Raw genomic sequence first — 144179 nt, 5'->3', positions numbered from 1 at the left:
CTCTATGCAAGCCTGGCATCCTGCAGTTATAAATAGCTGGTTGCGTGGAGAGTGAGAACACGGTATTGTGCTGTCGTGGTGAGCTGGCTAGCCATGAAGCCCAGAAAACTACAGTAATTGGGGGTCTGCTTGAGAAAGGGGAACAGCACCTGACTTGGGTGGGGGAGCACAGGCAGCTCTGCCTCTCTTCTGCAAGGTGCCGTGCTGGCTTTGGGCAGGATTTGCCTTCCATCTCTCCACTGACCTCTCAGGCATGAGCCTTCTATTATGACATGGAATTTTTAGGTAATGACTAAGAGTTAGTTGGTGCAAATGAGTCTTGTTGACAGGGGAAAGGTCACATGCCATCTGGCAGGTAAAGGGTAGCTGTCTCACCTCTGACACAGACATTGATTAAAATACATGCTGTAGCTTCAAAGGACTGTGTTGACTCAACTTCCACATTGTGGGATGGAATAGGCGGCTGTCTCATTTACATTCCATAACTGATGTCATTATTCAGATGGCTCATCGTTATGCCTGATGGTGACCCATGTAGGTGGTGCAATGCATCTGGGCAGGGAGTGGCAGGGTTGATGTGTCACCCCAGAGGTGTCAGAGACTCATCCTGAATGGTTGGGGTACAAGCACAGGGTGGGTCTGCATGTCCCTGTCACTAACCCCTGAGGGCACAGAGGCAGTCCAGACTTGGAGATTTCAGTTCTTTGAGAAATGGAAGTTTACATAATGAGTTAGATTTGAACAACAACAACAAAAAGCTGCTATTAGCTGCTATTAGAGTCATTGTCAATTACTCAGAGATAAGGGTTTTCTTCATTGGTAAGTCTGGACTTCAGACAGATAAGAAAACTTCAGAGAACAACTTCATTCTGTGCTTTGGAAGAGACAGAGGGGATGGAGAGGTCAGAGAGAACTTGATGCTTCTTTTTCAATTCAGCATGTCAAATAAATCACTAACTTCATCTTCAGTTCCATAAGGAGAAGTCTTTCTTGCAATAGAAGCTCTTGTCTCCACTGCACAGGCCCTGCAGACTTCTTCCTGGTGTCAATGTGAGCTGATTCTACTTGCTTCTTTGGAGAATGTTTTGACTTTCTCCTCACTGTTGTTCACCTCTGCCAACCTGTTCTATGTGATAACTAACATAAAATGAATAATAAATAACCCTTGCAACATGAGACAGTTATTTAGCTTGTTGCTAATCTTTCTCATCAGTCTTGAGGTCATTGTGATGTCTGTTGTGTTCTGGCACTTTTGCTTAGGGCATGAAGGGGAGGAGTGAAATCCTCCTGGAAAATATAACAGAATAGCAGTTTTTGCCAGAATAGCTACTTGGAGAAACATGGTCAAAGGTATAGAAAAATATATCCTGATATGTCTTCAAACCCTTCCCATCGTAACTGTTATTATGTCGGGTTGACTTTTAAAATAGAGGTTAGTTTTACAAACAGTAAGTGATATGGTTTGGCTGTGTCCTCATCCAAATCTCACCTTGAATTATAATAATCGCCCTGTGTCAAGGGCAGGGCCTGGTGGAGATAATTGAGTCATGGTTGCAGTTTCCCCCATACTGTTCTCCCGGTAATGGATAAGTCTCACGAGATCTGATGGTTTTATAAATGGGAGATCCCCTGCACATACTGTTCTCCTGGTAATGGATAAGTCTCACGAGATCTGATGGTTTTATAAATGGGAGATCCCCTGCACAAGCTCTCTCTTGTCTGCCACCGTGTAAGATACGTCTTTCTTCCCCTGAGCTTTCTGCCATGATTGTGAGGCCTCCCCAGTCGCGTGGACCTGTGAGTCCATTAAACCTCTTTTTCTTTATAAATTACCTGTCTCAGGTATGTCTTTATTAGAGGCATGAGAACAGACTAATACAATAGGTTTTGTGTTTTTTTTTTTTAACATTCTTCCCCCTCAGATATTCCTTTAGGAGGATTCTTTAGCCCAATGGGCATGTCTTCTTCTTTAGCACATGTTTTGTGTTCTTGTCCATATTTCATATTTATTCCACTTTGGCTGCATGCTTTATAGGCTAGATAATTACCACCATGTATAAATAATAGTAGTCATTGCAAAGTAACAATTGCTCATATTTACTAATTTATTTTTATTAATGCATTTATTTGTCAAATATGTGTTAAGTGCTCACTGTGTGCTAGGTACTGTGGTATAGCCACTGGGGATGTCATTGTGAACAAATTCTTGTCTTTCTAGAGGCCAAGGGAAAATGTCCCTTTTCCCTCTGAAGGTTTGCTGAAAGTCAACTGACAAAAGGCAGATTAATAGGAGAAAAGGCATACAAACTTAATAACATGCATGGAAGGGGGTGGGAAATCAAAGAGTGATTATCCCACCATGCAATGGGGTACAGATGGTTACATACCCTTTTTCTTAAAGGGAAGGGAGGTGGGTAAATGTGGATGATTTTAGAGGGATAGTAAATGATTTATATGGGAAGTCAATGGGCTTGAAACACATACAGTGTCCTGGGACAAAGTGTTCAGCCCATACAGCAGACAATGCTTGTGACAAAATTCTGTCCTGGTGTGTTGACAGATTGTAGTCTTTCTTCCTGAGATATGAGTTCAGTTAATGAAAATTCCAAAAAGGGACCAGAGGTAATTGTTTCCTTCTTTGGTGAGTCTGGACCTGAGGCAGAGAAGGAAACTTCAGAGAGCAACTTCATCCTGTGCTTTGGGAGAGACAGAGGGGATGGAGAAGGTCAGAGAGAACTTGATGCTCCTTTTTCAACTCAGCATGTCAAAGCACCCAGTTGTAGGGTATCACTACCTGAGCCCCAGCACCTTCATGGAGTTTGCAATCTAGTGATGGGAGACAAATGGGAGACAAAGGAGAAATGAATAAGTAAAATACACGCACACACACACATCACACACACATACACACACACACACACACACACGCATATGTATAGTATAGTACAGTATAGTATGTCCAATCGTGGTGAGTACTAGGGGGAAAAAAGAGTAAACATGGAGGAGGAGTGGCCGTGATTGGGTGTCAAGCCCTCAGAATATCCCTGAAGGGTGGATATCTTAGCAATGACCTGAGAGAGGAGCGGGCAGGAGTAAGGTGAACAGGACTGGGAAGAGCCTTCCAGTGGGACAAGCAGGTCTCAAGGCAGGAGTTGTGCTCTGTGGGCTGGAGAGCACCAGGTACCCAGGGTTGCTGTAGGCAGGGGCAGGGGATGAACTGTAGGAGTTAAAACTGGAGAGAAAGGGGTGATGAATGGGGGCACAGATGCTGTAATTCTTTGCAGTATTTATGCTTTTTCTAGATGAGATGGTAAACTACTGGAGACTTTCAAGCAGTAGACTGTTAAATTAAGCTTATCCTAAAGCTGCCTCCTCACATATTTCAAGTTCAGCCTGAAGGTCTCTTCCATAGTGAGCTGTAAACTAACTGGATGTGTAAACAGACTATAACCTACTCTTGTGTCAATCACTGAGTTTCTGCCAATCACAGGTGGCCAACTGTTCAAACCGGGTTTAAATAAGGCAAACACTGAGCTGTGACCAATCCAGCTGTTTCTATATCTCACTTCGGTTTCCTGTATGTCATTCTCCTTTTTCTGCCCATAAATTTTATTTGACTGTGTGCAGCTCCAGGATCTGCCTGAACTTATTCTGATTCAGGGGCTGCCCAATTTGGGAATTATCCTTTTCTCAATTAAACTATTTTAAATTTAATTTGTCTAAGGTTCTGTTTTAACAAGAGTGATGTATTCTGACAACTATTTTAGCAGAATATGCTGATTACTCTGAAAATTGTTTGTGAAAAACAGGAGGAAGAAGCAAGACCTGTTAGAAGGCTATTGTGATAGCCATGTAAGAGATTCCTGTAGCTTGGACCAGGTGGCCATGGAAGTGAGCAAGGGCAGAACCTGGATGCACGTTGAAGGCAGGGCCCAAGGACTGTCTGAGGAATCCCATGTAGGGTATGAAAAGGAAGAGTCAAGAACCACTACAAGGCTTTTGGCTAAGGTTACTGAGTTTCTGCTCTGCACCAGACTCTGTGTTCAGCACTTTTTATTTATTATCTCACTCATTGAATCATGAAACCATAGTGAGTTAGACTTAAAGATCCTCACCATGCTACAGAATTGAAGTAACTTGCCAAGGTCATGTCAGAGGAGCAGTGACAGACACAGGTGGAAACCTGAGACTGTGTGACTAGTGCCCTAGAATTTCATCACCACTGTCCTTCTAGATGCCAAAGGGAGCGTAAAACTGGGATCTAATTCTCAATGTTGGCTTGGTTTTTCAGTCATCACTTGCCGTCAGCCATCCCCTTTTCTATTTCTGTGTCAGCTTCTTGTTTATGAGAACCGGGATGGAATGATTCTGATGTTATGCTTAGTTCACAGCCTCTAGTTAAGAACAACAAAAAAAATGACTTTGCCTGGATGGTTCTGTGTACCTTTATAAAACTGGGGTCCCCATTCCTAGTAAGCTCTTTATTTTTATTTACTGCACTGATTATATAATATCCCCTATTTCCTTAAATTGTCTTCCTCATGGGATAAAATTCCTGATCCAATCATGATAGAATGACTTCATCATTAGATAAATGTTTTCAAACATTATCTAGATAGTCACTGCTAGGACTTAGGTCTCTAAAGTTTATTTTCTAGTGTGACCATATATCCCCACTGAGCTTAGGGTGATGTAGTCAGGACTCACATTTCAGAATTCATCAGATGCTTCTAAATGGAGTGTTCCTTGGGGAGTTACTTGACAGCATAGTATTTAAGAATCCATGTTCTGAAGTAAAACTGCCTGCAGTTGAAGGCTTGGCTCTGCGATTCCTAACTGTGTGATACTGGGTGAGTTACTTTACCTCTCTGTGCTTATGTTCCCTCTTTATTAAAATAGAAATAAATAGTATCAATGTTAGAGAGTGGTTATAAGTATTGTTACCATGCATATGGTCCTTAGAATAGAGCCTAAGAAATTCTTAGTAAATGTTAGCAGTTTTAAAATCATCATCATCATCATCACCACCACCATCATCATTATATAACACAATCCTAGCTAAAATGTATCTCACCAAGTTCTGGTTGAATTGTAAACAGTCAACTGGAGATAAGTAATATTGACATTGCCTACCTCAACCATTTAGATGTGTTTTCCATCTAAACACTGGTATATTATTTGCATATATAGCTTAGATAATTACTAAAAACGTATGCTTTTAAATTATGGATTTACAAGCAATTTGGGGACTATGACTAATTGTGATTCACAGTCGATTACTGTCAGTCCAACTAAAAATTATGAAGCACTTTCCCAAACCCACCGGTAACATTTAGGAAGCCCAGGGAAAGGGCACAGATGGAGGATCACATACCATATATTTAAATATTTAAAAGAGATTGCACCCTGGACTGTGTAGCCCATATCTGAGAACGACTGCTCCCTCCTGGCCTCTGGATTGGATATATGATCATTGGAACGGAACTTTATGCTTCATTCTCACTCCATGCACTAACAGTCCATTTGCCTTGTGCCCCTGAAACCAGAATGATCTTGATGGCAGGTTCATAGCAACGAGTTATCTCATGAAGACAAGAAAAGAGTCTGATGGTTTCAGATAGCGCTGGTGGTAGGAGCCCTTGGAAAAACAGGTCCACACAGCCCAGTAACATGCCCCAGCATAGCTAACAGAGAAGAAATAGTCTTCATGCAGACCTCAAGGAATCTTACCTATTTGGACTTGCTAGAAATTAACTGCAAGTGAACTCTGGGAAAAAGAATATTGGCTCTTCACAATGCACCCAGTAGGCTTTGTTCTTCCTTTTCAACCTAATTTTAGGTTCCTAGAATGACTCTTTTCAAGAGTGAGGGCTGGAAAGATATATACAGAGAATTAGAATGGTACAGAAGAAAGACCCACAAGACAACTCCCCTTACCTTTCATAGGTCTAAGGTTTCTTTGTCCTTCCACCTCTTTTGTAATAATGGATGACATTTTCACTAGACAACATGCTTCCCTGTTTTGTCTCCAGAATAGACTTCTATTTTGCTTACTTGACATTTGTTGATTCATCAGAGAGTTTTAATTGAGTTATCATCAGGATAGAGATAGGAACTAACTTCCCCGTCACATACAACACACTTCACGTATTCTAAGAGTGAAGAAAGACCTCATGTTCTACATGAGAAAGATTGAATCAGACACAATTATGAAACCCCATTCTGTTGGCCAAGAGTATCTTCATTTCAACTGCTTCTTCAGGGCGTTTGTGGATAAAACTTCTTTATTGGCCAGCTGTGTAATCCCAGCAATTTGGGAGGCCAAGGGAGGAAGATCACCTGAGCTCACGAGTTTGAGACCAACTTGGGCAACATTGTGAAACCAAGTTTCTACATAAAATTTAAAACTTAGCTGGACATGGTGATGTGTGCCTCTAGTCCCAGCTACTTGGGAGGAAGAGGTGGGAGGATCTCTTGAGCCCAGGATGTTGAGGCTGTAGTGAGCCACAATTGCACCACTGCAAACCAAGTGTGAGTGACAGAGCAAGACCCTGTCTCAAAATAAATAAAATAATAAAATAAAATAAAATAAAATAAAATAAAATAAACTTCTTTACCATCCAGCCCTGGAGGGCAGGGAATCACCTCCAGTGCAATATAATTTGCTTCTGCTGTGTGTATGTGCGTGTGTGTGTGTGTGTGTGTGTGTGAGAAATGATGGAACCTCCCAAATCATGTTAAGAATTTTCATGGTGTAGTAGAATCTGAATCTGGGGATGGGGATGGGTGGGTTACAAATAACCATCTTTTGTTGTTTTAGTTTAATACTTCAGAAAAGTGAATACATGCCTCGACAGGGCTAAAGAGGCTGATAAATTAGTTTTTTCTCTCTCTTTTTCTACTAACATTTCGGGTTCCTTTTCTTTCATAGCATTGTGATAAATATGAGTAGGAAATTAATTCACAGGGTAAAATAGACACAGTCCAGTTATTTCCTCTTTTAGTTATTTGCATCTCGCTTCTATTGTAGACCCTTTGAAAGGTGATCTTTATGGATACTTAAAAGAGGAGAGTAAGCATCCCAGTCACAAAGAACCTGATGTGCAGCAATGTATTCAGTATTATTTTGCAAATTTCCTCTATGAAAGCTGATAAATAAGCAGTAGAGTTGGAAAGTGAAATCCTCTATTGACTTCAGACTCAAATTTTGTCTCAATTGCTGACAAAACATAACCAATCTTTTAGCTATTGCCAGTAAAGATTATATGCTTTAGCAACCAATTTCTTCACTTATTTCCAAGTGTATTTTTAACAGCCTAATGGGACAAGAGCTCTTGTCAATATTTTTACTTATTAGAAAGTACTTATTTTCTCATTGACAAAAAGATTTCAAGCTCTCACATAGAAACAGTGGTTAAAATTTTTGATAAATATACCTATTACTAGAATTCTCTGAAATATGATGTGTCCTTATTCTATTTTCTTATGTTTCAGGTCAGAATTGTTTAGCTTCTGGTTACATACAGGCTGGTATGATACATACAGGGAAAAGGGTAGATACACTGTGATCTTTCTATGTTTGTCTGTTTTTTCTAGTGATCTATAAACTAATATCATAAAGATTCGAAATGAATATACTGTGTTTCTGAGTAAATGAAGAGATAATAATTTAGAACTGACTGCATAAGAATAATCATTAAACCAACATGTTTTTTTTTTTCTTAAAATGGTGTTTGTATTAGCTTTTCCTCCAGTTTTTGAAACAATCAGTGCTAAATATGGTCAGAGGAGAGCGTATATAATTTATTTTTCCCCGGATGCTTCTTGAGTACCTGCTAACTACAATCATCATTTCCCTAGGCATTTTTTAATTGGACGCTGAGGAGAAAGAGGTGAATGCAATGCCAGTTGTGTGCGTATTGGCTCCCAGCTTCTAAAACACCTTTTGTGGTATTGAGGGAGAGACTCTGAAACCACACTTCTGCTTTGCCAGCTGCCCATGTTAGCCCCTGTTATAGGCTCTGCAAATAGTGGGCGATAGAGAGAGTGAGGCTAAAGGAGGAGGAAGGCACCACCCAGTCTTGCCTTTTTGCTTCCTGTGCCTTTCAATATCGCTCCAACTATGGATGCTGTTTCCTGCCCCTCGTTTCATTCTCAACTCACAGAACAGCCTTATTGTGTCCTTTCAGAAGTTTGAGGAGCAGCCGAGAGGTGTTTCCTCATTGGAGGTCTGAGCCCAAGCACCAAGGAGTTCCTCCTCTTTGCTCCCAAGATCTGATAACCACAGATCTTCCCTTTTATTCCTCCAGGTATTATCTTTGGGTTATTTAACTTGGTGCTGTCTTTTATTCTTTAAGCAGTCCAGCACTCATAATGCCAATTCCTTATATATTAAATTATGGACACTGGCATACAACAAGTTTGTATATTCCTGATAGTGTGGAGGGGCTGGGAGATGTAGGGGAGAAAAAAACTTCCTTTTGAGGCAGGAGAATAGGCTGTGGAGGCAGGGAACCTAAGGCCGTTTCACACTGCCTTACTGGAACTGAATCTAAAGGGGAACCTCAGCTTTCCACACCTAAGTGACAAGGGGGAAGCTACTCCCTTTGCAAACCACACCACCCCCTCTCCCACTCGCCCCAACTTTTTCTGCATGGCAGATGGAAATTTGAATGTACCTCTGATTGGTTGCTCTTTGCAACCAATCAGATGTTTGCCTAGGAGTGTAACTTTGTAACTTTGCAACTTTGCTTCAGCCTCTAATTTGTTGCTTTCCACAACCAATCAGACTGATTTCAGGCCACTTCTTTTTTTGCATAGAGTATATACCACTTGGCCAGTGGAAAGCCTCTAGAGGGTATATAAACCCCAGAAAATTCTGTAGTCGGGCTCTTGCACTCCTATGCTTGAGGGGGTTCCCACCCTGTAGAGTGTACTTTTGTTTTCAATAAATCTCTGCTTTTATTGATTCATTCTTTCCTTGCTTTGTTTGTGTGCTTTGTCCAATTCTTTGTTCAAAATGCCAAGAACCTGGACACCTTCCACCCATAACACTTTCGCTCCTTTAGGTTCTGAGGCTGGGCCTAAGAATTCAACTAACTAGGACAGGTTAACAAGAGAAAAGAATACACATTTATTCATTATTTTGATGTGTACATGGGAATCTTTCGAAGAAAAATGAAGACCCAAAGAAGTCACTGGACCCAAAAACTTGTATGTCTTTGGACACATACACAAAAGATAAATTGTGGGGATGTGAAAAGGCAAAGGGTGTAGTCCTAGGGGCAGTAAATTGTTTGACAGTGACTAAAAATAGATGGGAGAAACTAATGGCAAGTAAGGTTGACTTTAGTAGCTTGATTTGTGTTACAGGTCTATTTTGGCATTGACTGCCAGTCTTTGGTGCTTGCTAAGAATGTTCTTCTCTTTCTGGTGTAGGGAGGGCACCTTTCCTGTGGGAAATTGTATGACTTCCTTTTAGGTAGAAAAAGGGAGGTCAGAAAGCCCTTTCTGCATCTGCTAGTTCTTAAGTGCAGTCAGCTGAAAATAATCAACATGCCAAAGCAGCATATTTTGGGGTGATATGTTCTGAACTCTATCAGGAGAAACACAAAGAGTAATTATTACACTATCTAAAAAAACTGCTGAAGAGATTTTACACACACACACGTGCAGAGTTGATTCTCATGATTTCTGGTAGTTATGTTCTATAAAGTCACCATAAATACTGAATTGGTGAATATAGAACCATTTGTTTTAGGGAAATCAGGATTAAGTTCCTTCAAGCCTCTAGTTACAATATCTTCATCAACGGATCAATACATAGGTGCACCTGTATATCAGTGCATCTTGTTTTATGTATGTTTCTGTTTAAAAACACATTATCTAATATATATTGTTGATTCATTAACATTGAATTCACAAACATCAGCACTGTGTCTCATGCCTGGATAATACCTATCCAGTGTACATATTTTCCCCATGAGATACCTCCATGGCTGCGTTCTTGTGCTTAGGAATCCTAGCCAGCACTTTAACACTGGGCTAGGAGGGCCATTTAAAATGATGAAATCACCAACAAAAGGCACAAAAATATGAAAGCCACTGAAATACATGGTGGAAATAATTCTCATTTACAGGATGAGAGCTAAAACAAGAAGATAGAGAATAGCCTTCTTCCACCTTAGCAGGGAACATGTGTGTTGGTTGACTCAAATTTTATTGCCACTCTGATAATATATGAAAAATGACTGCAAATGTGCCAAAGTATTAATTCTAGGGTTTCTAATAAATATCATCAAGTAGGAGAACTGGCAAATACAGAATCTGTGAATAATGAGGATCTACTATGTATATATACATAAAATGTCCCATATGACCTCGTATCTTTGAAACTGTATTAGGCCATTCTTGAGTTTCTACAAAGAAATAGCTGATACCGGGTAATGTATAAATAAAAGAGGTTTAACTGATTCGTGGTTCTACAGGCTGTATAGGAAGTACGGTGCTCGCATCTGCTCAGCTTCTGGAAAGGCCTCAGGAAGTCTCCAGTCATGGCAGAAGGTGAAACGGGAGCAGGCATTTCACATGATGAAGGCAGGAGCAAGAAGCAGAGAGAGGTGACACGCACTTGTAAATTACCAGATCTCATAACAGCTCACCCAAACACCTCCCATCTGGCTCCTCCTCCAACATTGGGGAATCACACTTCAATATGAGATATGGGCAGGGATAGGTGTCCAAACTATATCAGAATCAAATGTTTACTAAAGAACTTATGTTTTCGCTTATTTCTGCTCCCAACATATCACTAAGAACTTCCCGTTGTCTTGCAATATCATCCTACAAATCTCAATATTTTGGGGAGTAACAAAAGGGTTTTCTGGGGTAATAATGAAGTCAGTACATCTAAACTATATTTCCTATTCTCTGCTTGCAGCATTGTTTGGTGGGATTCTGTTGGTTTCACCAGAGGCATTAGTCACTGTGAGCAGGAATATGATGATTCCCCTGATTCTCCCAAGATATAACATGCTGAAGTGATGTGCACTTCTGTGCAGAAGTCAGGACAAGGACCACACTACAAGTCTGTGCTATTATATATTTAATTGTGTGGTGAAATATAACCTAATGGAATTAAGGAACTTAAGAAATTGATTTTCTATAGACCTGTGTTAGACTAGCTGCCTAAAATTTACCAGGCTGTCTTTAACACATGCAGATTTTGGGGGCATTTTTGGTTGCCTAGCTAACTGTTATTTGCCCACCACTCCTTGGTAGCAAGGTGGCTACGTATTTTAGGTGACTAGATCCTCTCCAAATCCAGTGTAGAGGACCTTAATCAGTTACAAATTGTGTTAATTCAATTTCTTTAGCCAGAAATTTTTTTTAGGAATAGACCTATGATGCAATTCTGGTCAAGGGGAAGTGAAGGTAAATCAAATGGGGAGACTAAGGACCAGGGAAGGGACTGTCTCTTCCATTGTGGGCATGCTGTGTAAAGATATGAGCTGTAGCAACCATCCAGCAACTATAAGGGAATAAGTCTGAAGGCAGAAGCCAACACATTGAAGATGATGGGGAGGAAAGTACCTGGGTTCTTGGCAGTACTGCTGTTGAATTAGTCGGTACTGAAATGCTTTTCTGGATATGTCATGTGATAGTAAATCACGTTCTTCTTCCTCCTCCTCCTCTTCCTCTTCTTCCTCCTCTTCTTCTCCTCCTCCTCCTTTTTCTCCTCCTCCTCCCCTTCTTCCTCCTCCCCTTCCTCCTCCTCCCCTTCCTCCTCCTCCTTCCTCCTCCTCCTCCTTCCTCCTCCTTCTCCTTCTTGAGTTTTGCTTTTGTTGCCCAGGCTGGAGTGCAGTGGTGTCATCTTGGCTCACTGCAACCTCCTCCTCCTGGGTTCAAGTGGTTCTCCAGCCTTAGCTTCCCAAGTAGCTGGGTTTACAGGCACCCACCACAATGCCAGGCTATATATATATATATATTTTGTATTTTTAGTAGAGACAAGGTTTCACCATGTTGGCCAAGATGGTCTTAAACTCCTGACGTCAGGTGATCCACCGACCTTGGTCTCCCAAAGTGCTGAGATTACAGGCTTGAGTTAATGTGCCTGGCTGTAAATCACCTTCTTATATAAACTATTCTGCAATTGTTCTTCTTTTACTTTCATTCAGTAGTGTCTCAATTGATTTACAGATTTATCAGTGGAGGTCCAGATTCAATAGGTGTGGGGTAGAGTATTCCTATGAACTTGTGATTTTGAAAAGCTCCTCCTGAGTTTCTCATGGGCAGCCTGGAGACTGTCCTTGTAATAAGATTTATTAACTTGGGTCGAAACCAGAAGTGTGACTTTGTACCCCAGATTTAAGGAAACATACTTGAATCATAGATTGGCATGGTTCCCTTCTCCTCTTTAGCTAAATATGTCCCTGCCATTATAATTAGATCTTTGGTAGTAAGGGTTGGATGAGGATAGTTTAAAAAGAGCTCCAAATTCAAAGGCTTTAATCCAATCTAGAGCACAGAGTTGTTCCTTCATCCACTCTCCTCACCCCATTCTGCTCCTCCTGTGCATCTGACTACATTTCTACCCCAGCATTTGGAGGGTTGGATTCCTTGAAGGCCATGTTTTTTTGCTTGTTTGTTTGTTTTATTTGACAGAGTTTTGCTCTCTCGCCCAGGCTGGAGTGCAGTGGCGTGATCTTGGCTCACTGCAACCTCCTCCTCCTGGGTTCAAGCGTGCCTCAGCCTCCTAAGTAGTTGGGATTACAGGCATGCACCGCCACACCCAGCTAATTTTGTATTTTTAGTAGAGACAGGGTTTCTCCATGTTGGTCAGGCTGGTCTCGAACTCCTGACCTCAGGTGATCCACCCGTCTTAGCCTCCCAAAGTGTTAGGATTACAGGCATGAGCACCTGCGCCAGGCGAAGAACATGCTTCTTATTCAGAAACTATGCATATCTTCTTCTTTAAAAATGTGTCTTTTGGTTGGGAATGGTGGCTCATGCTTATAATCTCAGCACTTTAGGAGGCCAAGGCAGGAGCATCACTCCAGGCCAGGACTTCCAGAAGAGACTGGGCAACATAGTGATATCGTATTTCTACAAAAAAACGGAAAGAAAAATATACATCTTTATACAGTACATTTTCCTAACAACACTTAGATACATTGTTTTTCTTGAGAACTTAAACGCAGATTGTTAAATCCTGATAGAAGAGAAATAATTATAATATATATCTCATGTCCTGAGACTCAGCTAAGACAGAATTTGCAAATGTACCTCAACTGTTTTAAGTCTGTGGTGGAATGATGTAAAAATTCAGCCATTCTTCATCCAGACCATCTTCTCTCATTTCAGCATTTACAATCTTCTTCCCTGCCCTTTTGGTTTCCGGATTTTTTAACTGTTTTTGGACCTTCAAATTTGGACATTCTATTCCAGTTCAATGTGGCATCCCCTTGGACTTAATTCTGCTATTCAGCAATTGGCTTCAGCAGCATATTTCTCTCTTTTTCTGGTCATTGTGAAGTTAGGTGATATAGAGTTATTTTTCTTAGATGATGTATTTGGATGGCAGGCAAATTGCAAGAATGGAGACACTAGAGCTCAGGACAATCTCAAATACGTATGGCTTGTGCATGAGCCCCAAAACTTTAAGACAGATATCTATATCTCCTTGACCACTGTTAAGATTATGGGCTATATTTACAGAGTTCTTGAGAATTTTCATAGCAGTTTAGCATTTATTCTTGTAGGGAGATGGTACTTTGTCAACAGCCATTCCATTTCTCAGGGCATAAGTAGAGTCTCAGGAATGGTCCAAGAGTCACCCAAAGGCACATTGCTTGATGAGGCAGAATGAGTATGAGAGTCCAAGTCTTCCAATTCTGGAGACTCCACCAGATCACTCACGTGGAACTGAGACAATTCAGAGCCAGTCAGGCCAGTGCTCTAGTTTCCAAATTAATTTCCCTGACCAATGCAGCTAGTTCAGGAAGAAAAGAGATAGAAATATATTGGCTGTGCTTTGCATATTTAATTTACATAAAAATATATTTAATTTGAAGAAGTTCCTGTAAGGTGATAAACTAGTAACTGTCACTATGTCCATCTTTCCACTCTGTTACCATGAACTTTGGTAAAAGTTACTAATAGGGATGGTATGTCTGCTTCAAATATTCAAATCCAATTTAAGAAATAGTTTGTCCAACCAACACATGCATGGATTTTCCCAGCTCAGATTTACCTTGTAGCTTATTCTCAGTTATCAAATGAAAATTTTATTATAGGTGCTTTCTCTTATCATCTGTTGACTTAGGAATTGTCCACCTGTGTAACAGATGGAATGCACACTGCCTCAGCCCCATCACTAGTCTGGGTGGGAACCTAGCTGTGCAGGGGGATGACATCACCTAACAATCCCACTTACTTCTATTACTCCTGCAGTAGCCCAGGGCTGTTTCTGGGCTCTGTATTATCTGTAGTCCCATCACTCAACATCCTCCCTACCTACTGCCTTCTGTGCTTCCCACACGTTCAGCATTCAGCTTGCATCTAAGAATGCAGGACCTTGACTCTGACAGGCCTCTGGGAGTCATGTTAGAGGTGAAACTTCTCTCCTTCTTGTCCTCTGCTCCCAGCCTTACCTCTGTATTTGCATTTGCTGAGTGTCTGTGGTTGCCTCCTGCACCTGAGACTGATTTTGACTTCCTCGTTTTGAATCATGTTATTCCTTAGGCCAAGGCTTGAAGTTCCCCTCTGGCTCTTTCTTGTTGCCCCAGGACATAGTTACATTCCATTTGGGTCCAACTCATAGGCTCATGGTTTCTGTTCAGAATTAACAATATTTCCTGCTTGGATGACGACATTCTCTATGGCCATATACACTCTATCCTTCTCTCCTACTCTTCTCCAGCTTGCAAATATCTCTTTTTTCAACCCTTTAATGGCACTGATTTTCTTGCTGGCATAACATAAAACAATATTACATACTATATCTATCTGTCTACACTTGTAAATTAATGTGAAGGATAGGTACAGATGTGCAAATTGTTTTAAATCAGAAACATACCGTTTGTCACTTACATGCCAGATTTTTCGTTTGGCATGTGTCTCCGCACTGCTATGTGCGTTGACTCTTCATTTCTGTATGCCATAGTGACTTGGCCACTGTAGCTACTTAATAAATGTTTATTGATATTGACTGACAAGGATGAGATATTTAAGACAGTAAGTTCTGGTAAATTCATTTTCATCGTATTTCCCCCCTTCGGAACCAAAATATTCATAATGTTAACATAATGTTAAAATGTTTAGTTTTGGAGATATGAAATTCAAATAGAAGATTTTTGAAAGTCTGTAAGTGAAGGAAAACAGTTATTTTGGGAATAGCTGGTTTAAGTGGGAGTAAATGAGGTGCAATTTGGGAGAGAGAAAAGAACAGTGTAAACTGAAGATACTATGCTTAAGATTAAGAGATATTCAAGTAAATTTGAATACACTTGAGTAGTCTCTTCAGTAAGGTTTCATTTGTAGATTAATTTTGCAGTTTACTAATTTTGAAAAATGATATAAATTATTCTTTGATACTAATAATATGTTGCTGCTTTTCTGGTCCCTTATAGCTTGTTTGCTAAGACTTCACATTTTCTCTTCATTGATTAATATTGTTTTACATTTCTGGCACTGTATATTTGATATGATAGTAGATACACAATGGTGTTTTGGTAGGCCAAATACTGATATAAATACTGTTTTAACATCACTTTTTTTCGAAGCTAATATTTTATTTTAAAAATGTGGGAGACACAACATTCCATAACAAAAGAAAAGGATGTGTTTATTGAAGTAGTTTGTAAGAATATTTACATTGCATGCTAATCTCCAATTCAAACAATTGTTTTCCTATCCATTCATCCTTCTTATGTGACTCTGTAAGACTGTTTCTATATCTCTGCTGGGTTATTCTTAAGTTAGCTTTTATCTCCATCCTTATTACCCAGTGGTTGCAGGAAGACTACTACAACTCCAGATAATATATCTACGTTCCAGACAGAACAGAATAAAGGCTTTTCGCTAAGCTCCATTTAAGAGAATTCACTTATCCCTCATCAACCATAGCTAGGCCCCATGGTTACCACTAGATCTATCACTGGCCAAGGGAAAAGAAATTACCAATGTTTAGTCTAGATACTCTCAGCAGCCATTGAAGTAGATACCTGCCTTCTCCAAGATCAAGAGATTTCAATGGCTACCTGAACAAAATAGTTTCGTTTTGCTTTATTTTATTTTATTTTTTTACTTTGTAAAGAAGTCAAGGAATAAGTATAGTAGGAAGAGTTTAGCCAACTGCAAAGTTAAAGGGAGCAGTCCTTTAACAAGTCCACACAATTTCCCTTTTATTTCTCATACAAATTGCAGTTTGGGGGGCTCCCCATAAAGCATGCTCACATTTGATCCTACACTAACTAGAAAACTCACAGAAATCACTGAGAACTGTTGTACTTCTTGCAGTGATTTATTACACTGAAAAACAATACAAATTAAAATTAGACAAAGGAGGAAGCACACGGGGCAAAATCTAGGGCAGCACCTAATGTGAAGTGTCCTCATTGCCCTATCTCTGTGGGGTCAGGACAGCATTACTCTCCTGGCATTGACGTGTGACAGCATGCACAGGACTGCCAACCAGAGAAGCTCACCTGAGCCTCTGTGACTAGAAGTTTTATTGGGGCCCCATTATGTAGGCATAATTGTTTACTGAAATGTCTAGTTCCAGCCTCTCTGGGTGGGACCCAAAGTCGTCACCATAAATCATATTTTTTGAATTTCTCATGTGGCTTGTTCCCATCCTAAGACTATGGGGTATGGCCAGCCTCATTTGAAATCACATTGTTAGACAATCTAGTGTGTCCCAAGACCCACAAGGAAACAAAGATATTCCCATCAGGTAGGACATTCCAAGGACTTAGAGGTTACCTCTCAGGAGCCAAGACTAAAGGTCAGACCTTTCTTTGGGCAACGTTAATTTCTTTACCATATTTGTGAACAAAAGATAGTATTCATCACAAAGGCAATTTTGGCTAGGACATTCAGGAACACTGGGGAAATGATAAAACTGAATGAGATGACTTTTTCAAGATCTCGGGTTTTGAAGATTTAGTAATTTAAGAATTACAAGAGGTAAGGTCATTCTCTATGCAAGAATTTTCCCAACTGTGCCTTACAGAATATGTATTTCTAGAGATAAGGACACTGCATGTGAAAGAGAAAAGTATGATAAAATATATTTGAAAAAGACTGGGCTTTACCAAAGTTAAGCAAGTCTCTATACCACTGGACTCTCTATAGTCTTTAATATGTTGATATAGTAGTTCTCAAATTTTTGGTCTTAGGACACTGTACATTCTTAAGAATTATTGACAACTCCAAACAACTTTTGTTTAGGTAGGTTTTATCTGTTGATATTTATCATAATAGAAATGAAACTAAGAAGTTTTATATTTATTTAGTTATTAATTCATCTAAAAGTAAAAATAAACACATTAACGTTAACATAAATAATTTATTCTTATGAAAGTAACTGTTTTCCAAAGCAAACAAAAATTAATAAGAACAGTTATAATACCTTCTATTTTAAAAAATTATATAGTGTTTAAATGAGTAGAAATCAGCTAGGGCCAGGTGTGGTGGCTCATACCTGTAACCCCAGCACTTGGGATGCCAAGGCAGGTGGACGACTTGAGGCCAGGAGTTTGAGACCAGACTGGCCAACGTGGAGAAACCCTGCATCTACTAAAAATACATAAATTAGCCGGGCACAGTGGCAGCTGCCTGTAATCCCAGCTACTCGGGAGACTGAGGCAAGAGAATCACTTGGGCCTGGGAGGCAGAGGTTGTAGTGAGCCGAAATGGCATCGCTCCACTCCAGTATGGGTGACAGAGCAAGATTCTGTCTCAAATAAATAAACATACAATAAATAAATCAGCTATATTTTCATATCTGTTTCTGCATTTAATCAGTTAAAATATATTATTTTAGTTAAAATATATAAAGAAAATCTAGCCTCACACCTAAATGTAGTTGGGACAAGACAAACAATTCTAATAGACTTATAAGATAATTTCAGATAGATTTTTAAATAATATACTAAAACTTTATAAGTCATGGTTTCTTAAAAATTAGTTGCAATGTAGAATTTTTAAAAAATCAATGTAATATTCATATTCTATACTAGTAAAATATATTATTTTATCTTGCATTTTAAATGGCTCTTTTACTCATGCATGGTTTTGAAACATTATGTGTTGGTTGTTTGAAAAAATATTGTATTACTAAGTTATATAGATCATCCAAATATTAACACATTTCAGTATACAATATCAAACATTTATATTTCTTAATATCAACACCAGTCTCATCAGAAAGTTTTTAAAAATTGAGAAGCTGTCAAGATCAAGAAACAAGGCTTGCAAACTTAAACTTCTGTTTTTTCAGGAGCAAAATTATTGCACTATTAGTTGTCCTTGAAAACTACAGGCTCACTTAGTTTATCATCAAGAAAGTATCTGCCAAATATCCATGTTGAATTACCAATAGTTTTTCTATCTTTTGTTTATGGAAAACTGATGTTCCATTTAAAAAATGGTTAATTCATCTTGCGATTCAAACAGTTCCACAAGTGATTTTCCTTAAAAAGCAAACAACAACAATAACAACAAAATGTTAGGGAAGCAGGAAGCTAGGAAAGCCACCGTGACACTATTTTAAAATCAAGTCCATCTTAAAACTGACAAGGTACATTCCTGCCTGTCATGACCCATGGATCCAAGATGTTTACAGCTAAAGAATCAGCTTTGCAATGTCTGCAAAAACAAACTCCCACCACAACGGAAAGTCCAGATGTCTCAATACTCATAACAATATATGTTTTCAAGAAAATTAGAGTTATGCTTTGATGTACTTACACGTTAAAATGTCAAAGGATAGTTTTCCTTAAAACAATAGAATAATAAATTTTGTCATGCTGTCAGCCCACCCACATGTAGTTTAATCTCACAGCCTAGTTAAGTCTTTATATAGACAAAACTCCTATATACAAAAAACGTAAAGCAAAGACAGTGCGTTCCCCTTCACTTGTTTCCTGAGGACGTGCTACTGTGTAATGGACTAGCTCTCAATAAACTATCTCTCTTCTTTACTGCACTCTGCAACTTGCCTTGAATTCCTTCCTGCATGAGATCCAAGAACCCTCTCTTGGGGTTTGGATTGGGACCCCCAATTTTATTTTATTTTATTTTATTTTTTGAGATAGGGTCTCACTCTGTCACCAGGCTAGAATGCAGTGGTACGATCTTGGCTCACTGCAACCTCTACCTCCAGGGTTCAAGCAATTCTCCTGCCTCAGCCTCCTAAGTAGCTGGGACTACAGGCACGTACCACCACTCCCAGCTAATTTTTGTATTTTAGTAGAGACAGAGTTTCACCATGTTGGCCAGGATAATCTCGATCTCTTTACCTTGTGATCCGCCCACCTTGGCCTCCCAAAGTGCTGGGATTACAGGCATGAGCCACCGCGCCTGGCCACACATTATATTTTAATACGTAGAAGTGCTTTAAGATATGTCCCGTTTTGTCACTTTTTAGTATTAAATATTAAAAAGATATATATTGAATTTGATTTTCCATATCACATGCAAGGAGCTTGGAAGTGGCCACTGTATCTCAACAAGTAAAAAGTTGAACAAACTGAAAAATCATATATCTTCTTATGTCTTAAGAGAAGTGAGCTCAGAGGGCAAACTCCTGCTCTCCCAATTGGAGAAACATGCAGGTAAAGAGAATCACAACATGCTGGAGCAGAAACCTCCTTGGGAAACACTACTGGGGTAGGAAAGCCTTAACTGTAATTGATGAATTGTTCCTTGGGGACTCAGTGTGGCCAAGACTAAGTTAAAAACTCCAGGGGATCCTGTTTTGGGGCAGTGTGCACGCTTTTGTGAGTCTTACCTCCAGGAGCACAACCAAGTTCCCACAATAATATCAGGGAAAATTCCCCTCATGTTTCCAACAGGGGAAGGGGAAAAAATAACTATTTTGAAATACACCAGAGAGAAACTATCTAACCAGAGCTTAAATTGCTGGGGTTTTATTAGACCCCAATAGACCTGGGAAAAGGAAAATACCAGTTGCAGCCAACTCTGGACATCTTGTCCTGTCTAAGGAGGGAGAAAATAAAATTAGAAAAAGAAACAAACAGAAAGAAATATTTGTGAAATTCCAAGTCCAGAGGCACAGGTTCACCAAAAGCCCAGGATGTAATCACGGCACTATAGAATGCTTCCCCTCTCCCAAACTTTAATGTCCCTCACCCAGTACATCATGTTTATCTTAAAAAAAAATTAGAAAGCATACTAAAAGGCAAAAAAACACAATTTGAAGATACATAGCAAGCACAGAGCCAGACATAAATGTTTCCTTTCCCCCAAACTTTAATGTTCCTTTACTAACTACATCATGTCTTGTTTAAAAAAAAATTTACAAGGCATACTAAAAGGCAAAAAACAAAATTTGAAGAGACAGAGCAAGCACGGAGTCAGACATGGCAAGGATGCTGGAATTATCATACCTAGAACTTAAAACAGCTTTGATTAATGTGTGAAGGGTTCTAATGGCTAAGTAGATAGCATGCGAAAACAGCCAGGCAATTCAAGCAAAGAATGAAACTTCTATAAGAAAAACAAAAAGAAATGCTAGAGATTAAAAACCAACTACAACACTGTAATAGGAATGAAGAACGCTTTTGATAGGCTTATTACTAGACTGGGCACAGCCAAGGGAAGAATCTCTGAGCTTGAGGATATCAATAGAAATCTTCAAAATGGAAAAGTAAAGAGAATAGAGACTGAAAAAAAGCCCTAGAACATCCAAGAACTGTGGGACAACTACCAAAGGTTTATATATCTGCAATGGGAAGATCAGAAGGAAAAGAAAGACAAAGGAATAGAGACATATCTTGAGAAATAGTGACTGAAAATTCCCCCCAAATTAATGTCAAACATCAAACCACAGATTCAGGAAACTCAGAGAACAACAAGCCAGGAAAATGTCCCAAAAAACTACTCAGATGGATCGTTTTCAAACTACAGAAAATCCAAGATAAAGAAAAATTATCATAAAGAAGTTGGATAAAAAACACCTTACTGAGGCAGAGCAAGATGGCAGCATAGAAAGCTCTATCAATCATCCCTCCTGGAGGGATACCAAGTTAACTGCTATCTACACAGAAAACAACACCTTCATAAGAACCAAAAATCAGATGAGCACTGACAGTGCCTGGTTTTAGCCTCATATTGCTAAAAGAGGCACTGAAGAGATAGAAGAAAACAAACTTGAATTACTGACCCCACCCTTCTTGCATCCCCAGTAGCAGCAGCTTGGTGTGGAGACTATCTCAGGGCACTGGGGGAGGGAAAACACAGCAACTATGAGGCATTAAACTCAGTGCTGTCCTGTTAGAACAGAAAGAAAAAATGGACCAAACTCTACTGTCAGCCATCCACGGAGGGAGAATTTAAACCAGTTCTAGCCAGAAGAGAATCACTGATCCCACTGGTTCAAAGTTGAGTGCCTGCAAATCGTGCCACTGACAGCTACAGCAGCCTGTGTCTCCACATAAAGTTGAAAGGCAGTCTAGCCCATGAGGACTGCAACTCTTAGGCAAGTCCTAGTGCTGAACTAGGCTGAGACCGTGGACTGAGGGTGCATACAACATGTTAAGACACCAGCTGGGACAGCCAAAGGAGTGTTGGCATCACCCCACCCCCTGACCCAAACCCAGGCTGCACAGCTTGAGGCTTCAAAGGAGACTTCTTCCTTCTGCTTGAAGAGAGGGAGGAGGTGGAGGACTTTGTCTTGCATCTAGAATACCAGCTCAGCCACAGCAGAATAGGGCACCGATTAGAATCGTGAGGCCCCCATTCCATGCCCTAGCTTCCAGATGGCATTTCTAGACACACGCTGGGCAAGAAGAGAACCCACTGTCTTAAAGGGAAGGACCTAGTCCTGGCAGCATTCATCACCTGCTAACTGAAGGGCCCTTGGGCCCTAAATAACCAGTAGCGATACCCAGGTTCTACACTGAGGGACTTGGGTGAGCCTCTGAGACTTGCTGGCTTCAGGAGAGACTCAGCACATTACCAGCTATGGTGGCTATGGGGCCAAACTCCTTTTGCTTGAGAAAAGCATAGGGAAAAGTAAAAGGGTCTTTGTCTTACATCTTAGGTACCAGCACAGCCACAGAGGAGTAGAGCACCAAGCAGGTTTTGGAGTCCCTGATTCTAAGACTTGACTCTTAGATGGCATTCCTGGACCTGCCTTGGGCCAGAGGGGAGTCCACTGCCCTGAAGGATGAGTCCTGGGCCAGGCAGCATTCGGAAGAATCTGACTTAAGAGACCTTGGGCCTTAGGTGAACATCAGCAGTAGTCTGACCATACTTCTTGTGGGCTGGAGTGGTGGCAGCTACAGGGTGAGGTTCCTCTGCCTTTGGAGAGGGGAGGGAAGAGTGCCAAGGACTACATCTTATGATTTGAGTGCCATCTCAGCCACAATACAATAGAACACCAGGTAGACTTCTAAGGTCTATGACTCTAGTCCCTGACTCCTGGATGTCACTTCTAGAGCCACCTGGGGCCTGGGTGACCTCACCATCCTGAAAGGAAAGACATGGGCCTGGCTGCCTTGCCACCTGCTGATTGTAGAGCCCCCAGGGCCTTAGGTGAATGCAGAGAGTAACCAGGTAGTGGATAAAGCAGGCCTTGGGTGAGACCTAGCTCTGTGCTGGCTTCAGATCTGACTCAGCATAGTCACATTAGTGGTGGCCACAGAGGTGATTGTGTCACTTCATCCTCCAGCTGTACGTGGCTCAGAACAAAGAGTGAAATTCTGTATGTTTAGGAGAAAGTAAAGGAAGAGAACAAGAGTCTCTGCCTGGTAATCCAGAGAATTCTCATAGATCATGTCTAAGATCATCAAAGCTGTACCTCTATGAATCTGCAAGAACCACAGTGTTCCTGGACTTGGGGTGCCCCCTATAACAGATAAAGCTTAGATCACAATACTCTAGTATTTTCAAATAACTGGAAAGCCTTAACAAGAAGTTTGCTTACAAATAAGCCCAGACAGTGGAGACTAAAATAAACATCTAACTCTTCAATGCCCAGACACCAGAGAACATCTACTAGTATCAACACCATCCAGAAAAGCATGACCTCCCCAAGTGAACTAAATAAGGCAGCAGGGACCAATCCTCGAGAAACAGAGATATGTGACCTTTTCAGACGGAAAATGCAAAATAGCTGTGTTGAGGAAACGGAAAGAAATTCGAGATAACACAGAGAAAGAATTTAGAATTTTATGAGATAAATTTAACAAAGAGATTGAAATACTAAAAAAGAATCAAGCAGAAATTCTGGACATAGCGAGTAGAAGGATGGTTACCAGAGCCTGGGAAGGGTAGTAGGGGGCTGTGGCAGAGGTAGGGGTGGTTAATGGGTGTAGAAAAAATAGAAAGAATGAATACAGCTTACTATTTGACAGCACATCATGGTTGACTATACTCAATAATAACATAGTTATATATTTTTAAATAACTCAAAAAGTGTAACTGGATTGTTTGTAACTCAAAGGATAAATGCTTGAGGGTTTGGATACCCCATTCTCCATGATGTGATTATTTCATAACACACGCCTGTGTCAAAACATTTCATGTACCCCTTAAATATATGCACCTAATATGTACGCACAAAAATTTTAAAAATTAAAAAAAAATTAGAAGAAAAATCGAAGGAAAAAATCTTACCTATAGAGGAATACACCTGCTATGGAGAGCAGTTTGGAGATTCCTCAAAACACTAAAAATTTAGCTGCCATGTGATCCAGCAATCTGACTGCTGGGTATATGCCCCAAAGAAAGGAAACCAGTATATCAAAAATGTATCTACACTCCCGTTTGTTGCAGCACTGCTTACAACAGCTAAGATTTGGAAGCAACCCAAGTGTCCATCAACAGATGAATGGATAAAGAAAATACATATACACAATGGAGTACTATTCAGCCATTAAGAAGAATGAGACCCAGTCATTTGCACCAACATGCTTGGAATTGGAGATCATTATGTTATGTGAAATAATCCAGGCAGCACAGAAAGACAAACATCACGTTTTCTCACTTATTTGTGGGATCTAGAAATCAAAACAGTTGAACTCATGGACATAGAGAGTAGAAGGATGGTTACCAGAGCCTGGGAAAGGTAGGGGGATTTTGGGGGTGAGGGGTGGAGATGGTTAATAGATATGAAAAAAAATAGAAAGAATAAATAAGAACTACTACTTGACAGCACAACAGGATGACTATAGTCAATAATAATTTAGTTATCTATTTTAAAGTAACTTAAAAACTGGAACTGGATTGTTTGCAACTCAAAGGATAAATGCTTGAGGGAATGAATACCACATTCTCCTTGATGTGATTATTCCACATCACATGCCTGTGTCAAAACATCTCATGCACCCCTTAAATATAGGCACCTATTATGTACCCACAAACATTTAAAAAAATTTTTTTTTGAGACTGAGTCTCACTCTATCGCCCAGACTGGAGTGCAATGGTGCAATCTAGGCTCACTGCAACCTCCGCTTCCCAGGTTCAAGCGATTCTCCTCCCTCAGCCTCCTGAGTAGCTGGGATTACAGACATGCACCACCATGTCTGGCTAATTTTTGCATTTTTGGTAGAGATGGGATTTCACCATGTTGGTCAGGCTGGTCTCGAATTCCTGACCTCATGATCCACCTGCCTCGGCCTCCCAAAGTGTTGGGATTACAGGCGTGAGCCACTGCACCTGGCCAAATTGTTTTAAAAATTTAGAGAAAAATAGAAGAAAAAGAAAACCTTGCGTATAGAGGAACAAAAATAAGAATTACGTTTGACTTCTCAGAAACCATGTAAGCAGGAAGAGGATGTCATGAAATATTTAAAGTGTTGACGGAGAGAGCAAAAAACCCCACCAACCTAGAATTCTATAACCTGCAAAATTATCATTTAATAGTGAAGGAGAAATAAACACTTTCTCTGACCAACAGAAATTGAGGGAATTTATTGCCAGTAACAATGCCTTGCAAGAAAAGTTACAAGACATTCTTTAGAGAGAAACAAAATAATACAAATCAGAAACTTGAGTCTACATAAAGAAGGAAAAAGCATCAAAGTGAATTCTTAACTGATCTATCATATAAGAGCTTGTTCAAAATAATAATGGCATCAATGTATTTAACTATTCTTTCACAAACAAAATCTGTATTAGTATCTTCCCATATAATGAATGACACCAAAATTTAGTACTTAAGGCAACAAACATTTATTACCTCCCAGTTTCTGTGGTTCAGAAATGCCAGCTTTGCTGGGTTGCTGTGACTTAAGTTTTCTCATGAAGCTGTGGTCAAACTCCCAGGACTGGATCTATCTGAGGGCTAGGCACCAGAGGATCGGTGGATATTTGCCTAGAAACTCACTCATGGGTTTGGCAGGATTCAGTTGGTTCCAGGTTGTAGGCTAGAGGTCTCTTTCTGTTGCTTGCCATGTGAGCCTCACCAAAAGACAACTCACAATACAACACGGCAACTGGCTTTTTTCAGAGTGAGCAAGAGCAAGAGAGAATGAGTGCCCAAGCCAGAAGCCAGTCTCATTGTAACTAACCTTGGAAGCGACATCCTTTTATCTTTGCCACAGTATGTTCATGAGAAGGGAGTTCTAAGGCTGGGCACGGTGGCTCATGCCTATAATCCCAGCACTTTGGGAAGCCAAGGAGGGTGGATCACTTAAGCTCAGGAGTTCAATACCGGATTGGGCTACATGTGAAACCCTGTCTTTACCCAAAAATACACACACACACACACAATTATCTGAGTGTAGTGGCACATGCCTGGTGTCCAAGCTACTGGGGAGTCTGAAGGTAGAGGGATCCCTTAAGCCCAGGAGGCAGAGGTTGCAGTGAGCCATGATTGCACCACCACACTCCAGCCTAGGTAACAGAGCAAGACCTTGACTGGAAAAAAAAAAAAAAAAAGAATGGAGTTTTAGGAGCGTTACTTCAAGGTGATGGAAATGGTAATTACCCTAATGTGACCATTGTGCAAGTAATATATGCATTGAAACCTCCCACTCTACTCCATAAACATGTGCAATTATTATGTATCAATTTTAAATAAAACATTAATTAATGAGAAGAAATGAAGAGAGTCACTAGTTCTAGTCACATTCAAAGGAAGGGGACTGCACAAAGGCATGAACACCAGTCAGTGAAGGTTGTCTTTGAAGTGTTTATATTCACGTTTATGAATGTAATTGTGAATTCTCATTTATGTGAATGTAAAGATAAAATACATTTCTTAATAATTCATGAGTTGCAGGAGAAATCATAATGGGACGTAGTGATTTAGAAATAAGCAGCAAACTAAGCAGCAATAATTGTTTTATATAATAAAACTTGCAAATGTAGCTGTAATAGTATCTTTTGAATGAAATCTAAATGGTATATGCTTATATTAGAAAACAAAGAGGGCTAAAAATGAGTGAGTAAATACAAGTTAAAAATTTGTTACATCAAGAATAATTTTTTTAAAAATAGAAAGGGTAAATGAAAACAAAAACTAAAACAAACAAACAAACAAACAAAAAGAATAAAAAAGCAAACAGTAGATTCTCTGAAGGTATCAGGCCCAGATGGTTTACCAAAGCTTAAAGGAAAAATGTAATCTTTATATTTGCAATTCAGAAACTAAATTAGAAAGATAGCTAAATCTAGCAATGTATTAAAAATAATTTATCACAAACAAGTAGAGTTTAACTCAGGCATGAAAGAATGGTGTAATGTTAGAATGTCTATTGATGTGATTACTAAATTACCAGATTAAGGAAAAACATTAAAATCTCAATAGATAAAGAAAAAGGTCTTTATATGATATTCAACCCTATTGATGATAAAAACGTCAAGTTCACTATAAATGGAAAGGGACTTCCTTACTTGGTTAAATGGTTTCTATTAATACTATAAAACAAGTAAAATTCTTAAGATTCAACTACTTGAAATCAGGAACAAGACAAGGATCCCTGCTATTATTCATCATAGTGTTGGATGTTCTAGATAATGCAATAAGACTAACAGAAGAAATAGATATTAATATTAGAATGGAAGAGTTGACATTATTTGGAAACACAGTACATATTTTTTGAGAAAAGGTCTCTCTGCTGCCCATGTATGAGTACAGTGGCATTTTCATGGCTCAATGCAGCCTTGAACTTCCAGGCTCAAACAATCCTCCCACCTCAACCTACTGAATAGCTGTAACTATACACGTGCACCACCATGCCTGGCTAATTTTTAAACATTGTTTTGTAGTGATGGGGTCTCACTTTGTTGTCTAAGTTGGTCTCAAACACCTGGGTTCAAGTGATCCTCCCTCCTTTGCTTCCCAAAATGTTGGGATTATAGGCATGAGCCACCACATCCGGCCAACAATATGATTTTCTAATATAGAAAAATACAAACCAGTCTACTGAAACTATTAAGGTTAACAAGGAAGTTCAGCAAGTTTGCTAGCTATAAGACCATCATAACAATAATACAAAACCTTTTAAGTGTCCTGTATACCCCAAATTACTGGTGAGTTCCTTAGTCCCAAATCTAACAAAAGAAAAATTCTAAATTAAGAAAAATTATTATGTTTGAACAGGAAGTATTAGAAGTATAAATAGATAATCCTATCTAATTAGGTTTATAAAATAAATTATATGACAGCTAAAATCCTCAAAGGATATTTTTGTTGGATTGGACAAATTGATTCTAAAATATTAGAATAAATAAACCAACAATAGAAATCCCAGGAGCAGACTAGATATACAGGAAACCTTGATAAATGACAGAAGTAGCCCTGCAAGCTAGTGCAGAAATGATGGACTGTATCAGATAGCATTGGGACCACTGGATATTCACATTGGAAAAGTAATTAGATGCAACAATGCTTTCAGATGCATTGCAGTTATAACGAAAAAAAGTAAATATTCCAAACCTTTAGAAAATATAGAAGAATCTATTGATAATATTTGGATAGAAAACATTTTGAAAATAAGACACAAAAATTACAAAGAGAAATTAGGATAAGTTCAACTCACAAAAATTATAAAATTCAGTGTAACAAAACCATTAATAAAAGTTGAAAAAAGCATGTTGGCAATATATATCTGCAACAGCAATCATAAGTAAATGATTAGTGGGGTCAGGTGTATGAGAATACTTAGTATTAAAAAAAAACAAAAACAATAAAAAAAAGCAAAATAATGTAAGGTTATAAAGATGTCTGCAGAACAATGCTTGAAACTGTGGAAAATTGTATAACCTGAATATCTCTCAAATGAATGGAATAATACACAGCAATCAAAACAAATAGATCATGCACGTATATGTCAACATTAACATCTTAAAAAGCAAATCAATACATTAACATCCTAAACAAACAAAAACATTGTATTGACTAGAAATGCCAAGCTGTAGAATGAAACATGCAATATAGTAAACTTATTTATATTAAAATACATGACCAATATTAATATACATCTAGATGTATTAAAATATTTTTTAAAACACATGGGCAAGATAAATATCACATTACTTTTGTGGAGAAAAAAAGGACTAAGAACAGGGTGGGGCCTCTTCTTGCTTTGACTTTGATGTAGGAGATAATTGTAAGTAGCATGTCCAATGACTCATATCAGTGGTTCAGCCCATGCATACCTTGACCTGTTTTTCAGGGATCCTCCAAATCAGTGGGAGAGAGGATGGGTGGTCCTAGGACATCAGATGGGTGCATTCAGACGGTACATTTAGACGGTGGTGCTTTTTGTTCTCCACCTAATCTTAGAAGCTTCATTTTAGATGGCTGAGTGAGAATTCACCTACAGTTCTTACTCTTAAACACATCATGAATCTAAAGTGAAACAATTTTCTTGAATTGTCCGAACATCAGTCGTGAGTCCCTCATCCCTCTGGATCCTACGTGAGCAATCTTCTCCCTATACCAGGCTTCCATTGACAACCTGTTTACTGACTTCTCAAGGATTTTCTAATGATCAAAAATATATTTTTGTATTTTTTCAGGAATTTTCTATAACATTTTTATGGTTAACCATCATGGGAGATTAACAAAATAACTTTTCTGAAAGAGATCATCTATAAATTAGAACATGCTTATATGTATATAAACACTTAACTTCCACTGGGGCCTCATGGAGAGGGGAAGAGTGAATGGGTGGGAAGTTGGGATGGAGAGTACTGCCGGCGTGCTTTGATCTTGAGCATCATTACGGTGTTGGTAGAAGAAAATTCCAAGTCTAGCTGATATGCGGTTTACCTTCCCGTAACACTCTTTTCTGTCTCAAATGTAGACAGCTATGGCCAGCCCCACATGACTTAGTTTCTCTGTTAAGCTCCTGGTATTATAATTCCATTTCAAAAAGAAGACTGGAGATTTGCCACTGTGAAGGGAAACAGAGGAACGTGATGGCATAGGTCAGGGATGGGCAAACTTCCATCGTGAAGGGCCAGATAGTAAATATTTTAAGTCTTGGGTCATTTGGGGGCATCCAGGCTCTGGAAGAGAGAGTGAATTTGCTCTTTATCTGACTTTTTGTTCCATTCAGGACCTCAGCTGATTGGATGATGCCCACCATATTGGGGGAGGATCTTCCCCACTCAGTCTACCAACTCCCATGCCAATTCCTCCAGAAACACCCTCACAGACACACCTGAGCAGCCGACTCATTCTAATCAAAAGCTAAAACACCTGGATTTTCCTTACAGCAGAAGAGGAACAGGGTCACTGCCTACTGAAGCACTGAGAATAATGAATGTTTTCCCAGCTACCTGGGTATCCCTTAATTCCGTCAAGTTGACATTTAAGTCAACTATCATAGAACTTAAGAAAAGCAATTTTTCTGAGTTAGGGAATGTAAAGAGAAATTGTATAAAATTAGCTTTTAGTTTTAAAAAGGGATGCAGAAATAAAAGAGCCTATCTCCAGCTGGCTGAAGGCCCGGGAAGAAAATTATCTGACAATGTTATTTGGGAACTGCAGGACAAATGGTTTCTAGAAAGACTCATTGAACATTTGCAGGAAGACAAGCATGCAGAAGTCAAACCGTATTTGTAAAAGGAGTAGAGTGAAAGACAGAGCTTTACTTTTTTGTCATGCAACAGGATTCCATCTGAAATGAAACTTCGAGCCATCACCTTTCCCACTCAGACCTGTTCCATTTTCACAATGTGACCTCTTCAGAGAGCAAAATCAATAATGTGTCTGTCTCAAAAGCTCTGGCTGTGATACTTTTAAGGTTTCTCATGACTTTCATAAAAACAGCAATAAATGTCCTGATAAATGTGCAATTCTAAATAACATAAGGATAGTTTCTTAAACTGGCTGAGGGCAACCCCCAATTTGGTCATTTACCTCTGTGGATCAGATAAATCATGACTAATATCAACTCTAAGAGTTAGTTTACCAAGAACAGCTTCAGCAGGCTAGAGAGTTACGATGTACAATTAAAATGAGAATTACAATCGGTTTAGTTTTTTCTCTTATGTGAATAAGTTCAGTCAAAATAGCATTTCTGTCCTTGCATAATTTTAGCATTGAAGATCATCTCATGATTGCTAAAATCCCTGCAGGAACTTTCATAAGGCTATGTGGTACATACTGAATGCAGATTCAGAATAAAGTCAACAAAGGCAAGAAGAGGCAAGCTGGAGGGGTGCTGTGAAAGGGAGAGAGAAAAGGAAAGGACCGATTACCTTATTTGAAGTCCTAGATTCAGATATCCCTAAAACCAATTTAGGCCTTGGTATTCTAGTTACATGCTCTAACACCAGTTATTGAGGTATAGCTGACATTCCATTACAAAACACCCAGATATTAAGGGCATGATTTGATGCATTTTGGCAAATGTATACACTCTGGTAACCCACAACCTCTTTTAAAACGTAAAATATTTCTATCATCTTCTAGAGTTCCTCCATGAACAACCTGCCCCAGAAGCAACCATTGTTCTTATTTCTATGTCTATTGGTTAGTTTTGACTATTCTTGAACATCAAATAATAGAATCATTGAATGATTCTCTTTCTATTTTCTTTTGTGTCTATCTTCTTTCACTCAACATGTTTTTGAGGTTCATATATGTCGTTGCATATAGCAGTAGTTATTTTTATTGCTGAATTTTAACTTACAGTATGAATATGCTGCAATTCATTTATGTTTACCTGCTGACTGACACTGAGCTATTTCTGAGTTTTCATGATTCTAAATGAAGTTGATGTAAACATTCTAATATCCCTGTACAAGAGTTTTTGTGGACATACTATTTATATTTGTGGGGAATGTAAATACCTAGCAGTATAATTTCTGTTTCATGGGGTAAGTATATAGATTTATTAGAAAGCGTCAGTTTTCAAATGAGTTGTACCATCTTACATACCTCTGTGTCCAGAACTGGTTCCTTCCAGTGGGTTCTTGGTCTCGCTGACTTCAAGAATGAAGCTGCGGACCCTCACAGTGTGTGCTACAGTTCTTAAATATGGTGTGTCCAGAGTCTGTTCCTTCAGATGTTCAGATGTGTCCGGAGTTTCTTCCTTCCGGTGAGTTCGTGGTCGCGCTGACTTCAGGAGTGAAGCTGCAGACCCTAGCAGTGTACAGTTCATAAAGGTAGTGCAGATCCAAAGAGTGAACAGCAGCAAGATTTATCGCCAAGAGAAGAGTGAAACAACAAAGCCTCCACAGCATGGAAGGGGACCAAATAGGTTGCTGCTGCTGGCTGCATGGCCAACTTTTATTCTTATTTGGCCCCGCCCACGTCCTGCTGATTGGTTCATTTTACAGTGCACTGATGGGTCCATTTTACAGAGTACTGATTGGTCCATTTTACAGAGTGCTGATTGGTGTGTTTTTACATGGTCCATTTTACAGAGTGCTGATTGGTGTGTTTTTACAGAATGCTGACTGGTGTGTTTTTACAGAGTGCTGATTGGTGCGTTTACAAATCTTTAGCTAAACAGAAAAGTTCTCCAAGACCCAGGAAGTCCAGCTGGCTTCACCTCTCCCCTCCAGCAACACATACTTGCCAGAATTTGGTATTGTCAGTGATATGGTTTGACTGTGTCCCCACCCAAATCTCATCTTGAATTGTAGCTCTTTTAATTCCCATAAGTTGTGGGAGGGACCTGGTGGGATAATTGAATCACTCGGTGATTTCTCCCATACTGTTCTCACGGTGGTGAACAAGTCTCCTGAGATCCAATGATTTTATAAGGGGTTTCTCCTTTTGCTTGACTCGCATTGCTGTCTTGTGTACTGCCATGTAAGACATGCCTTTTGACTTCTGCCCTGATTGTGAGGCCTCCCCAGCCACGTGGTACTGTGAGTGCATTAAACCTCTTTTTCTTTATAAATTACCCAGTCTTGGGTATGTCTTTATCAGCGGCATGATAATGGACTGATAGAGTCGGTTTTTATAATTTTAGGTATTCTGTCTATAAAAGTTATTTGCTTATTTAAAAATTTTGCATTGTTTGTATTTTTGCAATGTTTTGTGAAATTCTTACATGTGATAGATATAAGCACTTGGTCAGACACATGAGTTACAAATATTTTCTTTTAGTATGTGACCTCTCTGTTCATTTTCTTAATGATGTCTTTTGATCATTGGAAGATTTACATTTGATGAAGGCCAATGGTAGTAGACACTGTTGGTGCCTAACTCAGGTCTTCTTTATTAATGGTTCTCCCATTCCTCAGGTAATGTGACTTTGGCTGTTAAAGGCTTATTGCAATAGCCTTCTCCAGAGAACTGGCCTCAGTCAATGGGAGCCATCTCATCTAGAAACAGCTGGGAGTCCATGTGCTCTTTTGGTGTGGCTTAGACAATGACTGGATAATATGAGGGTATAAACAGCATGTCCACCGACCTCCATGTGGAATGACTATGAGGCATCATTTTTGTTCTGGAACTCTCTGTGGGATTAAACAGAGGCTGGATGCCAGCTGACCCCACTTCTTTCCTGAGCTTCTTCCTCTGCCGTATCTGCTTCCCTTACTTTCACAGATTTCTCTTGCAGTCACTGAGTAAATGCCTCATACAAGAATTTCTTTCTCTAGAGAACTTACTCTAAAACACCAACTCATCAATTTTTCTGCCTCTAGAGAACTTATTCTAAAACACCAACTCATCAATTTTTCTTTTCTTTCTTTTCTTCCTCTTGAGATAGGGTCTTGTTCTGTCACCCAGGCTGGAGTGCAATGGTGTAGTCTTGGCTCACTGTAACTTCCACCTCCTGAGCTCAAGCAATTTTCCTGCCTCCATTTCCCAGGTAGTTGGGACTACAGGCACACAACACTGCACCCAGCTAATTTTTGGATTTTTTTGTAGAGATGGGGTTTTGCCATGTTGCCCAGGCTGGTCTCAAGCTCCTGAGCTCATATGATCCACTCACCTCAGCTTCCCAAAGTGCCGGGATTATAGGTGTGAACCACCATGCCTGGCCTCCAATTTATTTTTTAATTTGTAGTTCCTTGTTTACAGCCTAAGAAATCTCTGCCTACCCCATGTCATGAAGCTATTCTTTTGTTTGCCTTGAGGAGCTTTATCATTTTACTATTTACATTTATTTAGGTCGAGGATCTATTTTTAATTAGTTTTTGTGTATGACATAAGAATCAAGTTTTATTTTTATTTTTTCTTAAAAATATTCAGGTGTTCCAGCACCTTTTTTCCCCTAAATAATTGTATTATCACCATTATAAAAAAATCAATTGACCACATATCTCTGCAACATTTATTTTCATTTTCATTTTCATTTTAACTAGTTTGGAATGGGTTTCTATTTTTTGGACTGAAATTCCTGGCTAATTTAAGGTATCCTTTTTATTTGGCTTTCCACTAGGGCTGCTAGATTTAGCAAATAAAATATAGGACACTGCCTTAGTCTGTTTTCTGCTGCTATACCACAACAGACTGGGTCATTTATAAAAAAGAGAGTTTATTTGGCTTATGGCTGTGGAGGATGGCAAGTCCAAGAGCCTGGCACTACATATGGTGAGGACCTTCTTGCCACATAATTCCATGGTGGAAGGTGGAAGGGCAAATCAGTGCAAGAGACATTGAGAAAAAGTGGATCTAACACCCACAATAACTAACCTGTTCTGGTGATAATGACACTAATCCATTCATGAGGGCAGAGCCTTCTTGACCTAATCATGTCTTAAAGGCCCCACCTCTTAGTATGATCACAATGGCAATGAAATTTCAACATGAGTTTGGAGGGGGCATTCAAACCAGAGCAGACACCATGTTAAATATGAATTTCATATATACAACAATTTTTAATAAATATATTCCACAAAATATATGGGATGTACTTATAGTAAAATAGTATTAATGTATAACTGAATATGCCCTACTTTGTGAACATTTAATATTGCATCTAATACAAATGGGCATCATGTATTTTATCTTAAAACCCTACTTCCACCTGACTTACTGAATTCTGATGCTCTGCATCCTGTCACTGCCTTTTTTTCTGGCCTTCTCCTAGCTCATCTTTTCAACTACCTGCAAGATGAGGCTTTCCAAACCTCTTCACTCTGATGTCTTAGTTCTCTTGTCTGGAAAGCTGGAAGGGACAATTCACACTCTTATCACAATCTTCGACTCTCTTGGCTGTCAGCTACCAAAGCAACTTGATTATTTTTAAAATAATGATCTACTTCTGAGGTGCAAATTCGATGTTATTGACCTGTCAGAACAGACAGAGAGGTGTTGTGACTTCCTGACTCTTGTCAGCAGTGGGAGTGGGTTTAGGGCAATCAACTCATATCCTCACACCTGAAGGTCTGTGACTAGGACTCCAGCTGCCACCTTTGACTACTAGACAGTGCCAAACTGTCAGACTTTGGGGAAATTTAATCTGTGATCATGACACTATAGGGATCAATTTGTGAGCCGCTGGGATCACACCTCCCCTAACCTGCACACAGGCATTACAACCCTCAGCCATGGAGTGGGAAGACTGTGGGACTTTCCGTAGGGATTGTGAGAGATGCAAAGTGAGGAGGGCAGGCATGGAGGGAAGATCACAAGCCCACAGCCTGTTCCACCGGAACACTTTTTTTCCTTACTAGGAGACAAGGATTTTAAAAGCCCATATGTTGTCTTATCGTGAAGCATTGCCTGACTCTCTAAGATGAGATGAACTGAACGCAGAACCACAAAAGGTAACAAGCTAAAGTCTCATTATGGATTCTTGGTGACAGTGGCAAATTTCCTGCAAAGCCAGTAAAATACAAGGCGCTCCTTTGATGAGTCCCGGTGATTGTTGGACATGCTCAGCGTTGAGGCTCCTCCAGGTGAAGAGGAAGCCAATGTGCAGTAGAGAACCATTGTTCTGTAAGGATTACCAGCAAACTGAAGCTACCACACAGGAATGGATCTGGATTTCCAAGTCTCAAATAATTTGTTGTGATTTCTTCCTTTATTCTAAATAAACATTTTCATTCATAACTAATTTTGTATTTGTAATTAATTTGTTTTTCTTTCTTTAAGAAGGTCTCCCAAAAGGTGTGAGTTTTAGGCTCCACAAAGCCTGAAACTTACCCTTCTCATTGCTGTGAGGGCAAAGACAGAGATGTGTGCAGACTGGCAATTCATGGCCCGTGGACATGGTGGCCCCACACTTGGCTCATCTGTCTCACAACCTTCAGGGCAGTCCCCAATAATCTACGCAGGACAACAGCTATGAGACCACGATTTGGTTATAATTTGCTTCTGTAATCTCTCTGAAGAGAGCATTCCAAAAGTGCCTCTTTTTGCCCTGCTCTGCTCATGCATACTCTTTCCCTTCCCAACACATTTTTAACCACCCTCCAAAGCAGTAATTTAATTCACATGCTTATGAACCAAAATTACTTTGTTTCTGTAAAAGCAATGCAAAAGTAAGGCTGCAGAGACTTGATTTTGAATAAAAAACACATGAACACATGAAATAAGGATTTTGCTCTATTCCCATTAATGCGGTATTACAAAGACTAGTACATTCTTAGTATTTATTAACTAAAGAACAAAACAGCAATGATTGATGTACAAAAAATATGCAGTTATGTCCTACTTTATGAATATTTAATATTGTATCTAATACAAACTGTTATGTAAAATCTAACCTTAAATATCTTAAAGAAGTAAATTGTTCTTATTCTTGAATGATATTTGGCAGAGTCTCTAAATTGAGTTCCCTTAGTTCTTTTAACAAATTATTTTGATTGATCATAAATCTATTTCCGATAAATTTCTAGAACAGTCTTTATGAGTGTAGTATACTTACATTTAGCCTCTCTAGAAATGTTTGATTTATTATCACCAGAATTAGAGAATTATACATTTTATCTTGTTCTGGCTAGAACTATTAGACAATTACAGAAGTTTAGTAGCTTAGTTGTTTAAATTGTGCTAAAAGTTTACTGTGATTCTGATTCTGTTTGTTTCACACACATAGCTGCAAATCATTCCACTAGTCTATAATTATTTTAAACTATACTCAGTACTTAGGAAATAAGTAGAAAATATCTTGGAATACCATTAAATATTTTTCTTGTGATTAATTTATATAAACTCTTCTTTATTCTACTTTATAAAATGTATTTTTATGTATCATTTAATCTTTACAACAATCTTATGACACAAGCTGAGCAGGTAATTTTTTTCTTTATTTTAGAGGTCAAATATCTAAAAGCAGACACAAAGTTGGTACATAGATTTATAACATATATCTTGGAACTCTTTCTACTGAATTTTGTATACTGCCTCTTCCTTTCTTTATCCTCCTCTTTATCTGCCTGACCGATTGGTATGTACCTGCTTACTATGTGCTCAAAATTAGAAAAGTTATATAGACATTGACTTCAATGAGTTTAAAGTTTAGTTGGCAGGATATATATATACACATATATGTGCATACATGTGTGTGCACAAATTTACATATGTATGCATATATAGACACTATTATCAATATATGCATATACAGACACTAATTATTTTAAAAATCATACAAAATGGCATATCAACAGCTGTCTCAAGATGTGATTTATATATTTATTTTGAAAATTTATTTAGGGCCCTACTGTGTAAGAGCCAAATGAAAGCTTCTGTTAAAAGCTCTTGCTGACATTTAGAGGGAAAGGGACATTTGGGTTGGTCAAAGAGAAAAACATAACCTTCCTGAGTCCTTATGAATCTTCATGGATCTTTAAGGAGAGTGAGACCAGGATAGGCAGAGAGAAGCTGACAGGTCGTTAAGAGGAAGAAGTCTGGAGGCAAGAAAGAACAAAAGTATTGTGGGCACTGGTGAAGCTATTTGACTGCTCAGAGAAGAAGGATTTGGTAAAATAGTATGTATTTGCATACAGAAATGGGCACAAATTATTGAAGACCTCATATTCAACATGAACATCAGTTTCTTAACTATTGATAATGCTTATAGTTCCACCATTGACTCTCTTTTATTGTCTACACAGATAGTTTTTAGAGGGTTATTGATCCCTCTGAGAATTTGTTTTACATAACAAATTTTGCCTCATTAATGTATATATAAGAATGCATAATTTTACAAGAATGTTAAGGACCTTAAATGCCCCTGAGGCCGATGTGAAGACTTCTAGCCTTAGAAACTCTTCCTGCATATTCTAACTAGAACCTAAATCTTTTTCCTAAACTCCAGATCTACTTATTCAGTTACCTACATTTTGATGCCCCATATGAAACTAATTATGCTCCTAAATAATCAATTTATCTGATATTTCATGACAGAATGATTCAATACCCCTACCTACAGTAAATGGCAGAATGGTAGATCCTACACATGGGCACCAAAGCCAGAAATTCAGGAGACACTCGGCCCTACCTCCTCCTTTCTTACCACTTCTTGTTAATTTCTCAGACAATGCTTCTTCCCACCCAATGAGCTCTTTCCCTATTTAAGGGTTTTATCATTTCTCCTCTGGATTGTCACAACAGCTTTTTAACTATGGTCTCTGCCTGCAGTCTTGCTTCACCCTTCCAGTTTATTCTCCCTATTGTTAGAAGAGTAACTTTAGTAACACTAGTAACAAATCTGATCACATCCTTCACCTGCTGAAGATTCTTCAATGATTCCCCCAATATCTTAAATAATACAATCTATACTCTGATATTGTATGGCTATTTGTCCCTGTCCCAATCTCACTGACATGTAATCCCCAGTGTTGGAGGTGGGGCCTGATGGGAGGTGTTTGTGTCATGAGGGCAGATCCCTCATGGCTTGGTGCTGTCCTTGCCACAGTGAGTGAGTTCACTTCACAGGAGATCTGGTCATTTAAAATGTGTGGCACCTCCCTTTGCTCTTGCTCCCACTATGTGACATTCCTGTTTTTACTTCATTTTCTGCCATGAGCAAAATCTCCCTGAGGCCTCCTAGAAGCTAAACAGAAACTAGTGCCATGATGCTTACACAGTTTGCAGAAACATGAGCTAATTAAACCTCTTTTATTTATAACTCACCTAGTCTTGAGTATTTCTTTATAGCAAACGAGAATGGCCTAATACATACTCCTCAGTATGATGAGGTTCAGCTTCTATTTTCTTTGCTGGCCTCATGCCTTTCACATGCCCACTCTTAGCTTCACATCTTTGCATTGCTATATTTTTCCTCCTGTTGAAATGTGCTAAGATTGTCTTCTTTTCCTGGCCAATACCAATTCATCCTCAGAGATGCAGCCCCTAAGTCATGCTGTTAGGCACCCTTTTCTCACCTTTCAAATCCCAGAAAGGTGCTGGTCCTCTGCACAACCATAGTGCTCTGGTCTTAACTCTAGTAGGACATTTTTTTTCACATCAGAATTTCCTGTTTCCTGTCTGTCTCTTCCTAAAGTTGTGACTCCCTTAAAAGTTGGGGCGGTTCATTAGTTTCCGGTGCAATGTCCCCGCACGAATATCAGAATGAATATATGCTGTAGGCCAGCAGTTTTCAAACTGTTCCCAGGTGCTCCAGAGAACACTTCCATGATGGCAAAAACATGAAATGTTTTCTTAGAAACAAAAATTTAAACTATCCAAAGAAATTATTCATGTCTAGTTGGCAATTTCCTATTTCTCAATTCCTATAATATTTTATTTGCCAAAAAAGTTACATTCTAAAAAATATTTTTGCAGGTAATAATGATAAATTTTTGAATTAAGGGCCAATAGAATAATACTGTTTCAATAACAATTACTTGGCAGAGTGAGCAATAGGTATTGGAAAACAGCAAATAATTGATCTAGTGAGAAATATAGATTAACACAATTCATTTCTAAGTCCAATGAAATGTACATTTATTTTTTAAACATTTCTTTTGTTTCTAACAGGGGGCTTTGGATTTTAGAACATTTCTAAGAAATGTTAAAACTGGTGCCATGATGCTTACGCAGTTTGCAGAAACATGAGCCAAGTAAACCTCATTGGCTGTTGAGGTTTAACAGGGGGCTTTGCATTTTAATAGCAAGCACTTTTGTTCAGCTCCCTATCTTGGTTGTATATGCTAAAGTTCAACATTCTAGAAGTCAACAATGCCACACATTCAGTGTTTTCAAATCCTAGCAAAAAGATACAACCTCCACTATGTATGCTCTAAAGACATGATTTCTACTTTAAAAAAAACTGAATACTCACCTGTGGTTTATTGTCCAAAAGTTTTAAAAAAGTAGAAAAGACTTTGCATCCTGAATAAAACACCATCAATATTTCATATTCCTTACTTCTGAAGTACAAACAAAGTAAAATGGTCTTCCCCAAAAGGAAAGCTCTCTCTTACATTTATATTTAAAAATAAACAAAAATTCCCTATTGGATAATCATCTGAAAACTCCCAGTCTATAGAAAATATATACTCTGACTTTTAAATGTCGACCAGCCTTGGAAATCTATATGACATAAACTTTTGCCAAAAAAATCAATCTTGAGTTATGATTTGATTAGCAGAAAATTGCTATCACATTTGTTTCTACATTTGTCTACCTCATGTCCTTTTCATTCATAGGCTGGCTGATTCAAACCTTCTTTAAAAACTCCCCGAGAAAGTCTGTGACATTAAAATGTCCTTTGATGCTCTTTCGCTAAGCAGTGAATATTAACAGTTATGGTGACCCTGTTCCCTAATGTGTCTCAGCAGGATCAATAGCAGTTAAGTGCCACTGTTTTACAATTAAAAAGGGGATCATTTTAAATTTAAAAGCTCATAGCTAATTTTCTTCTTGGCACTTAATGGCATAATTCATTTTTGAAAAACCTCATTGGGAGAACACAGACTTTTTTTTTCTTTTTTTTTTTTTTTTTTTTGGTGGCAGCACAGGAAGAGGCTAGTTTCGCACCCCTTGTTGCCTCTGAAATGATTTGTAGTGTTCCTTCATTAAGCTGTCAGCAGGGCATCCGTAAAATTTTCTCCAAAATAGGGACCCGAATGGAGAGCATGAGCAAGCATGGCGATTCTCTGTAAAAGTGTTCAGCAGCCAGTTTCCTTGGAAGTTTCTTTCTGAATGCTGCTGTTTTCAGCCAATTTTGTCTTTTTATTCGCAGTTTTTTCCCTCATTTTCACTATTCTTTTTGGTGACTGCCTCCTGTTTCCTATTAGGAACCTAGGCACATGACAGGTGGTTCAGAGCAGTGCATACATATTTCCAACATGTAATTGGCTAACATTATGCTGGAAATGTCATTCTGATCCTACCTCATTGACATTGCAGAGAGCCTCAGCTTCTTTCTACACAACGATGGCTTTCCTTTTTCCCAATTACAACAGTAACAGACGCATCGAGTTACATATACACTATATCCCTGGGGATAAGCACTCATATAGATCCACTTTGGGGTAAGTCTCATGTCTGCTTATGGAATTTCCATTATCTTGAGGCAAATGAGAGAGATACTGTCATTTATATTTGTTGCTTGAACTTAGAAGAATATATTAATTCACTTAGTTCTTTTTTGAGGTATTTTTGAATGTCTATCTTAAAAGCCAAAGATATTTACTTTTCTCCTAAATAATAATACTACTCCTAGGAATTAAAAAAGCAAACAGTTGAATACAAGGCACAGTGCTCAGAGCTTTATACATCTTTTTTCTATCCTTCTAACCTTACAAAATGGACATATTGTTCATAAACTACAGATAAAGACACTTAATCTCAGAGAGGTTAGGTTAGCAGCTTAAAGTCACACAGCTTACAAGTATTGCAAATGAGACAAAAGTCTCGAACTTTATTGCTTCTAAATCCCTCATCTTTAAACCACAGCATCTATCACATTCAATGAAACTGCTTTAGGTTTACCTATATATCCTTAGACTTACATTCAAAACTAAATTCCTCAGAATTCATAGGTTTTTCATGAACATTTCCAGGATATCAGCAGTTAGAAAATTAGGACCAGTCAAAATATATTGCATTATTTATTCTTCATGTAAAATTTCTTCTGTTTTTACAATTGTTTTTGACTTTTGTTACTTTAACACAGTATGTCTATCACAGACCACGAGCTGTTATTCATTAAAGACTAGATAAAATATTCCACCTTATTCAGGTTTTTCTGTGTGTGAATCTGATAATTGCCTCTGTAAATATAAATTTTTGGTGGAATGCTAATTTTCCAGTAAGTAACCTTCAATAAAGAGGGGCATATGCATATCGTATTAGAGTTTGGAATAGAATATTAGAGAATCCAAGGACCAATGTTCCCTGAGATTTCAATTAATTTCTACTACATAAGTTTATCTTTATATCCAATTGAAATTTTCATAAATTCCCCCCTCCCCACCATTATTTTTTTTAAATTATTGTTTTAAGAAATAATATTATTTTTACAAAATAATAATAATTGTGGGAAGGGGACATTTATGAAAATTATCATGCCTTATAGAAAATAGAAGTGATTGTAATTTTAAAAAATATATGTATACAAAACTCATTTTCCCTTTTTCTTCCTTTTTTCTGTCCTTTTCCCTTTCCTCCTTTGCTTTCTTCCCTCCCTTTCTTCCTTTGATTTCTTCCTTTTTAAATATTTTTCAAACATATTAAAATCCAATATAGCCTTTGCAAGGGTAAGATAAAGGCTCCTCATCTGTGCATGCGTTCATCTGAGTGGAACGTGAGTCCTGGGGGCTTTTGCCACCGCGCCGTTCCCTCCTGTAATCCAAGCCTGTGTCAGAGGACGCGGCGCCTGCGAGGCAAGTGCAGTGGCTCGGGTTGCCCTAAGCGCGCTGGTCTAACATGCCACCTTACAACACAATTAGCCGCTGACACCAGGTGCTGCCTGGTTCTTGCCACGTTACACTTCTCACGTTTCTTGTAATGGTGTTTGTAAAGTGCTCCCCCTTTTCAGTTAGCAGGGCTGCTCCCTCCACTTCCCCATTCATCTGTGCTGTTGCCGGGGACTCAGGGAGCCCGCCACTGGCAAACAGGCTCTGCTAAGCGCGGCGTCCGCGCCCAGTGGTGGCAAAATAGCTGAGAGCCTGTCATTAGGCAAAATTTATTCCACATGCTGTTGATGAAGCCAATCAGTGCTGTGACTCCCCTTTTGTTTATGTTTAAAGAAGAGACGAAGGAAAGCGTCTATAAATAAGCTCAAGCAACATCGTCACTGCGTGTGTCCGTTTGCTACTGTTGCGTGCTGGGCATGGAGGGGTTCAATCTCCCAGTTTCACACTGTGCCCCTCTTTGAAGTGGCTGCAGGTTGCCGGGCTGCTTTGCACATTCAAAGCCCCTCTCCTCCTCATCCCTGCAATAAACAATACCTGCTTCATTTTTTTCCCCGTAGTAATTATCCTTTTATATTTACATAAGGGGGCTGCCCTCTGAGTGGGCATAAATGCTGACGACCATAGGAGTTAGTTACTGTGTGCCTGCCTGAATTGCATTAGCTGCTAATTACTCTGAGGTGTCCCTAATGTCTCTGGTCTTCTCCACTAAAGCACACTGTGTAATTTAAATTTACATTGTGTCATATTACACTGGGGTTATGACACAGCCAAGTGTATTTTGACATTACGCTTTGTTTTCCCCCTAATGGTGCTTGCAGGAAGAAGGGTTGCTGCAGGTGTGGCCAGATCCCCTAGGCAAGAAGTGTGGATTCAGGTCCTACCAGTCTTACTCCTGATGAAGTTGGGCAAATCAGTTGGCTCCGGAGTAATTAGTAGCCCCTTCCTCATTGACCACTGCAAGGTAAGTGTTTTTGCATTCTTTCTGTTCTGGTGAGAGATAATGTGTTTACGAAACGCTAGTTAGGTGATTTACATTTATTTCTACAGCACCCCGTGAACTAGGCATCATTATTCTCATTTCACCACAAGGAAAATGGTACTACTCAGCTTTATAAAGCAAATTCTCTCAAGACCATCTTCTCAGAGAGTGGGTACAAGGCCTGAATGTGAATCCTGTTCTCTGAGTCTCTTAAGTACTAGTGTGCACCGCTACACCATAGGATTAGGGGCTATATTGGAAAATCAAAAGAGTTAAATTGTTGTAGGGTTGAGGTCTGTTTATATGTATTATGCAGATGTATCTTCATTGACATAATTTTTATTTATTTACTTTTTTTGGGATAGAGTCTTGCTCTGTCACCCAGGCTGGAGTGCAGTGGTATGATCTCAGCTCACTGCAACCTTCACATCCTGGGTTCAAGTGATTCTCCGGCCTCAGCCTCTCAAGTAGCTTGGACTACAAGCATGCACCACCTTGCCTGGCTTTTTTTTTTTTTTTTTTTTTTTTTTGAGATGGAGTTTTGCACTTGTTACCCAGGCTGGAGTGCAATGGTCGGCTCACCACAACCTCTGCCTACTGGGTTCAAGTGATTCTCCTGCCTCAGCCTCCCGAGTAGCTGGGATTACAGGCATGTGCTACCACTCCCGGCTAATTTTGTATTTTTAGTAGAGATGGGGTTTCTCCATGTTGGTCAGGCTGGTCTCGAACTCCTGACCTCAGGTGGCCTGCCCACCTAGCCTCCCAAAATGTTGGGATTACAGAAGTGAACCACCGTGCCTGGCCTAATTTTTTTATTTTTAGTAGAGATGGGGTTTTGCCATGTTGGCCAGGCTAGTCTTAAACTTCTGACCTCAAGTGATCCACCTGTCTTGGCCACACAAAATGCTGGGACTACAAGCATAAGCCACCATGCCCGGCCAATTTTTAATTTATTTCATTTTTGAAAATAAGAATGGGGTCTTGCTATATTGTCCAGACTGGTCTCTAATTCTTGGCCTCAGATGGTCCTCCTGCCTCTGTCTTCCAAAGTGCTGGGATTATAGGTATGAGCCACCATACCCAGCCTGATATAAGTGATTAACTGATCTTCACAAACACCATACACAGTGGGTCAGACCTGTTGCTCATGCAACATTGCACATCATTCCACAGGTTCAAAGTGAACTGGCAATCTGCCATCGGCCAGATTGCCAGAAACTCCCATCGGCCCTTTGTCCAACAAAGCACGCATTACCTCTAGCGTGGTAATTTGTTGTTATTCTACCAACTTGATCACTAAATTTTACGTCTAAAATTTGTTGTTATTCTACCAACTTGATCACTAAAAATCAGTGGTCCAAACTAGCTCTTTATTTCATTGGATACTTTTGAGTGCTATATAACTATATGATACATTCTCAGGAATGGAGGTTCAGGAGTAGCAAGACATGAGTGCAGTACCTTTCCTATTATGTCAGTTCGGGGGTATAACTTCTATTAAAAACTAGTTAGTCTCTGCTGCTTTAAGCAGGGAATCATACTCAAAAGGCATTTGACAGTAATCAGAGCAAAATTTCAGACTAATGCTAAGACTCTCTGAAGCTAACGTGGTTCAATAAAAGGGATTAGCCTTTTTCATAGTTAGCCCAGCCATTCTGGGATGAAGCTGCCATATCATGAGCAAACACAGGAGCAGAGAGTTGTAGTAAAGTAAAGGGCGTGATTTGAAATCTATCTCCACTCTTCACTAGCTCAAGGGAACAGGCAAGTTACTAATTCCTCTGAGGCTCAGTTTTCTCTTCTGCAAAGTGGAGATAATAAATACACATCTATTTTTTGGAAATACAAGGGCAAAGTAAAATAGGGATCTAATAGCCTCTGGTACAGAATAGGAACTCAAGGCAAATCTTCCTCCTTTTCCTTCTTTTTCTCTTCATTGTCTTCTTTCCTTACTTATTCTATATCTTAGATTTTACTACTGAATTCCAAAGACAATGGAAACTGACTTCTCCCTTTCTCACAACGCTGGCATTTCACCTGGACAACCTCCTGTCTCTTCCGCATTTTCAGTGTTTCTCGCAGCCTTGTGACCATTCCCACGGCCTGCATCATTTCTCACTTCCTGTGTCCTTTTCTGACCTTCCAGCCACCTTTCCTAATGCTGGCGGACTTGTCCTTCTGAAATTCAGGCCGATCCATGTCATTCTGTTTTATTTATTCAATACTAACTTCTTCAAATCTTCAAAGAGTAAAGAAGCCCAGTTTTTTTATTTGTGTGTTTTTACTGAAGTATATTTGATGATGGTAACTATTAACATTTTATGGGGTACTAGAAATACAAGGTCCGCAATTTGAGAATCAAAAAGCTACACAGTAGCCTCCCCCTTATCTGCAAAGGCTAGCATCAAGTCCCATACCTACTGATTTTTCCTATGTATACCTACCTATGATAAATTTAATTTATAAATTAGGCACAGCAAGAGATTAACAAGAAAACTAATAACAAAGTAGCAGAATTATAACAATATACTGTAATACAAGTTACGAATGTGGTCTCTCTCTTTTTTTCTCTCTCAAAATATCTTATTGTGTTGTACTCACCCTTCTTGTGATGATGTGAGATGACAAAATGCGAAGTAATAAGTTAAGGTGAGGTGAATGACTGAAGCGTTGTGATACAGTGTTTAACACTTGTGAATTATTTGTTTCTAGAATTTTTTATTTAGTATTTTCAGACCACCATTGACCTCAGATAACTGACAATGTGGAAGGAGAAACTACAGATAAAGAAGAACTATGATACAAAGCTTTTTCTTTAGCTTCATGGAAGCTTTTCTTCCTCTTCCATTATTACTTTGTTGATGACAGTAAAGGGAAACATTGTCAGTAGGTTCATTTTTAGGCTAACCTTTAATGAGCATTTACTCTATGACAGGCACTGTGTTACGCATTTTACATGCACCACCTTGCTTTAATCTTTCTCAGCAGGCAGACCTATTTTGGTGTTTTGTTTGCACCTGAGGACTATTTTGAAAGTTTGGCACACATCAGGACGTTTGCCAATCCAAATTCTTCTAAGTTGCACTTGCCTTGTTGTAATTAGGGAAGGGCCTCGGACACTCGCATCTGAAATACAGGGAAGACATTTAGATGAAACTTAAAAAGACTACATTTGTTCTCCCAACTCTGTCTTGTGCCTCCGGTCATGTTGTAAATGAAATCAATTATTACCCCTGCCGTATGATTTTCAACCAACAGTTAAAATTGCTACCGCCTTTTTTTTTTCTTTTTTACTAAAGGGTTTCTAGTTTAAAATGATTTATCTCCTTTGGTTTAATAACAGGAAGTTGGGATTGCAATCCTGAGTTTGGTTCAGAAATAAAGTAAAACCACATGGTCTGCAGGTTGAGGGGAGAAGCCAAATACCCAGGCTGGAGTGTAAAGAGAACTTGTGGGAAATCTCAAGCAGCTGTGAACATCCCGGTGCATGGTTTCTTGGCTGTCCCATTGTAACAGCGCACACTGCAGCTTCAAAACTGAGTGGAGGGCCTCCTTTGGATGACACGAGACTGCTCATCGTCAAGAGAACAACTGAGTTTCTATCTGACCGATCTGAAAATGGATAGTTGTGTAACCTCAAGCAAGCCACGTCTTTCTTCTGGATTTGGAGTTTTTTAATCCATACAGCGAATCCACCCCAGTGACCCTGGCGTCTTGCTCTTTCTCAAACCCTGTAGGAGTCTTCATGCCTCTGCTTCCAAGGCTCCTTCTATCATGTTCCCCTTCCCTCAGATATACACAGCCTCACTTTTTTATGCCAAAGCATGTATCGTTGTTTAGCCTATTTTACTTTTTGAAAACTTCATTTTTAGAGCATTTTTACATTTATGAAAGATTGCACAAAAAATAAAGTTCTCTTACAACCCTTCCTCTCCATCCTCCTCCCTCAGTTTCCCCTATTATTAAGATTTTGCAATAGTGTGGTACATTTGTCAGAACTAATGAGTCAATATTGATACCTTATGGTCTACTAAATCCCATAGTTTACATTAGGGTTCAATCTTTAAGTTGTGCATTCTATGGATTTTAACAAATGTATGATGATATGTATCTTTTATTACAGTATCATATAGAATAATCCCTTTGCCAAAAAAAAAAAAAAAAAACCAAAAAACCCACACACAAACCCTGTGTTCCATCTACGCATTTCTCCCTCCTTTATCCCAAACCTCTGGCAATCACTGACCTTTTTAATGTCTCTTCACAGAATTTTAAATAGCTGGAATCATACAATATACAGCCTTTTTAGACTAGCTTCTTCTATTTAGTGATATGTATTTAAGGTTCCTCCATCACTTTTAATGGCTTGATAGCTCATTTATTTTTATCATTCAATAATACTCCACTATATGGATATTTTTGTTTATCCATTCACTTATTGAAAGGATATCTTGGCTGCTTCCGACTACTAGCTATTATGAATAAAGTTACTATAAGCATGATGTGCAGGTTTTCTTTTAGATATACATTTCCAATTTATTTGCATTAAAAACTAGCAGTGCAATTGCTGGATGGTGTGGTAAGCCTGCATATAGCTTTGTAAAAGACACCAAACTGTCTTTCAAAATGGCTGTATTAATTTACTTTTTACTCTTAAAAGTTTAACTATGTGGCTCACCAATTATGAAAGTGCCTCTTTTATACAGTTCCCTCAGTGGAACCTGTTGCCAAACTTTCGGATTTTTGCCATTCTGTTAGGTGAGAAATTGCATTTCAGGGTGGTTTTCATTTATGGTTCTCTTTGTGTGAGTGATCTTGGCATGTTTCACGTGTTTGAATTCACTTGGTTTTCTATTTCTGTGAACTGGCAATTCATATCTCATGCTCATATTTCAATCAGGTTCTTAGTGGGTTTTTTGGCCTCTATTTTTAACAGGTCTATGTATACTAGGGGTGTAAATCTTCCATCCGTGGTACAAATTGGAAATATTTCCCCAAATTTGACATTTGTCTTTTTACTTTACTTCTTTTTTTTTTTTTTTTTACTATGACGTGTTGTCTTTATTGTAGTCAAATTTATAATTCTTTCCCTTGTAACTCATTGATTTTGAATTATAGTTAGAAAAACATTTCCCTTCTGAGGTTATGGAAGAATTCATCTCCTTTTTAAAATCTCTGATCCATTTGGAATGTGTTCTGCTGTAAACTGTGAAAGAAAGATCAAATTTTATGTTATTCCATATGGTGATCCATGATCCTAACATCATTTATTGAAAGCTCAACTTTGTTCCCACTGATATTTCAGATGTCATTTTCTTATATGCCAAATTTCTATTTGGAATTGTAGACTCTTTCTGGGTTTTATAATTGTTCTGTCCACCTGTTCATTTATGCAGGCATCAAAACATACCATTTTCTTTATAGTTCATTTATAATATTTTAATATCTGATAATAAATATTTCCCAGTATTGCTGCAGAAGAATATTTTTATCAATTATTGAGATATAATTTATGTGCAATAAACTTTATTCATGTAAATTCAAAGTACTTTGATAAGTATATTCACTGTGAAACCACTGCTACTATCACAATGCCAATAATTTCCAAAACCAGCATACATTTCCTGTTGCCCCTTTGAAGTTCATTCTGCTCCTAGTAAATGAATGATCTGCTTTATGTCAATGTAGATTAGTTTGCATTTTGTAGACTTTAATGTAAATGGAAACATGCTGTATTCATTCTTTTATATATCACTTTTTTCACTCAGCATAATTGTTTTCAGATGCATATTATGTGTCAGTAGTTTATGCCTTTTGTGATCACGTGGAATTTCATATTATATGAGTAGACTGCACTTTCTCCATTCACCTGTTCTTGGACATTTGGTGGGTTCCACTTGGCTCTTAAAAATGAAGCTGCTATAAACATTTCTGCACAATGTTTTGTGAACATATACTTTCCAACTTTAGGTAAATACTTAGAAATAGAATGCTGAGTCATGTGGTAGGTGTATGTGGAGTTTTTTTAAAACTGCAAACTGTTTTTTAAGGTTAATGTTGCATTTTACATTCCACTGAAGTTCCAGTTGTTGCATCTTTCATCAATGCCTGGTTTTGGCGGTCTTCTATATTTTGACTATTATAATGGATAGGTACTGGTATCACTTGGTGATTTTAACTTGGATTTATCTCATGATTCATAAAGTTGAGCATCTTTTAATGGGATTATTGCCATTTTTATTTCTTTTAAGACGGGTATGTTCAAATTTCTGCCTTCTAAACTGTTATGTTTTTTATATTAGTGGATTATATGGGTTATTTATGTATTCTGGATATGTGTATTACAAAAAATGTTATCATTCTATGCTTTGCTTTTAAATATTCAAAATGCAAACAGTTTTTACTTCATTAAAATCATATTTATCATTTTAAGTGGCTTGTGTGTTAAATGCCCAAGCTAAGAAATCTTTGTCTATCCCAAAGTTGCAGAAATTTTTTTCCACGTTTTTTTAAAAAAGGTTTTACTTTGACATTATGTCTATGCATCATCTCTTATAAATGCGGTATATCATGTGATGTACAGGTCACTTGGTTTTTCATTTGGAAGTCCAGTTGTTTCAGCGTGATATGTTATAAAGGATTCTAATTTCCTTTTGCCAAGAATCAACTGTCAACATATGTGTGAGGCTATTTCTAAACTTTATTTTGTTCTATTTATCCATATGTTTGTTCTTTCTCCAACACCACATGGTTTTGAAATCAGGTAGTGTAAATTTTCTATCTTGATTCTTTTCTAAATTATGTAGTGTAAATTTTCTATCTTGATTCTTTACTCTTAGAACTTGTTTGAACTTGCACACAAATTCTAAAACTGGCTTCACAATGTCCTAACTTTTATTTTTCTACAAAAAATGTCTCGTAAAATTATAATTAGCATGAAGTTGAACATTTAGATTGATTTGGGAAGAAACATTGTTTTTTAATTCAGGAAACCAGTATTTCTCTGTATCTATTTAGGACATCTTGCATATCCTGTAACAATATTTTGTGCTTTTCAGTGTAAACTATATACATCTCTTTCATAATTATTCTAAGTATTTTGATTTTTTTGATGTTATGGCAAATAGCAATTTTTGTTTTAGTTTCTTTTTTATTATTATTATACTTTAAGTTCTAGTGTACATGTGCACAAAGTGCAGGTTTGTTATATAGGTATACATGTGCCATGTTGGTTTGCTGCACCCATCAACTTGTCATTTACATTAGGTATTTCTCCTAATGCTATGCCTCCACCAGCTCCCCACCCCTGTGACAGGCCCTGGTGTGTGATGTGCCCTTCTCTGTATCCATGTGTTCTTATTGTTCAACTCCCACCTATGAGTGAGAACATGCAGTGTTTGGTTTTCTATCCTCATGATAGGTTGCTTAGAATGATGGCTTCCAGCTTCATCTATGCCCCTGCAAGGGACATAAACTTATCCTTTTTATGGGTGCATAGTATTCCACGGTGTATATGTACCACATTTTCTTAATCCAGTCTATCATTGATGGACATTTGGGTTGGTTCCAAGTCTTTGCTATTGTGAATAGCGCTGCAATAAACATACATATGCATACGTCTTTATAGTAGCATGATTCATAATCCTTTGGGTATATACCCAGTATTGGGATCACTGGGTCAAATGGTATTTCTAGTTCTAGATCCTTGAGGAATCTGCATTATCTTCCACAATGATTGAACTAATTTACACTCCCACTAACAGTGTAAAAGCGTTCCTATTTCTCCACATCCTCTCCAGCATCTGCTGTTTCCTGACTTCTTAATGTTTGCCATTCTAACTGATGTGAGATAGTATCTTATTGTGGTTTTGGTGAGCATTTCTCTGATGACCAGTGATGGTGAGCATTTTTTCATATGTATTTTGGCTGCATAAATGTCTTCTTATGAGAAGTATCTGTTCATATCCTTTGTCCACTTTTTGATGGGGTTGTTTGTTTTTCTCTTGTATATTTGTTTAAGTTCTTTGTAGATTCTGGATATTAGCCCTTTGTCAGATGGGTAGATTGCAAAAATTTTCTCCCATTCTGTAGGTTGCCTGTCCACTCTGATGGTAGTTTCTTTTGCTGTGCAGAAGCTCTTTAGTTTAATGAGATCCCATTTGTCAATTTTGGCTTTTGTTGCCCTTGCTTTTGGTGTTTTAGTCACAAAGTCTTTGCCCATGCCTATGTCCTGAATGGTATTGCCTAGGTTTTCTTCTAGGGTTGTTATGGTATCAGGTCTTACATTTAAATCTTTAATCCATCTTGAGTTAATTTTTGTATATGGTGTAAGGAAGGGATCCAGTTTCAGCTTTCTTCATATGGCTAGCCAGTTTTCCCAGAACCATTTATTAAATAGCGAATTGTTTCTTCATTGCTTGACTTTGTCAGGTTTGTCAAAGATCAGATGGTTGTAGACATGTGGTGTTACCTCTGAGGCCTCTGTTCTGTTCCATTCGTCTATATATCTGTTTTGGTACCAGTACCATGCTGTTTTGGTTATTGTAGCCTTATAGTATAGTTTGAAGTCAGGTAGTGTGATGCCTCCAGCTTTGTTCTATTTGCTTAGGATTGTCTTGGCTATGTAGGCTCTTTTTTGGTCCCATATGAACTTTAAAGTAGTTTTTTCCAATTCTGTGAAGAAAGTCATTGGTAGCTTGATGCGGATGGCATTGAATCTATAAATTACCTTGGGCAGTATGGCCATTTTCATGATATTGATTCTTTCTATCCATGAGCATGGGATATTCTTACATTTCTTAGTGTCCTCTTTTATTTGGTTGAGCAGCGGTTTGTAGTTCTCCTTGAAGAGTTCCTTCACATCCCTTATAAGTTAGATTCCTAGGTATTTTATTCTCTTTGTAGGAATTATGAATGGGAGTTCACTCATGATTTGGCTCTCTGTTTATCTGTTATTGGTGTATTGGAATGCTCATCTGTGTTTGTAGATGACATGATTGTATATTTAGAAAACCCCATCATCTCAGTCCCAAATCTCCTTAAACTGATAAGCATTTCAGCAAAGTCTCAGGATACAAAATCAATGTGTTTTAGTTTCTAATTGGTGTTAGCATACAAAAATACATTTGATTTTTCTATATTTATTTTTAATCTAAGAGCTTTCTATATTTACTTTGTTAGTTGTTTTGTAGAATTCTTAGGATTTTTGTGTAAACAATTATGTCATCTTCAAACAAAGAGACTTTTGTTTCTTCCTTTCCAATCTCTATTCCTTTTGTTTCTTCTTCTTGCCTTTTAATAATAGGACATTTATTATAATTTTTACATTTTTTAATTTTTAATTTTTATGGGTAAATAGTAGGTATAAATGTTTATGGGGTACATGAGATATTTTGATCTGTATCATACACTGTGCATACAATGTGCAATAATCACTTCAAAGTAAATGGGGTGTCTATCACCTCAAGTATTTACCATTTGTTTGTGTAATATTAAATCATTCAAATTATACTTTTTATGTTATTTTTAAATTTATAATAAATTACTGTTGACTGTAGTCACCCTATTGTGCTATCAAATACTAGATCTTATTTATTCTATCTAATTGTATCTTTGTACTCATTAACTATGCTCACATCCTCCTCTCCCACTACCTTTCCCAGCCTCTGGCAATAATCATTCTATGTAATATCTCCATGAGTTCAATTCTTTTAATTTTTAATTCCCACAAATGAGTGAGAAGATGTGAAGTCTGTCTGTGCCTGGCTTATTTCACATAACATAATGTTCACCAATTCCATCCTTGTTATTGCGAATGACAGGATTTCATTCTTTTTTATGGCTTAGTGCTACAATTTGAAGCCAGGAAATGTGATTTCTCCAGTTTTGTTCTTTTTGCTCCAGACAGCTTTGGCTATTCTGGGTCTTTTGTGATTTCATATAAATTTTAGGATTGTTCTTTCTATTTTTTTTTTTTTTTTGAAGAAAGTCATTGGTATTTTTATAGGAATTGCACTGAATTTGTAGAGTGCTTTGGGTAGTATGACCATTTTAACAACATTGATTCTTCCAATTCCTGAACAGGGAATAGCTTTCCATTTTTTGTGTCTTCTTCAGTTTCTTGCATCAATATGTTATAATTTTCATTACAGAGATCTTTCACTTCTTTGGTCAAGTTTATTCTTGGGTATTTTATTTTATTTGGATCTATAGTAAATGAGATTACTTTCTTGCTTTCATTTTCAGATTGTTTGCTGTTGTCAGATGGAAATGCTATGAATTTTTGTACATTGATTTTTGTATGCTGAAACTTTACTCATTTTTTTTTTTTATCAGTTCTAGTAGCTTTTCGGTGGAGTCCTTAGGTTTTTCCAAATACGAAATTATATCATCTGCAGACAAGGATCATTTGACTTCTTCCTTTGAAACGTAGATGTCCTTTATTTCTTTCTCTTGTCCGATTGCTCAAGTACTGTGTTGAATAATGGTGGTGAAAATAGGCATCCTCATCTTGTTCCAGATCTTACAGAAAAGGCTTTCAGTTTTTCCCCTTTCAATATGGGTCTGTCATATATGGTTTTTACTGTGTTGAGGTATGTTCCTTATATACCCAGTTTTTTGAGAGTTTGTGTCATGAAGAGATGTTGAATTTTATGCAATGCTTTTTCAGTATCAGTTGAAATGATCATACAGTTTTTATATTTCATTCGTTTATTTGATGAATCACATTGATTGATCTGCATATGTTGAACTATCCTTGCTTCCCTGGAATAAATCCCACATGGTCATGATGAATGATCTTTTTAATGTGTTGTTGAATTCAGTTTGCTAGTATTTTATTGAGGAGTTTTGCATCAATGTTCATCAGTGATATTGGCCTGTATTTGTTGTTGTTGTTGTTGTTTTTAACAGGTCTTTTTTCTGGTTTTGATATCAGGGTAATGCTGACCTTATAGAATGAGTTTGGAAGTATTCCAAATACTTCCTTCTCCTTTATTTTTCAAAATAGTTTGAGTAGAATTGGTATTCATTCTTCTTTAAATGTTGGGTAGAATCCAACGTGAAGTCATTGGGTCCCACACTTTTCTTTGCTCTGAGCCTTTTTATTATAGCTCAATCTCATCACCTGTTATTGAATTATTGAATTACACCTATTATTTGGATTTCTTCATGGTTCAATGTTTGCAGGTTATGTCTAAGAATTTATCCATTGCTTCCATGTTTTCTAATTTATTGGCATATTTGCTCATATTAGCTCCTAATGGTCCTTAGAATTTCTGTGGTATCAGTTGTGATGCCTCCTTTTTCATCTCTTGTTTTATTTATTTCAGTCTTCTCTTTTTTCCTTAGTTCATCTGGCTAAAGGTTTGTCAATTTTGTTTATCTTTGCAAAACATAAACTTGTCATTTCATTGATCTTATTATTTTTATTTTCTGGTTTTGATGTATTTATTTCTACTCTGATCATTATTACTTTTCTTCTATTGATTTTGGGTTTGATTTGTTTTGCTTTTCTAGTTCTATAAGATGCACTGTTTGTGTTATTTATTTATTTATTTTTTACCTTTTTGATGTAGGCATTTAGTGCCATAGATTTTCCTCTATGTACTGCTTTTGCTATTCTCATAAGTGGTGGTATGTGGTGTTACCATATGCATTTGTTTCAAGAAATTTCCTTCCTAGGTCTTTGAGTAACTGTTTTCTGTATTGGTTGAAGTAATTTACAGTCCCACCAACAGTGTAAAAGTGTTCCTATTTCCACAATCTCTCCAGTATCTGTTGTTTCTTGACTTTTTAGTAATTGCCATTCTGACTGGTGTAAGATTGTATCTCATTGTGGTTTTGATTTGAATTTCTCTAATGAACAGTGATGTTGAGCTTCTTTTCATGTTTATTTGCTGCATGAATGCCTTCTTTTGAGACGTGTCTTTTTATGTCCTTTGTCCACTTTTTAATGAGATTGTTTGTTTTTTTCCTTCTAAATTTGCTTAAGTTCCTTGTATATTCTGGATATTAGACCTTTGTCAGATGGATAGATTGCACATTTTTTCTCCCATTAAGTAGGTTGTCTGTTTGCTGTAATTATGGTTTCTTTTGCTGTGCAGAAGCTCTTTAGTTTAACAAGATCCCAGTTGTCAATTTTTGCCTTTGTTGCAATTGCTTTTGACATTTTCTTTCATTTTTTTTTGAATTATTTTTATTATACTTTAAATTCTGGGATATGTGTGCAGAACGTGCAGGTTTGTTACATAGGTGTACATGTGCCAGGGTGGTTTGCTGCACCCATCAACCCATCATCTACATTAGGTATCTGTCCTAATGCTATCCCTTCCCTACCCACCCCCCACCCCACTCTCCGACAGGCCCCCATGTGTGATGTTCCCCTTTCTGTGTCCATGCGATCTCATTGTTCAACTTGCACTTATGAGTGAAAAGATGCAGTGTTTGGTTTTCTGTTCCTGTGTTAGTTTGCTGAGAATGATGACTTCCATCTTCATCCATATCCCTGCAAAAAATATGAACTCATGCTTTTTTATGGCTGCATAATATTCCATAGTGTATATGTGCGACATTTTCTTTATAGTAGAATGATTTATAATCTTTTGGGTATATACCTGGTAATGGGATTGCTGGGTCAAATGATATTTCTGATTCTAGATCCTTGAGGAATCGCCACACTGTCTTCCACAATGGTTGAACTAATTTACACTTCCACCAACAGTGTAAGAGCATTCCTATTTCTCCACGTCCTCTCCAGCACCTGTTATTTCCTGACTTTTTAATGATTACTATTCTAACTTGCATGAGATGGTATCTCATTGTAGTTTTGATTTGCATTTCTCTAATGATCAGTTATGATGAGATTTTTTTCTTATATTTCTTGGTCACATAAATGTCTTCTTGACTAAAACACCAAAAGCAATGGCAACAAGAGCAAAAATGGACAAATGGGACCTAATTAAACTAATGAGCTTCTGCACAGCAAAATAAACTATCATCAGAGTGAACTGGCAACCTACAGAATGGGAGAAAATTTTTGCAATCTATCCATCTAACAAAGGGCTAATATCAAGAATCTACAAGGAACTTGAAAGAATTTACAAGAAACAAACAACTCTATCAAAAAGTGGGCAAAAGGTATGAACAGACACTTCTCAAAAGAAGGCTTTTGACATTTTCATCATAAAATCTTTGCCCATGCCTATGTCTGGAATGGTATTACTTAGATTTTCATCTAGAGTTTTTATAGTTTTGAGTTTTACATTTAAGTCTTTAGTCCATCTTGAGTTAATTTTTGTATAAGGTGTAAAGAAGGGGTCCACTTTTAATTTTCTGCATGTGTCTAGCTGTTCACCCACCACCATTTATTAAGTAGGGAATTGCTTTATTTTGTCAGGTTTGTAGAAGATCAGATCATTATAGACACACAGTCTTATTTCTGAGTTGTCTATTCTGTTCCATTGGTCTATGAGTCTGTTTTTGTACCAGTACCATGCTGCTTTGTTTAATGTTGCCTTGTAGTATAGTTTGAAGTCAGGTAGAGTGATGCATCCAGCTTTGTTCTTTTTGCTTAGTATTGTCTTAGCTATTTGGGCTTCTTCTGGTTCCACGTGAATTTTAAAATATTTTTTTCTAATTCTGTGAAGAATGTCAATGGTAGTTTAATGGGAATAGCATTGAATCTATAAATTAACTTGGGCAATATGACCATTTTCATGATACTGATTCTTCCTATCCATGAGCATGGAATGTTCTTCCATTTGTATCCTCTCTGATTTCCTTCAGTAGTGGTTTGTAGTTCTTGAAGTCCTCTTTACTCCCCTTGTTAGCTGTATTCTTAGGTATCTTTTTCTCTTTGTAGCAATTATGAATGGGAGTCCATTCATGATTTGGCTGTCTGCTTCTCTGATGTTGGTGTATAGGAAGGCTTGTGAGTTTTGCACATTAATTTTGTATCCAAGACTTTTCCAAAGTTGCTTATCAGCTCAAGAAGCTTTTGGGCTGAGATGATGGAGTTTTCTAGATATAGGATCATGTCATCTGCAAATAGAGACAATTTGACTTTCTCTCTTCCTGTTCGAATACACTTTCTTTCTTTCTCTTGCTTGATTGACCTGGTCAGAACTTCCAATACTCTGTCGAATAGGAGTGGTGAGAGAAGGCATCTTTGTTTTGTGCTGATTTTCAAGGGGAATGCTTCCAGCATTTGTCCATTCAGTATAATATTGACTGAATTTTTCATAAATGGCTCTTTTTATTTTGAGGTATGATCCTTCAATACCTAGTTTATTGAGAGGAGTTTTTAACATGAAGGGATGTTGAATTTTATCAAAGGCCTTTTCTGTGTCTATTAAGATAATCAAATGGTTTTTGTCTTTAGTTCTGTTTATGTGACAAATAACATTTATTTATTTGCATATGTTGAACCAGCCTTGCATTCCAGGGTTTAAGCCAACTTGATCTGGTGAATAAACTTTTAATGTGCTACTGGATTTGGTTTGCCAGTGTTTTATTAAGGATTTTTGCATCAGTGTTCATCAGGGATATTGGCCTGAAGTTTTTTTTCTTTTGTTGAATTTCTGCCATGTTTTGGTATCAGGATGATGCTGGCCTCATAGAATGAGTTAGGGAGCCTTTCCTTTTCAATTGTTGGAATAGTTTCAGAAGAAACGCTATCAGCTCCTCTTTGTACTGGGCTTTTTTTTTTTTTTTTTGGTTGGTAGTCTATTTATTACTGCCTCAATTTCAGAACTCATTATTGGTCTATTCAGGAATTCAACTTCTTCCTGGTTCAGTCTTGGGAGGGTATATGTGTCCCAGAAGTTATTCATTTCTTCTAGATTTTCTAGTTTATTTGCACAGAGGTGTTTAAAGTCTTTTTTGATGGTTGTTTGTATTTTTGTGGGGTCAGTGGTGATATCCCCTTTATAATTTGTATTGAATGTATTTGATTCTTCTCTTTTCTCTTCTTTATTAGTCTAGCTAGTGGTCTGTTTTATTCTTTTCAAAAAACAAGCTCCTGGTTTCATTGATTTTTTTGAAGGATTTTTTGTATCTCTATCTCCTTCAGTTCCCCTCTGATTTTGGTTATTTCTTGTCTTTTGCTAGCTTGGGGTTTGTTGGCTCTTGGTTCTCTAGTTGTTTTAGTTGTGATGTTAGGATGTTTATTTGAGATGTTTTTTGATGTGGACATTTAGTGCTATAAATTTTTCTCTTAACACTGCTTTAGCTATGTCACAGGGATTCTGGTACATTGTTTCTTTGTTCTCATTGGTTTCAAAGAACTTCTTGATTTTTGCCTTAATTTCATTATTTACCCAGGAGTCATTCAGGAGCAGATTGTTCAATTTCCAAGTAGTTGTGTGGTTTTGAGTGAGTTTCTTAATCTTGAGTTTTAATTTGATTGCACTGTGATCTGAGAAGCTGTAATTACTTCAGTTCTTTTCATTTGCTGAAGAGTGATTTACTTTCAATTATGTGATCAATTTTGGAGTAAGTGCCATGTGGTGCTGAGATGAATGTATACTCTGTTGTTTTGGGGTGGAGAGCTCTGTAGTCATCTAGAAGGTCCACCTGATCCAGAGGTGAATTCAAGACTTGGATATCATTGTTAATATTTTCTTGATGATCTCTTTTTTATTATTTTTGTTTTTTGAGACAGGGTCTTACTCTATCCCCCAGACTGGAGTGCAGTGGTGTGATCTCGGCTCACTGCAACTTCTGCCTTCTGGGTTTAAGCAAGGATCTCTTTAATATTGACAGTGGGGTGTTAAATTTGCTCACTACTATTGTGTGTTAGTCTGAGTCTCTTTGTAGGTCTCTAAGAACTTGTTTGATAAATCTGGGTACTCTTGTATTTAGTGCATATATACTTAGGATAATTCACTCTTATGAAGCTTAGTTTGGCTGGATATGCAATTCTGAGTTGGAAATTATTTCCTTTAAGAATGTTGAATATTGGCCACCAATCTCTTCTAGCTTGTAGGGTTTCCACTGAGATGTCCACTGCTAGTCTGATAGGCTTCCCTCTGTAGGTGACCTGACATTTCTCTCTGCCTGCCCTTAACATTTTTCCTACATTCTGACCTTGGAGAATCTGATGATTATGTGTCTTGGGGTTGATCTTCTCACAGAGTATCTTACTGGGGTTCTCTGGATTTCCTGAATTTGAATTTTGATCTGTTTTGCTAGGTTGGAGAAATTCTGCAGGATGATATCCTGAAGTATGTTTTTCAATGTGGTTCCATTCTCCCCATTTCTTTCAGATTCCTCAATCAGTCACAGGTTGATCTTTTTTACACATTCCCTTAGTACTCAAAAGTTTTGTTCATTCCTTTTCATTCGTTTTTCTCTAATCTTGTCTGCCTATCTTATTTCAGCAAGCTAGTCTTCAAGATCTGAGATTCTTTCTTCCACTTGGTCTATGCAGCTATTGATACTTGTCATTGCATTTTGAAATTCTCATGTTGTGTTTTTCAGTTCCATCGGGTCATTTATGTTCCTCACTAAACTGGTTATTCTGGTTGACAGCTCCTGTAGTGTTTTATCATGGTTCTTAGCTTCTTTGCATTGGGTTAGAACACAGTCCTTTAGCTCAGTGAATTTCACTTTTAACAACCTTGTGAAGCCTACTTCTGTCAGTTCATCCGTCTTGGTCTCAGCTCATTTCTGTGCATGTGCTGGAGAGGTCTTGCAATCATTTGGAGGAGAAGAGGCACTCTGGCTTCTGAGTTTTCAGCATTTTTGCGTTGATTCTTCCTCATCTTCATGAGCTTATCTACCTTTGATCTTTGGGACTGCTGACCTTTGGATGGGGTTTTTGTGGGGTCTTTGTTTTGTTGATTATGTTGTTGTTGTTGCTTTCTGTTTGTTTTTCTTTTAACGGACAGGGCCCTCTTCCATAGGGTGGCTGCAGTTTGGTGTGGGTCCACTCCAGACACTATTCGCCTGGGTCCTGTCCACACATGGAGGTGTTGTGGAGGCTGCAGAACAGCAAAGATAGCTGCCCGCTCCTTCCTCTTGAAGCTGTGTTCCAGAGGGACACCAACCTGATGCTGCCTGAAATGCTCCTGTATGAGGTGTCTGGCGATCCCTGTTAGGGGTTCTCACCCAGTCAGGAGGCACAGGATCAGAGACCTGCTTAACAAAGGACTCTAGCTGCCCCTTGGCAGAGCAGGTGCCCTGTGTTGGGGAGAATCCCCCTCATCCAGACTGCCCAGATTCTTCAGAGCCAGCAAGCAGGACAGACTAAGTCTGCTGGACCCAGAGATCATGGTCACCCCTTCCCCCAGGAGCTCCATCCCAGGGAGATCAGAGTTCAGTCTGTAGACTCCTGGCTGGAGTTGAAGTTCCTGCAGGGAGGCCCCACCTAGTGAGGAGGGATGGATCTGGGTTCCACCTAAATAAACAGTCTTGCTACAATCTGCCACAGTTGCTATACTGTGCCATGGGGGGAATTCCTCCTCATCCAAACTGCCCAGTCTCCCTGGCACTGACAGGGGAAAATGGCTCTCTGGTGCCACAGTGATGGTGGCCACCCCTCTCCCTGGGTTATCTTAGGCAGTCTCTAGCCTGCTTCTGCTGACCACAACCCCAAGCAGTACCGACAGTCTGCACAACTCTGTGCTTGGGACTCAAGGCCTTGGTGGCATGGGATCATGAGGGGATCTCCTAATCCACAGGTTGCACAGATCTGTGGAAAAAGCATGGTTTCCTGGGCTGGGTAGCACGTGCATTCCCTGACTCTCTTGGCTGGGTGTGGGAGGTCCCCTTGTCCTGTGTGGCTCCTGGGTGGGCTGTCATTCCACCCTGCTTTTCCTTGTTCCTTGTAACCACTTAGTCCCAATGAGAGAACCTGGATACCTCAGTTGAAGGTGCAGGATTCACTCACCATTTTTATTCTTCTCTGTGAGAGCCACTGACCACAGCTACTTCTAATCAGCCATTTTGGTCCCTCCCCACCTAAATCTAATTATTAATAAACAATATTCATTAGCTGATAAATTATTTGAGTCACCTCATGTACAGATGGTTACAGAACATCATTGATCTTTAATTAACAGATTGCATAGCACTGATTAACGATCAGTAGATCTGGAGATGAGTATGGTCAATCCAGACTAACTGAAATTAACCAAAGCTATGCTATTACACTGATTAATTTTTGAATATTAAAACAATCTTGCAGGCCTGTATAAAGCCTTTTGGGTTATGGCATATTATCCGTTTTATTTTTTGGATTGAGTTTGCTAATAGTTTTTTATAATGTTTTATCTTTGTTCATGAATGATTTTATTTATTCATTCATTCATTATTTATTTATTTCAATAGCTTTTGGTGTACAAGTGTTTTTTGGTTACATGGATGAATTGCATAGTAGTGAATTCTGAGATTTTAGTGCACCTATCACATGAGTAGGGTACATTGTACCCAATGTGTAGTTTTTTATTCCTGGCTCCCCACTCCATCTCCCGCTTCCGAGTCCCTAAAGTCCATTATATCACTCCGTATGCCTTTTCATACTCATAGCTTAGCTCCCACTTATAAGTGAGAACATACGGTTTTTGACTTTTCACTCCTGTGTTACTTCATTTAGAATAATGGCCCCTAGCTCCATCCAAGTCACTGCAAAATAGATTATTTCATTCCTTTTAATGGCGGAGTAGTATTCCATTATTCCATGCTGTATATATACTACATTTTCTTTATTCATTAGTCAATGGACACTTAGGTTGGTTCCACTCTTTGCAATTGTAAATTTTGCTGCCATAAACATATATTTGCAAGTGTCTTTTTCATATAACGACTTCTTTTCCTTTGGGTAGATACCCAGCAGTGGGATTGCTGGATCAAATGGTAGATCTGCTTTCAGCTCTTTAAGGAATCATCATTATGTTTCCATAGTGGTTGAAGTAATTTACATTCTCACCAGAAGTGTATAAGTATTTTCTTTTCCCCATGTTCACTGCCCCCAACAACTAATGTCTTGTGACTTTTTTTTTTTTTTTGAGACGAAGTTGCCCAGGATGGAGTGCAGTGGTATGATCTCAGGCCACTGCAACCTCCTCCTTCTGGGTTTAAGCGATTCTCCTGCCACAGTCTCCTGAGTAGCTGGGATTATAGGTGCGCACCACCATGCCCAGCTAATTTTTGTATTCTTAGTAGAGATGGGGTTTCACCATGTTGGTAAATCTGGTCTCAAACTCCTGACCTCGTGATCCGCATGCCTCGGCCTCCCAAAATGCTGGGATTACAGGTGTGAGTCACCATGCCAAGCTGTGAATTTTTAATAATGGTCATTCTTGCAGGAGCAAGGTGATATCTCATTGTGGTTTTAATTTGCATTCCCTGATGACTAGTGATATAGAGCATTTTTTTTCGTATGTTTGTTGGCTATTTGCATATCTTCTTTTGAGAATTGTCTATTCATGTCTTTTGCCCACATTTTAATGGGATTGTATGTTTTTTTCTTGGTGATTTGTTTGAGGTCTTTGTAGATTCTAGATACTAGTACTTTGTCAGATGTATAGTGTGCACATATTTTCTCCCATTCTGCGAGTTGTCTGTTTACTCTGTTGATTATTTCTTTTGCTGTGCAGAAGCTTTTTAGTTTAATTAGGTCCTGTTTATTTTTGTTTTTGCTGCATTTGCTTTTGGGTCTTAGTCCTAAATTCTTTGCCTCAGCCAATGTCTAAGAGAGTTTATCCAAAGTTGTCATCTAGTATTTTTATGGTTTCAGGCCTTATATGTAAGTCTTTGATCCATCGTGAGTTGATTTTTGTATATCGTGGGATATATGAATCCAGTTTCATTCTTTTACATGTGGCTTGACAGTTTTCCCAGCACCATTTATTACATAGGGTGTCCATTCCACAATTTATGCTTTTATATTCTTTGCCAAAGATCAGTTGACTGTACATATTTGGCTTTATTTCTGGGTTCTCTATTCTGTTCCATTGGTACAAGTACCATGCTGTTTTGGTGATTATAGCCTTGTGGTATAATGTGAAGGCTGGTAATGTGATGCCTCCTGATTTATTCTTTTTGCTTAGGGATTGCTTTGGCTATTTGGGCTCCTTTTTGGTCCCATATGAATTTTAAGATTTTTTTTTTTTTTTACAATTCTGTGAAAAAATGATGTTGGTATTTAATGGCAACTGTGTTGAGTCTGTAGATTGCTTTAGGTGGTATGGCCATTTTCATAATAACTGATTCTTCCAATCCATGAGTATGGGATGCATTTCCATTTGTTTGTGTCATCTATTGTCTCTTTCAGCAGTGTTTTGTAGTTCTCCTTGCAGAGATCTTTCACTTCCTTGGTTAGGTGTATTCCTTGGTGATTTTTTCTTTTCTTTTCTTTTTTTCAGCTGCTGTAAACAGGATTGAGTTCTTCATTCTCAGCTTGATGATTTTTAATATATAACAATGATACTGATTTGTGTTCATTAATTTTGTAACCCAAGACTTTGCTAAATTTGTTTATCAAATCTAAGAGTCTTTTGGAGTAGTCCTTTGGATTTTCTATGCATATAATCATATAATCCACAAAAGGCAATAGTTTGACTTTCTCAGATTCAATTTAGACGCCCTTTATTTATTTCATTTTCCTAATTGCTCTTGCTAGTACTTCTAGAACTGTGTTAAATAAGACTGGTGATAGTGGGCATCCTTGTCTTGTTCTTCTTCTCAGGGGGAATGCTTTCAACTTTTTTCCATTTACTATGATGTGGGCTGTGTGTTTGTCATATATGGCTTTCATTATTTTAAAATAATATGCCTATGTTTTTGAGACTTTTTATCATAAAAGGGTGCAGGATTTCATCAAATGCTGTTTCTGCATCTGAAGAGATCTTATGGTTTTTGTTTTTAATTATTCTTATGTGATGTATTACATTTATTGATTTGTATATGTTAAACCATCCCTGCATCCCTGGAATGAAATGCACTTGATCACAATGAATTATCTTTTTGATGTTCTGTTGAATTTGGTTAGCTAATATTTTGTTGAGGATTTTTGTCATCTGTGTTAATCAGGGAAATTGGTCTGCAGTTTTTGTTTTTTGTTGTGTTTTTTCCTGGTTTTGAAATCAGGGTAATACTAGCCTTATAGAATGATTTGGGGAGGATTCCTTCTTTCTCAATCTTTTGGAATAGTTTTGGTAGGATTGATACCAATTCTTTGAATGTCTGGTAGAATTCAGCTGTGATCTACCTGGTCCTGAACGTTTTATTGTTGGTATTTTTTAAATTACAGTTTCGATCTTGCTGTTTGTTATTGGTCTGCTCAAGGTTTCTATATCTTCTTGATTTAATCTAAGAGACTTGTATGTTTCCAGGAATTTGTCAATTTCCTCTAAATTTTCTAGCTTGTGTGCATAAGGGTCTTCATAGTAGTCTCAAGTGATCTTTTGTATTTCCATGGTGTCTGTTGTAATGTCTCTAGTTTCATTTCTAATTGAGATTATTTGGGTCTTCTTCTTTTCTTGATTAATCTAGCTAATGATCTATTGATTTTGTTTATATTTTTCAAAGAACCAACTTTTTGTTTCATTGATACTTTGTATTGTTTTTCTTGTTTAAAATTCATTTAGTTCTCCTCTGATCTTTGTTATTTCTTTTCCTCTTACAGCTTTAGGTTTATTTTGTTCTTGTTTCTCCAGTTCCTTCAGGTATGACTTAGGTTGTCAATTAGTGCTCTTTCAGCATTTTTCAGCATTTTTGATGTAAGCATTTAGCACTATAAACTTTCCTATGGTACTGCATTTGCTCTATCTCAGAGGTTTTGATAACTTGTCTCATTATTATAATTCAGTTAGAAGAACTTTCAAATTTCTGTCTTGATTTCATTGTTAACCCAGATATTATTCAAGAGCAGATTATTTAAGTTCCATGTATTTGCATAATTTTGAGGATTCCTTTGGGAGTTGATTTCTAGTTTTATTCTGCTGTGGTCTGAGAAGATAGATACTTGATATACTTTTGGTTATTTAAAATGTATTGAGACTTGTTTTGTGGCCTATCTATCTTGGAGAATGTCCCATTTGCTGATGAGAAGAATATTCTCTTGATCTTAGGTAGAATGTTCTTTAAATATCTGTTAAATCCATTTGTTCTAGCATGTCATCTAAGTCCATTATTTTTCTGTTGATGTTCTGTCTTAAAGATTTGTCTAGCGCTATCAGTGGTGTATTGAAGTCTCCCACTATTATTTTTTTGCTGTCTACCTCATTTCTTAAGTGCAGTAGCAATTGTTATATGAATCTAGAAGCTCCAGTGTTTATCACTGTATAGTGACCATCTTTGTCTTTTTTTTTTCTTTTTACTGTTGTTGCTTTAAAGTCTGTTTTGTCTGTCATGAGAATAGCTATTCCTGCTCATTTGTGTTTCCATTTGTGTGGAATACCTTTTTCTATCCTTTTACCTTGAGTTTGTATGAATTTTTCTGTGTTAGGTGAGTTTCTTGAAGACAGTAGATATGTGGATTGTGATTTTTTTCTCCATTCTGCTATTCTGTATCTTTTAAGTGGAGTTAACAATAATGTAATTTAGACCATTTACCTTCAACATTAATATTAACATGTGAGGTACTGTTCTCTTCATCATGTTGTTACCTAGTTTGTTGTTGTTGTTGTGTTATTGTTTTATAGGCTCTGTGTTTAAGCTTTCAAGAAGTTCTATTTTGGTGTAGATCAGGCTTTTGTTTCAAAGTTTAGAACTCCTTTTAGCATTTCTTCTATTGCTGGTTTGGTCTTGACAATTTCCCTCAGCATTTGTTTGTCTGAAAATGACTTTATTTCACCTTCATTTATGAAACTTAGTTTTGGGGGACACACAGTTCTTGGCTGACATTTGTTCTGTTTAAAGAGATTGAAGATAGAACCCCAATCCCTTCTGGCCTGTAAGGTGCCTGCTTAGAATCCTGCTGTTAGTCTGACAAGTTTTCCTTTGTAGGTTACCTGCTGCATTTGTCTTACTGCTCTTATAATTTTTTCCTTTGCATTGACTTTAGATAGCCTGATGGGAATATGCTTTGGTGAAGATCTTTTTGCAGTGAATTTCCCAGTTCTTTGAGCTTCTTTGATTTGAATGTCTAGATCTCTAGCCAGGCAAGGGAAATTTTAAATTATTCCCTCAAGTAAGTTTCCCAGACTTACTGTTTCCTCCCTCAGGAAAACCAATGATTCATAGGTCTGTACATTTTACATAGTACCATATTTCTTTACATGGTTCATTTATTTTGATTCACTTTCCTTTATTTTTGTCTGATTGGGTTAATTCAAAAGCCTTGTTTCTGAGCTCTGAAATTCTTTCTCTACTCATCCCAGTCTATTGTTAAAACTTCCTACTGCATTTTGTAATTCCCTCAGTGTGTCCTTCATTTCCATAAGTCCTGATTGGTTTTTCTTGATGACATCTACCTCTCTAGAAAAACTGGTTTTTCATTCATATCCTGAATTGCTTTTTAAATTTCTTTATGATGATTTTCATCTTTCTCTGATATCTCTTTGAGTAGTTTAAGAATTGACCTTCTGAATCCCTTATCTAGTGTTTCAAAGATTTCATTTTGGTTTGAGTCCATCATTGGAGAGCTAGTGTGATCTTTTGGAGGTGTTATAGCCCCCTGTGCTGTCATATTACCAGAGTTATTTTTCTGCTTCCTTCTCATTTGGGTACACCATTGTATTCAAATTATTCTTGAATTTGTGTTGGATTTGACTGTGTTTGTTTTGTTTGTTTTTAAATTTCTTTTCCCCCTAAACAATGAGACTTTAATGCTTTAGTTATTTATAGCCCAATTTGGTTCTTAGTGCTTTTAGGAGTGAGTACTGTAAGAATTCCTTGGTTATAGCATCTTTGTATGATGCCTTTCTCATATACTGGCTGTAGTAGTCATGTGCTTGGTGTGTAAGCAAGGTCAGTGTCTTCTGCGGGGTTGAAATGATAGAGGGCTCAGAAAGCTTATCTTATTCCTCCATCTCGTGCACTTTTTATTTATTTATTTCCCCCCAGTATTTTATTTACTGGCGTCATCATTCAGGCTTCAGACCAATAGAGAAGTGTCCCTGGGTAGGAATGGGTTTTGGCTAAAGCAGGTGAGTAAATGAAGTTCCAGGCTTGACAGAGGTGGCTGGAGGAGCTCTTAGTGAGTCACACTGAGATATTATCAGGGGGAAGGGTTGGACTCACTTCAGCTTCCCTGCCAGGTGAGCAGGAAAGTTATCAACCTCTTAGACATGCTCCTGTACCAGTACTGTGGCTACTCAGATCAGGCAGACACACCTTTTAATCTGTAGGAATGTTAATGTTCCAAATAGAGAGGAATTGTAACTGACTCTTATGCAAGCTTGAACTTAGAGGATGCTTCTCCTGTGAGACTGTAGTTGCCATGATGTGTTCTAGGAAGGCTTACTATAGTTGCGCCCATGCCAACCTTCCATGGAAGAAGACACAATTGTGCCTACAGTGTTGTACAAGGAGGAAAAGACTTCATCTTCTCCAAGACTGGCCATGTACACCAAGACTATCTGACTGTTGGAATAGAGCTGAAGACTTTTCCTGCTGAGCCCAGCACTGCAACTGTGCATCTGCTGAAGGAAGCTTTCCACCAGCAAAATAATCAGGTGCTCAAGCCCTGCTGTCTAGATTCTTTTGTCCCACATGATGTTACTTTAATGTGGTGTACTCCCCTTTCCTCTAGGAGTGGGCGTCCCTGGGAGCCAGACTACTGTGAGTGTTGTTGCTTTTCTGGGTCTACCTGCCCAGTGAAATTGTCACACTCTAGACTGGTGTTGGGGGAATGTCTGCAGGGGATCCAGTGATGTGACCTGTCCTCACATTTCCCAGCAGTGGGTAGTAGCACCAGCTCTAATGGGGGTGGCAGGAGAGTGATACAGACTCTGTGAAATTCCTTGGTTATTGATAGCCTTAGTATGTCATCTTTCTTGAATGCCAGTTATAGTAGTAATGAACTGGTCATGTGGACAGACTCAGGACCTCCTGGTTAGCTAGAGTGGTGCAGGCAGTGGTGATACCTGAGATTGCACAGCCATTTTTCTCCTTCCTGGGTGCAGTGTTAATCTACCAGGGTATGCTGTCATGGAGAGTGTGGGTTGGCCTCCAGCTAGGAGGTGGCACTTGTAAAAGAGCACCAGCTGTGGTAATAGCAGTGGGATTTTTGCTTCCCTTATGTTGTCCAGTGAGGATTCTCTGGTTTCTCAGGTAATGGGTGGGGCCAGGTAGCTCCCAAGAGATTCTGTCTTTTGTGTTAATTACTAGGGCAGGTGGTGGGGAAAGCCAGGTTAGGGCTGGGTCAGACAGATTTGCACTCTGATTCTCCATGTGCAGGGCAACGCTCTGCTGAACAGAAGAGTTTGTGCAGGAAGTAATGAGTAGCAGGAGCCCCACAGTTCCCACGCACTTGGCGAGGCAGCTCCACTCCCACAGTGTTCCACTGGAAGCAGCAAGCTGAATTCCTGTTAGCCTGTAATCAAAACCTGCCACCGCCAGGAGTCAATATTTCCCCAGGGAGATTGCAAATATGGCTTTCAGGCTATGGCCCTCCCTGTCCACTGCAAAGCCAGTGCCCAGCTACTGCGCCTGCAGCTCCTGCACTCACAACTCCTGCCCTCATGACTCCTGCACTTGCAGCCTGCTTTTCATTCTCCTGTACCGCAGCCCTGGCCAAAGAAGTTTGTCCTCACTCAAGGTTATATTGTGAAACCCCATTGGGAGCTTCTTTCAACCTACAACCACTGCCTTAACTTTTTGGCTGTCCTTTGCAGGATTCCCTGTGAGGAACAGTAAGGAATGGCTGCCCTCGATCCACACTGGGATCTGTGAGTGCATGTAAGGGCCTTCTCACCACTACTTTTATTTTTATACTCCATGACCCTCCCCAAGTTGGTTCCTGAGCTGGTTGGGGTTAGGGCCTTCCCCTGTTCCCTGGACTTTCAGGGTCCTCTGTGAGGGTGTATATCCCAGAGGCAAACTCTCACTTTCTCACACTCAGGGGACTCATAGACCTTCACCAGACTCAGTATAGGTTGCAGCCTCCTGCTTCCTTCAAAGGGTCCATGGATTTCTTCAGTTTTTCTGTTCAGTTACTGCATTGCTTCTGGGTTAAAAGATGTTACCCACTAAGGAACATGGTTATTACTCCAGGGAAATGAAGTTACTTTTGACCATAAATTTTTGACACTTGTATTCATTTTTGTTAATGCATTTATCAGGTTTTAGTATCAGGTTGTGCTGACCTTATTAAAAAAATTCAAGAAGTGTTTCCTCTTTCTCTTTTTTCTAAGAACTTTTGTGTAATATTGATTATATCTTCATTGAATGTTTGATAGAATTCACCACTAAAAACATATGGGCCAGGAGTTTTCTTGGTGGGAAAATTTTTGATAATACATTTTATTTCACAGGTATTTATTCAGGTTTTCTGTTTCATCTTTTGTCAGTTTTGTTGTATTTTTTTTCAAGACATTTGTACATTTCATGTAAATTGTCCTATTCGTTGGGATGATGTGATCATTATATTATCTTATTACAATTTTAATGTCTGCTGATTCTGTAGTGATAACCCTTCTCTCACTCCTGATATTGGTGATTTGTGTTCTCTTTTTCCTTGCTCAGTCTAGGTAAGGGTTTATCTTTTTGCTGATCTTACAAAGAACCAACTTTTGCTTTCATTAATTTATCAACACTAGTCATTCTTTATGATATAGGCTTTATATGATGTTTATAAACAGAATAAGATACTCCACAAGACAGCAACATGTGTGTGTATGTATTCCTCTAAATACACACACATACACACACATATATTCAGCCATTTATATTTATCCAGATAGTTACCATTTATGATTCTTTTCATTTCTTCCTGAAGATCTAAATTTTACTCTGGTATCGTTACCCATCAGCCTAAAAAGTTGTCTACAATTTCTTACAGTCAGGCCTGCTGCTAACAAGCTGTTTTAGTTTTCTTTAATCAAAAATCTTGAAGGATATAGTTATTATATGTATAAATTTGACTTAGTTTTTTTTTTTTCTTATATCATCTTAACCCATTTATGCCAGAGGTTGCAAAATTTTTGTGTGAAAAATCAGACCTTGGTGATGACCTTGAGCCAGATATAAATAACTCCCACAAGCTTAGCATTCCAATAATGGCACACTAGGCATAAATGGGTTAAATATAGTTCTGTTGTCTTCATATCCATTATCTCTGAGGAGGAGTTCATGTCATTGTAATTTTACTACACCTGTTATAAAGTGTCATTTTTCTCTGTCTGCTTGTAAGATTTTGTCTTTATTGTTGGTTTCCGTCAGTTTGAAAATTATGTTGTCTTGGTACGCTTTTCTTTATATTTGTTCTCTTCAAGGTTTACTGAACATCTCCAAGTCTGTAAACTGACACCATTCACCAAGGTTGAGGAACTTTTGGCAATTATTTCTTCAAATGTCTTTCTTCTGTCCCCCTACTTGCCTTTTCAACTCCAATTTCATATTTTAGATAAATTAATTTTGATCCATATATCTCTAAGCTTAGTGCATTAGTTTAGGCCTGTTTTTAAGATATATCTTTCAGTCTTAGACTATCAGTGAGGTTCTTTGTTATATTTTCTATTTTTCTATTGAGTTTCCTAACTTTTCCTTATTATGAGTGTATTATGTCATTGAATGTAGTAGTAAGAATTGTTCTAAATTCTTTGATAGTTCCATCATTTAGGTCCTATTGAGACTGACCTCGGTATTTGGTTATTTTTATTGAGAATGGGTTATCTATCCCTGGTATTTCAAATGTCAAGTAAGTTTTTTGTTTTTTTTTTTCCAGACATTGTTAATGTCCTGCTGTTGAGACTTTTTTTTATTTTTTAATTCCTCTCAAGAGTTTTGTTTCTTTTCTTTTAACCTGCAATTAGCTTGGTTAAACAATGTGCTATTTTTTAATTTACAAGTGACAGCTCAGATATCAGTTCAGTTATTTTGGCCTTATCTGTGTAGCTTTGCGTCTACTCCACATGTGAATTGTCCAGTGGTCCCACTGGGACTTAGGCAGAATTTGCACAAACAGACCTGGGGCTCTTCTTATTCTCTCCTGTCTAGGACTACCCTCTCACCATACAGCGGTTATGGCTGCTCTGGTTTCAGTCTATTTTAGGCCAGGGATGTGGCAGATTTTCTTTCAGAGCTTCAGCTGCCCTCCACCATGGTGTGACTATGGCCTTCCTTCAGGCCAAAGATGCAAAGAAGGAAAACTCATTCTGTGCTGTCCTTTCTTCCAAATTTTAAATCCCTTCCAAAATATGCCCACTATTTTTTCACTCTCCAAAATCTCCTGGACACTGCATTTTTGCATTTTCCTGACTTTTTATTTTACCCGTGGGAGGGTTGGACTGCTGGGATCTTATTTTGACAAAATGAAAGCAGAATCATCAGGAATAATTTCATAAACTTTTTGGGAGTTTATAAAAAATAATTTATGCCTCTTATATAAGAAAATATAAAATACATAGAATAACAATAATAAATATAATTTGCTACCTCAATACTTCAAAATGACAAATATATTTTGTATCGAACTTATTTTTATTTAAAAATTATATATAAATATATATTTAATATATGGAATATCTAAAATATTATAATATATGGGATATATATAATATATTATATTACATATACATCATATTATACATAATGTATATTATTCATAATATATAATATATGATATTATATTATATGTAATCTATAATATATGATATTATATTATATGTAACATATAATATATGATATTATACATAATATATAATATGTATGATATATTATATATTGCATATGTAATAATATACATATAATATAATATAATATATGATCATATATTGTATGATACATATATAATATATAATATACATAACATATTATATAACATATATATGATAACATATATAATATATTATATATGGGATATATGTTATATACTGGATATATAAATATATATAATATATGGGATAAATCACATATTTTTAAACAAATATGGGATTTTGTTTTATATATATTTTGTAATATATTTTATAAACCTTTTAAAAGTGTTTTGAACATTTTTTTGTTGCCAGTAAATGCAGATATACTATCATAATTTACCTATTAATTCACTGATCATTGCTTAATCAGGTTGTTTTAAATTTTCCTCATTTATAAGTTACATAACAGTAGATATCTTTATGTGGACAAACTAATAATATTTAAACAAAATTGAAGAAAATTTTTTCTAACATGCAAAATATGATCATGTTTCAATAAATAAGCAAAAGAATAGTGAAAAATAAAATTGCCACCAATTTTACAAAAGTTCGTGTATTTAGTCTTCATACCATTTAATCAATATGAACCTCTTTAAAGCCTGATAACTAGCCAAAGAATGTGAACATAGATTATAAAATGCATACTGGAAAAAAACACAATAATTACATATTAGTAAAACAAATTTTAAAAAATAGAATTTCTGTACCCATTAAGTTGACAATTAAAATGAAAATCTTCAATTTGGAAAATGTGTAATGAGACAGAAATTCTTATGAATCACTGACGGGTATGCAAAATATCCTTTGCAAAGAACTTTAGCAAAATACGTTACAAGTCTTACAATATTTATTCTCTTTGACCTAGTTCCACTTCCTGGAATCAATCTTAAGAAAACAATCCTAAGTACAACATTTTGTGCAAAACATTTAAAAATAATAATAATTGTTTAATTCTGTTAAGTATGGAAAACAAATCTCAACATAATATTATAGGGACATTGAGCTAATTGATATGAAAAAATGCAGAAATGAATAACAATTTTGACAAAATTACCTCAATAGTTAAAAAATGCTTATATTTTAATAAAAAGTGAGTAAAGTAAAATTCAAATTCTACATATAGAATATGAGATTACCTATTATAAAAACAATGTATATAGATAATAACTAGATGAGAGTTTACAAAAGTACCTGTATTTGAGCACTAGTATGAAAAGTAGCAATTATATTAACAATTATTTCTTTTTTCCACAATAAGGATATATTAGGTTTGTAATTTGAAAGTAATCTTTATTTTCAGTTTTATGTGATTTCTTGTTTCATTAATTTGACAGTATATTTTTAAATGTTTTAATGTACACATGGGGCATAGCCCCTAGATCCAGAAATTACATAAGGATGCTTGTTAGCTCCACTATTACTCAGCACTGTTACAGATACCTTACACAATAAAATAAGAAAAGGAAAAGAAAGATGATGTTTAAATATTATAAAGAAAGAGTAAAAAATATTTGTAGATTATCTGATATCTATATAAAATTGGAACCAAATTTAATACAACAGAAACAAAAAAAGTCAAGAAGAGAGTTTGGTGCTCTGCACAAGGTAAACATATCAATAGTTCTTTCTGTATTGTACCAACATACAGCAGGAAAATGGGAAGACAATCACATCCACATATATAACTCTCTATAAATGAAACTAATGAAAGTGTTCAGGACCTAGAAATGAAATAAATGTTAATGAATTACTAAACAGGTAAGCAAATGGAGATACATTTCATGTTTTTTAATGAGAGAAAATTGGAATAATAATGAAAATAGTGTTAGTTAACTATATACTAGGCACCTTTAAGTGTGGTCATACAGCACTCAGTTTATACTCGTAATATTTTCCATGAGTCTTGTGCTATTAATTTCACCATTTTATGCATATAAATTTGAGAAAGAGTAACCTGTGTGGCCTGAGCCATTCCTGCAAGGTGCTTGTTTTTTGTTTTTGTTTTTATTTTTTTTTAGATGGAATCTTGCCCTGTCACCCAGGCTGGAGTGCAATAGTGCGATCCTGGCTCACTGCAACCTCCGCCTCCTGGGTTCAGGTAATTCTCCTGTCTTAGCTGCCCGAGTAGCTGGGATTACAGGCACCTGCCACCATGCCTGGCTAATTTTTTGTATCTTTAGTAGAGACAGTGTTTCACCATGTCCTGACCTTGTGATCCACCCGCCTCTGCCTCCCAAAGTGCTGGGATTACAGGCATGAGCCATGGTGCCCTGTTGATACTTGGTTTTAAATGTAGCTCCCAATAGAATATTTTAATAAAATGTTGAATATAAAATGTATCTTAAATAAAAAATGGCGCTAATACATACAGGACTATTTTGAAAGCAATACAAATTTTGAAAAACTATAGTCAAATAGGTAATGTTGGAAGGAAAGGGACAATTTTGTCAATGAGATAAAATAGGAAATGTAGTTTTTGTTTCAATCTCAAGAGTGGGGAAAGGTGAACTATTCACAGTGGATGCTGTGCCAGTTTCCATCTCTATGATATAAATAACATTAGACTTATATCACAAAATGTATGTAAAATAAATTCAATATAGACCAAATAACTAAATTTGAAAGATTATGAAGTGTTACAATTATTCTATATTAGAAAGATCTTTCTAAATAGGACATAAAACTTGGAAGTCCCTTGAATAAAACTTCCTGTTTTGACTAAATATAACTGAACATCCTCTTCGTGAAAAAGATACCTTCAAATTCAAAATCAGGCAAAAAATTAATTTATTAACATATCTTGAATATATACAAATATCCTGTTAATCACTAGAGAAGTAGAAAGAAAGGAAATAAAATGCAATTTTCAGAAGAGGAAATACAAATAGCTGAGACATACATGAGAAGACACTCAGTCCCGCTGACAATCAGGAACATACAAAATAAAATAGCTTCTTTCTGTTTCTCCATAAGAAGAACGAACAAAACGAAAGAAGAAAGGTTAATGTCAAATGTGGGTAATATTGTAGAAAAGCTGACAATTGGATTGTAACAATTTAATTTTTTGATGACAATTTAGCAGTATGTGTTGAAACTCTCAAGTTGTGTGCTGTTGGACTAAGCAATACTACTTCAAAGAAATTGTCTTAGATAAATACGTCCTTATATCTTTGTAATAGTAGAATTTGGACACAATCTAAAAAAGAAATCAAAAGCAAATTTCTTCAGTAATAATAATACATCATTATCATGGAATACACTGTAGCAACTAAAAAGCATGAGGCATATATGAACCTTTTTTTGTCAAAATAAGCCAAGGGATATTTTAAAATAAGACAAACATGTCTCAGAGAAGATGGTATAGTAGCATCCCATTTAAGTAAAACTAAACACTAAACTAACATCTTGTCATCTGCCATCCTGCCACCCCCAAATATTGCTGCCTATATGTACATATTAAGCTTGTCAATTTGGTTGTAGTCTCTTTCATATGCAAGTATTTTGGAAAGTTCCCATGTTAAGCATCCTCTGTTGGCTCAGGCAAATCAGCTCAGTTTCCAAACTTACAGATCCCACTCAGCAAAACAAAAGTCTTTGTGGTTGATCAAATAAAAAAGCCAACTAAAAGAAGCAGTGTTCAAAATATTATATTTATTATGGCTCCAAATATTTATTTTGCATTGCTTCGTTTTCTGATAATCAGAACAATTTTGCCACAGCTTTACTTTGAATGTATGCCCTTTATTCCTTAGCTCCACAGAGGTTGTACAGGCACTTTAAAGTTGAATGCAGGCATAGTGGAATATTGTAGTTCCCAGCATTTTGCCTGATGTGTCACCCTTCCTTCCTAATAATTCAGTCATGTTTCGGAGAACTGATGGCTTCATCTTTAAATATAATATATTAATTTGAGGACAATTCTTTATATCACTTACAGATATTTTTCCTTTTTAAACAACTTAAAATATCAATGAATGGTTACAAAATAAGTGTTAGTCTTTGTCTTTGGGCTCATATTTATAAACATTTCCAAAGACCCCGTTGAAATTATGTGTCAACAATGCATACTCTTCTTGCATTTCAGTTCCTTGAGCTCAAACACACCTACCTCTTAAATGAACTGTCTTTGTGATCTTGGCCAAATTACTCAACATCTTTGGTCCTCATTTTTCTCTTTGGAAAGTTCAAACATCTAAAAATACAACTAAAGTTTCTTCTACCTCAAATAAGGCTATAAGTGAGTAAGTCCAGGAATCAATATAATTTTATGTCTATGACTGAATTATAATAGCAATAATTAAAATTCACTTAAAAGAACCAAGAATTCAAATAACTCAATGCAAAGTTACTTATTTTTTAAAGGTCTGTGACTTATCAATACAACATAAGTGGGACCAATATTTGCGTGTGTCTCAGATATTTTATTTGATATACACCAAAAGATAGTTTGAACTTCATTAACATGTGAGAAAAAGTCAATAGCATAAGATGGGTCTCGTTAGGTGACTTCTTGGATACCAATCAGCATTTCAATTGTCTTACAGATATCAACCAGTTAACGTTGTTTATACAATGTGGAATAATTACCACATTAGATGTTACAACTTCACACATGTAGGAATAATTAATCTATTATACTTTCTACATGAAGGCATGCTTTTTATTTAGCTTGTCGTTAAAATGAGGCATTCTAAAAAGAATTCCCTGGAAGAAATTGGGAGCTAGAGGTGAACATAGATTGAAAGTACAGTGGTGAGATATACTAGATAGTTGTAATGCATGTGTATAACTTAGAGAGACACAAGCCTTTCCATAACACCATAGAAAATCTGTGACTATGGGCTGATGTTTTGTTCAGAGCAAGTTGAGAAAGAAAGCCTTCTGCTACAAAAGCCTAGAATTTGTTGGATTTCTGACCAACGTATAGGTGTATTAACCCAGTTATGGATTTATTAAATGGAAATAGGTAAGGGATGCCAATCCCTGCATGCCATTTAACAAATTTCAACCTATGGGCTTGGGATATATGCTTTAAAGGGAGTATAAGATGAGCTAAAAGAACCCTACCCTGGTATTATTAAATGTTGAGGGCTCGTGAAACCTTGTGGATATTTATATGTTGACCAATATAGTTAAATAAAAAGGTGAGTGAATAAGGAGTGAAAACCTGCCTGAGGTTGAGTGGGACGATCTTCATCAATAGATCTAATTTTAACTCTGCAACCTTTTATTGAATGGATTCACCATCACCAGCAAAGAGAGGCAGGGGAGGGGTGAGGCAGAGGTCTCCATATTTGCCAGACCACAAATATCTTACTGAATCTAAACTTTTTAAAGACACAGTGAGGGGTGGTCATAGCCAAGAGACATGGAAACTGGATATTCTAGGGTATTTTTTTTTTTTGTATTTGATAAAATGCTGATTATTTGAATCAAGATCTTTAACAAGTTCTTGACATCATGTGTTGGAGACAATTGTTCTTTTTTCCTGTTTCTCTTGCCTCATATGAATGTTTTGTGTATGAACTTTTTTAAAATGATGATCTGAACATTTTTGAAGAGCCCTTGTCACTTCTAGGTGGTTGAAAAGGCAGGATGTGTGCAGCATGGGTGGCATGTTGTGCCAGTGTCCTCACTTGTTGGGCAATTATAAGCTGTGACCATCTAGTCCTACCATCCAGAGAGGTAAATCCTTACTTCTGTGCTGTCAAAGCCTCCTTCTGAGTATTCAGGTGAGTACAAATTAGCACACATCTGTGAAGAATGTGTACTCAAGGCAGGGGGCAGAGCATCTGAAAGGATTAGAGTGAACAAGGACCAACACTCCTGTGGGGAGATTAGTGGATGTCGGGGGCTGGAAGGAGGAGGAGGAGGGAGTGGCTGCCAATGCATACTGGTTTCTTTTAGGGTGATGAAAATGTTCTAAAATTAGATGTGGTGAGGGTCACACAAGTATAAGTTAAAACCCAGTGAATTATATATTTTAAAATGATAAGCTTTATGCTACATGAATTATATCTCAATAAAACCTTTTCTAACATGCTGTGATTTCTAAGAAAAATTGGAGTGGCTATATTAATATCAGAAAAAGTGTATTTCGTGCAAAAAATATGTTCAGGCATAAAAAGGTAAATTCATAATAATAAATCTGTTGATTCATCAAGTGCATATAATGTATCTAATAACAGATTTCAAAACACATGAAGAAAAACTGATAAAATTGCTAAGAAAAGTAGACAAATGTAAAACTATTGTCAGATAATTCAGTACCATCCATGTAATAATTTATAGAATAAGCAGCCATAACATCAGGAGTAATAAAGATTTAAATAACATAATCAACCAAATAGATCAAATTAATATTTACAAAATATTTCCACCCAACAACAGCAGAATGCACATTCTTTTGAAATGTACATGGTACACTCACCGGGATAGACCATATTCTAGGCCTTAAAACAAGCTTTAAATTTAAAAGAATTTATGTCATATCAAATAGGTTATCTGAACATCATGGCATTAAATCCAAAATCAATAATAGAGAGATATATTTAAAAATCTCCAAATATTTGGGAGCTAGGTAACACATTGCTATAAGAAAAAATTAAAAGAGAAATTAGAATGTATTTTTATTAGCATGAAAATGCAAACAGAAGATATAAAAAAAAGTTTGAGATACAGCTAAAGTAGCATTTGAGGAGAACTTATAGCCCTAAACAACTTTGCTGGAAAATAAAAGAAGTCTAAGCTTAGTGATATTAGCTTGACCTTAAGAAACTATAAAAAGAAAAGTAAATAAAGCCCAGGAGCAGAAGAAACGAAACAGTATGGATCAGAGTAGAAATTAATGAAATAAAACAGGGAAACAATAGAGAAAAATGAGAGAAATGAAAGTCAGGTCTGGTTAATCTCTACCTAGAGTGATGAGGAAAATAGCAAGAAGACACAAATTGGCAATATTAGAAACACAAAAGGTAGACAGATACTATGGAGTTTAGAGATTTAAAAAAATAATAAGAGAACAATATGTACAACATTTTGCCAATAAATTTGACAATTTATGTGAAGTGGGTAAACGTTTTGAAAGACATTAACAACCAAGTTCACTCAAACAGAAATATGTAACCTGAATTTCCCTGTATCTGTTACGGAAAATCAATTTTTAATAAAAGCAAAAGGAAAACAAACAAAAACTTCCCACAAAGAAAACTCCAAACCCAGGTAGCTTCAAAAATTTTGGAAAATATATGGCTTTTAAGTAAGAAATAATACAAATTCTGCATACACACCTCCAGAATATTAAAGAGGAGAGAATATGTCTCAACTTATTCTATGAAGATCATATATCCCTGATACAAAATATAGACAAAGCTGTCTCAAACAAAAAAGAGAAAAGCAAAAAAGGAAAGAAGGAAAAAAAAACTATGAACAAAAAAGTCACAAAAATATGGATACAAAAATTCTAAACATATTTTTAAAAAGTTAAATACACCAAATAAATAGGATAATAAATAATGATGTTTTTCCTAGGCTTCCTACTTTAGTTAACTTTCAAAAAATTAATTAATCAATGTAATACACAATATTAACAAGCTAATCTGATGCACATCTCAATCAATGATGACAGGAATTTGGCAAAATATCACATTCATTACTGTTATAATCTCTAAACAAACCAGAAAGAAATAAACTTAGTCTGATGGAGTATACCTGTGAATAAACATGTAGCTGGCATTATACTTAACAGTGGAAGGTGAATACTTTCACTTGAAGATTTGGAAAAAAAAAAGACAGGTAGGTTTGTTCTCACAACTTTCATTCAATAATAGATTGAAGGTTACTCATCTGTACAATACGGCAAGAAAAATAGAGAAAAGGTTTTCAAATTGCAAAGGAAGAAGTAAGACTCACTTTATTCCCAGACAATATGAGTGTCTACATAGGAAGTCCTATAGAATCTAGGAAAAAACTACTATAATATATATATTTAGTTAGAGGATATAAGATCAATTATAGATTAATTATAAATTCATATGTTAATACTAACACAAGATAATTGCAAATTAAAATGTAGAAAACAATACCATTTATAAAAGCATAAACAGATTTAAAAATTATAGATAATGAATTTGCTCAAGGGCTAGATACTGAAAACTACAAAATATTGCTGAGAGAAATAGAACAATATCTAAATGTATGGAGAGTTATACCATGTTCATGGTTCAGAGTACTTGATATTGTTAAGATGTCAATTATCCCCATATGCACTTATAGATTGATGTTCAGTCCTAATCAAAATCCTAGCTGGCTTGAATTTTTTGTGTGTGTGTGAAAATTGGCAAGTCAATTCTAAAATTCACAGGAAATGTAAAGGTCAAAATAACCTAAGAAGAAAACAAAGTTGAAGGACTTACAGTGTTTGACTTCATGACTGATTATAAATCTAAGATAATAAAAACTGTGTGGTATTGGTGTCATGATACAGAATTAGATTAATGAAACATAATGATGAGTTTCAAAATAGATGTGCATATATGGTCAATTAATTCTTGATAAAAGTGAAAAAACAATCAAGAAAATTATTATTTCAGTAAATGTTGCTGACAATTTGATATTCGTCTACAAAAATGGACTTTGATACACAGAAATGATACAAACTCTTGGAAAAATATCTCAGTAATTTCTTAAAATAAATGTTACAGATAGATGCACCATATAACCCAGCCATTCTCATCTTAGAAATTTTTCTAAGATAAATGAAAACATGTGAATGTTGTAAGGGGGTGTAATAGTCTGTTTTCACACTGCTACAAAGAAATACCTGAGACTGGGTAATTTATAAAGGAAAGGGGTTTAATTGACTCAGTTCCACATGGAAGAGGAGGCCTCAGAAAACTTACAATCATGAGAGAAGGGGAGGCAGGCACCTTCTTCACAACATGGTAAGAGAGAGAAGGGAAAGGAAATGGGGAAGAGCCCCTTATAAAGTCATCAGATCTCATGAGGACACAATTGCTATCACAAGAACAGTATGGGCGAATTGCCTCCATAAACCAATCACCTCCCTCCCTCAACACATGGAGATTACAGGCTCTTCCCTCAACACATGAGGATTTCAATTCAAGATTTGCGCGGGGACACAGAGTCAAACCATATCAAGGGGCAAGAGAAAACTTTTGGATGTGATGGATATGCTCATTATCTTATTTGTGGTGATGCTTTCATTCGTGTGTACATATGTTGAAATGTATTAAATTTTTCACCTTAAACATTACATGTTAATTATACTTCAGTAGAGTTATTTTGAAAAATGATACATAATGGGGGATATATTTTAGGTTTAAAACCTATGTACAAAATGAAAGTATACAAGTTTAACCAAAGCAACATAGTAAAAAATATAGAACCTTCTATTAAATATTTTACATGCCTAATTTTATTTAGATTTTCACTAGTGCTTTGATGTAGATAGTATTATTTTATTTTATAACAGAATAATTAGAGGCTTATGTGTTAAAATGATTATTGGGAGGAGAAGTATGGTTATGAAGTATTAAAATGATTATTGGGAGGAGAAAAAGGGTTATAAAGAAAGATTTTGCTGTGGTAACTACTATGCTTGCTTGTGGTTTATGAGGGTGATTAGAGATTTTTTTTTATTGACTTTAATTATAGACCTACATATAGTATGAGGGCTTGCATTTACTAATGAAGTCTTAAATTACTTAAAACTGGAAATAATAGTACTTACAGTGATGGAACAGATACACTAGTATTTTGCAATAATCTGTGTCTATTTGATACATTGGGCTGTGTTCTGTTCTTTGTACTTTGGGAAATACCAGTGAACTTGAGTTTCTCCAGTGGAGGTGATCACAGTGATGAATAACTTGGCTTCTGCACAGCAAAAAACATGATCATCAGAGTGAACAAACAACCTACAGAATGGGAGAGCATTTGTGCAATCTATCCATCTGACAAAAGTCTAAGATCCGAAGTTTATGAGGAACTTGAACAAATTTACAAGTAAAAAACAAACGACCCCATTAAAAAGTGAGCAAAGGACATGAACAGACACTTCTCCAAAGAAGACATTCATGCAGCCAACAAAAAGCTAAACATCACTAGTCATTAGAGAAATCCAAATTAAAACCACGATGAGATACCATCTCACGCCAGTCAGAATGGTGATTATTAAAAAGTCAATAAACAACAGATGCTGGCGAGATTGTGGAGAAAAAGAACACTTTTACATTGTTGGTGGGAATGTAAATTAGTTCAAACATTGTGGAAGACAGTGTGGTGATTCCTTAAAGACCTAGAAGCAGAAATACCATTTGACCCAGCAATCCCTTTACTGGGTATCTACCTAAAGAAATATAAATCATTTCATTATAAAGATACATGCACATGTATGTTCATTACAGCACCAATAACAATAGCAAAGACATGGAATCAATCCAAAAGGCAATCAATGATAGACTAGATTTTTTAAAAAGTAGTACATGTATACCATGGAATACTATGCAGCCATAAAAGGAACGAGATCATGTTCTTTGCAGGGTCATGGATGGAGCTGAAAGCCGTTACTTTCAGCAAACTAACACAGGAACAGAAAGCCAAACACTGCATGTTCTCACCTGTAAGTGAGAGCAGAATGATGAGAACACATGGACACATTAGAGGAATCAACAATGTGGCCTGTTGTGGGGGTGGAGGGAGGGAGAGCATCAGAAGAATAGTTAATGGATGTTGGGCTTAATACCTAGGTGATGGTTTGTGATATGGTTAGGCTTTTTGTCCCCACCCAAATCTTATCTTGAATTATAATCCCTATAATCACCAAGTGTCTAGGGAGATACCTAGTAGGGGGTAATTAAATCACGGGGGCGCTTTCCCCCATGCTGTCGTCATGATAATGAGTGAGTTCTTAAGAGATCTGATGATTTTATAAGGGGTTCTTCCCCCTTTGCTGGCCACACTCTTGCTTGCTGCCATGTAAGATGTGCCTCTTTCCCTTCCACCATTATTTTAAGTTTCCTGAGGCCTCTCCAGCCCTGTGGAACTGTGCATCAATTAAACCTTTTTTCTTTATAAATTATGCAGTCTCTGGTATGTCTTTATAGCAATGTGAAAATGAACTAAATACAGGTTGATCTGTGTAGGAAATCACCATGGCACACATTTACTTATGTCAAACTTGCATATCCTGCATATGTACCCTGGAACTTAAAATAAAATTGATTAATAAAAGGAAAATGTAATTGTATGAAGATACAATGTTATTGAGCCCCAGTAAGAGAACTATTGGCATTTAATATCTCAATTACTGCTAAATGATACAATACCATAGTTCTCCTGGGCAGCTCCAAAGGGTAAGCCTTGAACAGGCAGATTGAACATGAAAAGGTTTCCCTGCTGACACAGTAAAATGGAAAAATGTGTTTGTTTTTCATGGGTGGTGCTTGCAGTGGCTGGATGGCACCATAGAGAACATCCTAATATTGGACTTATTTTGAATATGTAACTTTTAAGGTCCTTCTCTACTCAATAAAATAAAAATAAAAGAGAAACAAACAACTTTCACAATCAGTATGAATGTATGGGTAAGTATACATAAGGAGAGAGAAATGAATGATACATGAAGTAAGTAAAAATAGTCAAATTTATCAAGTGTTTAATATCGATCAAGGAATCATACATAATATCAGCTGATCTTTACTGCTACTCTATCATATAGATTCTATTTGTGTCTTCCACTATTTATAAGAGAAATGAGGGTAAGAAAATTTAAGTAACTTGTCCAAGAATACACAGTTAACAAGTAGTGGTATCGGGTTTTGAACCCGGATCTCCCTGAGTTCATATAAAGAGCTCTGAATTAACATAATATATTAGGAATTTGTTGATGAGTGTATGGATTTCTTGATAAATTTGAGTTTCCACGAATGTTTATCCCACATATATAATGTAATTGAAATGAAGCACTTAGCGAAAATAGTAATTCCTGGCTACCATGATGATGGAAGCACTCAAGAGTCTGTTATTTGGATTAGCCCTTAAGGAATAACCTGAACAAAGCACAACTTCGAAAGATATAAGGCCAATAGACTACAACATTGATATTGTAGAGGGATGAGGAGTGACCCTGAAAAACGTGCTGACCACAGATTTTTCTTGTTCTTGAATGAAGGAATGTAGATGTTGGCCTGGTGTCTATAAATTGGTTTATACCTAAAAACACTGGCCCATTGGGGTTATGTTGAGCAAAATACAGACATGATACAAACAAGATTTCAAATGATACACACCACCATTTTTCACATTCCTATATACTGGTCGTATGTAGAAAATATTTTAAATGGTGTTGTGTATACTTGCCATTAGAAAAGTCTGTGCTCAGGGACTCCAGATCCCAGAGTAATTGGGCAGTAGCAGAAGTAAAAGAAGTTTCAAAAATCAGGAAAGGAAGCAGAAGGAATTTTTTTAAAGCCTCATATTAAAACTCTGGGAAGGCTACTTTATGTTGGTATTTTTCTTAGAGAATAAAATAATTTTAGGGTTGGAGAAGTTATTGACCTGCTGAGGCTGGGATCCCCTAACAACCTGACCAACCTCAGTTTGATCATCCAGAGGTCCCCACTTCTCAAGGCTACCCATCTATCAAGAAGGAATGCCCAGCTATCTACAAAATTTATGTTCCCCTTCTTCCATAGAAGAGGAATTCTAGCTCTGTATATGGCTGCTTGGTTCATTGTCGTATCCTGGCCTCCCCTTCAGTCAGTTATGGCTATCTCACTATGCTATTTCCCATGGAAAGTAAGTTGAAGAGATGTGTGCTGCTTCTGAGTCTGAGATGGAAGACATTTGAGGTATTGATGATAGATAGTGATAGAAAGGTAAGTGGAAAACACTTCCTCCTGCTACAGTTCAGTTAAATTTGTATTTGTAAGTAGAAAAGAGGAGATATCACCTACAGACCCTTCCGCAAGTCTGCTAGCCTTCTGAATGTTAAGATTTAATATTCTTTTTCAGACTTTTGAGTATCTCAATTTCTCTCCCTGCATTAAACAATTATTGCAAAATAATTACATTTCTATTTTGATAATGTGGGCATACTTATATTTATTTTACTATTGTCCCAAGTATGATGTTGCATAACAGCCACAGGGGCTGCACTTACTCCATAGAGGGTTTGTGCTAGAGGGTGACCAGATGGAACGCAAAATACTACTACTACTACTACTACTACTACTACTACTACTACTACTACTAATAATAATAATAATAATAAAGTGACTCAGATTCTTCTTCACCCCTCTCAAAAGACAAAATTGCAACAAATTTAGATATAAATGGCTTTTATGCAGAATTTATAATTCAGGACAGCCTCCATTCTACAAAATAGAATGAGACCTCTCACGGGGCAGTGGCAGAACAGTGAAGTTTGTAAGGGGGGAACAAGGAAACAGAATAATAGAAAACAAAAGCTGATTGGTTAACATCAAATTACTTCAGTTTTTTTGGTAAGGGTTAAAGCAGACAGAACTTTCTTAATACTTGGACTCAGGTAGACTGGAGTCTCCTGTTTTCAAGGAAACTATTTGTTTAGGGATCTATCTACTTCCTTAAAGCTTCAGTTGGATCATGTGGCATTTAGCATGAGTGGCTCCATTTTGGTTTGGTCTATTGGGGCCTAGTGCAGGAGCTCAGTTCCACGCAATGGTCTCCTCCTGTGCCCCAATTAAACAAATTTTGCCAATTAACTGTATTTCTTCTGGAGAATATGGTTAGATATATGCATATTTTAATATTGTCCCTAACATGATATAGCCTAGAGGCTCCAGAGGCCACATTGACTCCACAGAAGAGAGGAGTTATGCTAAAAGGCAAAAACATGGAAAGCAAAATTTAAAAATAATAATAATTAAAAAGTGACCCAGATTCCTCTTCATCCCAAATTGCTGAGAAGCGGGGTGATAGAACACTTGCCTGTGCATGAGTCTGCGCAACTGTCTGCTAGCTACCAGTGAGTGATAACTCTCACAGCACACTTGCTTAATTTCATGCATTCAGGGATGACCCCAAATTGTTCAAAACGGTGGAAACATGAAACTGAATTTTGCGTGACTGAAACAAGAACTGCATTACAGCAAATTTGTTTTTAATTTTTCAAGATTCTGAGAAATGCAAAGTATAAATGAAGGAAGAAAATGGCATTTAATTGAATTGAACTTTTATTTTGATAAAATGGCAGAAAGCCTAAGTAGAAGCAGGGCCTTGTGTAAAGGTAATCTACCTCCATCTGCAGCTGACTTTGCTAGGAGGAATACACAGAGAAGTCTGGCATCCTTAGAAATGTGCTGTTGTGACACAGTTATCTGAATAACTAAACATACTGGAATCTCCCCCAAACACAGTTCAGGTGGCTAATGCTAACAGTTATAGAGTTACCTATAGGGAGAAACTAATGACCATCTTAACCCAAATACTGAATACTGATAATAACAAGAGTAACACATCAGCTGGCATTTACGAGTGTGTGTCCCTACTGTGCTCCTTCTTGAGGATGTAGAAGAACTCAAAATCTCAGGTTGTAGTGGTCAGGCTCCCTAGATTTACATTTATCTAATATACATTATCTCATTTCATGATCTTTAACCATTCTATTGCCTAGAAAGAAAAACTCCTGGGATCAAATAATTTGACTTTGTTACAATTGTTAAGAACAAACAACAAAACAATTGTCCCTCACTTGTCTTTGCTGCAGGCAATGGGTATAACACATGTCTTCTTTTCCGGCTTTTAGAATTCCAGCCCTAATTTAGTAGTAGGTGCTTCTCAAAGCATCAGCCTTACCTGTAAACCCATTAGACACACACATTCTCAGGGCCCCACCTTGGATCTACTGGATAAGAAACTCTGGGAATGTTTTTGTGCTGTAATGAGGCCTCCAGGTGATTTTGATTGACCCTCAACTCTGAGAACTGCTGTGATAGCCTGATGCTTACGAAATGCTATGATGATTTAAGACTCACAAAAATGTATGGGCAGCTTTTAAAATACCACATCTAGGTAAGCAGACTGCTTATCTACACTTATCTCTCAAAATGAAATAATGTTTTTTCCCTTTTAATTACCGATGAGTCCTTCTAAGAAGACTGGGGAGTAGAGGGGAAGAATAATGAAACTAGCATTTATTTAATGTCTAGTATCTGCCCACCACTGTCCTGAGCTTTTCCAGTTCCGTATCTCTAATCTTTGTGAACAACCATATGAAACGATCAGCCTTAATCTTATTTCAAAGATCAGGAAGCTGAGGGATTGCAACTCATCCAAATGGCAGAGCTAGTGTGTTTGTTTTCTGTGGTCAAAACTCAAATGCTTAACACATGGGTAATATAAGTAAGTGAAATAAAACCTAGAGTAAATGAGAAAAGATACAAATTTCATGGTAAAGGACAACTGATCCTCAGCACTGATTTTCAGGAAAGATAGAGCAAGTGGGGAATGACACATCTTTTAAAGACAGCGGCTGTTTCTCAGTTCTTCCAAGTTGTGGCCAAAATATTATGCACCCAATGTTGTCTTATTAGATTTTTTTTTTTCTCCCAGGGAAGCCTAAAATTAAGATTTGAACCTAAAATCTCCTGATATTTAATGATGACATAGGAAAGATGTGCATGAAAAGCATTTTGAATAACAAACTAAACACATCTGCTAGTTGAGTTTGGCCGGGTAGTGACCTCTGATATACTGTAATGTCAAAAACAGCCTGCTTGCCCCCAAAAGCCTATTTCTTTCTGATGTCTCTGCTGAATTCCAGCTTGATATAAATAGTATTGAAGATCTCTACCCCCGGTATTTATTTTAGCATTTGTTCAGTCCAATGTGTCTAGTATTTTATCCCTTGGGGAAGAAATATAGACTTCTATGTCTAACAAAGCTCACTCGTCTCAATATATCAGAGGTGGTGAGGCTGCTGTCATGGGGCAGAGCATCACAGGGGATCCCCTCTTAAGTCCCTGGACCTGCAGGGCATTTGTACTGGGGTGAAGGTCTCCACACTGGCAGGACACAGGCCTGTCTCCCTGTCAACCGGCAGGAGGAGCAATCAATATTTCTGTAATTACTAAGCCTCCTCTTTGGCATAGCTAAAAAGGTAATTCAATCGTGTGCTAGTTCTGCAAACAGAGCTTTTCTAAATTCTTCTTTTTATCCTTCTTTACATATTTATTAGAACATTTTGGACGGATCCATGCAAACTGACTGAGAGTAACCGGCAGAATGAGCCCCACTGATGCCCGCTCTCCCCAGACTATGAAACCGTCAGCAGAGGCTGGACAGGTCCTGATGAAATAAATGTTGGCTGCTGACTCGTCCAATTTCACTGCACTCCTTTGTGTCACGGGCACAGCCTTGTGCAAGATTGAGATATTTGCAAACTGTCATCTTTCATAAATATCTGCCTTGAGTGACACTTTCTCCCTCCAACTCTTCTCTTTGAAATGCACCTGGCTGGCTCCTAGCCTGAGGAATTTCATTGCTTGTGATGGGTGATTAGCAAAGGGATGCTTCTTCCTCCTGGTGCCTGCCTCTTCTCTTCTGCTCCCCTTCTATGTCCCACCCTCCTCATATCCCCGATTCCATCCTTTCCTTCCCACCTTTTCTGGGAAGGCCTGAGTCATAGTTCTGACAAACTATGTCTTGCTAAAGACAGTAAATTTGTCAGAGGTGTTATGAGCCCACTGCAAAACATACTTTTATTCAACTTGCCAAAATTACAGTGATTAAAAACCAAGCAGAAGTTTGTCAAAGCTTTTCAAATGAGTTTAACCTCCTCTTAACACACAATCCTCTAAAATCTCCAGGAGGGATCTCACAATGTTAATATGCTTACAAAAGTGGATATGGCCTTTTTTAAATGCGCTTTGGCTCTAACCTCCAACGTCAATGGAAACAGCAATGTTCAAATGACAAAGTAACAATACTCATTATCATTTCCATAGCTTGTTTTTTAAAAAAGGATTGATGTAAGAGCCCCCTGAAGCAGGCAATACCACCACTACACAAATGAATCAATATGCTTGCACATAAATGTTGGAATTAATGTAAGCACTGAGTTATCAAATTCAAATCTCCAACTGGAAAAGGATCACTACATTAAATGGAATTACCCCTTATTAGAAATGAATATGTAGAGATTATAGGATAATCAACATTCTCAGTTCCTAATGTATCTGATCAGATTTCTCATGCATAATTTATCTGAAAGAGATTTAATATCCTAATGTAGGATTATTTTTATAAATTTGAATGGAAGAAATTTTTTTTTTTTTTTTTAATTTACTTATTATTATTATACTTTAAGTTGTAGGGTACATGTGCATAACATGCAGGTTTGTTACATATGTATACTTGTGACATGTTAGTCTGCTGCACCCATCAACTCGTCATTTACATCAGGTATAACTCCCAATGCAATCCCTCCCCCCTCCCCCCTCCCCATGATAGGCCCCGGTGTGTGATGTTCCCCTTCCTGAGTCCAAGTGATCTCGTTGTTCAGTTCCCACCTATGAGTGAGAACATGCGGTGTTTGGTTTTCTGTTCTTGTGATAGTTTGCTAAGAATGATGGTTTCCAGCTGCATCCATGTCCCTACAAAGGACGCAAACTCATCCTTTTTTATGGCTGCATAGTATTCCATGGTGTATATGTGCCACATTTTCTTAATCCAATCTGTCACTGATGGACATTTGGGTTGATTCCAAGTCTTTGCTATTGTGAATAGTGCTGCAATAAACATACGTGTGCATGTGTCTTTATAGCAGCATAATTTATAATCCTTTGGGTATATCCCCAGTAATGGGATGGCTGGGTCATATGGTACATCTAGTTCTAGATCCTTGAGGAATCGCCATACTGTTTTCCATAATGGTTGAACTAGTTTACAATCCCACCAACAGTGTAAAAGTGTTCCTATTTCTCCACATCCTCTCCAGCACCTGTTGTTTCCTGACTTTTTAATGATCGCCATTCTAACTGGTGTGAGATGGTATCTCATTGTGGTTTTGATTTGCATTTCTCTGATGGCCAGTGATGATGAGCATTTTTTCATATGTCTGTTGGCTGTATGAATGTCCTCTTTTGAGAAATGTCTGTTCATATCCTTTGCCCACTTTTTGATGGGGTTGTTTGTTTTTTTCTTGTAAATTTGTTGGAGTTCTTTGTAGGTTCTGGATATTAGCCCTTTGTCAGATGAGTAGATTGCAAAAATTTTCTCCCATTCTGTAGGGTGCCTGTTCACTCTGATGGTAGTTTCTTTTGCTGTGCAGAAGCTCTTTAGTTTAATTAGATCCCATTTGTCAATTTTAGCTTTTGCTGCCGTTGCTTTTGGTGTTTTAGACATGAAGTCTTTGCCCATGCCTATGTCCTGAATGGTACTACCTAGGTTTTCCTCTAGGATTTTTATGGTATTAGGTCTAACATTTAAGTCTCTAATCCATCTTGAATTAATTTTCGTATAAGGAGTAAGGAAAGGATCCAGTTTCAGCTTTCTACTTATGGCTAGCCAATTTTCCCAGCACCATTTATTAAATAGGGAATCCTTTCCCCATTTCTTGTTTCTCTCAGGTTTGTCAAAGATCAGATGGCTGTAGATGTGTGGTATTATTTCTGAGGACTCTGTTCTGTTCCATTGGTCTATATCTCTGTTTTGGTACCAGTACCATGCTGTTTTGGTTACTGTAGCCTTGTAGTATAGTTTGAAGTCAGGTAGCGTGATGCCTCCAGCTTTGTTCTTTTGACTTAGGATTGTCTTGGAGATGCGGGCTCTTTTTTGGTTCCATATGAACTTTAAAGCAGTTTTTTCCAATTCTGTGAAGAAACTCATTGGTAGCTTGATGGGGATGGCATTGAATCTATAAATTACCTTGGGCAGTATGGCCATTTTCACGATATTGATTCTTCCTATCCATGAGCATGGTATGTTCTTCCATTTGTTTGTGTCCTCTTTGATTTCACTGAGCAGTGGTTTGTAGTTCTCCTTGAAGAGGTCCTTTACATCCCTTGTAAGTTGGATTCCTAGGTATTTGATTCTCTTTGAAGCAATTGTGAATGGAAGTTCATTCATGATTTGGCTCTGTGTTTGTCTGTTATTGGTGTATAAGAATGCTTGTGATTTTTGCACATTAATTTTGTATCCTGAGACTTTGCTGAAGTTGCTTATCAGCTTAAGGAGATTTTGGGCTGAGACAATGGGGTTTTCTAAATATACAATCATGTCATCTGCAAACAGGGACAATTTGACTTCTTCTTTTCCTAACTGAATACCCCTGATTTCTTTCTCTTGCCTAATTGCCCTAGCCAGAACTTCCAACACTATGTTGAATAGGAGTGGTGAGAGAGGGCATCCCTGTCTTGTGCCAGTTTTCAAAGGGAATTTTTCCAGTTTTTGCCCATTCAGTATGATATTGGCTGTGGGTTTGTCATAAATAGCTCTTATTATTTTGAGGTACGTTCCATCAATACCGAATTTATTGAGCGTTTTTAGCATGAAGGGCTGTTGAATTTTGTCAAAAGCCTTTTCTGCATCTATTGAGATAATCATGTGGTTCTTGTCTTTGGTTCTGTTTATATGCTGGATTATGTTTATTGATTTGCGAATGTTGAACCAGCCTTGCATCCCAGGGATGAAGCCCACTTGATCATGGTGGATAAGCTTTTTGATGTGTTGTTGAATCCGGTTTGCCAGTATTTTATTGAGGATTTTTGCATCGATGTTCATCAGGGATATTGGTCTAAAATTCTCTTTTTTTGTTGTGTCTCTGCCAGGCTTTGGTATCAGGATGATGTTGGCCTCATAAAATGAGTTAGGGAGGATTCCCTCTTTTTCTATTGATTGGAATAGTTTCAGAAGGAATGGTACCAACTCCTCCTTATACCTCTGGTAGAATTCAGCTGTGAATCCATCTGGTCCTGGACTTTTTTTGGTTGGTAGGCTATTAATTATTGCCTCAATTTCAGAGCCTACTATTGGTCTATTCAGGGATTCAACTTCTTCCTGGTTTAGTCTTGGAAGAGTGTAAGTGTCCAGGAAATTATCCATTTCTTCTAGGTTTTCCAGTTTATTTGCGTAGAGGTGTTTATAGTATTCTCTGATGGTAGTTTGTATTTCTGTGGGGTCAGTGGTGATATCCCCTTTATCATTTTTAATTGCGTCGATTTGATTCTTCTCTCTTTTCTTCTTTATTAGTCTTGCTAGTGGTCTGTCAATTTTGTTGATCTTTTCAAAAAACCAACTCCTGGATTCATTGATTTTTTGGAGGGTTTTTTGTGTCTCTATCTCCTTCAGTTCTGCTCTGATCTTAGTTATTTCTTGCCTTCTGCTAGCTTTGGAATGTGTTTGCTCTTGCTTCTCTAGTTCTTTTAATTGCGATGTTAGAGTGTCAATTTTTGATCTTTCCTGCTTTCTCTTGTGGGCATTTAGTGCTATAAATTTCCCTCTGCACACTGCTTTAAATGTGTCCCAGAGATTCTGGTATGTTGTATCTTTGTTCTCATTGGTTTCAAAGAACATCTTTATTTCTGCCTTCATTTCGTTATGTACCCAGTAGTCATTCAGGAGCAGGTTGTTCAGTTTCCATGTAGTTGAGCGGTTTTGATTGAGTTTCTTAGTCCTGAGTTCTAGTTTGATTGCACTGTGGTCTGAGAGACAGTTTGTTATAATTTCTGTTCTTGTACATTTGCTGAGGAGTGCTTTACTTCCAATTATATGGTCAATTTTGGAGTAAGTACAATGTGGTGCTGAGAAGAATGTATATTCTGTTGATTTGGGGTGGAGAGTTCTATAGATATCTATTAGGTCTGCTTGCTGCAGAGATGAGTTCAATTCCTGGACATCCTTGTTAACTTTCTGTCTCGTTGATCTGTCTAATGTTGACAGTGGAGTGTTGAAGTCTCCCATTATTATTGTATGGGAGTCTAAGTCTCTTTGTAAGTCTCTAAGGACTTGCTTTATGAATCTGGGTGCTCCTGTATTGGGTGCATATATATTTAGGATAGTTAGCTCTTCCTGTTGAATTGATCCCTTGACCATTATGTAATGGCCTTTTTTGTCTCTTTTGATCTTTGATGGTTTAAAGTCTGTTTTATCAGAGACTAGGATTGCAACCCCTGCTTTTTTTTGTTCTCCATTTGCTTCGTAAATCTTCCTCCATCCCTTTATTTTGAGCCTATGTATGTCTCTGCGTGTGAGATGGGTCTCCTGAATACAGCAGACTGATGGGTCTTGACTCTTTATCCAGTTTGCCAGTCTGTGTCTCTTAATTGGAGCATTTAGTCCATTTACATTTAAGGTTAAGATTGTTATGTGTGAACTTGATCCTGCCATTATGATATTAACTGGTTATTTTGCTCGTTAGTTGATGCAGTTTCTTCCTAGCCTCGATGGTCTTTACATTTTGGCCTGTTTTTGCAATGGCTGGTACCGGTTGTTCCTTTCCATGTTGAGTGCTTCCTTCAGGGTCTCTTGTAAGGCAGGCCTAGTGGTGACAAAATCTCTAAGCATTTGCTTATCTGTAAAGGATTTTATTTCTCCTTCACTTATGAAACTTAGTTTGGCTGGATATGAAATTCTGGGTTTAAAATTCTTTTCTTTAAGAATGTTGAATATTGGCCCCCACTCTCTTCTGGCTTGGAGAGTTTCTGCCGAGAGATCTGCTGTGAGTCTGATGGGCTTCCCTTTGTGGGTAACCTGACCTTTCTCTCTGGCTGCCCTTAAGATTTTTTCCTTCATTTCAACTTTGGTGAATCTGGCAATTATGTGTCTTGGAGTTGCTCTTCTCGAGGAGTATCTTTGTGGCGTTCTCTGTATTTCCTGGATTTGAATGTTGGCCTGCCCTACTAGGTTGGGGAAGTTCTCCTGGATGATATCCTGAAGAGTGTTTTCCAACTTGGTTCCATTTTCCCCCTCACTTTCAGGCACCCCAATCAGACGTAGATTTGGTCTTTTTACGTAATCCCATACTTCTTGCAGGCTTTGTTCATTTCTTTTTCTTCTTTTTTCTTTTGGTTTCTCTTCTCGCTTCATTTCATTCATTTGATCCTCAATCGCTGATACTCTTTCTTCCAGTTGATCGAGTCGGTTACTGAAGCTTGTGCATTTGTCACGTATTTCTCGTGTCATGGTTTTCATCTCTTTCATTTCGTTTATGACCTTCTCTGCATTAATTACTCTAGCCATCAATTCTTCCACTTTTTTTTCAAGATTTTTAGTTTCTTTGCGCTGGGTACGTAATTCCTCCTTTAGCTCTAAGAAATTTGATGGACTGAAGCCTTCTTCTCTCATCTCGTCAAAGTCATTTTCCGTCCAGCTTTGATCCGTTGCTGGCGATGAGCTGCGCTCCTTTGCCGGGGGAGATGTGCTCTTATTTTTTGAATTTCCAGCTTTTCTGCCCTGCTTTTTCCCCATCTTTGTGGTTTTATCTGCCTCTGGTCTTTGATGATGGTGATGTACTGATGGGGTTTTGGTGTAGGTGTCCTTCCTGTTTGATAGTTTTCCTTCTAACAGTCAGGACCCTCAGCTGTAGGTCTGTTGGAGATTGCTTGAGGTCCACTCCAGACCCTGTTTGCCTGGGTATCAGCAGCAGAGGCTGCAGAAGATAGAATATTTCTGAACAGCGAGTGTACCTGTCTGATTCTTGCTTTGGAAGCTTCCTCTCAGGGGTATACTCCACCCTGTGAGGTGTGGGGTGTCAGACTGCCCCTAGTGGGGGATGTCTCCCAGTTAGGCTACTCAGGGGTCAGGGACCCACTTGAGCAGGCAGTCTGTCCGTTCTCAGATCTCAGCCTCCGTGTTGGGAGATCCACTGCTCTCTTCAAAGCTGTCAGACAGAGTCGTTTGCGTCTGCAGAGTTTTCTGCTGCTTTGTTGTTGTTGTTGTTGTTGTTGTGTAGCTGTGCCCTGTCCCCAGAGGTGGAGTCTCAGTTGAAAATGCAGAAATCACCGGTCTTCTGTGTCGCTGGCGCTGGGAGTTGGAGACTGGAGCTGTTCCTATTCGGCCATCTTGCTCCGCCCTCTGGAAGAAATTTTAATCAGTAAGATTAAGAGAAATTCTTATTTAAGGTAAAATCTTGGTAGATTTTTAATACCCGTAAATACTATAATTTCACATGTAAAACCTTTAACAACCTTATTTTGCTGCATTATTTTTTCAGTTTTTCCATCTAGTATCAACTGAAAATTATTTTAAATCTAGCACTCAATGAATAAATTCTCTCTCTATGTGGTATGAAAATGTATCCTAGAAACAAAAATGCAGTTTTGCTCAGTGTACGGACAGTATGTCTTAGCATTTCTGATTTTCATTGCAAAGCTATCCCGAAAACAATGTGATTAATGTAATGTAATATAATACTATACTACACTATCCTATACTGTAATATGACATGACAATATGACATATATGCCGTTGGCTTGAATTTTCATTCGAATTTTTTATGTACTACATAAGATTTGTAGTACTTATATAACGTGATTACCATGGAAGTTTTATAAGCTCATATAAGTTTTACAATATACATTTTAAAATTTATTCTTTTAAAAATTTTACAATATTTATAATACATAATAATATATTTATTTTATGAGATACACTATATTTTAGTTACATTTTTTGACACATTGGACAATGATGGATTTAGAGTGAGCAGTTGATAGAAACTTAGAGAGTCTTTCATTTGATCTCAGAAATAAAGTTTAACCATGCTACATGAATAAAAATTGTGAACATAACCAGAGAAGAGAAGTTGACAAATTTAATTAATTTTCACATATCTCATTGGTTAAAGAGATGTTTTTATCAGGTTCAATTAAAATTTCCATAATAAAAGTTTATTTCTTCTCTTTTAATGCTATCTATAACAGATATAGCAAAAATGAGACCCCAACTATTCAATTACATTCATTGGCAGATTTTGGAATTTTGATCCTGTACCAATCACTGAACAATTCTAAGCATTTTTACAAATTTTATCTCATGTATTCTTCACAATCACTCTGCAAGAAAATTAAACATTATAATTCCCATTTTGCAGATATTTACACTTGACTTGAGAGACATTAACAAAAACTTTTCTCCAAAGACAAGCGAGGATTTTTCTGGCTAGTGGTGGGCACCTAACCTGCTTCTCCTGACCACACCTGTTTTAACAATTCTCAACATGGTTTGTTTCTCATTTTCTTTCGGGTAATTGGCCATCATTACTGTGCAAATTCAGCACAGTACAGCAACCTAGAACTCTAGCAATTGTGAACCTTGTGTAGACATAAAGTTATTTTAAATCAAATTTAAGGCTTTCTAAAACCTGTATAATTTTACCTCTTCAGGATTTTGTGCTTGAGACTTTTGATGGCTCTAGAATACAAGCTCTAGATAAACCCCAAATAATTTAAGACATAAATATAATTTGTTTTGAATGTGCTATAGCTGAGCTATTGATAGTTATTTTTTGTTACTAGACATATATCATCAAAAGTGAGACCACAATGATAATTTTGCATGGGTTACTAGTGAACATTGAGAAAAGTATTTTTATCTGTATGTTTTTCACAGATTCAAAGAGTACCAGAAAAGAGTCCTGCATTGATAACAAAGTGACTATTTTAGATGTAGATAGCTTCCGAAATATTTCCAACTCTAACACCATAAATCTACAAGAGCTATACTTATAATTTTTGTTAATCAATTCTTTAATAAAGTTTGCATTAATGTATCTTTTAAAGCATTTTCCAAGGATTCAGTTCAGTTTTTTACACTATTGTCTTGGATTTCCAGTAGAAGGTTGTATACCTAAAATATTTAGTCTCCATTTATTTTCCTGCTTTGGAAGCAATAGATCCTGAAAAAGTGTGGAGCAAACTTCTACCTCTATAGTTAATCAATAATAAACCCATTGAAGAGATTTTTTTTTTTTTTAGTTTTTATGTCTTCCCATTTGATTGTGATATTTTCTATATAATGATTATCTCTCTATCACAGAAAGGGTGTGTATCAACTCAACGACTAAGTTCCACCACCAATGAGCCAAATATTAAACACTACTTGAATATACCCTTGAGTTATCATCAACCTAATACATACGTATCAACTGCTTTCATTGGTGACTTTTAATTAGTCATTTTGTAATCCTGTTGTTCAGTATTCTTGGAAGTTATTTAATTTACTTCTTAAAACCTGAGTACTTTTCTTGAACTTGAAAAGCCAAATGAGGAGGAAAACATCTCTTTCAAATCAAAACAACATATTTTCTTATTTATAAGGCACCTTATAAGGATACATATGACAATGTTAGTGAGTGCATAAAGCACTATAATCTCACTAGCAGCTTATTGTATTAATATATACTTTATTGACACTATTACTAAACTGATAGTTCTAAGATGATTTAAGAGGGTGAGACTACTATAATAATTTTGCATAGGTTGCTAGTGAATATTGAGAAAAGTATTTCTGTCTCTACTGTCTTCACAGACTCAAGGAGTGAAAGCAATAAAACCTCAAATATATTACAGATGCATTATTTCTTTCAAATGCAGTTTGTCAACATTTATCAAATTTACCTAAAATATTTATATAATAATGAACTTGTTTATTGACTAGTAAGTCAACGAACTGGAGTCATTGATATAGAAAGAATATCTTTCCCACCTCTGTCACCCAAGAGAACAATATAAGAGTTGGGTAAAAAATCTCAGTTCTGTGCCTAGGACTTTTGTTGACCCAGAGTAGATGCTTGTTACATATTAGTTGAATCAAGAAATAAATGAATCAATTAAAAATGCACTGGAATTTCTGATTAATCCAAAAAATCTTAGCTACCATTCCACTGAATCTTTCAGTAGCATATCAATTTCACTTTTGATTCATGACCGTGTTTATTTGTAGTGTGTCTACTACAAGAAAGCCTTCTTGGCCAGGCACGGTGACTCACGCCTGTAATCTCAACGCTTTGGGAGGCCAAGGCAGGCACATCACAAGGTCAGGAGTTAACCGTCTCTACTAAAAATACAAACCCGGTCTCTACTAAAAATACAAAATATTAGCTGGGCATGGTGGCAGGTGCCTGTAATCCCAGCTACTCGGGAGGCTGAGGCAAGAGAATCGCTTGAACCCAGAGGGTGGAGGTTGCAGTGGGCAGAGATTGCACCACTGCACTCTAGCCTGAGTGACAATGTGAGGCTCTGTCTTAAAAAAAAACCCCAAAACCAAAAAACAAACAAAAAAAACAAGGCTTTTCACTATGTGTAATAGGAGACATAAATAAGACACTTTTTGGCCTCAAGGAGCTTACAGAATAGCATTTGTTTTTCTTTCATAGGATTTAGTAAACCTTGAAAAGGGCTCAAATTCTATTGCAAAACACATAGTAGTTGTAATTGCAGGAGGGAGATTCTCGACATAAAAGTTTGCAGCATGTTTCTTTTGTGAATTCACTGCTATCAAACAGAGCATTAGATATTTACTTTGAAGCGAGAGCCTTCGATGCATTGCCCACATTTGAAAATTGTGTTTGCATATGGGGCTGCCTGATTTCCAATGGCCAGATGGATCCTGACTACATGCCAAGTAATGTTTTGGGTCCATGAAATTCATTAGTACCATTACTTTTGGCATGAGTTTAGGAAAAAAAAATCAGTGCCCCTAAATAAACATAATCTCCTGCCTTTTTCTGGCTTTCTAAGCTGCCCATATAAAGTTTTGAGTGTCCTGTCTGAATGAATGGGGAGGCCCAGCAAACTCCAAGGTTGCTTCCTGATTCACATTTGAAGACACAAATGTGTCCATATGCGTTCATTGTTTCATTTACTCTGCCTGCATAAAACTGCAGGTACGCTCCTCTTTCCTTGCTCTCTCTCTCCTAATTGTGCTCTGTACACTGATGTTGGCTTTGATGTAAATGGGTCACTTTATTAAGGTGGGACTCATGTCATTGTTCAAAAACATGCACTCCTAGCTTTACATTAGTATAACTATGTGCCCCACATTTATCCCTGTATATGAAGAGGCACTTCAAAATCTGAACACCACTTCCTCAACACACAAACACAGATGTACACAAAGACACCTACGTATGCCATTTATCCTCTGAGTTAACCAAACGTAAAGGGTTTATCAGGAACTAAATTCAACAGTATGAGAGAAATTCTGGACCTTGGCGCACCAAAAAAGACTGCTCATTCACAGGACATGTGGAATGAGTCCCCAGAAACTAAATTTCAAGCAACAGTTCACCCATTACCGTTGTTAGTTTTAAACCTTTGTTTCATGTTTCCTTTGTATTCTTCCTGGGTTATTTTCTCACTTGTGATGAAAATAAACATAAAAACAAGGAATACAGATATAATGTAATATTTTTCTAATGTTTTCAATTAAGCAGCAGCTGCTGTTACCAAGCTGTCATCTCTGTTGCTAAGGGGGTTTTGTGTGTGTGTTGGTGCAGGACTGGCAAGTTTAATACACTCATCCCATTGCTAGGACTGTTATAAAGTACCTCTGTTAATATTGTTAATCTAATAGGGGCCTGAAAGCAGCACCATTTTTTTCTATTCAATTTACCTGTGGTTGATAACTCATCTTTATCTGAAACTAGTTAAGATTCTCATGAGTCAGATGATACTTCTAGGACAAAGAGAATAGAGAATCCAAAAGTTAAGAATCCTTTTTTTTTTTTTTAAAAAAAAAAAAAACAAGTCTCCCTGTTACCCAGGCTGGAGTGCAGTGGAGTGATCTCAGCTCACTGCAACCTCCGCCTCCCAAGTTTAAGTGATTCTTGTGCCTCAGCCTCTCAACTAGCTGGGACTACAGGTGTGAGCCTGTAGCCTACCTGGCTAATTTTTGCATTTTTAGTATAGATGAGGTTTCACCATGTTGGCCAGGCTAGTCTCAAACTCCTGACTTCAAATAATCTGCATGCTTCAGCCTCCCAAACTGCTGGTATTACAGGCGTGAGCCACTGAACCAGGCCTAGAGTTAACAATCTTGTTGGCATTTTGTGACTAACTGAATCAGCTATGCTTCCTCAGTTTCCCCAGTATAACTGAGCAGATCCTAGGTAACAAAAGTCAAGTCTCCCAGCACACGATGGAGGGAGAGCTATCACTTCATGCACACAGGGCCACCCTGCAGTAATGAACCACTCAGAGAACAGACTAAAGTCAAGAGCTAAACCCCATAGATTCAGCTCCTGGCATACCAGAACCATTGGAAGGGTCTTTGCTGAATGAATGAACCCATTCAATGAGTATCTTCTTATTACTCAGCCTTTCAGAGTCTTTGAAATGGAGGGTATAGGAATTTTCCCCCATCTTCAAGCCTTTGCCTCCTCAATTAGACCTGTAAAATCCTAAGTAGAAGATGGCTACATTCATGAATGGGGAGACTTACTCCTTTGACCTGGCTTAGTTTTATCCCACAATATATTTTAAAATCTGCAGAGGGATATTTCCTGCATCTTCCACAGTGATGTGAATCTCTTCCTAGGCTTGAGGATGCTACTCAAATATTTTGGCTGCAATATATGTTACCTGGTTTATTCTATCCTTTAGCTGAACAAATCAATTAAGCTAAAGCTTCAAATAAACATATAGGAAAAGTAGCATAATATATTCTACACTTGGGCTACCTTTTTGTGACTACGTTGTCTTCTCATTGAGAACAGGAATTATATCTTGTGTTTCTTTCTATACCTTGTGGTCTTGCATGTAATAAACACACCTATTTTGAGAGATAAGAGAAGAGACTGCAAAAGCTCATCCTACACCGTCTGCCCCATCTTTGTCTGTCATCACAGCCCTTAATATTACTCTAGGTTTCTCAGCCTTTATTCCAGCCGTTTAAAGATTTCTTTCTGTTTCAAGGCTCTTGAAGGCCTAATATGATTGTATCCTCAGAACAAATCTTGTGCCTATAAGTATTTTTTTTTTTTTTTTTGAGATGGGGTCTCACTATGTTTGTCACGCTGGTCTTGATCTCCTGGGCTTACACTATCCTCCTGTTTTAGCCTCCTGAGTAGCTGAGATTATAAGCACGTGCCACCACGCCCAGCTCTTATGAGTATTTTATGGACAAATGACTTATTGATGTTTTGGGGGCTAGAACTTAGGTTTCCTGATCATGCTGTGGGCTGTGAGTGAGAAATAAACTTTTGTTGTGTAAAGCACATTTTAGGGATTGTGGGTTTCTGAAGAATAAACTATACCTTCTCCTGACTAATACAGCTTTCTTTCCACTACACTATTTTGTTGTTTCTTCATAACATGTGTAATATGTGTACATCTTTAGTTTATTTTTATTTTTATTCTTTTGTCTCACACTGTCTCCAGGCTGGAGTGCAGTGACGTGATCCCTGCTCACTGCAACCTCTGCCTCCCGGGTTCAAGCGATTCTCCTGCCTCAGGCTTCCAAGTAGCTGGGATTACAGGCACCTGCCACCATGCCCAGCTAACTTTTTGTATTTTTAGCAGAGATGGGGTTTCACTATGTTGGCCAGGCTGGTCTTGAACTCCTGACCTTGTGATCCACCTGCCTTGGCCTCCCAAAGTGCTGGGATTACATGCGCAAGCCACCACACCCGGCCTATATCTTTAGTTTTATAGCTCTGTGTCTTCCATGTATTTACTGCCATTCTTGCCTGGGAAGTATATGATCATTAAGAATAATGATCACTTAAAAATATCTCTGTACTAAATAGAGGTAAATAGATGTTTTTCGACAAAATTCCTCTGTTATATTTTGTACCTTTCAAATATATATATTTGAAAATTATATATATTGTGTTATATATGTATATTTCATTTATAAACATTCTGTCCTATTCTCTTTCAAAGCAGTAGAATTAATTTGGAAATAACAGAAATAGAGGCCAAGTACGGTGGCTCATGGCTGTAATCCCAGCACTTTGGGAGGCCAAGGCAGGAGGATTACTTGAGGCCAGAAGTTCAAGACAAGCCTGCGAAATATAGTGAGTCCCCCATCTCTATAAAAAATTTTAAAAATTAGTTAGGCTTGGTGGGGTGTGCCTGTAGTTGCACCTACAGGGGAGGCTGAGGTACAAAGATTGCTTAAGCCCAGGAGTTCCACGGTTCAGTGACCTATAATCATGCCACTGAACTCCAACTTGGAAGATAAGGGGAGATCCTGTCTCAAAAAAAAGAAAAGAAGAGAGGAGAGGAGAAGGAGAAGGAGGAGAAGAGAGGAGAAGAGAAAGAAAGGAAAGGAAAGGAAGAAAGGAAGGAAGAAAGGAAGAAAGGAAGAAAGAAAGCAAAGGAAAGGAAGAAAGAAAGAAAGAAAAGGAAAGGAAGAAAGAGAAAGAGCAATTATAGTTCAAGGTTAAGTTGGACTTAGTTTCCACCTTTGATTAGTTTGTGATAATGAGCTAGATCTCCAAGTCTGAAGTTACCCTATCTGTAAAATGGGAGTGATAATATTGTTTTCTTACATTTTGGAATTAGGAAAACTAAAGAAAAATATATGAAAAAAATGACTAGAAAGTGAAGCCCTGTGTACATATATAATATGATGTCTTATATTTCCTGTCCTCTCTCCTTCAAGCGGTATAGTGAGAAGTTAGAGGTGGCTATATAACCTGCTATGGCTGGTGAAATGTGAACCAAAGTAGAGTGTACCACTTCTGGGCAGAGGCTTTAAAACGGGAGCAGGATTCTCTAAGTCCTTTCTGCCATGGTCTCTGCAATGCTCTGGATAGTGGTTGCACCATCGATCCAGTATTTACATTTTATCTGACAATTACAGGTGCCTGCTTGTATTGCTATGGGAAAATACAAGAATTGGAAACGAGCCCAGCCATCCTCTCAATGGAATAGTTAACTCAATTTCATTAAATAATTTTAATATACATTTAAATTTTTATTCTAAATTTTTGTGGGTACATAGTAGTTGTATATAATTATGGGGTATATGAGATATTTTGATATAGGCATGCAACATTTAATAATCACATCATGGTAAATGGGATATTGATCACCTCAAGCATTTATCATTTCTTTGGGTTACAAACATTCCAATGATACTCTTTTAGTTATTTAAGAATGTAAAACAAATTACTGTTCAATATAGTCATCCTTTTGTGCTATCAGATACATCTTATTCACTATACCTAACTATATTTTTCTACCCATTAACCATCCCTACTTACTCTTCCCCTCACACCACCCTTCCCAACCTCTTGTAACAGCATTCTACTCTCTATCTCCACGAATTCAATTGCTTTCATTTTTTTAGCTTCCACAAATAAGTGAGAACATAAAAGGTTGTCTTTCGTGTCTGACTTATTTCACTTACTGGCTTATTACACAATGACTTCCAGTTCCATCCATGTTGTTGAAAATGACAGGAGTTAAATCCTTTTTATGGCTGAATAGTATTTCATTGTGATGTGTACCACATTTTATTTATCCACTCATCGGTTTGTGGAAATATTACAAATCTTGACTAATGTGACTAGTGCTTCAGTAACCATGGGAGTAGAGATATATCTTCAATATAATGATTTTGGGTATATACCTAAGAGTGGGATTGCTTGATCATATGGTAGTTCTATTTTTAGTTTTTTGAAGAACCATCAAACTGTTCTCCATAGTGGTTGTACTAATTTACATTGCCACCAACAATATATGAGGGCTCCCTTTCTGCATATTCTTGCCAGGTTTGTTACTGCCTGCCTTTTGGGTAAAAGCTGTTTTAGCTGGTTGACATGACCTGTCATTGTAGTTTTCATTTGCATTTCTCTGATGATCAATGATGTTGAGCACCTCTTTATACCTGTTTATTTGTATGTCTTCTTTTGAGAAATACCTATTCAGATCTTTTGCCCAGTTTTTATTCAGTTTTTGAGGTTTTCTTACAGAATGTTTGAGTTCATAATATATTCTGGTCATTAATTCCTTGTTAGATAAATAGTTGGCAAATATTTTCTCCTGTTCCGTGGGTTGTCTCTTGGCTTTGTTGTTTCTTTTGCTGTGCACAAGCCTTTTACATGAAGTGATACTATTGTTGCATTTTTGCTTTGGTTGCTTGTGCTTACAGGGAATTATTCAAGAAATCTTTGCCCAGACCATTGTCCTGGAGAATTTACCAATGTTTTCTTGCAATAATTTCCTAGTTTGAGGTCTTAGATCTAATATTTAATCCATTTTGCTTTGATTTTTGTATGTGGTGAGATATAGGGGTCTAGTTTCATTCTTCTGTACATGAATATCCTGTTTTCACAGCATCATTTATTGAAGAGACTTCCTTTTCCCCAACATATGTTATAAGCACCTTTGTCAAAAGAGAGTTCATTTTAGATGTAGTGATTTATTTTTGGGTTCTCTGTTCTGTTCCATTGGTCTATGTTTCTCTTTTCATGCCAGTACCATGCTGTTCTGATTAATATAGCTTTGTAGTATAATTTGATGTCAAATAATATGATACTTTCAGTTTGTTACTTTTGCTCAGGATGGCTTAGCCTATTCTGGATTTTTTTATGATTCCATATGAATTTTGGAATTGTTTTCTCTATTTCTGTGAAGAACGTCATTGGTATTTTGATAGGGATAGCACTAAATGTGTAAATTGCTCTGGGTACTATGAACATTTTAACAATATTGATTCTTCCAATAATGGACATAGAATATCTTTTCATTTTTGTGTCCTCATCAATTTTTTTGCATTCATGTTTCATAGTTTTAATTGTAGAGGTTTTTAACTTCTTAGGTTAAGTTTATTCCTAGGAATTTACTTTATCGTAGTATTGTAAATGAGATTACTTTCTTGCCTTCTTTTTCAGATTGTTTGCTATTGGCAGGTAGAAATGCTACTGATTTTTGTATGTTGATTTTGTATGCTTTAACTTTACTGAATTCGTTTATCAATTCTAGTAGTTTTTTTTTTTTTTTGGTGGAGTTTTTAGGTTTTTCCCAAAATAAGATCAGATCGTCTGCAGACAAGAGTAATTTGTCTTATTCCTTTCCAGTTTGGATGCCCTTTGTTTCTTTCTCTTGTCTGACTCCTCTGGTTAGGACTTCTAGTATTCTATTGAATAATGGTGGTGAAAGTGGGCAGCCTTGACGTGTTCTGCATCTGAGAAGAAAGTTATTCAGTTTTCCTCCATTCAGTATGATACTAGTTGTGGGTCTGTCATATATGGTTTCTATTGTGCTGAGGTATGTTTCTTCACGTTTTCTTTTTGAGGGCTTTTAATCACAAAAAGATGTTGAATTTTAATCAAATGAGTTTTCACCATTAATTGAAATGATCATATGGATTTTGTCTTTCATTCTGTTGATACAATGTATCACATTGATTGATTTGTGTATGTTGAACCATCCTTGCATCCCTGGGATGAATATCAGTTGCTCCAGTTGAATGATCTTTTCATTGTTGTTGAATTCATTTTCCTGGTATTTTATTGAGGATTTTTGCATCACTCTTCATCTGAGATATTGGCCTGTAGTTTATTGATGTGCTTTTGTCTGGTTATAGTGCAAAGGTAATACTGGAGACATAAAATGAGTTTGGAAATATTCCCTCCTCTATTTTTTGGAATAGTTTAAGTAGGATTGCTATTTGTTTCTCTTTAAATGTTCAGTAAAATTTTGCGGTGAAGCCATTGGGTCCTGGGCTTTTATTTGCTAGGAACCTTTTTATTATGATTTCAATCTTGTTCCTTGTTATTGGTCTATTCAGGTTTTGGGTTTCTTCATGGTTCAATCTGGGTAGGTTGTATGTGTCTGGGAATTTATCTGTTTCTTCTAGGTTTCCCAATGTATTGACATTTAGTTGCTCAGTGTAGCCTCTAATGATAATTCGAATTTCTCAGGTATTGGTTGTAATGTCTCTTTTTTTTTTTTTTTTTTTTTTTTGATACAGAGTCTCGCTCTGTCACCCAGGTTGGAGTGCAGTGATGCCATCTTGGCTCACTGAAATCTCTGCCGCCAGGGTTCACGCCATTCTTCTGCCTCAGCCTCCCCAGTCGCTGGGACTACAGGCACCCACCACCACGCCTGGCTAATTTTTTGTATTTTTAGTAGAGATGGGGTTTCACTGTGTTAGCCAGGATGGTCTCGATCTCCTGATCTGGTGATGCACCAGCCTCAGCCTCTCAAAGTGTTGGGATTACAGGCATAAGCCACTGCGCCCAGCCTCAATAATGTCTCCTTTTTCATCTCTGATTTTGGTTATCTAGTCTTCTCTCTTTTTTTTTTCTTAGTCTGGCTAAAGGTTTGTCATTTTTTTTTTTAAATGCAGCTTTTTGTTTCATTGATCTTTTGTATTGTTTTTTCATTTCAATTTCATTTACTTCTACTCTGATCTCATTTTATTCTACTAACTTTGACTTTAGATTGATATGACTTTTTTACTTCTTTAAGATGCATTGTTACATTGCTTATTTGAAGTTTTTCCATTTTTTGAGTTAGGCACTTAGGGCTATAAACTTTCCTCTTAGTACTGCATTCACTGTATCCCATAGGATTTCTATATTTTGTTTTCATTGTTGTTTGTTTCAAGAAAATTTTTAATTTTCTTCTTAATCTCTTCATTGACCCATTGGTCATTCAGAAGCACGTTGTTTAATTTTCATGTATTGATATAGTTTCCCAAATTCCTCCAATCATTGATTTTTAGTTTCATTTCATTATTGTCACACAAAATACTTATTATTTCAATTCTTTTGAGTGTTCTAAGACTTGATTTTTTGTCCTAACATATGTTCTATCCTTGAAAATCACCTATGTGCTGAAGAGAAGAATGTGCATTCTACAGCTATTAGAGGAATTCTTCTGTAAATAGCTATTAAGTCCGTTTGGTGTATAGTGCAGACTAAGTCCAGTGTTTCTTTGTTGATATTTTGTTTAGATGATCTGTCCAGTGCTGAAAGTGAGGTGTTGGAGTCTTCCTGTATTATTGTATTGTGGTTGATCTCTCTCTTTAGCTCTAATATTATTTGATATATATGATGGGTGTTAAATTTGTTATATTTTCTTGATGAATTGACCCCTTTATCATTGTATAATAACCTTCTGTTTCTCTTTTTATAGTTTTTGTCTTGAAATCTATTTTGTTTGATATAAGTATAGCTTCTTGCTCTTTTCTGGTTTCCACTTGAAGGAATATCTTTTTCCATTATTTTATTTTTACTTTGTGTGTGTCTTTATAGGTTAAGTGTGTTTCTTGTAAACAACAGGATCATTGTGTCTTGTTTTGTTTTGTTTTTCATCCATTCTGCCACTCTGTCTTTTGATTGGATAGTTTAGTTCATTTACAGTCCATGTTATTATTGATAAGTAAGGACTTACCCTGCCATTTTGTGATTTGTTTTCTGGCCTTCTTTTCCTTCTTTTCTTCCTTTCTGTCTTTCTTTCAGTGAAGGTGATTTTCTCAGGTGGTATGTTTTAATTTCTTTTTTCTTTTTTGTGCGTCTAATGTATTTTTTTAAAAAATTTCAGATTGCCATGAGGCTTGAAAACAGTATCACGTAACTATTATTTTAAACTGATTACAACCTAACACATTGTATAAACAAACCAACCAACAAAGAAACAAACAGAAAACTAACAAAAGCCGTACACTTTAACTTTATCCACCCACTCTTTACATTTTTGTTGTTTCTATTCACATGTTATACAATAGCTTTATTAGTTGCCAGTGTTATTATTTTTGATAATTTTATCTTTTAGTCTTTCGACTCAAGATATGAACAGTTTACACACCACAATTACAGTTTTATAATATTCTGTGTTTTTCTGTGTATTTACTATTACCAGTGAGTTTTGTACCTTCAGATGGTCATTAACATCCATTTCTATCAGATCAAAGAACTCTCTTTAGCATTTGCTTTAGGACAGGTCTGGTGCTGATGAAATCGCTCAGCTTTTGTTTGTCTGTAAAAGTCTTTACTTGTTCATGTTTGAAGAATATCTTCACTAGATATACTATTCTATAATAAAAGTTTTTCTTCTTCAGCACTTTAAATATGTCATGCCAGAATTCCAGAAGAATTACCTCATGGCACCTCTTGATCTCTTTCCTTGCTGCCCCCCAAGCAAACAGAGACTGTCTCTGTGCTGAGCCACCTGGAGCTGGGGGAGGAGTGATACAAGCACCCCTGTGGCCACCACCACTGGGACTGTGCTGGGTCAGACCCAAAGCTAGCACAGCACTGGGTCTCACCCAAGGCACACAGTAACAACTCTTTCCTGGTCTGTAAGGTTTCCACTGAAAAGTCTGATGCTAGTCATATTTGAGCTCCACTGTATGTTATTTGTTTCTTTTCTCTTTCTGCTTTTAGGATCTTTCTTTAACCTTGACCTTTGGGAGTTTGATTATTAAATGTTTTGAAGTACTCTTATTTGGGTTAAATCTGTTTGGTGTTTTATAACCTTCTTTTACTTGAGTATTGATATCTTTCTCTAAGTTTGGAAAATTCTCCATTATTATCCATTTGAATGAACTTTCTACTATGATCTCTGTTTCTACCTCGTCTTTAAGGCCAATAACTCTTAGATTTGCCCTTCTGAGGCTCTTTTCTAGACCTTGTAGACATGCTTCATTTTTTTACTGTTTTTTCTTTTGTCTCCTCTTACTGTGTATTTTCAAATAGACTGTCTTCAGGCTCACTAATTTTCTTCTGTTTGATCAATTCTGATGTTAAGAGACTCTGATGCATTCTTCAGTATGTCAATTGCATTTTTCAGTTCCAGAATTTTTTCTTTTTTATTATTTCAACATTTTGTTAAATTTATATGATAGAATTCTGAATTTCTTCTCTGCATTATCTTATATTTCGTTGAGCTTCCTCAAAACAGCTATTTTGAATTCTGTCTGAAAGTTCACATATCTCTGTCTCTTGAGGATTGGTCACAGGTGTCTTATTTAGATTGTTTGGTGAAGTCATGTTTTTCTGGATGGTCATGATGCTTGTGGATGTCTAGGCATTGAAGTGTTAGGTATTTGTTGTAAGCAGCAATGGTACCTGTCTTTCTTGGGAAGGCTTTCCAGGTATTTGAAGGGACTTCAGCATTGTCTTTGATGACCACAGCCATATCTGCTTTAGGGGGCACCCCAAGGCGAGTAATGCTGTGGCTCTTGCAGACTGGTAGAGGTATCATCTTGTTGGTCTTGTGTAAGATCCAGAAGAATTCCAGAAGAATTATCTGTTGGAGCCTCTTGATCTCTTTCCTTATTTTCCCTCAAACAAATGGAGACCCTCTCTCTGTGCTGAGCTACCTGGAGCAGGGGGAGGAGTGATACAAGCACCCCTGTGGCCACTACCAATGGGACTGTGCTGGGTCAGACCCAAAGCTAGCACAGCACTGGGTCTCACCCAAGGCACACAGTAACAATCACCTTAACAATCACAGTAACAATCACCTTAATACCACCTGTATTCACTTAAGGCCCAAGGGCTCTACAATCAGCAGGTGGCAAATCCAGCCAGGCTTGTGTTCTTCCTTTCATGGCGGAGAGTTCTGCCCAGCCCCAGGTGGGTCCAGGGATGCCATCCAGGAACCAACGCCTGGAGTCAAGAAACTTAGGAATCTACCTGGTGCTCTATTGTACTGTGTCTGAGCTGGCACCAAAGCTGCAATACAAAGTCCTTCCCAGTCTTTCCTTTCCTTTCTTCAAGCAGAGGAGTCTCTTGGTGGCCACCACTGTCCTAGGCCCATGGCAAGTACTGCCTGGCTATCACTGATGTTCACACAAGGTCCAAGGGCTCCTCATTTGGCTTGTGGTGAATGTTGCCAGTCCCGAGTTTCTCTTTTCAGGGAAGTGAGCTCCTCTCTGGCCCAGAGAAGGGCCAGAAATGCTATCCAGGAGCCCAGGCCTGGAATCTAGGACTCCAGGAGCCTACTAGGTGTTCTACCCCCCTGTAGTCAAGTTGATACTCAAGCTGCAAGACAAATTTCCCTTTACTCTTTCCTCTCTTTTCCTCAAACAGAAGGTGTCTTGCCCTCTAGCCACCATAGCTGGGAGTGTGCTGGGTTATACCTGAAACCAGCACAGCTCTGAGTTTCACCCAATTCCCACATCAAGTACTGCCTGGCTACCACTGCTGACTTTTTTAAGGCTCAAAGTGTTCCTTAATCAAAAGATGATAAATTCTGCCAGGGCTGGGTTCTTTTCTTAAAGGCAGTAGGTTCCCTTCTGGTCCAGGGTATGTTTAGAAATGTTCAGGTAGGGCCTTGAATGGGGGCCTCAGGACTCTGCCTAGTAACATGTTCTACTGTGGCTGAGCTGCTATCCAAGTTGCAAGACAAAGTCTTCTTTATTCTTCCCTCTCCTCTCCTCAAGTGGAAGGAAGGAGTCTCTCCTGGACCTGCAAGCTGCACTGCCTGGGCTTGGTGGAGGGGTGACACAAGCCCTCCCTTTGTTGCCCTGGCTGATGTCTCAGTAGGTCATGTGCACCCCATGTCCACTGGCTCTGAGTCCAGCACAGCACCAGAACTTGTCCAAGAATTAAAGTCCTTGTAGCCTAGACTGCCTTTCAAGTTTATTTATGACTCCAGAGCACTTTAACCCACAGTGTCAGGGCTTATTCAAACTCAGGGCTTATTCAAACCTGGGATGGATGATATGCCTTTGGCTAGGGCTGGTTTAAACACTCTCTCCATGGGCTCAGGTTGAATTCCACCCTATGTTGCTTTCTGCTGTGAGAAGGTAGTGCTTAATCCCAAAGCAAAGTCCCACAATCACTGCACTGTCCTTCCTCCAAGAGCACAGGTTTTCTCGCCACACCCCATGGTCCCTGCTGGGGGATGGAGAGGTGCTATAGTGATTCAAGACTACCTTTCCTACCTTCAGTGGCTCTTTCCTTAATATGATGTTAAAATCAGATATTGTGATTGCCTACTTGATTTTTTTGGTTCTCATGAAGTTACTTTTTTGTATGGATAGTTGTTCAATTTGGTGTTCCTGTGGCAGGACAATTGCTGGAGTCTTCTATTCAGCTATACCACCTCCCTCCAGCAAATTCAGTATACATTTCTAAAAGATAAAAATCTTTAAAAATATAAACGCAATACTATTACAGCACTTAAGGAAATCAATAGTAATTTCTTCCTATTCTTAAATACCTGTTATTGTTCATATATTCTTGATTTTATTACACTTTGTAAAAGTTGGCTGACTCAAATAGTATTCCCCCAAAAGGTATACAGCTATAAAGTCTCTCTCTCTTGTTGGGTGTGGTGCCTCACGCCTGTAATTCCAGCACTTTGGGAGGCTGAGGCTGATAGATCACCTGAGGTCAGGAGTTTGAGACCAGACTGACAAACATGGTGAAACTAAAAATAAAAATACAAAAAATAGCTGGGCGTGGTGGCAGGCACCTGTAATCCCAGCTTCTTGGAAGGCTGAGGCAGGAGAATCACTTGAACCCAGAAGCAGAGGTTGCAGTGACCCAAGATCGTGCCATTGCACTCCAGCCTGGGCAACAGAGCAAGTCTCCATCTCACACACGCAAAAAAACAAACCCGAACAAACAAAAAACGTTCTCTCTTTTTTTTCAACTGGGACAAGAACACTTAATATGAAATCTACCCTCTTAAATTTTTTTAAGTGCACAATATAGTATTGTTAATGATAGATACAATGTTGTATAGCAAATTTCTAGAATTTATTTATCTTGTATAATCATGCAACAACATCGAGGAATCTTGAGGAAGGAAGTAAAATAAGCCAGTCACAAAAGGACAAATACTGCATGATACCAGTTATTCAAAGTATATAACACAGTCAAGCACATAGAAGTAGAGTGGGGAGCTGTATAGTCTCTTTTGATGTGTATATTTCCACTCTATGTATTTTTTCCTTGTAATTTACTTTTTGACAAACCTCATTTTTTTCTGTAAAATTTCTCACTTTCTGAATTTTGCTAATTTCATCTTTGTTCTGACATGCCTGCATTTCTTCCTAACAGGCTGTTGGATCAGAGGTAGATCAGATTCAGGTTCAATCATTTGGCAAAAACACCTCACAAGTGATGGTATGTTTTCCCATCAGGAAACACTATCTAACTGTGTGTTTGTGTGTGTGTGTGTGTGTGTGTGTGTGTGTGTGTGTGTGTGTGTGACAGAGAGAGAGAGAGAGAGAAAGAGAGAGAGAGAGAGAGATATGTTTGAGTTTAATTCCCTATCAGCCCTCACCTAGGGGCAAAATTACCTTCTTGGAGAATAAGGGCCTTTCAAATCTCATAGTTGATCTCCTTGTGGCCTTTTCCAACAGATTAAGTGCTTGGGCCAAGTGGAGTCATCTCTTGTAAAACTAATCATGAAATTTCCCAATCATGGAAAAAATAATTATGCCAATGTAACAACAGCCACTCTGAGTACTCTTTTGCTATGAATTAAAAAATTAAAAGTAAAAACCAAATAACAAACCTATAATAATGTGAAAAGGTACTGTTTATTGAGCACTCAATATATTCTAGTGATTGTTTTAAGTTCTTTATATGTATTTACGTTTATTTCTTTTAAAATTCTGATAAAGTTTTCTAGTCAGGGTTTCCTCATCTATTTACCAAAACTTATTGAGCGGCTACCATCAATGAGGCACTGATCATCAGCTTGGCTCACAGAGGTTAAATCACTCAAGATCAGATTTAAACCCAAGGCATTGATTGAATAGCCTAAAGGTATACCTAGACAGTGGAATACTGTGTAGCTGTAAGAAAAAATGGGAAATATCTTCATGTTTTATGTGGTTGATCTTCAAAGCTTTTTTTTTTCTTTTTTTTGAGATGGAGTCTCACTCTGTCGCCTAGGCTGGAGTGCAGTGGCGCAATCTTAGCTCACTGCAACTTCCGCCTCCCTTGTTCAAGTGATTCTCCTACATCAGCCTCTTGAGTAGCTGGGATTATAGGAGTACACCACCATGCTAGGTTAGTTTTTGTATTTTTAGTAGAGTTGGGGTTTCACCATGTTGGTCAGTTTGGTCTGGAACTACTGACCTCGTGATCCGCCTGCCTCGGCCTCCCAAAGTGCTGGAATTACAGGTGTGAGCCACTGCACACCTGGCCAGCATGTTTTTCTAAATGGAAAAAAAAAAGCAAACTGGAGAAAAGTGTCTATGATAGTTATGTAGTATTTACGTCTTAGACATTGTAGTATCTAAAGATTGTGCATATGTGTGTATGTGTGTGTGTGTGTGCGCACAAAGGAAGAATTAAAAACAAAGAAATGGAAAACATGTTAAAGCTGGAGGAGGGATGGAGTGAGGTGAAGGGAATAAGAAGGGTAGTTGGCCTTCTTTGATCACATTCCTTGTTTTCCAGATTTGTAAAAGAAGGAAAGTACCTCCACAGGTGTTATCATGGAACAAAAGGAAAAGGAAGAAACTATGAAAAACCAGAACTAATTATGTAAATAGGACTCTCAGAAAATATAAATAATTATTATCACATTGAAGAATATAAATATTATCAATTATATTGTATTAATTTTATTTACATTAATTTCATTTACATAGATATATAAATAATTGTCAAGTAATATTATCAGAAAGATATGAAATATGGTAAATTCACAGAAACACAATCATCCATATGCTTTAGAAATTTAATATTTGATTATTCAGGTAAAATAAAACATTAAGTAAATAGGACAAATGGCAAAAGGGCATAGCTGAATGGAAATTAGTGAGCTCAAAGGTCATTCTGATGAATACCTACTAGAAGACAATGCAGAAGAACAAAGAGATACAAAAACGGTAGAGGAAAATGTAAGGGACATGGTAAACATACCAAGAAATCTCCATTTCCTTTAATAAGGAGCTCAAAAGGAATAGAGATGCAATTGGATGGAGAAATGTTGTACTTGAAACAATGAGAGAATATTCCAAGAAAAGATGGCCTTACACAGAAAGAGCTTCCCCAACTCCAGAAAGAAAGAACAAGAGATAGAAGACCCACTCAGATACCCCATAATGAAACTTCAAAACTTCAAATTTTATGGTGGAATTAGCTGAGGGGGAACACACACACACATGCACACACACATACATACGTACATATATACCTATAATCACACATTCTCTCCTACACAACAAATAATGCACAAAAGAAAATGAATCCATTATTTGTGTTTGCCTTTTCTTACAAGACAAATAGAGAGCAAGTCTTGGTCATTGGTGTCTTACCACAGGGCTCAGCATATAACCTGTCATTCAGCAGGGGAGAAATCAATGTTTATTGCAGGAAATAGGCGTATAAACAGGAGGTTGAAGGTCTGAAGAGAGCTGCCATGATTTACAGTGCAGAGGGAAGATACTACCCTTAGGATTAGAAAGCCTGAGTGTTGGGTTCAGTCTTCCCATCAAATAGCTGTGTGACTTTGGGCAAATTTCTAAAGCTTGTTTAGTGCCACCCTCCCACCCACTTTTTTTGTCTATCAAGGTAAGAGTTAACTTTAGTGATCTACAAAGCCTATTCTAGCTTTATTTTTCCATCTCCAATGAAGCTTATCCACTCCAACTAATTTTTGACACAATTTTACCCACTACTGAAGCTGCTTCATATGGCTGGCATCATGCTTGCTTTAAATTTCGAGGAATTTTCCACTTCTTACTCTATGAGACAATCTGTGTTGTTCCTGCTGACTCTTGTTAGATAAATTTCAAGCTTTTTCCTCAAAATTCTGTGTTAACAAAATGTCTTTATCTTATGTAACATGAGGATTTCTCCACGGACAGAGAAAGGAGATTTCTGTAAACTGGATGCAGCTTCCGGTATCTGATGATTTCCGGGTGCTAGCCACAAGGCATGGATTGTCATGGAGCAAGGCCATTGCTTCAAGTGCACTAACCTGTGCATTAGGGACCCCCACACCCAAGGCTTTGGCTGCATTTCCATCTAGTTATGATTCCAGGTTTAGCAGTCTAATGGCACAGTATCTCCTAAGGGCCATATTTCATGCTGATATGATACTGTAGGAATAGGGAAAATTATTGAATGATTGCTTACAGAGCACCTTCTATCTTCCAGATGCTTTCATAATGAAACCCCTCTACAGCTCCGGGAGGTGTTATTTCTTCTTTACAGGTGCTGAAATTAAAGGTCAGAATACTAGTCATTTGGCCAACCAAAATCTCTACTCTATCCTGCCTCATCAGAGTTACGGAATTGCAGCGTGTTCTTGTAATAATAATTGCCGGTAGTGGAGCCTCGATTTTTAACACTTAGAAGTAATGCATTTTGGAAAAAGCAAAGCTCTGAACTTTAATAAAACAACTTCCTCTTGTATGATTTCTTATATAGACTATAGCATATTTTTTTTTATATAAAACTTTTTTGGCCAATATCAAGATGGCATTTAATGTAACAATATATAATTATGTATTGCTTCTTACAATCAAATCAGGCTAGCAACAAATTTCTTCCTAATATGTAGTCATGGAGGTAAGACTACAAGGGGTCCCTATAGAAGAACTTTGGCATAACCATGCCCTTATCTGTAGTTTTTACTTTCTGAATGATAGCTTAATTTTGGGACCCAATCTTCACTTACAAAAAAATTTTTAGGAGCTATTGAAATAATGTGCTCATAGACTTCTACTTCAAATTTCTTAACCATGGATTGTGTTTCATTAACATGGTGGATTCTTAGTGCTTTTGTTTTAAAATTGAACATCATGTCTTGACACTTTGATGAGCGGTGCTATTTTGTGGCTGATTAATGTGTCCCAGGCATTTCTGCAGGCCAGAACCAGGTTAGAGTTAGCGCTCAGCATCCTACAAGAAGGTGATCTTAAATTTTTGTCGATGTTGGTGAAATAGAAGTGCGTACAGGTCAGGTTAAATTTCTTAGCTGCAGAAAGACATTAAAAGAGGTTTTCAAAGTTACCTCACCTTTAATAAAATGAAGTCATCTTATATATTAATATATTAATATTACAGCTGGGTTTAAACTCTTGTAGACCAAGCTTTACTTAATAGTTAAATCAAATTGAATCTCAGATTTTATGAGTGATAAAATGACAATAAAATAGGTCTGGTCAGTAAAGATAATAACTTGATTCAGTACTTTGGATGTAAGTGTTTAAGGTTTCCATGATAAAACTGTAATTTTATACCCCAAAGTGTGTTAATAACATTAAGTGAGGTAATAGGCAAAGTGCATTGACAATGCAATACCCGCAGGACCACAGTAATAGAAATAATTTATAATGTATCAGCAATAAAATCTTTAATGTTATCTCAATTCAGGCTAGGCACCATATCTGGGGTTTCAGATTACACATGTCCCCTTTCCTCCCCCTGCTATGGGCGCAAGTGTTAACCTAAAATAATTAAGAAAATGGTTTTCAGAGTGCAGAAACCTCTCACAATTACGGACATAATGACTATCCTATTAACTATTTCCACCCTGATCCATTTATGTTTGATTGATAGAACTTATTCTGAAGTTAATAAGTAAGCATTTCTAAAAATAATCCTGAGAGGCATTTTAATTCACTCTTGGTTTTCTGTATTTCAAACAGAACCAACTCCTAATTTTTAAAATACATCAAGGAATATTTTTCATTTGTATGACTGTCCAAGTACTTTACTTTGAAAATCTTTGTTCAATGCTTTTATAGTTCAGAAATGAATTCCACAGGTTTTATCTCTTTGAATCATCCTAAAATAATGCTTTCCTAATGATATAAAGTTAAACAATTTTATTGGGTGACTTTACTTACTGTTACTGAAATCTTCTATTGGCCTAGGTGCATTTCAGCAGATAACAACTTGAACTGTAGCACACAGGAAAAAGGCCACATTTAAAGAGCTAATCCATAAAGCACTACCATTTCATAGGACAACAGTTTTCTAAATGGTTTAAAAATACACATATAAATATACGGAGATGCTTGAGCTTCAGCTTCTGTAGTTTCATCCCAGTTTTTAAAGCCTGTTCCAAATATTATTCTCATTGACTCTAAAATTCATGGAAAAAGACAAATATTTCATGCTTGGGCATTCAAATTGATTATAATAAGGATAATAATCATCACAGCCTACATTTACTGAGTTTGCTATGATTCCAATGTTAAATTACATTTAAAATTAGTTTAATTTCATAACAACTCAATCATTATCTCATTTAGTATGAGAGGAAACTAAGAGAAAGAGAAACTTAAATTACTGCACCAATGTCCCTGGGCGGTAGGGAGAAGAGGGCTACTAGTGGAATAAGACTGTCCAACTCTAGAGTTGATGTTCCTGAGCTACCCATCACATTACAAGGCTGTATCTAACAAAAGTTGTCCATAAGTTCTTTCTGTAATTTTTTTCATGTGAGGTTGTTATACCTAGAGGTAAAAATAGCTTTCAAATATCATATTTCTAGCAAGTAATTCACAGCATCTCTGAATGTTACTTTGCCTGATGATCATCCACAAGGGGTAAAATGCACAGAAATGATACGTAAGGCCAGGAGAATATCTCAAGAAACAAATTCTATCATCCTTCTTGATTCCTTGTTCCTATAAAATCTTTTACTTCCAAAGGCCTTCAGGTACCACCCAAGTGTGGGCTTTGATCATGTCTTGGGTTAGTGGGGGCTCAGAAATGCAAAGTCCATTGCTCAGATAGTTCAGCAGTAAGTTCAACCTTCCTAGCAATTGTCCTCTGACTTTAGTAGGTCCCACCCTCACCTCACCCTGTGGCCTAGTTGCTGGAGAGACTTCTACTCATATATCTCCAGATGCTGAGTTTCTGCCTGGAGAGCTTTCCTGGAACTCCTTTTACACATGATAGCAGTTATGCACTCTCATATAATTTCCTCTTCTCCAAAGAACTAAAATTCAGCTTCTGGATCTGGGGGCCAATAACTTACTGCCGGTTGCAAGTGTCTCCAATTGTTGCTTGCATAGATATTTGCCTGTTACCTAGAGAGATGCTAATGATAATAAGAACTTCTATTTCTGATTTGGTTATGTTCCTCATATTTTATCTGGATGAACTTTTCTCTTTAGTCTATAGCTGGGCCTTTTTCTGGAAGGTGAAAGGATTGGAGACAGGCCTGATGGACTCCAGTTCCATTAATGAGAGTTAGCTCAGAGGAGTCAAATGAACTTGGTTTTGGTCAGATGCATGGGCTCAATCTTTGATCTGCTGCTCACTTACTAAGGGACCTTGACAAACTCTGAATCTGAGTTACTGCATCCTTAAAACAGGAATAATACTACTTAGCTTTGAAGGCTGGTTTGATGTTGACATATTCGGGTACTGACTATGGGTGAATTATACCCCATCGTGGAGATCCTGGTCCTTTTCCTACAGTTTTCCTGTTTCTCTTGGGCTGACCCTATACGTTGGCAATTGAGTTCCTAGGCACTGTTGTAGAATAAAACCCCTTCACTACAGAGATGGTGATTTTGACTACACCCTAGCATACGCCTGGGATTTGGAATCTAGAACAATAAGATGTAAAAGCTCATGTCATACAATTTGTTCATAAGCCTCATCTTAATGAAACTCTCAACATGAAAATCTACAATGAAGAAAACAAATAATTCAGCGCTATCACCTCTTTTTAAAATGTTGTGGCCTGAACTGAAGCTCAAAGTGTTAGTTTGCAAAAAACCCTGCGTTGACTATGCAGTGGCCATCCTGCATTGATTCAGGCTTCTAGGAAACTCGTAGCAAGTTTAGAGAGGATGCTGTGTGGTTTCGGAACTGAAAACCCTCTTACCACATGTCAATTGGATCTGGTTGTTGTCAGTCTCTGTCTAATTTATCATGCCTACAGATGTGTCTACTGAGAAAACTTCGCCCATCAGCCTGGGAGTATTTGCTCCAGCATCTGAGCCATCCGGAGAGAAGCAGGAAGTTTATCAGCAAACTCAGCATACCATATTGTGGGTTTCAGAATAAAAACTGGTGGATGTTTTGCCAGGGTTGAGCTGAAACATCCCCTCTAAAGGGTGTTTCTGTTCTACTCCATAGGCCACTAATCAATTGGGCTTCAATTCAGATTTTCTCAATTGATAGGCTACGTGAATTCTCTGAAGAAAGCCCAGAGAACATTGGATAAAAAGGGATAGATTTTTGCTTTTATGTTCATGAGGAGCTGCTGAGTAAAACTGTGCAGGTAGATTGTCACTGAACAACATGAACGTCTGTCCTTCACGTAGACTCTTTGGTGACTTGCGCTCTGTGGAGTTGGACAGTACCCAAGCTGCCCAAGCTTACACGATAACCCAATTAGCTCTAACCCAGTGTCTGGTACCTAACAGAGGTAGATGTGTTCAAAGAATTTTTGAACAACACCCCACTTTCTAATTAGGTCTCACATACTGACTCCCTGATACCAATAGCTGCTTAAATTGTATTTGAATATTTCGAGTCCTCTGGACATTTTTCATGTGCCAGCTGTGTTTTCTTATGCTCATATCTGTCCCATTTGTGTGGCTTCCTGCTTCTTCCAGGCCCACTTTACTGTAATCCCAGCCTGCCTTATTGTTGAGCCTGCTCCTAAAAAAATCCCTTAATTTATCTAGTGCATCTCACAATGTATGTTGCCAATAAACAAATTGTTTTATGTCAACATAAAGACAATAAATGTATGACTCAAGTAGCTATATGTTCAAGGAGAATATCTAGAATTTCTTGGATCTGAGAACACATTTCAAAACTGCAACAGGCTGGGCGGCAACATTATTTAAGAGGGAGCATGTTGCAAAATATAACCCTTTATTAAACTCTGACACCACCATCACTACTTGCAGGAATAGAATAATTTTCAGTTGAGGCTTTCTGTCATCTTTTAAAAAGACTTTATTCTTTGTTCTAACGTGTATACCACAAATTCTGATCTGTTAAAATTATTTCCTACATATTTAGAAACAGAATTTCTTACTGTCCCTATCTATCCCATGTGCCTTCCAATTCCATAGGTGCATTTCACATTCTTACTGCTCCAGCAGTCTATACTGACAGAGAACACAACTCTTGATCTGTCTCTTCAGGTGGCTCAGACTAGCTAAGCAAAAATAATAATCTTATCTTCTCAAAGTTCCTAAATGCAAAAATAGTCTGGCTGTTTATTGCATCAGGCTTTTAGACCCAGGTATATCAGCGGAGTGGAGAAAGTGGATTATCACTTCCTTGACTGGATATGGCAGCTTCAAAGGAAACAAAGAGTCGTAGATTAAAGGGAGTATGGCCGTACCCAGCCTTTCCCAGGAAGGTTTAAAGCTTCCGCACTTAGGGCTTTATCAGTCTGGAAGGGGCATCCAGAAGATAAACATTAAAAATAATGCCCCAAAACTCCCTATTATCTTTTCTGCCTCCTTCTCCACGTCTGGTCAGCAATGTGTTAAGTGAATTGAAACTAGATCGTAGGGAGACAGTCACAACCTGGTTATCAGTGGCAGTAAATGGAAGATAATAGCCCCACTAGAGACTTATGAAATGGCTTGTCTTTGAGCTGCCAAAGTGTTTAGTCTCTCTTTTATTATATTCACAGCAGTAATCCGATATGTCCTGACTTCTGTCATCTGTATGTAATGCTTATCAACTCTCTGTCAGTGATTCACCCTCTTGTCAGGGACAATTATTCCTCAAAGTGCCGAGGTTATGACTGAAGTAATATTATGACTGGAAAGAAAATATGAAAGGTGTAGCACATCACAGCAAGCAATCTGGGAGCTGACGTCAAAGTAAAGGAAAACATTGCCGATAAAAGGAGAACAGAAGCCGAAGTTTTGTTCTCTGTGCTTGGGGCACGGCTGGCATGGCTGAGGCCAAATGGGCAGAAGACCCCTGTTGCGAAGATGCTTTACTAATTCATGATGGTGGCACTGCGTACCTCTGCCCTCGCCGCTGTGTCACCATTTCCATTTCACATCTCCATTTATAGGGGCTTTGAACGAGGTTGCTAAAGTGCATGCTTGGTGAAGAAAGTTGAATGGAAATAGGGTAGCGAAGAAGCTCTGTTTTATAACAAAGGATGGAAGCCTGCTGCTCTGTGCAACACCCTTTGTGCTTGAAGATCTTTACTTACACTTGGGACATGTTTTAAAGGATCTCACATCATTCTGGAGAAGGCAGCGAGGGTGCCCCGGGGAGAGCTGGGGATAAGAAGGAGCCAGATTAAGCAGGTGGTAGGGAGGGAGGATAGTGGAATGATCAGGAGAATTCGATGTTAAAATATTGAAGAATTAAAAGTTGTAAAGTCAGGCAGGATTGGTTTTGAACGCTTTATGAAGCTTCTGATGCTTCATGGTTGTCTGATTGTGAACAAGCTACCTCATGCCTCTGAGCCTAACACCATCTTATAGAGGATAAAATAGCTCTTGATAATACCTGTCTCACAATGCGGTTGGAGAATCAAGAGATAATGCATATAAAGTGGTTGAGTTAATGCCCAACGGACACCTTATGATAAATAGTAGCATGTGACCAGATATAAGATATTGTTTAATCTCCCAGAGTCTCATTTCCTCATGTGTAAATATTTCATGGTTCCCCTGACATAAGCCAGAGCACCTCGATGGGGGTGAGGTAATGAAGACCTACGCTTTGGTTCATGCTCCATGTGGTGCCATACGAAGCAGCTCCCTGATCATTCCCATGGAGGGAGAGCAGGAATGCCATTGAGGACCCTGTTGATTATATTACCAGAATTCCCTGTGTGAGGAGTCCTGCTTGGGACCGAGAAGGGTGACTGTGTGTGTGTGTGTGTGTGTGTGTGTGTGTGTGTGTGTATAGTAATTGGCAATACTGTTTCTGCTGGGCAACTGGTTTGTATTTTATGTAAAAATCCAGAGGATTGCCTAACTTATGTCATGCAATTGCATTACTGCTGAAGAATTCACAGGCAAATATGAGGCAAGTACATAGAGGAGGCTGATGTTCAAAAGATTTAGAAACCAGCAACACATGGGCCTACCTACTATTCAGAGTGTGCTCTGGCTTTAGAATTGGAGCAGTCTCCTAACCTTGCTGCTCAACTGGCCATGAATCCTAAATTGCTGATGAAGTTTGGTTGTCTAGAAAAGGGGCCCAACAGCTTGAGTACTGAGTACTGACTGGAGCCACTTGAAGGTTTGGGAAGCAGGCAATTTCTCTAACACAGAAATATTTCACTCTTTTAACAACTATCTGGCTGTATTGGTGGATACCTGATAACTGCCAGCCCTACCTATAGGAAAAGCATAAACTCCATGACACACATTTTATATTGGTCTCTATATGTTGTGTTCTTAACCTCATTTTTCTTTCCTTTAAAATTTATTTATAATTATTATTAAAGGGTACATATGGCAACATGCAAATATTTAGAAAGTAGAGACAATCTAAAGAAAAAAGTAAAATAAATGATCTTCTAAAAATCTCCAGGCTGGGCTTGGTGACTCATGCCTGTAATTCCAGCACTTTGGGAGGATGAGGTGGGCGGATCACCTGAGATGGGGAGTTTGAGACTAGGCTGGCCAACATGCAGAAACCCCGTCTCTACTAAAAATACAAAAATTGGCCAGGCTTGGTGATGCATGCCTGTAATCCCAGCTACTCGGGAGGCTGAGGCAGGAGAATCACTTGAACCTGGGAGGTGGAGGTTGTGGTGAGCCGAGATAACACCATTGCACTCCAGCCTGGGCAACAAGAGCAAAACTTCATTAAAAAAAAAAAGAAAAAAAAAATCTCCCTACCCTGAGATCACCACCACCAACTTCTTTGGGCCTCCATCCATGTGTATAAATCTTGACATGTTCTTGATTTTAATGAGAACGCATTTTGCATTTTACATTTAGGCATGAAAATTGTGGTTTATTTCAGAGAGAAATTCTGTAGGATATTTTGAAGTATAAATACTTAATGTCAGTAATTAATTTAATAGTTTCTCTTTTTTAAATTAGGAAAGAATGTGAAATGTTTCAAAATAACTTTTTGGCAAATATTAAGATTAGCACATGGGATTTCTTTTTTGAACTTATGAATTATTTAACTTGGATCCCTAATTTTAAACCATCCTCATATTTATTTAAAAATCTCCAGTTATTTCTGGTGTAATAATTAAAATGACTAACCTATTTTAGAAGTTGTTTACAGGGAGCTTCTGCTGTCTTTGATGCCAGGGTTGTCTTAGCTTTGGAAAAAGCCATGGAAGTCTTCCTTTTTCTTATAGTTTGGACAAGTTCATGGGACATGAACATGATCTAATAACTAAGTACCTAAATATTTGAAGGTGCTAAAAACAAAACCCAAAGCTGAGTTTTACAGAAGTAGCTGTGACTTTTTCAATGTATTTTTATGGCTACTGGATTATTTGCTTTTTTTCTTTTTAGTAAAATTTTGGTATTTATTTTTTTCCACAAAGCTGTATATTATGTCTACATTTCCATATTTTTTAGCATAGAATTGCACATGAGTGGCTCTTATGATAAAATGTCCTCAGTAACTGGTATTGTTTTCCATTTCTTCCTCTGATTATTGTAAGTCCACTCCCTTTTCTTACATTTTCTAGGCCAAAATATGTCTTTTGGTTGATATTTTTAAAGAGGAAACAAACTATTTTTTGTTTGTCATTTAAATATTTTGTTACACTTCATTATTTTTTACATTATTGTATATTTTTTCTTGCTTTCCTGGGACATCTAGTTGCTTTCATTAACGTGTTTTAAATCAAATGCTCTGTTTCTTTATTTTTTTGTGCAATAATAAAAGCATTATTTATGTTGTAAAATTTATTCCAAATATAGGTGGAGCTGCATGTCTTAAAAAATCTGATTATTACCATTTATCACTATTTTCTGTTCTTTTGATTTCCACTATGATCCAGAAATTATTTTTATTAAGGAATACCTTCTAATTTCTAAGTGAATGGGGTTTTCACTGAAACTTTTGATACCAGGTTCTAGTAATTTTCTTGTGTCCAGTGAATGTGACTAGCGCACATTTTACTTTGGAAAATTTTTAAGATTTTGTTTTTGAACTGTAAGCGATTTTTGTAACTAACCCCTTCGCTTCTGGGGAAGCAGCAATAGAATTAACCATAATAGCAGTAGAAATCCAAGCCATGCTTCCTATCACCTTTCTTATTGATGTTATTTTGGTCTATGTTATGTTGGCTTTTAAATGGAGAAACCAGTTAATTTATCATCCTAATGAGAACACTTTTGAGAGTGAAAGGGACTGTTAAGAATTATTTCTGGACAACAAACTACACTTGGTTATCCTGGATGAAGTGGGAAAAACGTTCACCTGCCTCATAATACGCCTTCAATTATTTCTGAAATAATGTGGGACATTAACTCAATAACAAACCTTGCATGTATTATTTGTTGTAAGATTTAAACGTTGGGATAATATCTGTGGCCTAACATATGATCACTTGTAAAAAAATCCATGAGTGATGGAAACAATGTCCTTACTTTCCAATTGGGCCCTTTGGGTACATTTTATATGTCACTGAAAACAACTTGAAATCCTTCAAATTGGAAAAGGTCCAATATTAATTAATTAAGAACTTCCATAGCTTTTATAAGGTTTGACTAGTCAAATGTGCAAAATACCCAGTTCTGTGTCTGGTCCATGATAGATGCTGATGTTACTCTACATGAGACTTTGGTAATATATAGGGATAGGTGTATGTTTATATGTTTATACATTTTTTTAGTATTTCCTGCAGCAAAAATATACACCTAATGTACAACATAAAATATATCTAGTTATGGTCATTTTGTCTTGATGTGATTTAGAATTTTAGAAGTGGCTGAGTCATGCTTTTAAGATTATGGGATCTCATTTCACTCTTTACATGGTCTTAAATTCCAATAAATTATGCTTTTGGAACTAATTAAAAGAAGATTTATATTTCAGTTGTAGCAAACCTGTGTTCATTTCCTCAGAAAGTATTTAAGTGAGGTTTAAAAGGTGTAATTTTAAAATAGTATTAAGCTATTAAATATAAAATGTTGGCCTTTAAAAATATGAAATGAAAAGTAGCTGAACAAACATGGAGGATGAAATGGATAGCAGGAAACATGGCCTCCATCCTCTTTTTCCTTTTTAGCAGCACTAACAATATATCTTAAGATTCAGGCCTACTCCAAAAGAAATTTTAGAAATTAATAAAATTTTTTTCGTAGACCAGTACCTCTCTACCAACTGTTTATTCTTATAAATATTGTATTTATAACATATTTTATTTTGTATTATATTGTATTTATAACATATTGTAAATAAATATGAATTTCACTGAGGACTCAGAAATTTTTTTTCCTTGAATTTTCCAGGTTGAATTGGGAAAATATTTTCAGGTGATTCAAATATTATAAAGACATATTAAAATCTTCCTGACCATCAAATAATTAAAAACAAATATACATGGACCTATATTATATTGATTTACATGTTTTATATATACTGAGGCCTACACACACATACACAATTGTGCCATCATTGCCTTTATAGCTGCGATACTATAATTACATAAAAGCACAGGTAGAAATAAGTTTTTCTTTATGGGATATGAGGATCAATTTGGATAATCACTTGTGAAAAGTAAAGAATGGAAAAACTGACTGACTCTAATCATTAATAAAATAGCTCAAGTGAGATTTCTTAGAATGCCTTTCAGGTCTGATTAGAAATTTGAAATATTGCTGTGCATATCTATGGGCATGACAATTATTTTATTTTATTTTACTTTGAGTTCTGGGATACATGTGCTGAACCTGGAGGTTTGTTACATAAGTATACACGTGCCATGGTGGTTTGCTGCACCCATCAACCCGTCATCTAGGTTTTAAGCTCCGCAGGTATTAGGTATTTGTCCTAATGCTCTCTCTCCCCTTTCCCCCATCCCCTGACAAGCCTTGGTGTGGGTGTGTGATGTTCCCCTTCCTGTGTCCATGTGTTCTCATTATTTAACTCCCACTTACGAGTGAGAACATATGGGCATGAGAATTCTTGAGGAGACATAAACACTAAGGAGGGTGTCAGAAGAACAGTTTGCAGAGGGCAGGCAGTGCTGGTGGGTACCCAGCCACTATTTTATCCTGTCCCTTGGTTCTCTCTGAACACCAAAAAAACACAAGACTGGTAATAACAATGGTGTCATAATCCCTTCCTCCCTGATGACCTCACTCCACAGTGCACCATTTGTCAGTTTTCCTAGCTCTGAAGCTTTGCATCAACAGCAAGTCTAACCATGCAGACTCCCTTCTTCCTGCCTGTTGTCTAGCCAGGATTGGGGGACCCGCAGCTGCAGGTTGTTGGGGACCTACATCAGGTTTCTATGGCAACTGACTAATCCACAAGTGAGTGATGATGGGGCACTTCAGACACCAGAATTCCATTTTGAAAGATCTTTGTCACTCGTCTGTTCTGTGACATGAGTTAAAAATGCAGTCTCACTCTTGATGAGTGAAAAATCATTACAGCCTAGTATAGTCTTGTACCCTTAGCAAGTAAGTGCACATGGTGCTTTTGGATATTGACTACTTTATATCCATCAGAGTTCTACCAAAGAAACAGAACATGTGTGTGTGTGTCTTTGCACCCTTGTTTAGAAATTTTAGTGCAATGAATTGGTATATGCCATGCGATTGTGGGGGTTGACTAGGCACATCTGAAATCTGCAGGGCAGGCCAGGAGGCAGGCAGGAGCTGATGGCACAGTCCACAGACCACATTTCTTCCTTAGGATAACCCCAATTTTGCTTTTCAGTCTTTTGATTGATTGGATGAAGTCCACCCAGATTATTGTGGGTGATTTCTTCTCAATCATCCAACCAATCTGTTGATTTAGTCAACAGACTGAGGTGTTAATCACAGCTACAAAATACCCACAAAGCAACACCTATTGTAGTGTTTGATTGAATAATTTGATATTATTGCCTAGTCAAGATGACGTAAAACTAACCATAACACCAGTCATAAAATATTCTGAGGTCTATTTATTAGAATGTTTTTGGATTATTATCAAAATGCATGACCATCATCAGCTCTGGATGATCATATATTAGGGACGGGAAGACTTGGCTTATATTTTTTCCGAGTCATATTGCTTCTGAAGATGGAGCAAAGGGTTACATTGCTTCTCTGACGAGACCACAGAAGTCTGTGCACTCCAACCAGCCACCTTTTGTTTTGGACAAGAATTCCTGCACCACCTTCCAGCCTGAAGAATGGGAAGCAAAAATGCTCTTTAAACTTTGTCACATCCAACAGCTCTGCACCCCAAGTACAGCAAGAACTGTGTTTGTCTGTGGTCATGTGGGACCAGGGTCATGTGAACTTATACCAATATGCAATAGAGAATGATAATACTTACTGGAGAGGCAGAAATTGCCCATTAGCTGCTGAGCTAAAGTTGTTTGTGAGGAATGGATGAACAAAAAGTAGAAGAGGTTCATGGTACTTTACTTTTTGCTTTTGCTGTAACTGATTAAAGCTACCCTTCATGTAGTTGATGGCTAACCCAAGGGCTCTGGTGTCAGACAGCCAGAGTTAGCACACTGACACCTCCACTTAACCTGTGTCAGCATAATGATCTGAAACATGGAAAGCATGAAAGCACAAACTTCAAGGGTAATTGTGAAACAGGCATGAGAAAATACATGCAAAACTCTTCAAACAGTGTGAGACATATGGTAGGTAAGTGCTCACCCAGTGCTAGCTGGTAAGGCACTGTGCACATGTGGCATATGCTATGCCTTCAGAATACTCTTATAGGATTTTTCTATTTGAAGGAACTGAGCATCAGAGAGGTTATTAGCTTCCACAAAGTCACAGAGGTGGTAAGTGGAAGCATTTAAATAGCAAATAATTTCAAAGCTGAAGATCTAAATCACTAGGCTATGCTATTTTTCTTTTTTTTTTTTTTTTTTAGACGGAGTCTCGGTCTGTCGCCCAGGCTGGAGTGCAGTGGCGCAATCTCGGCTCACTGCAAGCTCCACCTCCTGGGTTCACGCCATTCTCCTGCCTCAGCCTCCCAAGTAGCTGGGACTACAGGCGCCCGCCACCGCGTCCGGCTAATTTTTTCTATTTTTAGTAGAGACAGGGTTTCACCATGGTCTCGATCTCCTGACCTTGTGATCCACCCGCCTCGGCCTCCCAAAGTGCTGGGATTACAGGCATGAGCCACCGTGCCCGGCGCTATGCTATTTTTCTAACAGAAGAGTTGAAATATCAGGAATAAACGGAAAATCAACAGAAATGAACAGAAAAAGTCTCTAATATAGTAATTTTGAGCCCCTATTTTTCAGTCTTTGATCATTGCTATTATATACAATCTCTGTCCATCTTTTAACTGTGTGCACTAATAGACACACGGTCACTCTCTGGGGAAAGAATCTGTGCCATTAATTATTGCATCTCCAGTGCTATCTATGTATCTGGCTCATATTAAAGGCTTATTTAAAAGATGACTGACTATGATATATATGGTATATGCTTTTTTGTAGTAAACCAGAATGTTAATAAAGATATCCTAAATATACTCTTTATTAGATAGTGCATAGCTTGTTTTCATCCTGTCAACAGGGAGCCCTGTGAAGTCCACTATCAAGTGAAGGAGGGAAGATGGTGCCACGTTTTTAACAGGAGAGAAACTGGGAGCAAACTCTCTTACAAGTGCAGATTTTCAAGCACACTTCTTAAAAAAATTGAGTGATGAGATAAAAAGTTGGGAGTGACAGCAGTCAACCGATTAATACATAGACAGCTGAAATGCCACATAAACTCAGGAATGAAAGTGTAGGTTAAGAAAACCAAACACTGGGTCTCCTCAGCTCTCTATTTGGTTCTATTCAGACTAGGCAGTGGGCCTGCTGTTTACACTGTGACATCCTCAGTGGATGCAAGGCACAGGTCAACCTTCATTTTACATCTGCACTCTCTCCGAAAAGCATTAGAGTAAACTTGTGTTGAATGAATGAAAATCCAGGAGAACCATCTCACACAGTGGGAACAACAAGTAGAATGTCCCCGGAAAGATGAAGTGAAGAACTTGTAGTAACGTGAAAGACTTTGAGCAAGGTTGACATGGTCTGGTGGTCCCTGGTATTTGAAGGATGGGGGAACAGGAAACAGGTAGGATGGCAAAAGGAGGAAGAGAAGGGCACAAAGGAGAGACTAGGAAAACTGATACTGACTCAGAGCCAGATTCTGGAGATAACAGTTTCAGAGTCAACACAGATTGTAGAGGAGGCACAGTCTCATAAGGCCTTTTTGTTTTATCATACTTTTTGCAGAGCCACTGTGGCAGCCACAATACAGATGGGTGTCAATGAGGTATATACAAGTCTTCTCCTAAGACACCTGTGAACAAAGAGAGGCATAGATGCAGATGTTGAAGTTGGGATATTGAATTATTGTATCACAGGCTGTGGGAGGGTAAATTGAAGTCCACATTGAAATGTGATTTCTAGCTGTATGTTACAGGGATATCTGTTTAATGTCGTAGGGAATTATTGAAAAAAAAATGGAGAAATCAAAACAACAGAGTTCACAAAACTTGAAAAAATAGAAAACATTTCAAAATAGATCCAGGGCCTTATAAATTCATGGTCAACTAATCAGTGGACTGAATAAAAAGTTAGGCAACATGTAATGGGAATCAGTGTAATAACCAAAATTTGGGCCCAAAAAGTCAATAGCACAAACCCAAGAAGGAGATGCGGTGATTTTATGATCCCTATATAGCTGACCCTAAGTTCATGCATAAGAAGGCAAAATAGTAATCTGGATGCAAAATTCCTGACTTGGACTTCAGCTCTTTTAAAGAAGTATAAAGTCCATCATAAGCAGCGAGAAAGCCGCTTAGGCCTATGGACTGTGTTGATCATCTCTGGAATTTGGTATTAATTTCTGTACCAATATCTTTTAGTCATGAAACACATTTATAGACTCTGGAGTCCAATATGTAAGACCTTGAGTCCTGACTCTTTATTTATTATGATTTGTCTTTCTCTTTGTTTCCTTCTATGTAAAATAGGAATAAGACAACATCACTCATGCTGTCTTTGTGAGTATTATAAATATGTTAAAGCACTTAACACACAGTAAACAGCCAATTGATGTTAGCAAGGATATGACTCAAGAGTAATATTGTTTTTTCAAATATTTACACATTGCCATAAGATGGGAGCTTAGATTGGGGCTCCCAAAGAGGGATCCTAGTTTGCCTTGAGGTCAATGTTAACTCATTGGCTGTGATCACACTCCATGCGATTCCCTCTTCCTCATAATCACACTGTTACCTAAAGTTGTAGGAAGGAAGAGATAAAAAACAAAACAAAACAAAAAAACAGAAACCAGTCAGTTGCTGTAGTTGATCTAGAATAGAAGTCAACTATTCGATAGCATGTTTCCAGATGTATGCCACTGAAACCAGAATTTCATGGCCAGAATCAATCATGTCACTGGAGCTGAAAGTGACTATTGTCTATTGAGGGAAAGGGTGAAGATTAGGGACTTGGGTTCCCTGGGAGGGGATCCTGATTTGGATTCGCCAGTTTTTGCCTTAGTCTTTTCTTGAGCTCTTACTTTTTCTCTTCATGCATTGTGCTTGCATCTCTATGGGCACAAGAGGTTATCTAAGCTCTAAAACTTTCATGGAACATTTCTTTGGATCACTAAAAGGAAAAGCTGCTCAAGCATAAAAATGAGCCACCTCATAAAGTAGTGAGTTCTCTGTTTCTAAATGTGTGTGAATAGAGGCTGGATAATTACTCAGGCATCAGAAAGGAATATGTATGGGCAATAATAGTTAAAGAACTTTCCAGGATGGAATTCTATGATTCCAGTACATCAGTGAGCATTATGCTATCTACACTGATTCATGGCATTAGCATTTTAAAATTTGAATTGACAGAATATCATTTTAAAATATATTTAATATTGATATATAATCTTTCTATATTTTCAAAATAGCCATAGAGTTGTTTTCACTAGTTAAGCTATTGTATACTTTAACACATATTTTTACACTACCTCCAAGTAGACAGATCACTGGTAATCACAACTTTTATTTAAAACCATTGTTTAATTTTTTGGTCTACCTTAATAAAATTTAAAGCAAATCACAGACATCATGTCACTTCACCCTTATATATATCCATATGCCTCTGTTTAAAGAAAAAAAAGTTGTTTTTTATGTAACCTTAATGCCATACTTTTATCTTACAAAACGATCAATAATTCATAGATAAGACCTTGTACCCAGTTTATATTTAAATAACCTAGATTTTCTTAAAACTATAATTTGAGTTGATAATATATTAATGTACTGTAGTTTATTCTAACATTGCCCTATTGAAATAGTGAGATTGTTTTCAATTTCTTGCTTTTAAAAATAATGCCACAGAGAATATTCTTGTGCCTAAGCAATTTATTTTTGGCTAGGTAAAATTGGGATAGATTTTTAAAATTTTTACTATTTAGTCAAAAATTTGTGTGTCATTTTGCCAGATATGATCATTTTGTTTCCATGTGTCTACTATTTTGCATTGCCGCTACCAACCCATAGGTTGGCCCACTGCTCTTCCAGCTGAGTCTGGTGTCAAAACTTTCATGAGATGTCCGTTTAAATGTGTATTTTTCTTATTAAAATTGATGTTGAGCAATTTATCCACAACCTTGCTAAAACTGTTACCTTTTATTTATTTTTAAAATAATAGTCATCGTAACAGGTGTGAACTAGCTCATTGTGGTTTGAGGTTGCAGTTCCCTGATGATTAGTGATGTTGAGCACCATTTCATAGACCGTTGGCCATTTGTCTGTCTTTTGTGGAGAAATGTCTATTCAAGTCTTTTCTCAATTTTTCATTGAGTTGTAGGAGTTCCCTATGTATGTTGGTTATTAACTTTTTATTGGATATGTGATTTGTGAATAATTTCTCACATTGCATGGGTTGTCTTTTCACTGTAGAGTGTTTTCTTTGCATGTAGATGTGTTTTACTTTAGTATAAGCCCCATTTGTCTATTGTTGCTTTTGTTTCTGGTGACTTTGGTGTCATATTCATGTAATTATTGACAAGACCAATGTCATGAAGTTTTGCTCCTATGTTTTCTTTGAGGAAATTTACAACTTCAGTTCTTACACTTAAATTTTAATCCATTTTGAGATTATTTTGGGTGTGGTGTAAGATAGGGGTACAACAGTTTGCTAGTTAGCAGATAGGAGCACAGCAACCAATTAACATTCTTTGGCATGTGGATGTCCAGTTATCCCAACATTATTTGTTGAAGATAGTCTTTCCCCATTGTGTATTCTCGACACCCTTGTTGAAGATCAGTTGACTGTACATGTGTGGGTTTCTTTCTAGTTCATGCACTCTTGTATCCCCAAGCCTTCTTGTGTTACTCCTTTTTGTTGGAACACCACAAGCACTTTCCGACCACCTTTTGTCCATTTGGAAGATTTCCACTCATCCTGCAGCATCCATTCAGATATTAGTTCCTCCCAGAAGACTTCCTGACCCCCAATTCTGAGGAGACCGTTCTACAATAACATCTACTTCATATACTACTGCATTATGCTTTGTTCAAACTACTCATTTAATTTCCATTAATACCATGGGGATACTGATTATGCCTGCATTGTTTGTTCTAGTGCCCAGAACATTATTCTATGCAGGATAAATGTTCCACCAACATGGGCAGAATGAAGATTTTCCATTACAATGCTATTTACAATAGTAAAAGATTGAAACTCATGTATATTTTCTAAGTTAAGAACATGGTTATACATATAATGGCACATGGATATGATGAAGTCCTACACAATAATTGAAAAAGCATGTTTTGAAGCACTTTAATGACAAGATATTTTATGAAAAACATAGGTTAAAAGGAATTTACAATATGTTATCCTTTTTCTTTTTTTTTTGAGACGGAGTCTCACTCTGTAGCCCAGGCTGGAGTGCAGTGGCACAAGCTCCACCTGCTGGGTTCACGCCATTCTCCTGCCTCAACCTGCCGAGTAGCTGGGACTACAGGAGCCCGCCACCACGCCGGGCTAATTTTTTTTTGTATTTTTGGTAGAGACGGAGTTTCACTGTGTTAGCTAGGATGGTCTCGATCTCCTGACCTCGTGATCCGCCCGCCTTGGCCTCCCAAAGTGCTGGGATTACAGGAGTGAGCCACCGCACCCGGCCTGCTCTCATTTTTATAATGAAGATAGCTAGTATTTTAGAGATTACATTTGCAAACATTTTGCTAAATCCTTTAAGTTAATTAGTCTGTTTAATTATGCTAGGTATTCTAGGTAAGTGAAGTGCATATTATTACTATCCTCATTATAGAGTTGGGGGTAACCTAGGTAGAGAGTGATACATCAAAGTAGTTTTATACCTTTTTTTTTCTTCAACATGTATTTTAAGTTCCGGGATACATGTGCAGGATGTGAAGGTTTGTTACACAGGTAAACGTGTGCCATGGTGGTTTGCTGCAAAGATCAACCCACTAACTAAGTGTTAAGCCCAGCATTCATTAGCTTTTCTTCCTGAAGCTATCCATCCCTTCACCTGCCCCGATGTGCCCCAGTGTGTGTTGTTCCCCGTCATGTGTCCACTTTTAAGTGGGAGCTGAATGTTATCATCATTCTAGTTAGCTGTTCCTCTAACGTTTTATCAAGGTTATCTAGAATGATTTATATATCTTTCCTTACTGGTGGATTAAAAACCAGGTTTTTTCTGACTTTAAAGTGCATACTTTAAAACTCTAGGAAGACAGATAAAACTATGAGTGTAGGGGGCAGGGCCAAGATGGCCGACTAGAAGCAGCAGTGATAGGAGGTTCCTGTTGAAAAGAATTATAATAGGTGTGAATCCTGTGCAGGTGACTGAGGTATCCAGGTTCTCTCGTCAGAACTGAGTAGGTCGCTGGCATGACCCACAGAGAAGAAGGAAGAGCAGTGTGGTGCGGGGGCTCATCTAACAGACACATGGGGTAGGGTGGGGCAGGGGAGCCCCCACCCCTCTAGCCAAGGGAGGTGGTGAGTGAGCATGCTACCCAGCTGGGAAACTGCTTTTCCCGTGGAACTGTGCAACCCATGGATCCTAAGATCCCACTGGCGAACCCACCTCACTGGGCCTAGGTTTCCAACCCTGGAGCTGCACAGATTCTCAACAGCCTCTCAGCTAGAACCTGGTTAATCCTCTGAGTTCCTGGAGGGAGGGGCAACCAGCACCACAGCTGTGGCTACCAGCTGACTAAGCCATTTGAGTTCCTGTGGGAGGGGCAGCAGCCAGCACTGGGACTGATAGCTGCCTGACACGCTAAGTGCCCTAGGCATAGGAACCATGGTGGCAGCCATCTCCATAGCTCCAGGCTGTGCTTTTTCTCTGCTGGTGCCAGGGAGGCTAGACACTTGGTCCCAAGAGGGGTCTCCGACAGCCCAACACACCTGCTATGGCAGACTGTGACTAGAGCACCTCTTTAGGCCTGATCCTGACCCATTCCTCCTCACTGTGTGGGGCCTCCCTGCAGGAACTCCAACAACTCCAGCCAGGGGCTCAGGGACAGAAGTCTAATCTCCCTGGGCCTGAGCCTCTAGGGGAAGGGGTGGCCAGTCTCTGTGGACCAGCTGACTTAGCCTTTCCTCCTACTAGTTCTCAGGAATCCAGGCAGCCCAGAAGAGTGGGTTTTCCCCCAGTGAAGCACACCCTCTCCACCAAGGGACAATCAAAGTGCTTGGTTAAATGATCCTGTTCCCCATGACACTCAACTGGTTGAGACCCCCCAACAGGGATTGTCAGGCACTTTATATAGAAGCCATCCTACTGACCTCAGGTTGGTGCTCCCCCAGGTCAGAGATCCCAGAGGAATGAGCAGGTACCCATCTTTGCTGTTCTGTAGCCTCCTTAAGTGACATCTCCAGGTGAAGGAGCGAACCAGATGAGTAGGGCCTGAAGTGAACCCCCAGAAAACTGCAACAACCCTACAGAACAGGGACCTGACCATTGAAAGAAAAACAAACAGAAAGCAACAACAGCATCAAAAACAATAAAAAAGTACCCACAAAAACCCCATCCACAGTTCAGCAGCCTCAAAGATTCAAATTAGACAAACTCATGAAGATGAGAAAGAATCAACAAAAAGAAAACACTGAAAATCCAACTGGCCAGAGTGCCTCTTCTCCTCCAAATGATCGCAGCACTTCTCCAGCAAGGGCACAGAACTGGACAGAGGATGAGATGAACGAATTGACAGAAGTAGGCTTCAGAAGATGGGTAATAACAAACACTGCTGAGCTAAAGGAGCATGTTCTAACCCAATGCAAAGAAGCTAAGAACCTTGATAAAAGGTTAGAGGAGCAGCTAACTAGAATAACCAGTTTAGAGAGGAATGTAAATTACCTGATGGAGCTGAAAAACACAGCACGAGAACTTTGTGAAGCATATAGAAGTATCAATAACCGAATCGACCAAGCAGGAGAAAGGATATCAGAGATTGAAGAACACCTTGCTGGAATAAGGCATGCAGACAAGATTAGAGAAAAAAGAATGAAAAGGAATGAACAAAGCAGCCGAAAAATATGGGACTAGGTAAAAAGACTGAATCTACGATTGATTAGAGTACCTGAAGGAGACAGGGAGAATGGAAAAAGCTGGAAAATACACTTCGGGATATTATCTAGGAGAACTTCCCTAACTTAGCAAGAGAGACCAACATTCAAATTCAGGAAATACAGAGAAAACCACCAAGAAACTCCATAAGAAGATCAACCTGAAGACACATAATCATCAGATTCTCCAAGGTCCAAATGAAGGAAAAAATGTTAATGGCAGATGGAGAGAAAGGTTGGGTTATCCACAAAAGGAAGCCCATCAGACAAACAGCAGACCACTCAACAGAAAACCTACAAGCCAGAAGAGAGTGGGGGGCAATATTCAACATTCTTAAAGAAAATAATTTTCAACCCATAATTTCATATCCAGCCAAACTGAACTTCGTAAGTGAAGGAGGAATAAAATCCCTCCCAGACGAGCAAATGCTGAGGGATTTCGTCACCACCAGGACTGCCTTGCAAGAGCTCCTAAAGGAAGCACTAAATATGGAAAGGAAAAGTTACTGCAAAAACACACCAAAACATAAACACCAAATACACTATGAAGAAACTGCATCCTCTAGCGTGCAAAATAACAAGATAGCATTATGATGTCAGGATCAAATTCACAGATAACAACACTAACCTTAAATATAAGTGGGCTAAATGACCCAATTAAAAGACAGATACTGGCAAATTGGGTAGAGTCAAGATTTACCGATGTGCTATATTCAGGAGGTCTATCTCATGTGGAAAGACACACACACATAAGCTCAAAATAAAAGGGTGGAGGAAAATTTACCAAGCAAATGGAAAGCAGGGGTTGTAATCCTAGTCCCTGACAAAACAGACTTTAAACCAACAAAGGTAAAAAAAGACAAGGGCATTACATAATGGTAAAGGGATCAATTCAACAAGAAGAGCTAACTATCCTAAATATATACACACCCAATACAGGCGCATCCAGATTAAATAAAACAAGTTCTTAGAGACCTAAAAAGAGACTTAGACTCTCACACAAAAATAGTGGGAGATTTTAACACCCCACTGTCAATATTAGACAGATTAATGAGACAGAAAGTTAACAAGGATATTTAGGACTTGAACTCAGCTTTGGATTAAGTGGACTTAATAGACACCGACAGAACTCTCTACCCCAAATCAACAGAATATACACTCTTCTCAGTGCCACATGACATTTATTCTAATATTGGCCTTATAATTGGAAGTAAAACATTCCTCAGCAAATGCAAAAGAACGAAAATCATGACAAGCAGTCTCTCAGACCACAGTGCAATCAAATTAGAACTCAGGATTAAGAAACTCACTCAAAACCACACAATTACATGGAAACTGAACAACCTGCTCCTAAATGACTCCTGGATAAATAATGAAATTAAGTCAGAAATCAAGAAATTCTTTGAAACCAATGAGAATAAAGAGGCAATGTACTATTATCTCTGGGACACAGCTAAAGCAGTGTTAAGAGGGAAATTTATAGCACTAAATGCACACATTAGAAAGCTAGAAAGATCTCAAATCAACACCCTAACATCACAATTAAAAGAGTTATAGAAGCAAGAGCAAACAAATCCAAAAGCTAGCAGAAGACAAAAAATAACTAAGACCAGAGGAGAATTGAAGGCAATAGAAACACAAAAAAATTAGTGAATCCAGAAGCTGATTTTTTTGGAAAAAATTACTAAAAAAGATAGGCCTTTAGCTAGACTAATAAAGAAGAAAAGAAAGAAGCATCAAATACACACAACAAAAAATGGTAAAGGGGATATCACCACTGACCCCACAGAAATACAACCATCAGAGAATACTATAAACACCTCTATGCAACTAGAAAATCTAGAAGAAATGGATAAATTTTGGACACATACACCCTGCAAAGACTAACCCAGGAAGAAGTCTAATGCCTGAATAGACCAATAACAAGTTCTGGAATTTAGGCAGTAATTAATAGCTTACTCACCAAAAAAAGCCCAGGACCAGATGAATTTACAGCCAAAGTCTACCAGAGGTACAAAGAGGCACTGTTAACATTCCTTCTGAAACTATTCCAAACAATTGAAAAGGAGGGACTCCTCCTTAACTCACTTTATTAGGCCAGCATCATCCTGATACCAAAACCCAGCAGAGACACAATAACAACAACAAAAACTTCAGGCCAACATCTCTGATGAACATTGATGTGAAAATTCTCAATAAAATACTGGCAAACTGAATCCAGCAACACGTCAAAAAACTTATCCACCACGATCAAGTTAACGTCATCCCTGGGATGCAAGGCTGGTTCAACATATGCAAATCAATAAACGTAATCCATCACATAAACAGAACCAATGACAAAAATCACATGATTATCTCAATAGATGCAGGAAAGGCCTTGTTGAAAGTTCAAGATCAGCTGGGCAACATGGTAAAACCCTGTCTCTATAAAAATATAAAAAATTAGGCGGGCATGGAGGCGTGCACCTGTAGTCCCAACTACTCGGGAGGCTGAGGCAGGAGAATTGCTTGAACCCGGGAGGCGGAGGTTACAGTTAGCTGAGATTGCACCACTGCAATATCATATATATATTTGTGTATATATAAATATATATATATTTATATATATATATATTTGTGTATATATATGGAAAATAACCTTAGTGTCATTAGTCATTAGGACAAAGAGAAAATTAAAACCACAATGCAATACAACATACATCTATTTAAATAGCTGAAACTGATAGAACTAACAGCCATAAGTCTGGCAATGATGCAAAGCAACTGGAACTTTCACACTTGCTAGTGGGAATGTAAAATGTCACAGCCACTTTGAAACAGTTTGGCTGTTTCCTCTAAAGTTAAACATACATTTACCATATGATCCAACAATCCCACTCCTGTTTATAAAAGAGAAATAAGAACTTAGGTTTACCAAAACAGCTGTAAGTTAATGTTTTAAAATGCTTTATTCATAACTGCTAAAAATTGAAAACAACCAAAAGGTCCCTCAATTAGTGAAACAATTGCACATACATTCAGTGCAACACTGCTCAGCAATGAAAAGGAACTACTGATATGTATGACAACATGAATGATCTCAAATACATTATGGTAAGTGCAAGAAATCCCATTCAAAGACTATGCACTCTATGATTTCATTATAGGACATTCTGGAAAAGGCCATGGGAAAAGACTTCAAAACCAAAAAGAGATATCATCTAACACCAGTCAGAATGGCGATTACTAAAAAGTCAAGAAACAATAGATGCTGGCGAGGCTGTGGAGAAATAGGGATGCTTTTATACTGTTGGTGGGAATGTAAATTAGTTCAAACATTGTGAAAGACAGTGTGGCAATTCCTCAAGGATCTAGAAGTAGAAGTACCATTTGACCCAGCAATCCCATTACTGGGTATATACCCAAAGGAATATAAATCATTCTACTATAAAGAAACATGCACATGTATGTTTATTGCAGCACTATTTATGATAGCAAAGATATGGAACCAACCTAAATGCCCATCAATGATAGACTGGATAAAGAAAATGTACTACATATACACCATGGAATACTATGCAGCCATAAAAAGGAACTAGCTCATGTCTTTTGCAGGGACATGGATGAAGCTGGAAGCCATCATCCTCAGCAAACTAACACAGGAACAGAAAACCAAACACTGCATGTTCTCACTCATAAGTGGGAGTTGAGCAATAAGAACACATGGACACAGGGAGGGGAGCAAGATACACTGAGGCCTGTTGGGGTGTGGGGGCGCGAGGGGAGGGTCCCTAGAGGACAAGTCAATAGGTGCAGCAAACCACCATGGCACACGTATACCTATGTAACAAACCTGCACATTTTGCACATGTATCCTGGAACTTAAAGTAAAATAATAAAAAATAAAGAACTGTAAGTGCATACACATGTGTGTGCATGCAGACACACACACACACACACACACACACAGTGTCAAATACAAGGTTTTCCTATGTATACCACAGTGGGTGGGAGCGTAGCAACCAGTTAATAGTTCCTACATCCAGATAAGAGAAATATAAGAGACTACAACTTTGATTTTCTCTCCCTCTTACCTTTCCCATAGAAAGCATGCATTATTTAAAAAGGAATTAAAATAGTACTTTTAAAGAGAAATCTTTCGTTATTAATCCTTTAATTCACATGACTTCTCTAGTTCATTTGCAGACATACAAAGGAGGCCTTTGGAATACAAAGGTAAGACTCCCATTTCCTCATGTGTTTCATTGGTTTGTGGACACATCTATTCTCTGATCATAAGCATGTGAATTACAAGCATCTAAATCGTCTGCACAATACAGACCTTGTCCCTGCATATAATACTGGGCAAGCTGTTGCTATATGGACAGCTTTCGAGTCTCATTCAAATGGCCAGAGCCAAATATTTGTTTCTAAGTATGGGAAATGAGATCTTTCTCATTTGAGTTTTTCATTCATTTACAATAATTTGACCAAATATTTTTGAATACTTTGTACACACCAAAAACCATCCAAACATCTGGGGAATCTGGAGATGTAAGACAGATTTCTGCCTTGGGGAGAGGGAACTCACAATAGGGTTGGGAAGAAAGTCATAAAAGCAGAGATGAAAACAAGGTAATGATTGGTGTGGAGGAGATATGAGTAGAAGAATGGAGTGTACGGGAGCAGGGTTCTCATCTCAGACATTGGCATAAGCTTTGGGGACTTGCTAGTGACTGAGGTCCCCATCTTGTATGTAACATCAGCACTTTCAGAGTGCCTTCAATGAGATTCATATTTCATTTCAGATGATCTTCTCAACATATTCCTCAGTTAACATTGTGCGGATGGCTGCCTTCTCCTTTCTTGAAAATATGCAAATTGACAACACATTTGTAGGTCTCACTGGTTTGTATCAGAGTTGGCGTAGAGGTCAGTTTTTACCTGTTCCTCTTTCTTGCTCATGGCCCTTTGGACCTTTTGCAGACTTAATTGTGTCCAGCTGGGTCTGCTTTGCCTTTTCTCCAAATAGGACAAAGGAATACTTACCCTGGCCCCTTTTTCAAAGGTTTTACCTTTTCCCTTTGGATTTGTGGGTCAGCAAACCACACCTTCCTTGACTCAGCTCCCAAATTACCTTAATCGCCAATAGCATTGAAAGGGTGACCTCCACCCTGCCCTGGCTTCTTTGGTGCCTTTAAATCACACTTGGAGTCATTTAAAACAGTATCAGCAAGCTGTGGTCAATTCCTGACACCAGCTGGAATTCAAACCTTTCATTCCTTACTGGACCAAGGTGTGATTTATAATTAAAAGAGTTCTTTGTCTTCCACTCTCAAGCATTTTTTTAAAATGCCCTCTCTCTCTCTCTCTCTTCTCTCTTTCTCTCTCTCTCTCTCTCTTCCATGCATCTATTGACTTCAAAATCTAGGGTTTCAGCCCCACACTAAATAGTTTTATTGTCACCTCAAAACCTCCGTTTCTTCACTTGTAATGTAAATAACCATTTATATTTGAGGGAAGAAACAGAGACAGTGATGTATAATTTTAAGAGTAACAGACACTAAAAATAAAGGTAAAAGGATGAAGAGTACTGGTGGGTGGTTAGTTTCAGGTCTAAAGGTCAGGGAAGGACACTCTGAGGAGGAGATATTTGGCAAGACACCAAAGAGAGTGAGGGAGTCAGAAAGGAAAATATCCAGAGAAAGAGCATTCCAGGCACAGAGGATAGCAAGTATATGTGACTTGACTACGGGAAGCTTGTTTGGTGTGCTCAAGGGACAGCAAGCCAGGAAGTGTGGCTCAAAGGCAGGAGTGAAGGGGAGAAGTAACCAGATCACATGTCACAGCGGCGTACAGCCAAGAGGATGGTTTTGGATTTGGAGATTAAAAGCCATTAAAGTATTTTTAGCAGAAGTTGGGGGAAACATAATTATATTTTCTTTGTTGTTGTTGTTGTTTTCTTTTCTTTTTTTTCTTTTTTCTGAGATAGGGTGTCGCTCTGTCACTCAGGATGAAGTGCAGTGGCATGATCTGGGCTCACTGCAACCTCCCGCTCCCTGGGCTCAAGGAATCCTCCCACCTCAGCCCCCTGGGTAGCAGCACCACCACGCCCAGCTAACTTTTAGTAGTTTTTGGTAGAGACAGGGTTTTGTCATGTTGCTTAGGTTGTTCTCAAACTAACTCGTGGGCTCAAGTGATCTGTCCACTCGGATTGACATGGGCTTGAATGGGGTCCTTGTCATGACAACCTGAAACAGTTTAATTCAGAACAGGGGTGCAAGAGGAAGAAATAATAAAAAACTATGAGTGTTTTGTCTTGATCAATGGAGTGAATGGGTTTGCCATTTACTGAAATAGGTAAAACTAAGGGAAGGTTCATAGAGGGGTGTAAATCAAGAGGTTGGTTTCAAATACCTTAAATGTGATAGGATTAACAGATGCCCGATTGGAAATTTTGAGAAGGGAAATACATATGCAAGTTCAGCTTAGGGGGTGATGGTGGAGATCAAAATTTGAATTTTAGTGTGTATACCAAATGCTGTGAGGCCATCTGGTAAGACAGGGGCTCAGAACTTGAACTCGCCATACAGGCTTATTGATAACTGCGGTATGTGTTTCAAATGAAGTGGTGGAAACAAGCCCAATCTACCCCAGAGGAAATCTGGGTATAAACAGGAAGTATGGACAACTAACCTGAGAAATAGTGAGATAAAAGAGGAGTCAGAAAATGATGCCCATTCACAGGACAAAAGTTTACTATATTAAAAAATAGGTGATATGAAAATACATTGTAATATTGTAATAATAAGTAGAAATGTCTGATAGCATTTTTCAGACATTCTGATCACAGGTAGATAAAAATATGCAAAGAAAAGACTCCAGAAGAAAATACTTCCCAAGTATCAATGGTGGTTTTTAAAAATTTTATAGTAGCATTATAGATGATCTAAAAAAATCTTTTTTTGTATATATCTTATCATGCATATACACTGCTTTCAATTTTTACTACTTTTTAGTAAAATTCATGAATCCATCTCCCTTTTTATATTTAAATTATTGCAGTTAAATTTAATTTGGTCAATAGGTATAGTCCTCCCTGAAAATATATTCCAGGATTCTCCCCAGATATTCTCATTATGATGGATTCGGGGAGTATTCAGTTCAGAATTTATTCAATATTTATATCCTATATCTGAGCAAACTTTTCTTTTCTGTGCTCACCTCACTCCTTTCATAGGCATTTTACCCCTTAGCTTATTGTGGAATAAATTTCACAAGTGATAAAATCTCGATAGGGCTTTATATATTTATTTGTTTAAAATAATTCTTGTATATTCACTCTTCCATTTTTATTTTTGAGTACATTCTCTTATGGTTATTTCAGAGAAGTTCTATAAATTGTAAGGTCTCTATGTCTGAGAGAAACTTTATTATCCCCTTCAGTCTCCAATGATAGTTTGGCTGGTTTGACTGAGTATAGCATGCTAGGTTTGAAATACTCTTTCTCAGAACTTTGATGTCACTTTGCTGGGTTTCTTTACTCCATACTGCTAAGGAGAAATCTCATGTCAGTCTGACCTCCCTTTCCTTCTAGATAATCTTTCTTTTTCTTCTGGCATCTAAGATTACTTCTTTCAGTATTAGTTTTATAAAACTTGATTTTATTGTTGTCTCAATGTGAGTTTTTGGTTAGCTTGTGGTTAAATTTTGGCCACTCAGTACCATGTACTTATTCAACTTGAGGATAGATGATATTTGTTTATGTATATATTTATTATGTAACATTTCTGGGATATTTATTACTACTTTTTTTCAATTTTTTCTTCTCTTCCACTCTGTTGTCACTCCATATACAAATGACTTTAAATAGACATTAGAAAATTTGGATCTCTTTAAAATATTTAGACCTCATTTTACACATTTGTTTCCCTTTAACTCTTTGTGCTGTGTTCTACAAATGTCTCCCAATTTGACCTTCTAGCTCTTCAATTTGCCCTTCATTTTGTCTAATTTGCTATTCTGTGATTGTAATGTGCTTATTTATACATGTACAACAATTATTACAGGACTAACTTTTCCTCCCCAAATCTCTATTTTGTTTTTTTCACTACTACTGGTACTTGTTTCCTCACATATATTCTTTTTATTTTTTTAATGACAATCATAATATCCCCTGTAGCTCCTATTTTAAGATTTTTAAAAAATATTTGCTCTATTACCTTTATTATCCTGGGTATAAGTTATTCTTAATTTTGGATTTTTTATTTCTCTTTCATGAAAATCACCTCTCTCAAATGTTTGGTAAATCTTGATTCTATACTCAGCTTCTGGGATTGACTTCTGTATATTTCCTGGTCTATGGCAAATACCCATTCTGGGGAAACCATAGCTTATAGCTAAGGCTGGTCAACTGTCTTCTCTAGGTGACGACTCATG

The sequence above is a fragment of the Papio anubis genome, chromosome 7 (genome assembly GCF_008728515.1).
Source record: "Papio anubis isolate 15944 chromosome 7, Panubis1.0, whole genome shotgun sequence".
In the NCBI taxonomy this organism is placed as follows: Eukaryota; Metazoa; Chordata; class Mammalia; order Primates; family Cercopithecidae; genus Papio; species Papio anubis.
The sequence above is the reverse complement of the archived record's forward strand: the minus strand, read 5'-3'. Positions refer to the sequence as shown.